The sequence below is a fragment of the Megalops cyprinoides genome, chromosome 12, assembly GCF_013368585.1.
Source record: "Megalops cyprinoides isolate fMegCyp1 chromosome 12, fMegCyp1.pri, whole genome shotgun sequence".
In the NCBI taxonomy this organism is placed as follows: Eukaryota; Metazoa; Chordata; class Actinopteri; order Elopiformes; family Megalopidae; genus Megalops; species Megalops cyprinoides.
The window spans coordinates 35,399,054-35,543,232 of record NC_050594.1 but is presented as its reverse complement, the minus strand read 5'-3'; the positions used below and the strand labels follow the sequence as shown (position 1 = coordinate 35,543,232).

Here is a 144,179-nt window from a genome sequence, read left to right as displayed (position 1 = left end):
CACAGTTACAATAGATATCTCTATATACATACATGCACAGGTAGAACAATTACTTAATTTTTATTGCATGTTGATTATTGATTTATTGCATCTTGATTAGTGTTTTTATTATATTTAACCTATTTTCATTTATTTTTACTCAAACACACAAATACACACAAACAGATACACAACCAAACATGGACACAATGGTCCAAAGAGGTACAAATAACAGCACAGTTGCAAATACTTTAGGCAAGGACGAGGGCTTGATATAATTACAAACGCTTCAATAAGAGGCAAAATGCTCAAAGCAGTGAAGGTTCCATTGGGTCAATCTCTGTCATGCTGCTTTGGCACAGAGCACACAAAAGATACGTTATCACAAGTTTCCTGACAGTTGACGGCATGGACTTCTCAAGAGTCAGACTCAAAAACATATATTTGATCTGATTTCTGATTTCTCTGCTCTGTCAAGCCCCCCCAACCCCAAAAAATGGAGCATGGCATAAAATTGTCAGCCAAGGGAGCCAATGTACTCAATGCAGTCCCACCCGGCAATCTTGGGTGCCACACAGCATACAACCCACTCTGCTAAGACCTTAGCCTTCAGCATCTCCGCTCACACCAATCATGCCGTGGTATGGCGCGGCCATCTGCAGCAGGCTCATTAAAATGCCAGTGAATCACGTAACCATGGAAATGCCTTGAAACTGGTCGGGAACAAAATGACTGAAGGGGTAGTGCCAAGATGGCGTGGAGCAAGGTGGGTGATATCATTCATCTCCTCTGCACTGTAGCCTCAGACAGAACAGCTCTTTTTCTTCACACACAAGTAATCAGAGATGGTCATTTCTACATCAAACTACTTCCAGCTGCTTTGGAAGCACATCTTATTTGCCAGACTTGGGGGTGGCATCTCTCTTTAATCTTTCTGTGTTTTTATTCACTCCCTCAGCAAGAGAGTGGGCTGAAGTGACACTATGGAACATGAACGCTAAATATATCACAGTGATTCAACTGGAAGAAAACAAAGATAATGTACACTCTGCATTGAGTCATTACGATGTCAGCTAAAACAAGGCAATCAAAGTTATGGATCAAATCCAGTGCTTGAAGTGGACAAAAAAGTGCCAGTACTCCCCTTATTCACATGTTGGCGTGTGTATCGGCCGGTATCAGCAAATCATTAAGTATTACATTATGAATTTCTATAGTGAATAAAAGATACTAGGAGATATCGCTGATGTTCACAACATAATTTTTTTTTACTCAAAGGGACAACCATTTGCCAAACTATGAATTTTATAATATATAATAATCTAATAATGTAATATCTGTATGATACTATATATTATGTATGTGTGTACTGTTGTGTGTGTGTGTATGTGTGTGTGTGTGTCAGTGGTGGCTAGTGAGCTGGAAACAGGGGAAGCCCAAACTACCTTTAAATCTATCATTACTGTCAACCAGTTCCCCTTTATTTTCCTTGATTAACAATAAAACAAATAATTCACAGAATAATCGACACCAATCGCGTAATTAGAATAAATGACTGTCTGCAGATTGTCTGAAATTTGTGTGCTATTGGGAAAGCTACAGCATGAGATTGTTTAATTAACAAGGATGGCAATTTGAATAATCAAGTGGCAAGTAATCCCAAATCTTTCTCTTAAATGTTTCACATTATAGCTTTGTTGTGTTACAAAATTCAAATGACAAAATGGAGCTAAATTTAGTTAAATCGTAAACTACTGAGAATAAACTTTTAGGCTAGGTTGAGTGCAATGAACAATAACATTTAGAACACAGACCGCACAAAAGATGTGATGTGTCATGAGCATTTAACGTATTTTAAATCGATAAATGCCATCCTCAGCGTTGCCAGATGGACAATAATTATCGTATTTGTACGATCATTTTGCCCTCTGTACGATGTATGATCAATAATGCCAAAAGTCCCATAATGTATGTTATTTGGTTTTTATTTTTGGTTATTATTCATCATTATTATGGATAATTATATTTGACTCTCCCTGTGCTACACCTATACAGCATATGAATAGTATTGCTTTACATTATTTTCTTTAATGTAAAGTCTGGTAGAAACCATCATGACATCATGTCTCAAACTTTGGTACAGACTCTCTATTCCAAACCATCAAGATTGCTTTTTTGGCTATTGTCATCCCATATTGGATTGTCTAGATTTGGTGGTGACTGAAGGTCTCTAAGTGTGGTGACCAGCCTAGTATGGCAGTGATATAATCAAGAGGGAAGTCAACCTTATATATCCTGGAGCCAAAGCTGAACACCTCAGACCAGAAGTTATGTAGTTTGGGGAAGAAACAAAATGAATGAGCTAGTGTTCCATCATTAGATTTACACTTAACACACAAGGGGGACACTGAGGGGTATATTACATTACTTTGTATATACTTACCAGACGCTCTTACCCAGAGCGACTAACATCAGTTACAATGTTATCCATTTATACAGCTGGATATTTACTGAGGCAATTTGGGGTTAAGTACCTTGCCCAAGGGTACAACAGCAGTGCCCCAATGGGGAATCAAACTGGCAGCCTTTTGACCATGAGTCCTGCTCCGTAACCACTATGCTACACTGCTGCCCCTATATATGGTGTATATATAGGTATATGGAGTGCAATTTGGTTTGAGAGTAGTGTAGTCTATGTATGACTTTATACTGGGTTAACTGAAAGTGTGAACTGATGGAACATGTCCTGATCCCCTAGAGGGCTTCAGAGCATGTGTCCCCAGTGATCTGTACTCCTAGATCTTTCTCCCAAGCCTCCTTCAGGTGTTGAGTTGATGGGACCAGAGATCCCTGAAAAAAGTTGACAAACCTAAACAGAAGACCCTTTGTATCAAGATCTAAGGTCATATAGAGATAAAGGTCCTCAGGGCATTTATATTCTTCAAAATTAGGGATATTTGTCTAAACATAGTTATGTATTTGTAAATACCAAAAGGAATGAGATGGAGGTAGTCCAAATTTTAATCTAAGATGGGTAAATGAATCAAATGTTTTGTCAATGTACAGGTCTCCTATAGTTACAATACCTTTTTCTTTCCATGATAGGAAAGCCTGGTCTGTCTGTGAAGGGAGGAATGCGTGATTAACAGCAACAGGTGTCAGAACACTCATTTGAGGAAGTTAGAAAGCTTTCCTGATCTGATGCCAGATTTTAAGAGAGTTTTCAACCACAGGGTTATCTTTAATGATTGCTCCCATAGGCATCCTCTCTGCAAAGAGTTGAGTGGGGAGGGAAGGGCCCTGGATATCTTGCTCTATGGCTAACCATGCAGGGGCCGAGGTAGATACCTCACCAGGATATGCACAACACCAGTACATTAAGGGCCTGGCATTTGCTGCCCAGTAGTAATGTTGGAAACAAGTATAGCAAGGCCTTCAACTTCTCCAGGTTTACAAATGTGCTTTTTCGCTATGCGGTGCTCTTTGTAGCCCATAGGGCCATAATCATGGAATCAATAAAGGACATAATCATGGAATCAAGTGTTGAAGAATGAGTCAAAAAAATTGGAAGATTTTCAATTAAGTACAAAAATCTAGGTAACGAGACCATTCTTATCACATTGACACGTCCAATCAGTGATAGGGGTAGCACTCTCCAAGTCTCTATGTTATTTTTTAATTTGTCTATCATAACTTTGTAGTTCAGCTCATAAAGCTTTTTGTAGTTTCTGGAGACTGTGACACCAAGATATTTTATTTGTTCTCTGGCTATGAAGGGAAGGTTATTAAGGAATCCTAAGTCTACATTATCATACAATGGCTTGAATTCAGTTTTCTGCCAGTTAACTATATCCAGATAAGTTACCGAACTCCTTAATGAGTTCAAACAGAGGTGGCAAAGACTTTTCTGGATCTGAAAAGAAGAGGAGAACATCATCGGCGTATAGGGAGATACAGTATGATGTTCCACTCCTCCCATTCTCACAGGGAGAATGTGAGGGTGGTTTCTTATGCATACTGCCAATGGTTCCATAGCAATTGCGAATAATAATGGCCTTAATGGGCACCCCTGACATGTATCGCGATGAAGGGGAAAGGGGGGTGACCTATCACCGTTAGTAAGAACCAAGGCAGCGGGGCAACCCACATAGCAGATGGGTCTGGCCCAGATCCGGCATCAAGCCGGCACTGCTGGCCTACTGCTGGCATGGCAAGTGGTATGTTACCCGGATGTGGGCCAGGTCTGGCAATGATGGCACCGTTTATGTGATGGCATGTCACATGTGGTCCAGATCTGTCCACGCCACATGTGGGCCAGGTTTATGTGGCTTAGATCTGTAACACACATATGTTCTCATAGTGTGAACCATAAAGAATTGTTGTCTTGCTTTTCAAATGTTTTTCTACCTTGACCGGTGTCTCACACATCACCAGCACAGTGCGTCCGCAGCTGGCCCTGAGCTGGCCCATGTGTGACCCAACTCTGGCAAACCAGATCTGGGCCACAAAAGGGCCGTCATTCTTTGCGGTATGTCGGCAAAGTGTAAGTTAATGTTGTGGGCCAGAACTGGGCCAGACCAATTTTGCTATGTGGGAAAGGTACAGCATCTCAACTCATGTCGAATAGTTTTGTCCTAAGCCGAATTCTTCAATCGCAGTCAGTATGTATTTCCACTCTACCTGATCAAATGCCTTGTGCACATCCAGGGGGCCAGAATGGCTGCTTTGTCATGTTTTTCATGTTTTTTATACATAATGTTCATCAGCCTACATACGTTAAAGACAGGGAATCTCCCAGGGATGAAAAGCTTGGTCTTCATGTATAATAGGGTGAATGCATTTGTTTAGCCTGTTAGCGAGGATCTTTTGAACACTTTTAGATCATTACCAAGAAGCGACTGTATTTGATGTTTGGTTTGGTTTGTCGAATTCAAACTGTTTCTGTTTAACCTTTAATAAGAGAGTTCTGGGGTGTGTTCCAGAAAGCAGGATTTGCGAGTTAACCAGATCTTTTAACTCGAAATTCACGGAAATCTGGAATTTTCAATTCCAGATACAAAGATCAGAGTAAATCCAGTTCAGTTACTATGACAACTTATGCTCCGAAACTAACCTGAAAAATGGCAGGTTTGTTTGAGTTAAACCCAACCACGCCTGCAGTATTTAAGTAGCAGAGAATTCAATCAGACTTTTCATCTGTTTCGATCATGTCGTGCCCTTTCATGGAAGGTCCAATTGACAGGGAGGCTCAAATTATTCGCCGAGAGCGACTTATCAGACCTCGTTGTGATATTTTGTCATTTTCAGAGGAGTCTCTTTGCGAGTGTTATCGTTTTTCATCACGGTCCATAATCTACCTCAACAACCTTCTTAAACCTCACATCTTGAACATCACTCATCGTGGATTTGCGTTCACATCGTTACAGACTCTGTGCATTGCCCTTCGTTTTTTTTTTGCCAATGGCAGCTTTCTGTATAACATTGGAGATGCTGAACACATCGGGAAAACAATAGTGTGCAGATCCATCCGAAAAGTGTGCCTTGCATTGAAGCACTTTCTCCACATTTTCGTTGTTTTCCCGGGACATAAAGCAGTAAGGGTTATCAAAGAGGAATTCTACAGAATAACAGGTTGGTTAATCTTATGTAAAAAATCTATATGAAGGGTTTAGGTACTGAGCTGTTTGAACAATGAATAATCATTATCTAACATTTCAGGATTTCCAAATGTAATTGGCTGTGTGGACGGAACACAGATTCCTATTAAAGCTCCAAGTGTGAACGAAGGAGATTATGTGAATAGGAAATCTTTTCACAGCATCAATGTACAGGTAATGACAAAGGTTTAAGTGTCTAAGTCAAATCTTCATTTCAGATAGTAATGCAACTCATTCTCTATTGTCAAGATAATATGTGATGCCACCCACATCATCACAAATGTGGAAGCCAAATGGCCAGGGTCTGTACATGATTCAGGGGTGTTTCGTGAGTCCACCTTGTACAACAAGTTTGAACAGGATAAGTTACCTTTCAAATAGTGATTGATGCTTAAATTCTTACTTTCACAGTTTTGTATGTTAAGTGTATAACCTATGGTTACATTTGTGATGTGATTATAGGACAATATGATGGTATCCTCCTTGGGGACAGAGGCTACCCTTGCCTACCCTTTCTGATGACCCCCTATCCTGACCCTGAGCCTAGAGCACAGTGCTGCTACAACCTGGCCTACTGCAGGACAAGAGCCAGGGTGGAGATGACCATTGGCATCCTCAAGGCTCGCTTCCAGTGCCTGCGTGGGCTCAGGGTCACTCCAGAGAGGGCATGTGACATCATTGTGGCAACTGTGGTGTTACACAATATTGCCACAATAAGAGGAGAAAGATGCTCTAGTGCAGTTGTAGACCAAGATGATGCACCTTCCTGACAACCAAGATGGCCGGACTGTGAGGGACACGATTTGCAACAACCACTTCAACTAAGTGCAACATCACCCCAACTGCAGTTTTGTTTAAAAATTCATGTATTTTTTGTGCATGCTCAATGAATAGAGCGGCTTCATTTCCTCCTTATGTCCTGCAAATGAAAATGAAAGACCAAGCTTTAATTTATTAACACCATGGACACCGATGGAAAAATAAAATCATTTTATAAACCCACCTTTAACTTGTGCTCCAGTAATTCAATTTCAAGTTTTGTTTTTTTTTTAATTTGAAGTTGTATGTGGTCCATCTGGAGGTCACATTTTTTAATCTGCTTCTCCAGATGGACTTATATAGATCTTTTACTGGCATCTGGGAAGAGAGACGACATTTTGTTAGAGGAAGTTATAGTGCTCTTATTTTATGATTTCAGTTAGACACATGGGTGATAGACATATGAAAAGTCATTCTTACTGTGCTAAGATGTTCTCTGGAGTTGGATGGGGATTCCTCCACAGGGGAAGGGGAACAGCCAGCCGTGGTCTGACAGGACAATGACAAGCAAGATTCTAGTCTGTGACCAAATTATAAGCTACCCCTCTCAGAATTTAAGGTATACCTCCACAGGCCTCTCTGTAAATGCTGAGAGAGTCTCATCATCTTCATCCTAGAACACAAAATGTTTTAAATGACTTGAAACCTATGCATCAGACAAAATCTGGTGAAAATGAGCCACTTACTGACGGTGGAATGTCCAGAAGATTGAGGACTCCTTCAGTCAGAAATTAAGGTGGTTACATGTAAGTGTTAATCAGTGATCAGTCTTTATTCAAATATGATAAACCTACCATTTATATAGGCGCTTGTGTCCTGGGGGGTAGTTGGCTCTGATGAGATACCTCCTGGAATGCCATCCATAAATGGCCTTCACCTGTTTTACGGGCCTCCACCTTCTTTCTGTTGGCTACAAAGTGAAACCCAACTGTAATGCCTAGCCTACATTTACAATTGAGGAAACAAATTAGCAACAAAGCAAATGAAATATTACCTGATTGAATTATGTTTTTGTACTTGACCTTTACCTGCTGCCAAGTGCATTTCACACCACTGGGGTTACATCTGATTCAAAAACATAAAATGCATTCAGTATTATAGTGTACAATGCAGGCAAAATTACATCCAAATTCTCAAAAGTTACTTTAAATATTGAATGCAACATAACTACTTTATACAACTTGATAATCTTACTCATTGACTGTCAGCATTTTTTTGCCATGCCATCTCCCTTTTCCTTTGCTGCTGTCACCATATTGCTTCTCTTTATGAATATTTGCCGGTTGTCTTGGTATGCTGTCATTATTACTTCTTGCTCTGCTGCTGTGAAAAATGTTGCACATGGTTTCTCCCTGTCAGAATCCATCATTTATCACATCTTCATTGTGCGACTGATGATGGCTTTTAAAGTTCGCCTCGAACGCGGACAATTCAGACTCAGCCTATCCGAGATTGAGTGAACTTAATCTCCAGAACTGGATTCATCTGTTCTGTAACCAAAAATTCAGCACGTGTGGCATTTTGCTAACTCAAGTCCGAATCGAGTTTAAGTTTACGATTTTTCAAACCGGCTTTCTGGAACACACCTCTGATCTGACTAGACTGAATGTTGTCATATTCTTATTTCAGTTTCATAATATTAGTAAGGTTGGAGTGGGATGTGTGTGTGTGTCAAAATTTCTCCTCTAGGGATGAGATCAGATTAGCTGTCTCGCTACACTGACCTTGTGCTCAGCTTCAGCACTATCTGCATTGTATAACCTATACACATCCTGCCCTTGTACCTGTTGTTTGCCCACTATATGCACTTTTGTACGTCGCTTTGGATAAAAGCGTCTGCTAAATGAATAAATGTAAATGTAAGTGCAATGGGTCTATACGAGGATGGGTTAGTGTCTTCTTTATCTTTTTTCAAAATCAATGTAATATTTGCAGAATAAAGTGATGCTGGTAGCTTCTTGTTTTCAAAAGACTTTTCAAACATTCTCAACAGGAGGGGGGCAAAACTTGGTTAGAGAAGGCTTTGTAAAACTCTATGCTAAAGCCATATGGCCCTGCTGCTTTGCTATTGGGAAAGCTTCTGATGGCTGTACGAACATCCTCCAATGTAACATCTGCTTTCTCTCGCTTCATCACTTAACTTGGGGAGCCCTAGAGATCGAGGGGTGCTGAGTCCACAGTGCTCTTAGAGGTGTACAGCCCTTGATAAAACTGCATAAATCTTTTATTTATCTCTGCAGGGATAGTGACAATTGTTTCCTGAACTTTTGATGGAATGGATAGCTCTCCTTGTCTGCAAGCCCTTAAGTTGACAAACTAGTAGGCGACTTGGTTTGTCGAATTCAGACTGTTTCTGTTTAACCTTTAATAAGAGAGTTCTGATCTGACTAGACTGAATGTTGTCATATTCTTATTTCAGTTTCATAATGTTAGTAAGGTTGGAGTGGGATGGTGTGTGTCAAAATTTCTCCTCTAGGGCTGAGAGCCTCTATCTCGGATAGCCTTTTATATCTTTGCATTTTAAGCTCTGTTTCAAATGCTATAATGTGACCTCTGATGACAGTATAGCCAGCGAGCAGCACAGAAGTTAGTTTATCTTAGGCATGTGCCTTAGCCAGCAGCCACGCTGAGTGCGTTTATTGTGTAGCGCTCTATCTGTTTGCTATGCTTTGATCTAGAGTTTCGGCAGGCTGGTTAGCTGGATCAGCTGCTTTTTTGCCTAACCATTTCCCACGTTGCCATTGCTAGCAAACCTGCCCTGCGGCTTGTGCATGCAACTATAGAAAAGGGGGTTTACCTTACTGCGGTTTGCTGTGTATTTTATTTTGCATTTGCTGTGCTGGGCTATCGGCTTTATTTGCATGGCCTCCACATTCTGCTTGCGTGCAGTTTATTTCACTTGCAGTGTGCTGTACCATATACACGTGTGATGAGTGACTTCTCCCCTTTTCTAGCAGGAGCACCACGCGGAGGTATGAGATCTTGGGGCTAGCTTAGCTCTGAGCAGTGTGGGAAGTATAGAGTGTAAGTGTGTGCAGATGATTTCTGTTGCTCTCGCCCTATCTTTTTAGGATTGTAATAATAAAGTATCATTTTTATATTTACGACTTCAGCCTCTTCAACTCCCTCTACTCCTTGTGTTTGAGAGGGTGGCGTAGCGTGCTTTACTCTAAAGGGTGTTACAACAGCTTTGAAAGACTCCCATAAGGTTGAATCAGAGACACCTCCACTGTTTGTTCCATTGTTTACAGCAAGGTATTCAGATATACAGGCAGAACACTGCTCTTGGAAGTTTTTTTTGTTCAGCAAAGTAGGATTAAATCACCAGGTGTATGGAGGCTTTTCTATATCATATATAAGTCAACAGAAACTGGGCAGTGGTGCGATATTAAGATATAATGGTATTTAGAGGATGAGATCTTTGAGGTTTAAACTGACCTCAAAGATCTCATCTGTTAAAAGATCTCAATCTGTTAAAAATAGTCAATCCTGGTGTATGACCTTTACCAGTGGGGTGCTGAAGTCTCCAAATATCAACTACATTCAATGAATGAATAAGATTATTTACAACAGTTGTTGAGTTTGAAGGGTTAGTGGGTCTGGGAGTTTGCCTATCCATAAAGTGGTCCAAAATGCAACTGAAGTCTCCACCTATGATAAGGTGAGTGGTGGATATGTCAGGTAGCACATTAAAAACAGAACGCAAAAAGTTGGGGTCATCAAAATTGGGAGCATAAAGGTTCAGGAGAGTGACATGCTTTCCCAAAACGGTGCCAATCACAATAAGATAACAGCCATTCATATCACTCTTAGTGGACAAATGTTGGAATGGAATGTTCTTGTCAGGGCTCCCGCCCCCTAGCTGTTGTGTTTTTGTTTTTCCCTGTCCATGTGCCTTTGTTTTCCTTGTGTTCTAGCCCTGCCCCGCTCTCCGCCCTGTCTCCGCCCACCTGATTGTCTCCACCCGCCTGCCTGCACACCTGCTTCCCATCTCCTAATCAGCCCAGCCCTATATCTACCCTGCTTGTCTCTGTGTTGTTTGCCAGATCATTTCAGTGTTTCTGCCTGTCTCGTTTCCCGCCTGTTTACCCTGTTTGGATTTTTGCTGGTTTTTGCCTCGCCTGTTCCTCGACTTCGTTTTTGCCTGCCCTTCTGTCCTGATTGCCTGATCTGCCTGCCTTCAAGGTTTGACCCTGCCTGTTTCGGTTTTTGATCCCTGTTTTGCCCTTGGACTGCTTACCTGGTATTTTGACCCTGCCTGTTTTTGGACTGCCTGCTTGTTTGAGGATTCTGCTAATAAACGCCTGTAATTGGAGCACTCGTGGTCCGCGTCTGAGTCCGTGCCTGAGTCCTGACAGTTCTTGCAAATTAGTATAGAAACCCCTCAAGCTTTTGTTGAAAAAGTGCTATGGTACATTTCGCCCACCCATTTGCATCTAAGCCTATGTGCATCACAGTGTTTAATATGGGTTTCTTGCAGAAACGTTATGTCTGTGTAAGGGATACAGAGGGTATCGCAATTAAGCTGTCACTTCATGAACTTTTGAGTGATTGTAGTCTGAGCCATTCAGAATTAAATGTAGAGTGGGTAAATCAGCGAATTAGGTAATAGTAACAAGGAGAAGAAGGGCGGGGCAGAAGAGTGATGAAAAAAACAAGATGAATGGAAGCTGCTGTTAGTCTGTTTTGGGCTGTAAAAAAATAAGCCCATTTAGATATATCCTGTGTTTTTCTTGTGACTGGTGCCATTTCCCCTATAGGTTTCACAATTTTTAAAAAATCTGTTATAAGGTTTTTTAACAATTTTCTCATCTTTATTGTAAAAGATAGGGAGGGCTTAGCCCTGTTAGCCCGTTTATACCAGCTGTACCTGTGTTTGCGGCTAGTTCTGTTTTCACTCCGGACAGAGAAGCCTTCAAAACTGTTCATAGAACAGTCCAGTTTTTGATAGCCTGTAGGATGGTTGTAGGTGACACATCTTCCTCATTGTCAGATTTAGGAGCTTCGGTCTGGGTAGTTTCGTTAGCCATGCTAGCTTGACTGCTAGTGCTAGCTTTGGCTCGGCTGGTATCTGGTGAACCATCTCACACTCTACCAGCCACTGTAGGCGAACCCTTTTTGATGCTTTTTTCCACTTAATCATTCTTATCAGGTAAGTAGTTGTGTTAATCCATCTTATTTGAAAGAAATGAAGTTCTTTTCATCTATTTTACTAATGAGGGTGGAGGAGCTGATCAAAAGTGCGTCCTTCTCCATGCATTGCTCACTAGCACCCATAATCCTATATTTTTCATCATGTTTCTTTCCCATCTCAGTGAATTTAGACACGGCTGGGGGAACCAGGCCATTTTGTGGTAAATGGATTACATCACCTTGTGACCCAGTACAGTTTATCATGCTAGTTTCCATTTTCAGAGATTAAATGTGTTATATATCTGGAAGAGCTCATCTGCAGGTGACGGTGCTGCCAGACATGATCAAGCAGCTTGCCATTCTGAGAAAACAAAAGTTTGCTTAAGGCTGATTATTATTTTTTTATCAACCACTCTCACACACAGTTGGTCCCTGCACGAGTGCGTGCAGGAGGGAGGGAGGAAGGCAGGCTTTTGGATGCCTGGATCTAAGATGGAAAGGAAATTAAGGGTTCTTGCAGGGTTCTGTCCCTGACACATTTTGAATGAATGCATCAATGTTGAAAAATGAGAGCTACCCAATTGTATGACAGCAGTAATAAGCATTACTTAAAGGCTGGGAATAATGCACAGAATGTGTATGATTGTGCAGGGTCAAACATCTTTTCTTATCACTACAATACCATATCGATTTACTAATCAATCAAAGAGCTAAAGATAAGACAGCATATACAACAGCAACAGTATAAACAATATTTTAAAATCTACATTTGCACAGCACAGTAGCATAGGTTACATTGGCTGCCTCGGAACTACACAACTTCCTGGACGTTGTGGAATAGACCTGATTGAACCTGAGCCATGAAGATGAGAATATATTGGAGAAGACCACAGATATGTGGAGGACTCATGCTACTCTGGAGAATTTCTCAAGAGCAGCTGTTTGCCCTGGATTCCTCCTCAACCCACCACCAAAAGATGTCAATGCTTGTCATTCTAGTTAAGTAACAATAGTATTAATAACAATAACCAAGGTGTGAAATACAGGGGTTCCGAGACCCCTTGATTGACACTTGAGACCCCCTGAAAGCCTCAACAGCAATATTTTGGGAGGGTCTCTGGAAAAATCTTTAAAAAAATTATTTGTCACTTACAATTGTCACTAAAAATATCTTTTAACCCTTAAAGCCCAACAGATGCAGCCTGCTTCCAAATTCACATCCCTTCTTCTCGGTTGAATTGCTCAGGAAGTATTCATTGCTAACGATGCTAGTTGCTTGTCTATGCAACGAAGTGTTGGCGAGAAAGATAGTTTTGAATTTACATCAAATTTAATCATAGTTACAATCTGCATACAGCTCTGCGTCCATTTCCACACCCATTACTCGTTTGAATTACTCATGAACTCGTCATTGCATAGATATGGAACACACATCACAAGAAAGAGGGGAACCGGAGCTTTGTAATGATGCTAGTCACATACAGTATTTGTACATACCCAAGTAATCACGTTAAGACAGACAGATCAAACTTCTGCAAGGTAATATCTTTACTAATTTCTTCACCCATTTTCTTTCTTCTTGGTTGAATACGTCACAAAGTCCCTATGGATTTACAACGTACCGCATATCAAAATAAACAGCAGAACCCTTTCCGATGATACCAGTTGTTTCTCTGTGACAAAGCGTTGTGGAGTAATCGAGTTTTGAAATCACAGCAAATTTCTGCATTGTCTCCAACATAGGGCTGACATTACATCCCACTTTGTATGCACTTATTTTGAAACCTAAATGTTGGCAGGTATGGGTAGGGGGGGCCCCCCAATTGCCACCAGATATTTTGCACACTGACAATAACCCATGATATTGAGTGACCTTATTTTAAAATTATCATTACTGCAAGCAGTTTTGCAGCAGAATTGTTCTCTATGAACATTTTTTTTTTTGTTCGAAATCAATTTTTTTTTCTCCATTTCAGTCAATGGCTTTTTCAGTCACCTCTAGTATGCTCTTTTTTTACCCAGGGTAGCAGACAGACATAGGGACACAGTAATCGTCATTATTTTAATACCTGTGAAATGTTTTTTTTTTCTTCATCATCACTGTATTAATTTTCATGTGAAATCTTTATGATTTTGCACTTGACATGTGGGGGAATGACTGAATGGCTATTTTCCAAGTATACAATGTAGTTGCTGATTTTATGCTTCTGGTAAGATTTAAGGGATAACTTAGACACCCTCAGCTCAGAATGTCCTCAAGTTTGTTATTTTATAGCATTTTATATTTTTCACAGTACCATTATTAATGATGAATCCAATTCGCAATGAATATATTTTTCCTTCACACTCATTTCAGGGACCAAACATCAAGCTCTGAAAAGCTGCATGAGTCTGTAAGACCGGAGGTTGGCCACCTTTATTATATCCTTTTGGTAAACCATCATGGCTCAGTAATTGGTTCTACAGATGCCATCACCATGTGTGAAAAGTTGCAATACAGTGCATGACATCATTTTGATGCACGTCTACATTATTACACCTAAACACAAACAAAAACATATACAAAAACATTCCTATTGCAAATGACTACAATCAGCCAACAGAAGTCTGACACATGCGTATCAAAATACTTATCTGACTCACAATGACTTAAGAAAAGAATTGATGTGTATGGCTTCAAAGAAGAGGCTGAGCTTGTGCAGCATACCTGGGCTGGGTTTACACATCTCCATACAGGCCTACTGTTATGAAATTCTGCTCTCACTTGCAAATGTCACCAGAACCGTAGCAGGACACTTGCATTGTATTATGCATACAGAATATGTGTGCAGTGTATTATTTTTTCCTGTCAGCTGTTGCTAACTTATCATTGTTTGAGCTGTAATGTCTGCCCTGGGATCTGGCTAAAAACTAGCTGAGTGAAGAGAAACCATTGATTTGGACCCCTGACTCCTGTATATACACTATATGGACAAAAGTATTCGGACATCTAACCATTACACCAACAGGGACTGTAATGACATTGTATTCAAATACATATGCTTTAATATGGAGTTGGTCCCCCTTTTGCAGCTATAATAGCTAGAACACCCAAAGGTGCTTGATGGCGTTGAGGTCAGGGCTCTGTGCGGGCCAGTCAAGTTCTTCCACACCGAACTCATAAAACCATGTCTTTATAGTCCTTGCTTTGTGCACTGGGGCACAGTCATGTTGGAATAGAAAATGGCCTTCCCCAAACTGTTGCCACAAAGTTGGAAGTATAGCATTGTCCAAAATGTCTTGGTATGCTGAAGCATTAAGATTGCCCTTCACTGGAGATAAGGGGCCTAGCCCAAACCCTGAAAAATGGCCCCATACCATTATCCCTCCTCCACCAAACTTCACAGTTGGCACAATGCAGTCAGGCAGGTAACGTTCTCCCGGCATCCGCCAAACCCAGACTCGCCCATCTGACTGCCAAACAGAGACGTGTGATTCATCACTCCACAGAACACGTTTCCACTGCTCCATAGTCCAGTGTCAGTGTGCTTTACACCATTCCATCCAACACTTGGCATTGGACTTGGTGATGTGAGGCTTGCATGCAGCTGCTCGGCCATGGAAACCCATTCCATGAAGCTCCTGCCGCACAGTTTTTGTGCTTACATTAATGCAAGTGGAAGTTCAGAACTCTTCAGCTATGGAATCAGCAGAGTGTTGGCAACTTTTACGCACCATGCGCCTTAGCAGTCATTGACCCCACTCTGTGATTTTACGTGGTCTTCCGCTTCGTGGCTGAGTTGCTGTTGTTCCTAAACGCTTCCACTTTCTAATAATATCACTTACAGTTGACTGTGGAATATCCAGCAGGGATGAAATTTCACGAACGGTCTTATTGCAAAGGTGGCATCCTATCACAGTACCATGCTTGAAGTCACTGAGCTCTTCAGAACGACCCATTTTGTATCACAAATGTTTGCAAATGGAGACTGCATGGCTAGGTGCTTGATTTTATACACCCATAGCAATGGGTCTGATTGAAACACCTGAATTCAATAATTAACAGGTGTGGCCAAATACTTTTGTCCATATAGTGTATTTTCTTGTGTGTATCATCGGTTTAATATACCCAACAACACTGTCCTTCAAAAATGAGAGGATGGATAATCCTGCACAGACTGGCTTGTTGAAAAAAACCATCTCTGAGTCTACCATTCTCTGAGCTACCTCTTCTGACAGGAATACCCCCATGTAACGCTGACACACAGCTGTCTAAAAGGCGGGGCTAGACCATGAGTGCACTATTGTCAGCCATGAATGCAGCAAAAGTGTCGGCTTAGCAAACACAAAATAACATCAATGAGAAGCTTTTCAAAAGATGACAAGGAGCCCTTATATAATCAAACACATACTCCATAGAAAACACCTTTTCACTGAAGCAAGCATTGATTGCCTGTAATGGTTTTGTATCACTACAGTACAGCTGGGGAAAATAATCAGTCATCATCATCAGGCCTGAGGTCTCACAGGACAAACCTCTTCTTTCCCTTTGGGAACATTGGGTGCTGGCTGAAAGGCTGCTTAGTGCTGTCACTGATACAGGCGCTTGTGATGACTGTTAAGTCCATGAAAGTGTAGAAAACAGAAATGTATAATAGATATATTGAAGACCCCATTCTGTACCCATTTATTCATCTGTTCTTAACTATATTTAAATGAAGACACAGACTCAATTGACCAAACAGAGGTGATGTTTGATTATAAGTGAAAGTGAAATTTATCACAGCATAGCTGGAGGACTGCCATGCTATCTGACATTATTTTCCCGTAGGTGCTGTTATTTTCCTATTATTATTATTATTGTTGTTGTTATTCAAACTAATTCCAGCAATTAAGGTGCTTAGCTCAAGTGTAGCAGTATAGTTGGAATGATATTTTAATTACTGAAAAATATCTCATTTAATTAGTTAATGTCAGATATCTACTTAATATATCTCTCAAATCATATATTCTTACTTAAGATAACACCTATGTTCTTCAGGTTTTACACTTGGCGTAGGTGTCCAGATTAGTGAGCACACTTCTGCTCAGAAGCCAGGAGTTGCTCAGGAGCAAAATCAAGAACAAGATTCATCCTAATACAGAACCCTGGAGGACTCTGCAAGCAAGATGGCAGGATTGATAGAGGAATATACACGCCAACAGAGACTAAAAGGTATCTGCTACAGAGAACTGAAGCAGTCCAGTTGATACTCAGCAGGACCCTTTCAGGATCTAAGATGATTGATTAATATAAGGATCAACTGAGCACTAAAAGCTCTACAGAAGATAAAGGACTCATTAGAATCTGTGCTCATTAGCAGGTCATTTACTAGTCTAAGAAGGGCACTCTTAGTACTGTGATTGTTGTGGAAGACAGACTCATTTTTTTCATAAAGGATATTTTTAATTAATTTTTCCACAGAAAGTAAGTTAGCAGCTTAAAAACAATTCTTCTACCAAACAATTACATGAAAAGCTAACTTTTATTATATGACCTTACAAGAATGGGTATATAGTTATTAAAAAGGGAGGTATGGAGGGTAGGTTTCTTAATAAGGGGATGAAGTGAGCAGTCCCAGCAGCAAGAGAGCTATTAATAATTTTGAGAAGATTATTACATGGTTCCAAACATTGATTTGAACTGTGTAGTAGCAGCAACTCTAATAGAACAGGTTGAGGAAATGATACAGCATGCATAGCAGTCTCAGAAATCTCATCATGACACAAAGGTGGTCCCATGTTCTGACATAATGAGCTATTTAGATCAGAACTACAGAGCACAATTAGACTTCTGGTGTTGTGACTACCTTATTAACAAAAACGTCAATATGTTCTCAGATCTGTTGAGAGAAGTGAAAAGGACAGGGGCTGTCTGAGGTACTGCAGCATGTACCTCCTGTGACCTACAGAGATTTGTTTTCGACTTCATTACTTTGTCTGTTTATTTATTGTCTTGTTATTGTCTATTTATTGTCCTGTGTATTTATTCAGTTGTATTGAATGTAGCACCATGGGCCCCAGGGAAACGTTATTTCAACCCTACTGTATACTGCATATGGATGACAATAAAATCTCTGACTCTGACTTATTGCACACCTGACCACCACCCTCTCACTACAAACAACATAATGTCTCTTGGGGTCAAACATTCAGTCCTATAGGAAAGGCCACTGTAAGCACATAAAAGTGTGTGTGGGGGTGGGGGGTGGGGCAGCCTCCTTTTTGGACTTAGTACTAACATAGCATCAGCTGTATTGTCTGGATACCTTTGAATGACTGCAGGAAGGCCATTAATACAGATGAACTAAATAGCATGGGTTGTAGCATGGATCCTTGCCCACTGCATAGTCAAAGTCAAAGTCAAAGTCAACTTTATTGTCAATTCTCCAATATGCACATAATATGTCTCCATAAGCAGAATAACTGTTAGTCATTAGAACTTTGCTTTCTTTCTGTCAAATAATAATTTTTTTTCAATAGGGTAGCAATTCTCTGTTTCATTTAGGTTCAGCAGTTTGCAATGGTTGCCCGTGCAGTTTATTGCCTATGATTTTTTAACAGTCTGTTTGACACGTGCATGGACACAGCTAGCTGAGCCCTGCCAGAAACAATTTTTTTCTTACTTTCAGTTTTGAAATGTAATGAAAAACATTGTTTTCATTCATGAAATATCAGTTAAATAGCACCCATAGTAAAGATGAAGTATAATACTGTTATTTTTTTCTGAGGTTAGAGACAAACATTCTTTGACTGTAGACAGTATGTGGGTCTCAATGGCCTGGCACAATTCCACGACTCAACAACAGGAGAGAGACAGGGAACAGAAGTCTGTAGCACATCCAGTTCTTAAAATGGAGAGAGTGTATGGGTATGTTCTGTGTATGGAGCCCAGGTCACTTAGGGCCAACCAGGCTTCTTTTCACTTAGTAGGCCTCTGTCTTTGCACTGACAAGGCTTCTTTCTGCTAACCAGGCCTCTGTCTTCACTAACCAGGTGTTTGCTTCCTCACTAACTAGGTTAGGCCTCATAACTAGAACTCTCCTTGCTAACCAGGGATTTCCAAAACAGATTTGATAGCAGGAGGTTAATGGTTATCTGTTGTCAGCCATGCATGCTGGGAGCCAACTGCCTGTGTCACCACTCATGCTGTTCCCCCTCGCCATGTGTGCCAACCCCTTGACCTCCCAGCCCAGCAAAACACGCCCTGGATTTCTGTTGAGGGAGAGATAATTGCCACTTGTCTCTCTGCAAGCGATCTAGAAATGTCAGGCAGCAGGGGGAGGCAAGGAGGGCTGGGGCAGCACATCCTCAGACGTGCTGAGCTCGGCTTCTCCACGCCTGTCCATCATCTCTGTGTCTGCGGTGTGAGTGTGTGCGGAGGCCTATTGTTCCTGAGGGGACTGCCAGTCTTATTATTCCTAGGCAAAAACAAAGGCCTGAGACCTGCATATTCATAAGCATAAGAAAAGGTGTACGTTTTAGGCAGCTTGCACACATGGTGCCTTTGTTTTTGCTCCCTTGGTTCTTTTTAGGGTTTCAGTTCACCCTCAAATAGAGGAAAAATGAACACAGGTCTGATTGCTATACAAACCCAGCTAAACCATCTCTTATTCACAGATTTAGAACGCCGGAGCATATGTGAAGCATTTGGCAGCAACAATATCCTGGAAAATGGCAGGCCTTTCCAGTGATTCCCAGTGTAGTAAAGCACCAGTGTAGTAGCCAGATATGCCAGTCAATGCTATATTTTATTTGAAGCTACGTGTTCATCAGCACAGAGTAAGTGCTGTCCAGGCTGATAACATGAAGGTTATTCTGATGCAAGCACATAATTAGATCATTTGCACAGCCCAGAATGGCAGAACTAACTACATGCAAACGAGGGGACACTGTGGTGTAGTGGTAAGGTGCAGTGCTGGTAACCCAAAGGATGCCAGTTTGAAACCTGGGTGGACCACTGCTGTTGCATTAGTCCAAAACACACTTAATCCTAAATGTAATCATTAAACATCCTGCTGAAATGTAACATACTAAAAATGATCTAAATTAGAGTGTCTACTAAGCAAGTGTAATGGCTGCATGTAATAGCAAGGGGTAAGATAAAGGTCTTATAAAGACTGGCATATTTCTTCCTGATGGAAAACTGCACAACCAATACAGATAAAAACACCTAAAATGGGAGGTCAGGTGAGAGAAGGGTTGCTGTACGTATCATGCACCCCTGGGGCTTACTAGGACATTCAAGAAAAGAAATGGGGTGTGCAATGAAGCAATATTCTCATTGTCAGCATGAGTGCTCTTTCCATAACAATATAAATCACTCCATAAGTTTTATGAAAATGAGCACAGTCACTGTGGTTTTGTCCTAAAACTCAGTCAATCCCATACATACACTTCAGTCAGTATTATGTGTTTTCCTAGCAGTTTGCCTTAGCAGCATGTGTTGACTTAGCAGAATGGAAGGCTATAACGTTAAAAATTAAAATCACACCACCATTAACATGCGAGAATGGTCTGCTGACCCATGGGATAATCAAAACTGGAAATACAACGTGTCCTTGTTAAAATGTTGTGAAAACTATCTGACAAATTATTACATTTGAATTTTTAAATTGCTTTTCTTATCACATAATATATGAACACTCTTCTGCCCAGCACAATTTTCAGCTACTTATCTGCTGTTCAATACATTCACCTAATTAGGCTAAGAAGTGTGTGTGCTCTGTCTTTTTAGTGTTAATGATGTGTGTAAAATACCTTCATTAGTGCTTATGGTGCCATTGTTCTTCCTTTTCAAATGGCAATGGATATCTGGATCACTGTGACAAGCAACAAATCCTGTGCCAGCCATGAGATTTTTCTTGCCATTTGCAGTATCAGAAAATCAAGAATAACTTCAAATAGTTTTCATTTCACCATTCATTAAGGTGTCTTGAGTAATTTACCTACATGGAAGCTGAAAAAAAAACAGAACAGTAATATATTATTTAAATGTCAAGAGTTAGGTAGACATGGTGAATGATCACACACTTGAAGATTTTGTTAATGTTGACATTTACATTTACATTTATTCATTTGGCAGATGCTTTTATCCAAAGCAACTTACAAGTGAGGTACAGTGAGGGACTCGGCAGAATGGACGAAGTGTGGAAATTCATTCCACCATCAGGGACAACGGCGGAGAAGGTCCTAGATAGTGATTTTACGCCGCGATGCAACGGGACCACCAGATGCCTTTCAGTAGCAGAACGTAGCGGTTGGGAGGGAGCATAGTGTAGAAAAGGGCCACATGTTTCTGTTTCTGTCTTTGTCTTTGTCTTTGTTTGAGCACCACCCCCACCTCTCACAGGCACTTGTTTACAACTCAGTTGAAACCTGGCCAAACTGGTCCTGCTGCTCCCCTTATCAGCAGGACCCCCACAGGTAACTCGAGGCACAGGCGCACCACCAAGGACGGCCCGCAGGTCGCCATTTGCCCTTGGACCTGCACGTATCCTCCAACCACCAATCAGGGCCTCAATAGGGCCGGGGATACGGGACAATATAAAGGTGGTGATGACCTCCCCCACCTCAGTACCGCAACAATACCTGGGAGGTGAAGAACTGGGGAGACCAAGCCTTTGGGGACCAAGCATTGTGCTGTTGTTGTGTGCATCTGTGCCAAAGTAAGTAGTATGCCTAAGTTCAACTGGTTGTAATACAATTGCCTGTAGAGAGAGAGGGGTGTGCATGTTAATTAAGATAGTGTGTCCTTGACGTATAAATGTTTCCATAGCCATTCATGCAGTCAAAGCCTGTATGTCCCATACATGTTATCCTGGTGCAATGTACTGATTCATTCTCCCTGCTTACTCCTTGCAGGAAACCACACACACATACAACACAAACCCTCACATCCACCCATTCCAAATCCCCAATAAACAACTGAACCCGGAACCTGACTCCTGTGTCCTGACCGACACCCCACTGTGACAGCAAATTAGCCTGAACCTAGTTACGGGTGAAACTGCCCCCTCAGTTACACATAGGGTTGTACTAGTGAGATTTGATAATTAAAGTTTGGACACAATATGTGTTTAATGTACTAAAAGAACACCACTTCCTCATGGACTGAGAATTTGATGGAAGGTCAGGAGAAAGAGGGGACATGCAGAGTGCAGACACAGACATGACATGCTGCAATAGGTTTTCATGCAGGTGTAACAGAGTTTGGTGGATTGTCTGAAAATGATTCTCTTTAACTTTATTTCCAAACTCCATTAAATAGAAGAATTCTACTGGCAGAAGTGATACCCCTGTGCCTGAGAAAAGCTTAGCTGAAAGGAGTGAAGACAGTGTGATTTTAAAGTAGAAAGTAAAATAGACATTGCTGCATTGCTGGTTAACTGACATTCCTTTAATTCCACAACATTTGTCCTGTACAAACAATTAAACCCTTGCACCCTTTATGTATTTCATACTTGTAAAAAATCATTGTTTGTGACAGGCAAATTTAAACGCAACCTCACTGCGGTTGAACTGACAAACATTCCAAGACAATCTGTTCTGGCAGAAACACTGTCACATTTGACTTAACTAAACTAATCAAACCCCATCCCAAGGGGAGAGAATATGGGAAGAGTTCTGATTTCATTGCTGAGAGTGGCTATAGGGTGGATCATTTTAATGACATAAAAAGTCATCTACTGATTACCTCTAATGAATCAAATCCCCAGGCTAAGAAAGCAAAACACCAAGCCAGTGAAAGACATGGAGTTAACAAAAACCTATGATTCCTATAAAATCTCATCATCTTGCAAAATTACACCACTGCATTTTTGTATTATGCCACTTATTAACTAATGCAATTTTGTTTGTGCAGCAAATATTTGTACACCTCAGTTTAATTAAATTGATCAGTGCTACTTTAAATGATTTGGGGTTTTGTTTCACTTATCCGTCAATGACTGACTGAGGTGTTCCATGTCAACGGTGAATACATGAAGGGCTGTACAAGGAAAACCAAACATTTTGACTTTTCATTGTGTTTGTCTCAGAACAATTTATCAGTGGAACCATCAGCCAATCTAAATGGTGAGAGTAATGATTTAGGGAGCTGAGCTAACCAGAAATGAACTAACCAGAGACAGGCCACCGCAGATGTCCCCTTGAGCATATTATATATCCTTGGTTACTTCAGTTGACATCCAGTAGTATAAATGGATAATATGTATGAGTTTCCCTGGATATGGGCACCTGTTAAATAAATAAATAAATAATGTGATGATAATGAAAGATAAAAAGGGATGTCAGACTTATTCCTATTAAATTGAATCAAGAAACACTAGATATTTATGGTAGCTATTAACCACCTGCCTTATGGTTTTAAACCTTAGAGTGGTTTGTTTAAGCAAGATACAACATAATCAACATCCTCAAAATACTGCTCCTTTCAGAAGCAATCAATGGTTTTCATGCAATTAAATGAATGAGTCCTTGCCATGAATCAGTAATTAAGGGACTGATTCAGACTTGAGATACATGGACAGAAACCCCACTTTTGTGCTGCATAAGGACAAGTCTTCCTGTGTTCTGTAGCTACTGTACTACTGCTGTTATTACTACATTCCTGAGGTGAATCAGTGGTCAGATATCATGGTCTGTAGAGTGGACTACTCAGGTTTTCTCTGAAAACAATAACTAGCGAACTATCAAAACAAAAAAATAATTTTAGCATAACAGCCTTTCATTTAAATATTTGTAATGGGAGATTGACAAGCCAAAAACAGAAACAGCAAAAAAGGACAGCTTAGACCTGTCAGTGACTTGGAAGGTATGGACAGCAGGGCTGTCTATTCTCCAGAAACCACTGTGGATAAGTAAATAAATCCCTGGATAAATATCAACAGAAATTTATCCAGGGATAAATTTGTGGTTTGTAGCAATATGCTACTTGTAACACAATTTTGAAATGCTAGTTTTTGTATTTGCTTTTGTTTCATATGAAATTGAGAGACAGGAGTAACTGAACAGTGACTGCGTACCTGGATCATTATGGTTTCAGCAACTTAATGCACACTGGCATTTGTGCATGTCTGAATGTAATGCCATATGCATGCAGACCCACACTTTTTGCATGTGGAGGGCATGTAATCATGCACTTATGCCACTGGGGTGACTCAAAAAATTGATATTAAATTGAAATAGGCAGGATACATGTGTGGAATTGTCAATTTTTTCACAAAGTAGGCACTCCTGGGCAATGAAATGTGATTTCAGTGTATAGCTAATGCAGTGAGGGCTGTTAGGAGGACTGTTCTTTCAATTGCATTTTATTCAATAGCTGTGAATTTGAATGCACTCAGTAAGAAATGTTCCTGTTGATGAGGTTTGGCTTGGATTCATTTGAAACATATACTGAATTATGTTTGTAAATATGTTTTTAGAGGAGACCCTGAGTTCACTGAGCTTTCAACATTGAATTTTAAGGGCAGTGGTCTGCAAAATTGTCATGGAAACCTGCTAGACTCTGCACCTTGCTTTCAAGGAGGAGTTTTTGAAGGTATGAAATTTGTGTAGGACAATTCCCCCCTTGACATAAATTATTATACATTACAAACATTACTGACTAGTCAAACATTAAAACAAACTACAGAAGAAAAAGATTGACAATAACCACTGACAAGCTGATGATGCTGAGAAAAACTGAGCATATGCAATAGGAAAATACAGACGTGGACAAATTTGTTGGTGCCCTTCCACGAAAAAAGATGAACCCACACTTTTCTCTGAAATAACTTGAAACTGACAAAAGTAATTGGCATAAAGCATTATTTATTCTATATTTAATAAAAACCAGACTTTGCTTTTGATTTATTATTTAACAGAATATTTTAAATAATAAAACAAATGAAAATGGCATGGACAAAAATGATAGGACCCTTAACCTAATATTTTGTTGCACAACCTTTAGAGGCAATCACTGCAAACAAGCGATTTCTATACCTCTCAATGAGACTTCTGCACCTGTCAACAGGTATTTTGGCCCACTCTTCCTTAGCAAACTGCTCCAGCTGTCTCAGGTTTGAAGGGTGCCTTCTCCAGACTGCATGTTTCAGCTCTTTCCATAGATGTTCAATGGGATTCAGATCAGGGCTCACAGAGGGCCACTTCAGAATAGTCCAATGTTTTGTTCTTAGGCATTCTTGTGTGCTTTTAGCTGTGTGTTTTGGATCATTATCCTGTTGGAGGACCCATGACCTGCGACTGAGACAGAGCTTTCTGACACTGGGCAGTACCTTTTGCTCCAGAATGCCTTGATAGTCTTGAGATTTCATTGTGCCCTGCACAGACTCAAGGCATCCCGTGCCAGACGCAGCAAAGCAACCCCAAAACATAACCGAGCCTCCTCCATGTTTCACAGTAGGTATGGTGTTCTTTTCTTTGAAAGCTTCATTTTTTCGTCTGTGAACATAGAGCTGTGAAAAAGCTCCAATTTTGTCTCATCTGTCCAAAGGACATTCTCCCAGAAGCATTGTGGCTTGTCAATATGCATTTTAGCAAATTCCAGTCTGGCTTTTTTATGTTTTTCTTTCAACAGTGGAGTCCTCCTGGGTCTTTTTCCATTGAGCCCACTGTTGCTCAAAAAACGATAGATGGTGCAATCAGACACTGATGTACCTTGACCTTGGAGTTCAGCTTGTATCTCTTTGGAAGTTTTCCTTGGATCTTTGTCTACCATTCGCACTATCCTTCTGTTCAATGTGGGGTCGATTTTCCTCTTGCGACTGCGTCCAGGGAGGTTGGCTACAGTCCCATGGACCTTAAACTTCTTAATAATATTTGCAACTGTAGTCACAGGAAGATCAAGCTGCTTGGAGATGGCCTTACAGCCTTTACCTTTAACATGCTTGTCTATTATTTTCTTTCTGATCTCCTCAGACAACTCTCTCCTTTGCTTTCTCTGATCCATGTTCAGTGTGGTGCACACGATGATACCAAACAGCAGAGTGACTACTTCTCTCCATTTAAATAGGCTGAATGACTGATTACAAGATTGAAGACATGTGTGATACTAATTAAAGAAAATAGTTCGTTTGAAGTATCACTATAATCCAATTATTTATAATCTTTTCTAGGGGTACCAACAAATCTGTCCAGGCCATTTTAGAATATCTTTGTAGAATAAGCAATAATTTGTCTCTTTTCACACTTTCTTTGCTTTACTCTATGACATACCAAAGGCATGCAGGTATACATGAGACAATTGCTTTTAATTTAATCACTTTTCAGGAGGAATGAAGCATTGTTTCAATGAGCTGTATGGGTACCGACAAATTTGTCCATGTCTGTACATGTTGAAACATGGCTACAACAGAAGTGGCAATTTCCTCATTGCCTTGGACCTCTGGGTGGGAAACAGATCTATATACTATATCTAGCTCCCATCAATGAGTGGAAGCACATTCTGCAATTACAAGCCTTGATCTTCCATCTTCCTTATGACTGCTGTTGACACTCAGGTTATCTGTGCAAATGTTGGCACTCAGGAATGAATGCCTGACACAGGCTCTCTGTCAGACCTCTGGACTGCAGTGGACTGAATCCTGCTGAATGTCCCCTATCCTGAGCCACTGCCAAACAGCGAAGTCATGATGTCCTATGAGAGCTGACCTCATGAAACCATACCTGTTCAGACAGGAATGACTATCAGCTCTCAAGAGCAAGGGGCGTTGTAAAAATGAATTTGGGATTTTGACCAATCAGCTATGCTTTCCTTTCCACCATTTGACTTGAGCCAGACAGGGTAACAAAGAGCCGCAGAGCGACAGTGCCCCAGGCTGGTCAGGAGGCGAATTGGTGCCCCTGTGCAGTAAGGGACATGACTGGCAGTGTTGCCGTTGTGTGTGTGCATGCCCTTTTTTCCAGTCTGCCCAGCCTAGTAGAGGGTGATTTGTACCGCTGTGTTTCCCCCCCAGCGTGGCCAGAGTTCCTGCTCTGGAGCTGTGTGAGGAGGACCAGCAGCGGACATCAGTGTCAGAAGGCAGTGGTCTGGACCAGGAACATCAGCAGCACTCTATCCCTTTTTTTGGGGGGGGGTTAGGGTTTGTTTATTTTGGGGCGCAAGCGAGGCCTGGCATTGAGGCGCAGGCCGAGTCGCACCCTGCCCCTTTTTTCTGTATGAGTGTGTGCATGTGTGTGAGGACCTACTCCTCCTTGGCTTGTGGTACCCCCCCACCCCCCCTCGCCGGTCAGCCGGGGCCTCGCCTCTGTCAGGAGGGCCAGCGCAGGAGACGAGTCAGAGTGGTCACAGTGTGGTGTGAGTGCACACAGGGTGTGCCTATACTGCAGTGCTGTGTGGGGGAGGGCAATCTCGCTCCTGCGCCAGGCCCTTGCAGGGAGAGAGCGGGACGAGGGAAGGGCTGCTGTGGTGAAGGGGGGGAGGAAGGTTAGGAAAGGAGGTCAGCAGAGCGTGAGCCGTCCCTGTATGAATTCTTTTTTATTTAATAGTCATTGTACCTGTACTCCTGGTTTCCTGGTTGTCTGTGGTGACCTATTGGGGAAACCTGTGCTGGGTAACGGGAGCCAGTGTTGGCGTTTGTGGCTCCTGACATAACCACTTATAACAAGACATTCCTTTACTAAATAAACAGGTGTAAACATTACAATTACAGTATATTCTTGTACAAACATGAACACTATTCTATATAGAACTGTCTTGGAAATCATCTGTTCACAAGTCAGTGAGGCTTTCTCTATCACTCTCTGAATCAAAAGGCTGTTACGGTAACCTTGTAAAACTGAGGTGGCTGAGTAAATTGTGGAGGCTGAATTACTTGTGGGGGTGTAGTTGTCACATAGGTGTAGCAGACACACATCAGCTAAACTGCATTTTAAAATGTAGTGGCGCTTGCTGATGCAGGTGTTTTGGTATGTCTGCCATTTGAGACATACCTGTCTGATACCTGGTGATTGTGATGTCAAGAGTGATATTCCTGAGGGCACTGCTGGGCAGGAAAGACTTGAAGATTGAAGCACTGGTGTCAGTGTAGAAAAGGGCCACATGTCTTTGTCTTTGTTTGCGCACTACCCCCACCTCTCACAGGCAGTTTGTTTACAACCCAGTTGAAACCTGCCCAAACCGGTCCTGCTGCTCCCCTTATCAGCAGGACCCCCGCAGGTAACCCAAGGCACAGGCGCACCCCCAAGGACGGCTCCCAGGTCACCATTTGCCCTCTGACCTGTCTGTATCCTTTGGCCACCAATGAGAACCTCAATAGGGCCAATGATATGAGACAATATAACGTAGTGGTGACCTCCCCCACCTCAGTACAGCACCAATACCTGTGGGGTTAACAAATGGGCAGACCAAGCCCTTGGGGACCGAGTATTGTGTTGTCGTTGTGTGCGTCTGTGCCCGAGTAAATAGTATGCCTGAGTTCAACTGGTTGTAATACAATTGTCTGTAGAGAGAGAAGGGTGTGTGTGCACATTAATTAAGATAGTGTTTGTCTGTTATGTGTAACGGTTGTAACTGCCATAACCATTAACACAGTTAGAGATGGTACTGGCCTAATTCTGTATTCCTGCTCCTTCCCTTGCAGGAAACCACACACACTCACAACACATGCAACTCTCACACACACATCAAAACATTCCACACCCACTCCACGAAAATCCGCAATAAAATCCTAAACCTGGAACGTGACTCCTGTGTCCTGGCCGACACCCCACTGTGACAGCAGCATTAGCCTGAACCTAGTTTACAGGTGAAACTGCCCCTTTAGTTTCAGTCAGAGATTGATATGTTGGTCTCGGACCACTGCTCTGCTTCCTCCAGATCCACAGACGAGGCATTAGGCCCGGCGCCGGGGGGGGGGGGGGGGGGGGGGGGGCATCCAGGCCATTGCAGGCCAGTTTCCATTCATTCACAGCCCATAACTTTAGACCATTTATTTTAAAAGATATGGGGGCGGATCTGAATATATGAATCCCAAAATCTGAAAAACATGCAAGTGAGGAACACAAATCATCACTCCTAAGTCGGAATCGGACCCAAAGTGATTGCATAGGTTTAAGGGGTTATAATGGTAAATGAACTGCATTTTTAAATAGGCCTAGCACTCTTCTACTCATTTGAGTACTCAAAGCGCTTTACATATATATGCCTCACATCTACCTCCCAGTGGCAGAGGCTGCCATGCAAGGTACCAACTAGCCACTGGGAGCAGTTTGGGGTTTAGTGTCTTGCTCAAGGACACTTTGACATTCTGCCAGGAGAAGCCAGATTCAAACCAGGGACCTTCTAATGCCCAGTTGACTGCTCTACCTCCTGAGCCACTGTCCAGAGAACTGTTGTACTCCAGGCAGTGAGAATAATGATGCAATACATCACAACAAACAATAGCCCTGAGTTCAATGATATTTTTTGAAATTGCTTTTGGGCTCTCTTCTTTCTATGCAATGTTAGGGTGAAGTTCACATATTGTGTTCATGTCAGTTGTTTTGCAACAAGGCTGTGTCGTGACAAGACAGCAGTCAAGGTTTCCATGGCAACACTATGTCTCCAGTTGGAGCTCTGAAAAGTGCATCTGAGTGGAGATATGAATGCTGTGCTGTCATCGTTTCTGCTGCTACGGAGATTACACGTGAAACATGTTTAATAGTGTGGTTATAAAAACTATACTCGGTGGCTGTGAAACAGATCTTAATAACTTTTTACCAGTGCTCATACAGCACTCAAGACCATTGGCATGGCAATGAAAATATTCCAGTAATTGAAACGGACTAAAGAAAAAGCTCTTAGGGTCAATTTTGACTGCATTCGATACTGCAGTTACAGTAACGTACAGTACTGTTCCTGGTTGAATGAATTTGGCATCACTAAACATTATACATTCATGAAAGGATGTTGCATTTATCAATGGATAAATTAACTGTAGTTTGTTAAGTTCTAGAACTGGATCTGTGTTTTCTTGAGAAGCTGCACAACAACAGCGAATAGCTCATTTCCTCTCAAATAAATGCACCAGCTCTTTGGTCTGTTCACTCTGCATCAAATACATTGATTTACAAGAACAGATATGTTCTCAGTTACAATATAATGCATCTTCTCATTCATTCACTCTGACTTCAAATCTCTGCACAGTGTGGATATCAAGTCAAGTCAAGCTTTATTGTCAGCCCATCCATATACAAGCATACAGTAGGGTTGAAATAACATTTCCCTGGGACCCATGGTGCTACATTTAGACAGTGCAAGACAAAGACAACATAAAGTGCAATAAATTTAAAGTTTGTCCACTTTCTATGAAAGCCACCAGGAACTGTCATGGGGGATTCTACTTCACCATCCATTTCAACAGTAAAGTCAACATGACATCCTTCTACATTACAAGAAAACCTTGTTTGATGTGGATGATAATATAGAACACTCTCTGACAATCTATAATGTCTGCCTTATCTACATTATGAATGTTTGTGTATGGTTTGTGCAGTTTGGCTTTCAGTGCTTCTGATAATATTATGTAGTCAGTACTCCAGCCCCCTAGCTGTTGTGTTTATGTTCTCCCCCTGTCATTGTGGTCCATGCGCTTCTGTTTACTGTTTTTCCTTGTGTTCCAGCCCTGCCCCACTCCCCGCCCTGTCTCCGCCCACCTGATTACCTGATCGTCTCCACCTGCCTGCCTGCACACCTACTTCCCTTCTCCTCATCAGCCCTGCCCTATATCTACCCTGCGTGTCTCTGTCCTATTGCTAGTTTACTGCAGTGTTTCGTGCCTGTTTCATCCCTGCCGTGGTTCTGCCTGTGAGCTCTACCGATTACGACCCTGCCTGGTACCTCAACCTTGTTTCTGCTCACTGCTCTGATTGCCTGCCTGCCTGGTTCCTGACCCTGCCTGTTCCTGTTTTCGACCCTGGTTTTGCCCATGGACTGCCTGTTCTGGTTTTGCGATTTTGCCCGACGTTTTCAATAAAGCCCCTGGGAACCTGAAGCTCTCGTGTTCTGCGTTTGAGTCCTTGCCTGAGCCCTGACAATGTAGTTCCTGCAACTGACACTTTACAGACGGTGTTACCATTTTGTTTTTTGTCTGTCAAATAAGAATGATCCCTTCTAGTGGTAACTGATTGTTGGAAATGATTCATCAGCACGCACAATTGCCTAATTTAATTATAATGAAATCCACAATGAAATTGCGTAATACATTTCTACAAGCATTGCTTATAATAATCCTACATGTGAATAAGTGAGTGAATTGAATGAGCCATGTCCTTGATATGTTTCAAGCCGCTGTTCATTTTCAGGATGGAAGCGTAATGTCACTCATGCGAAGCCTACTTACATAGAGTCTCTATGGAAACAGACAATAGCTTGTCAGAGACAGTTCCTGGTACTCTCTACTCTTCCCACAGAGACATTAGAAGAGCAACATTTAATGCTGTTTCTGCCTTGCATAGCAGAAGTCTGTCATGGAGTCAGACTTGCATGTAGGGTCTTTGTCAGTCTTTTATTCCACAAAACACCCTTTTGAAATGACGTGTCCCACAGTATTCAAGAAAAAGACGTAATAGTCTTTTAGACCTAATAGTTCAATAAATTACATGGCAAAAAATGAGGACTGGAAGATCAGATTAAATGTTATATTTTTGAAGTCTCGTTTTGTTCTTATATTTACAAGAGATAAAAACGCTTACTACATGATTATGTTAGGAGCCAAATGAGTTAGTTAATACCTTTTAGTTGGGCATATATGCAACATAGCCATCATGTAAAGTATGTAGTCTTTATTATGTAATTATCTACATATTCAAGATTGGTGAATATTCATTTAGATGCTCTATAAGATGCTTTGAAATTAGCATATTGCCCAGTGAGCAATGTTGTCAAAGACACTTACATTAACTCTGCACCTCTGGATACAGAGAAACATCAGGTAGTCATGCTTGTTGCAATAAATTCTTGTAGTCATATAGTAATAAAAAGTTCATAATAAACCCATATCATTTCATTGAATAAGGAATGAATACAATAAGGATTTAAATCTCTGTGCAGCCTGCCTCTTCATTATGGAGGTTTTTTCAGTTTTTCACAAATAGCAGTACTAGTAACTGGATTTGTCCTGCATTTGCATTGATCCAGAAATGTGTATAGATTTAGGATTAAGTTAGGATAGATTTATAGGAAGTATAGGATTCCTGTTCAATAGTTAAACAGTAGGGATGCACGATATTGGATTTTTGCCGATATTTTCATTCATTTCAACTCATTTTGGCCGATTGGCAATGCCGATACTGATATAGTGTGTGTGTGAAAACATACAGAAAATGTTATTCACTGTCAGTGTCATTGTGTTAGTGTACAAACACAAAAATTACGCCCTCTGTTCGAGTCCCAAAGCAGGAACTAGGCGATCGCAGGTTGTTATTTCCCATTGCAGTCTCTGCTTCCGGAGCTGCGTTATTTAAATTTTTTCTCACGCACCCTCCAGAAGCAGAGAAAAGCACTCAGCTAGCATCCTCCCAGGGTGAGAAACCTAGCTAGGGGTCGTTCAAAACCATTAGGACCTCCGTTCGAGTCCCAAAGCACCAGTGCGGCGATCACAGGCTGTCTTATTTCCCATCGCATTCTCTACTTACCGAGCCGCGATATTAAAAATGGTCTCACGTCCCTCCTGAAGCAAATAGAAGCTTAGCAGCACACAGCTAGCATCTTCCCTGGGTGAGAAACCTAGCTAGGGGGTCGATCGAAACCATTAGGCCCTCCGTTCGAGTCCCAAAGCACCAGCTCGGTGATCGTGGGCTGTCTTGTTTCATTTCAAATCACATTCTCTCCTTATGGAGCTGCGTTATTTGAAAATGGTCTCACGCCCCTCCAGAAGCAGAGAAAGGCTTAGCAGCACACAGCTAGCATCCTCCCAGAGTGAGAAACTTAGCTATATATTTTACCCCTCCTCACATCACTGGTGCTTTACAAGCATTGCAAATAGCTGCAATGTTATGTTTCAGATACTTCAAAATACTTCCATACATGTTGAAGCTTGAATCATCGTGCATCCCTAGTTAATAGCTTGTCTTTTCCAGTCCTGTGAATCATACAAGGAATAATTGTCTTTTGTGTTGTCCAGTTCTTGTGCTTTCTGCACTACAGTGGCATAGCAATTTGGCACAATTCTTGTTTGTGGGACTCTCAAGTAGCTGGTGGGTATCCAGCTCTTCAACCCAGGTTTGATCCCACCTGTGTCATTAGCCAACGATGACCAGGTTCCCACAGCAATGGAACAAATTACCTTCATTCCTCCAAAGATCGGGGTGGGAATGTCAACAGGAATTACTTGTCTCACAACTGCCTGGCACCCTTTGATTCGTCAGGTGCCTATGAGTTGCTTGAATGATGTCTATAATCCAAGAGCCTATCCTCCAATAAGCACCTACTCAAATGCAATGCACTGTGTCACTTGTAGAATTAAAAACTGCTATTGTGTGCAAATATATTGCGTGAAGGCAAGAAAGGTATTCTCTTACAAAATAGTTTGTAAGACGATGAAGAGTATTTCTTTTATTGTAGCAGAGTAGACAAGAATATATTATCATTTAAAACTAGATTTGAGTGCATTTCCTGAAGAAAATGCAATGTGTGGTTGCCCATTTGCATTATTGACTGTACACATGAACTATTGGAGTTGCCGTCTCCCTCCCTCCTCCCTCTGTGTCTGACGCTGCAAGCTCCCTGAGACAAAGGAATGTGGGCATGTGACTTAGAGCACTGGCTGAACTCCACGAATATTTAGGCTCATAATTCAAAAACCGTTCATCACAGTACTGAACCGAAGGCATTGTGAAAATCTGCACAATTTTTCCAACACTCTGTAAAAAAACATACCATTCAAAGCTGGAAGTGAAATCCCCCCACTGTTCACTCCTATACTTTTGAATGGGGGTAAATTTAGACCAATTTTTTTTAACATATCGTTAAAACTATAAAAGTATAGTATTGATTTGGTTTTGTTAGTAAAAGTAGCGCCAAATTGTTAGTCCGGTGTTGGTCCGGAACACCAAAACGTGTTTCGTTACGACAAAGAAGCAGATTCGATGTTCGCAGCAAAAGACAGGTAGGTTTATTTCCACAGCCGGCCGTGGGAACATCAGCATTGAGCAGAAGTTCGACAGGTATAGCATTTAGTTCATTTTTTATACAGTTAATAGCAGGCAAATTTGCATATGAGTTATGATGACCAGTGGGGATGCTGTTTCTGACTGGTTTTGTGGAGCTGTGCATAGCTAAACAGCTCCCTCTCTAATTGGGTATTTCCTGAGCCCTGTAACCTAATTGGCTCCGTAGGGTTACAAGAGATGTAGCGACATCGCTTTGTACTCGAATACATATCGCTTGTCTCCAGCATTTGTATTCGAATACACATCACGCATCACGTGTATCCGGATCAAACGCCATGCCGTTCCACAAAACTGTCTCCTAACAGTTTGGTGTCTGTAGTGTGAACGGTTTAGGCGGAGTTAGAACTAGAAGAATAATCAACCACACTAATAAATATGTGGATAGCCTAATTTTGAAAGGAAGGGGTAAATACTGCATTTTCAATGTAAGCAGTGAGTATAGCAGGTAAATGATGGTCTTGTTTGGATATGATGGGAAGAAAAGCTAATTATCTGTTTCTGCAATTAAGCTGTAATGATAGATAACTCCACCACCCATCCAGTCAATGCCAGCACAATGACGCTTTGGCTGTGCAACATTCAGTTATGACAGCCTCCGTTCAAGTGTTAAATTAATTACTTGGGGGCCATTCGGACTTAGGGCCACTGAGCACTTTTTGTGCTTCTGGCTGACATGTTTTTCAGTGGTTAATATTCAGACTTTACTTATGCACCTGCATATATATTAAAATAGGCTGTGCAGAGAATAACTGTAACTGTGGAGTTATTAGGCCTCACTGCAGAATGCAATCACAAGACACTCTCTCTAATTATGAAAGCTGGGCAGATACATCTGAGAAAATAAATTACTTCTAGAACTGAGATGAGCCTTTCAACACCTCTTCATAAAACAGTACAACTTAAAAACATCAGAATCAAATATATTTTTTTCTAAAACGGAAAAACACCAACGTGTACTCGGTTCAAACTTTTCATCAGCCACTATATGAATATGAATACCATCCATATGAATGATAATATTTGGCATTGTTAAATTCTTTGTTCTAGGAATTCTAGGAAGTCATATGTGTGCTGTAGTAGATGGGCCCCAATGTTCTGGGATGATGGTTTGAATACAGACACACAGACACTATAAGTGGATTATGCATACAAGGGGGGTAACAACAATGGGCTTTTAAGATGGCACCACAAAGGTGAGATGGAAGTAGTTGACTTAGCATGTGGAGGGGAAACTGATCAGTTTCTTTCACACCCAGGACTGACACATCCTGTTAGTCCTGTCTCAAACCCAGACCAACTCCAGGAAATGACCCCTTTAGAATGCAAATTCACATACACATCTTCACACAAAGGTTCTTTGATGGGGAAGGTCTGATGGGGTATAAAGAGAGGAAATGATTTCAATGTTCTTGGTACACGATCTGCCTTGTGACACCCAGTGTATGCCTATACTGTCATCTATCCTACTTTTGCTTTGCAATAAAACATTGTTTTGCCAGAACCACCTTTTTCGTCTTGCAAGTTGGAATTCTTACAGTGCCATAGCGTTGTGCACAGGAACTGGCCAATGCATCTGGGCAATGATAGAGAGAAGGTTGTCCATGGTCTGAACTAGTTAGTTATTTAGAGGTTCAGACTAGTGGTTTAGTTACATTACATTATATCATTTAGCAGATGCTCTTACCCAGAGCGACTTCCAAATAAGTGCATCACTATGCTGAGTAGTTATTGAGGAGTATTACAAGATAAGTCAGTAAGATACTGAGTTAAGTGCTAAACTACTGTAGAGTGCTTTTTTTAATAGAAGTAGGGACACTGCTGTTGTACCCTTGGGCAAGGTACTTAACCTGTACTCGTCTCAGTGAATATCCAGCTGTATAAATGGATAATGTTGTAAAGAACTGTAACCTATGTAAGTCGCTTTGGATAAAAGCGTCTGCCAAATGAATAAATGTAAATGTTGCCTTTTTGGTTATGGTGGTGGTGTTGAGTGTCCAGGTCCAGGTTAGGTCCCTCGCTATGTGCACTCCCAGGAACTTGACGCTCTTAACTGTCTCCACGGCAGAGCCATCAATGTCCAATGGGGTGTAAACAACAGGGCTCTTCCTGAAGTCAACAATCATCTCTTTAGTTTTTTCAACATTAAGAGACAGATTGTTGTTTCGACACCAGTCCACCAGCCGACTGACCTCTGCTCTGTATCCGGACTCATTGTTGTTACTGATGAGCCCCACCACTGTTGTGTCATCTGCGAACTTGATGATGTGATTTTAACTGGGCTGGACAGCACAGTCATGTGTCAGCAGTGTGAACAACAGTGGGCTCAGCACACAGCCCTGGGGGGTGCCGGTGCTCAGCTTGATGACCCTGGAGGTGTTCTTTCCTATACTGACAGCCTGAGGCCTGTCAGTCAGGAAGTCTAGGATCCAATTACAGAGAGAGGTGTTCATTCCCAGTAGGCTCAGCTTCCCTACTAGCCTCTGCGGAATGATTGTGTTAATGCTGAACTAAAGCCTATGAACAGCATTCTGGTATAATTGTCCTTCTTGTCCAGGTGGGAGAGGGTGAGGTATAGGGCTGTAGTGATGGCATCGTCAGTTGTCCAGTTGGAGCAGTAGGCGAACTGCAGTGGGTCCAGATGATCTGGGAGATGGGCCTTCATGTGCCTCAGTACCAGCCTCTCAAAGCACTTTGTCACAATGGGTGAGAGTGATACAGGCTGGTAGTCATTGAGGCAGGGTTGACTTCTTGGCCACTGGTATGATCCTGGTTTTGAGGCAAGCAGGTACTGTCGCTGTGCTCAGGGAGATGTTGAAGATGTCCGTGAGAATGCCTGCCAGCTGCTCAGCGCATTCTCTGAGCACCCGACCAGGTATGTTGTCTGGTCCAGCAGCTTTCCGTGGGTTTACTCTGCGTAGAGTATTCCTTATGTCAGCTGTGGACAGGCAGGTTACTGTCCCTGATTGGATGGCAGAGAAACAAATGGACCTTTACATATGTGAGGTTTTCGAGGCTCCACAGAGTCTCCTCCTTCATCCTGCTCACAGGAAGGGACAGCGGTATCGCACCTCATACAGGAACAAAGGGTGTGGTGTGGAAGGCAACCAGATGGTCATTGTCAACATCAAGGCATGCCAATCAACTCCCTTTGTCTCTAACCCCCCCTTGATAATTGAGTAAGTTTTTATTGTATTAGGTGACCATCCAAGAACACTGAAGCAGGTTTTGCATTCTCCTTACAGTACCACCCAGGGCCGGCCCAACACATAAGCAAACTAAGTGCCTGCTTAGGGCCCCCGTGGCCACCAGAGGGCCCCCAAGACCGCTTAAAATGTTTATTTATTTATTTATTTTATTTTTTTTGTGATATATTATGGTGATCATGGTAATCAAGGTAATCATACAAAAACGCAATATTATGTTAACGGGCTGGCTAGCTAATGCTACTGGTTTAATCAATTACCACTGCCTCTGTCAGAGCTGGTGTCACGTTCATGCACATGCACACTGTAACGGACGTTAACGGCATTTTGATGGAACCACCCCCGTAGCCAGCTGTGAGGTCACAGAGGTCTGGACCTCGGTAATTTTTTCCCTCTCAGGCTGACATTTTGCATTATATGTGTGTGTGAATGAACATGATTTTATTTTGTGAACGAAAGTGTTTTGACATCGTTATAAAAACCCCCGCCTGACGCATCTATTAGGCTAATGTTAGAGCATCACCTAGGCAGAACAGTCTAGTGATAAGCGACTGTGTTTCTGTCACATCTGATAGTCGGAGGGATAAGAACAACGAGAGCCTACCAGCAGTGAGTAACATTTTAGTGTCTACTAACTAGTGTCCTTTTTTTTGAAAACTAAAATATGGTCACTCTAGGAGAATATTAATGTTACATATTTACCATGTTCACATATCTGTTGAACCAGTCCTTTCACTACCTGTGGGACAGCAGAGCTTCCGAATGACATTGTATCATTTTGTATCAGCTAAACATTATCGAGCTAGCTAGCTAGCCAGCTAATTAGCTAGCGTTAGCTAATGTAATCTAATGTTAGCTAGCTAGTTAGCTAGGCTTGCTAGCTGACGCTCACTGTTATCAAACGCTAAATATAATACTGCATTGTATGGTTTACTAATTGACAAAAATGATTCAGGAAGAGCCTGCCTAAAAGTTTTAGAAAAACTGTGTTTGGTGAGGAAAGAGTGGGAGAGAGAGTGGTAGCAGGCATGTAGCTCTGTTGCCAAGCAACAGTGAGGCAACTGTCACATGTCTCTGAAACAGCTAGCTAACTTTTAATGTTAGCCAAACTGTAACAACCTCATCAGTAATCACAAGCGCAGCACTGGCTGGTACTGCACTGGCTTCTTGTCAATGTGATTTCATCTTACAGCACTGGCTAGCCTCATAATTCATCAGCTTTGAAAATTAACATTACTTATGCAATGTGGTCCAACAGAGTTACTATATGTTGCTATATCAACTAACTTACAGTACTCAAGGTTAGCTAGCTAAGATTGGCTAGTTAACGTCAGTCACCTTGGGCCGCTTTTTTTTTTTAACCTTTTCATGTCCATAACAGAAGCATCTTTGCTCTCACTGATTTTACAGGAATGGTTCAAAATGCGTTAAACGTGAGTTGATGGTAAGAAAGAAGGGATGTTTGTTTAGCCTATATTTTTGGTGCACAATAGCCTATTAGAATTACAAATTTTCCTGGGAAAAAAGTAAAAAAAAAGTACAAATGTACAGCTATAAAATAAACTGGCTCTACTTATGCTTCTGGACCTCAGTTAAAATTTTGCCCTGGCTACAGCCCATCATGCAAGCACTGTCAGTCAGTCTAACATTAGCTTACAGTCCGTGCAAATGATCAAGCATTGACAATGGTCAATAGTATTGGCGGCGCCGAGGGGGTGGGGGGCCTCCAAATCAAATTCTGCTTAGGGCCCCATAAAGGCTTGAGCCAGCCCTGCTCATGATCAAAGGTGAGAATATTTAAATCTAGGGAGACTGTTTTCAATGTATAACACATCTGAAATCATAATGTAGACAGAGGCCCAGTGTCATTCTGTAGAGGCTTCTATTCATTAAGGTTTTAATTATATTGGTATGGCTGTGAACTCCATTTACCACACATCATTTTGATGGGGACACAAATATAATTTGTAGTGTTAAGAGTAGACGTATCAATATTATATGTAAGCTATCACATTCACATCACATTCTGCAAGATAGCTATGCCAATGCTTCATATTTTAAGTATAGGTTAGTGTACAGTAGTAACTAAGTTAGCTAACTTGGCAGACAGCAAACTTGTTTAGCTCGGCTAGCTATCTAACATTACTGAAATATTATGAAACTTTCCTAACATTATCAAATCAAAATGTGGCAAAGGCTGTTTCACTATGTGAAAAGAACAGTCTTCGATCTGGTGGTTAATGGACAATTTGTGTTGTTTTTTTTTTTGTTTTTGTTTTTTTGCAATGTAAATAATAACTAATGTGTGTGCTAGAAAAGAAACATAGGCCAGCATCAGGCAGGGAACAAGAACCCATTCCTCATGATCAAAGGTGACAATATTTAAAACAGACACATCTAGGGGGACTGTTTTCAATGCTAATACATCTGGAATGATGGAATGATAATGTACACAGAGGCCCTGACTCATTCTATAGAGACTTCCATTTATTGAGGTTTTAATTATAGCAGTGTGGTTGTGAAGCCCATTGACCACACAGGTGGGGTGGGGTGGGGACAAAAATATAATTTGTAGTGTTAAGAATAGTAGTATCAATATTAAAATTAAACCAAAAATCTTTATCTTACAGCATCAACACTTGCCAAGGGCACTGAAGGTAAATGCCTGCTTCATATTTGTAGTTTAGAATGACTGAAGTGAAAGGAATGATGTCAAAATGTGTAAAATAATCACCTAAAAGCCACTAAAAACCTACATGGATGGTCCATGTTATGTGAACCCCCCCCCCCCCCCCCCCCTCACTTTTGACCCACTGAATTTTGGAGAGAAAAAAATCATATTGAAAATACAAAGGGATATACAGTACACTATATGGACAAAAGTATTCGGACGACTGACCATTACACCAACAGGGACTGTAATGACATTGTATTAAAATACATATACTTTAATATGGAGTTGGTCCCCCTTTTGCAGCTATAACAGCTTCCACTCTTCTTGGAAGGCTTTCCACAAGATTTTGGAGAATTTTGAGGTGTTTGAACAGCCCTAAAGTAACTGGACCGTGGGAATCTGGGCCAGTGATTCCATAGTGATAATTATCCTAAAGCAGCTGGATATTTAGAACACTGTGTCCGACGAGCTGGAACAGTGATTGTGATTTGTCTTTTGTTGTGATCGTGATTTGTTACGTGTTGTTTTGACCGTAGAATTTGGGATACCGTCCTTTTTTGATAGCAATCAGTTCGTTCATGGTTTCGTTCGTGGTTTTATAATGGAAGCATTCATTGTCCGTTATATTGCTAAGCATGGGCGATCTGAGGTGCTAGAGGGGATAGAGAACCAGGGCAAGCCCTATGAGTGGGCTATGTCCAAGTTCGACAATCACCCCAACGTAGCGAAATTAGGCAAAGAAGGGAAAGTTGCAACGGCATTGCAAGGGGCCCTTTTGGCATTTAAATTATGTAAAAAGAGACTGCAGACCATAGAGGTAGAGAATGAAAATATGAAAAAACAGATTGAAGACAATTCATGTTCCATAAAGAGTTAACGCAACAAGACCTGATGTTTAAATCTGCTTTGATCACGTAGTGTGACTCTAATACACATAATGGCCTAGCCCTGCATATAGATTCAAATATGCCATATTTGGACATAGTTGCTAAAATGACAAAGGTGTATAACTTTCATATCCGTAACCCCACAAACAAAAGACCAAACCTTATACCCCCGCTTTGTAATTCAAATGGAATTGTTATACTGTATACTGTACTGTACTGGAGGCACTGTTGGGCAAAGGGGGGAGGTAGCGTGGGGCAGAGACCACCACAGAGAAATGGACCCAGGAGATTTAGATACAGCTCTTTTACAGATAGATGCTACAACTGCAGGAAAATAGGCACTTCAGAAGAGATTGTTGGTCTAAAGGAGGCGGACAAGGCAAAAGTTGGACAGTCCACAAAAAAAATGGTTCCATGTAGACCAACTCAATACAACGATACAAGCCCGCGCAGTGATAAGACAAGAAGGGGGGGGGGGGGTTATGTTTAGGATCGTAGTGATTATTGTATATATATATTCTTTCTTTCTTTCTTTCTTCATTGCATCTGAAACTGCTTCATAGGTTAGTGGTAAGAATATATACTACTCCTGTTTCTCTCTGTGTCATTTCAGATCTAGTCATGTGGAGATTCCTGACTGGAATACTCCTCCCTGCAACGGTGACTCTACAAGAATGGCCAGACCAGCACCCAGCACCACCATCAGGAACCATTTTGAAGCCACGCCAGGGGATCCTCATCAACCTCACTGCATGGAGTCCAGACGTCGACAAGCATTGCCGAGGAGAAGGAGTGACAACCATCTACAAGGACCTCATCACAACAGCCAACTACTGAGGAGAAGTGAATTCAAGCTACGAGAAAGGATGGCAATACAAATATTGAAGACAGATGCCTTCTTGAAGGAGCAACTCAAAGAAGAAGAGAATGCAGTACAATGCTTGAATGCAAATAAAACCGTACCGACTTCCAAACTACATTGGACCCGCACCTCTTCAATTCTTACAAGGTGTACTTAGAAAAACAAATAGAAAAATCTAATTTAGAAATGGGCCACATAAGGCTGCAGATGACAAAAATAGAAATACAACTGCTGGAACATCAGTTATAGGTGGGTGAGGTGCCCACAGGTGGATGATTTTACTTGTTTGAACAACATAAAAATATTAATTACTGTACTGCATTTGTACTTGCAGGAAATAAAGAAGACCTCATAAAAGAAAGGCATATTGTCTTTATTTGACACTGGGGAGGTGATGGGTCAATCAGAAATGATGGTAGCATATTGTCTCTCTGACTGCTCTTCTATCTCGTGCATCAGCGGGGTGGCCAGGGTTGTTATCAGGATTGTTCACTGGTTGAGTAGGACATTGTTCTCCTCTAATTGTGGCAATGTTGTGGAGAATCACACCTGCCACAATAATGTCATATGCCCCTTCTGGGATGACCCTGAGCCTACGAAGGCACTGGAACTAGGCCTTGAGCATCCCAATGGTCATCTATACCCTGGCTCGTGTCCTGCAGTGAACCAAGTTATAACGTTGCTGCGGGCCGGGCTCAGGATCAGGGTAAGGGGTCAACAAATAGGGCTGGCAGGGGTACCCTCTGTCACCGAGCAGGTAACGATTGAACTCTCCTATGATAATATGAGGATACAGTTTAAATTTTAAGTTGCAATAGGAGGAAACAAAATATTGATTGTAATAGGATATAGCTATATATATATGCTGTGTGCTGAGTGTACACTCACGAAAAATTTGCGAGTCATGCACAGACCCAGGCCATTTTGCTTCCATGTTGCTGATGATGTGGGCTGCATTACATATGATCTTCATAGTGCAGAACAGTAATTAGCTGCAGTAGCTGTATTGTGAAGTATCTTTCATTTGGAATGTTAAAGGCTATGATTTAGGCCTACCTGCACATTAATGCTGTGGAAAGACTTCCTATTCACATAATCTCCTTCATTTACTGAAGGAGCTGTGATAGGAAAATGAGTGTCTATGCAGTCAACCACACCTGGAAACCATGATGTGTCATATGAACGATATGAGGACTGAGAATATTGTTCAGATAAATGATGTTTTGTGCAGAAAAACGGAAATGCTCAAACAGATAATCATCAGGGAATGATAAAACATCCAAGCGGGGTCTGATCACCTTCTCCCGGCAGAGATTTCTGCGGAGTATTTGTACTTCAATATCAACTGGCTCCTACAGAAAAGGACATGCCATGTCTGACACCTCCTTCAGTCTGCAGGCTTCAGCTAAAGAGGAAGAGAAACTCAGGTTTAGTTGAAGAAAACCTGCCAGCGAGCAGGTTAGCTTCACAGAGTATGTTGCCATAGTAACTGACTCTTAACTGGCTTTGTGAACCCGAAAACCCAGAGTTTCGTTCAACTCTGAGTCAACTAACTGAGTTTTCACTAAACCTGCTTTCTGAAACAGGGCCCAGGTAAACATTTGTTTCTTTTGCTACGTTTAAAACTTAAATTAGCCAATAAACATTTTTTAAAATATTTTTGTTGCCTTTACCCGCTGTTGTTGAAATATAAGTGCGTAGTCATTTCAAACGCTAATACCACTGTACTAACAGGGTAGCGGGCTCTTTAACTGGCTACATTAGTAACAAAACACAGTTAACACACTACACAGATAATATACACAATACAAATGTAGCGGAGCTGAAGTGATTAGCTCGTGTGAGTCCTGCGTAAAGCCTTAGGTAGCGGGTAGCAGGTAGCCGAGTGGTTGCAGCGGCTACGTCACTCCCCCTGAGACCTGGTTAAGTAGCGTTGTCGCCGACAGGCTAACGGCAATTTGCCTTTAGCTCAACTGGCAACGACGCTGGCTTTAAAGGGGTTGGCAGCGAGCAGTAAGAACCTCGGTTCGAAACTCGCTCGCTCGCCGACCCACGTAACATCACATTAAAAAAAACACAACGTAAGAGACCACCCGTTACACAAACACACAGTTAATACAAATGTGGCTTAGTTGCTGACAAGATGTAAAAAGTGTTGTGTTGCAATGCTCGTGTTTTGCATGCCTGTGTATGTCTCAGTCTCATGACAGACACCATATAAAGTGTCTTAATTTAGTTGAACAAACTGATAGGTATGAACTGAGCCAAGACAGTGAACTTGCCTTTAGACCAATGATGCATTCACATCTTGTTCAAAAGGATCTGGTGATCTATTTTGTCAAGGGCAACACTCAGGTCAACAAGCACTAGTATAGAAAGAGAGTTACAGTCAGAAGACAAGAGTATGTGATAACTTCATTAATCTGAACTGTCTTAGTGTTATGACCGGATCTAAACCTGACTGAAAGGTTTGGTTTAGGACAGCTAGGAGCTGCTCAGCTGTAGCTTTCTTCTGGGTTTTAACAAGAGAGACTAAACGTAGGCCTGTAGCAAGGAGAGTGCCATCTTTTGATGCATTTGGACAGAGCCAACAGCTCTTTTTAACTGCAATTCCCACAGCACACCACGGTAGGACAAATGCTGAGTGGCGGATGGGCGTGTCTCAGTTAATATCACTAACGGACTTCACAGGTGCCTCACCAGCCATCAATGGGCACCACAGCAGAGACCTGCTGACATATCAAGCCCACCCTTAATTCACTCCATTGTTGTGCACTCCTAAAACTTATCAGGTGATTACATGGTCTGTAAAGAAAACTTTAGCTGACTGACCCATTCAGGAGCCCATCCATAATTTTGACAGTAGTGGACAAAGCTGGTGTACCATTATATTGGTGTTTTTTCACAGGGTAGATAATATTCAGTGTCTTATTACACAGAGTGCCATCAGGGAAAGGAAGGAGTGCCTCTATGTGAAAAGAACTATGAGCTTTCAGGCACAGGAAAAAAGCTGCTGGCTGTTAATGCTGAGTGCTGAGAGATGGAAATATTTTTAAAAGCTTTATGAAGCCCTGGTGGGTAGTTCAATCACCAATCCTACCATATCAAAGCATATGCTGACCATAAGTGCACTGAACAGTAGAATTATTATTTGAAAATGCTGTAATGTCATGGTTATATTAATGAGCTTTTGTTTGTGGCATATGATTCAGCAGTATTCAGAGTAACTCATGCTGGGAAGCATGCTCGGTGATCAGACATATATACAGACATTTGAAATTTTATTTCTAAATATCTATAATAATATACCTAAATATCTAGATAATTTCTAAATATCTAAATAATTTATAATAATATCTACTTATATAATTTATAATAATTTATAATAATAATAACTTTGTATTTATCTCATTTGTATTTTGTTTATCATTGTACCCTGTGTTTCCCCTCCTCATGATAGTGTACAACCTAATAATGATTATGATTATAATAACAATGATGACAACATAACCAACAATAAAATACTCATAATAAAACACAATTATTATAAACAGTATGAACAATAATTAGTAGTTATCAAATGAGTAATAATTTGTATTACAATCATAACCATAACAATAATATATAATCAAGATAATTGAGGTTGGGGTATTCATTTCCAAGAACACAAGAGTCAGTCATGTGTCAGATATAGAGCTTCATTTGAGACTGCACTTGCTGAACCGTGAGGGGCTGCAAGTAATCTACAAGAAAAGACACATTGTGCATTTTCTCTGACATCAGTTATGGATCGAAAGTAGTTTAAGGGACAGTCACAGAGCATCTAAAAACATTGATGAGTTGTGTCAGAGTATTGTGACACCAGAAGTCAGAGAGCAGGTTATTTGGAGAAATGTGCTCAAGCAATCAAGAAAAACTAACATGCCAGGGTGGCAAAGGATGAGAGACGGCATAGTAGGCCACATAGGCCAAATTTGCAGAAACCATCACGCTGCACTAATCTTAGACAATTTTTTCTCCTTAACTAAAATTACTAAAACTAAAACTGAAACTATAATAAACTAAAACAAAATAGAAATGAGTCCATGAAATAAAAACTAAACTGAAACTAATGAAAACACTGGTGAAACTAAAACTAAACGGAAATTCAGACTGAATACAAACATATTATAAAAATAAAAACGAATTTGAAAATGTTAAAACTATTATAACCTTGGTGTTAGTATGTGTGAGTGTTTATGATGTGTGAATGTGTGGGGGAGCTGGGAGGAGGTTGATTGTGTACCTTCAAAACTGCACCTACCTACCTGCACTCACTACTACAAACCTGTGTTCCCTCATGACTGCTATGCTCTGCTACCAAATGGCATCTGGTGCTCCCATCACATTGCAACATGAAATCCAGAACTTTCTCCTTTGTTGTTCCTTGATGGTCAAATGAACTTCCACACTCCATCCAATCTGCTGAGTCCCGCGCTATCTTCTGAAACATCTGAAGACACAGCTCTGCCACACTCACCTGAACACCTAAAACATTAAAGCAGTTTCATATGTCTTTTTTATTTTAATTAAAAAAAATCAAATCTGGTTTCATGCACTTATCTTGCACTTTGCTGGCGTTCTACACGGCCTCACAAGTTGCTTCGATAAACACGTCTGCCAAATGAATACATGCAAAATGTAAATGTAAATGTTTGACAGCGCACATGGGATTATTATAACTCATATAATAATCAGCTGATTCCTGTCATACTTGGCGGTGGGCTTAGCTTTTACTTAATAACAATAGTTTTTTGTGAAAAAGCCTAAATCCCTACAAACAAGATAAAGGGTATCCTAGGTCTCACTACAATAATTACATTATCTGCAAGGTATTGCAGTGACTAAAAGCAAAAGTGTTCAACTGCATTAATGGTTTAATGGCTTTTTTGTGTTTGAATTGAAAACCTAATAGATGGGAAATTGGTGACCTTTTAGAATAATATCTTAATGGATTTTTATTGGTTATAATGACATTGTTGATGGGGTGCTGTTTGGGTATACACTCATCAACTGAGACAAATGTCATTTTTTTCCTGTGTGAAAATGTATGACAATGTATGTTTCAGCATCGCAGAGTTTGTCTATCCTAGGGAGGATGACTGAAAAAAAGTAATCAAAATCATTGTACAGCATAAAAGCAAAGATAAATATGTTTCAGGGCTTATTGAAATTATGAAGAATTATGGTATGCAGATGTTGTAGATTTTGTCACAGAGTGGCTTTGGTAATGAACAGCATATTTTACATTATGACTTTAAAAATTATTTTTCAAATGTTTGATCAGACAAGCCTTTAGGCAAAGCATTAAAGCTATAAATTACAAAGGGCTTGGATATTTAGGCACAGTCAACAATAATAGCAATAAAAGTGACTGACTACATGATTCAGTTCAATTCAATTCAATTTTATTTGTATAGCGCTTTTTGCAACACAAGTTATCACAAAGCAGCTTTACATTGTTACCTGAGGGCCTGAGACCCCCTGAGAGCAAGCCTAAGGCAACAGTGGCAAGGAAAAACTCCCTAATTAACAGGAAGAAACCTTGAGCAGAACCCGGCTGTGATAATGTGACTCAAAGGTGTATGGACACAGACATCAATAAATAAAACAGCTAAATAAAGCGTATTCAGGTGTACATATTAAAGAAAATAACACCCCTGTTCAGGAGTTGTGGCAATGATTTGAATGAATGATATGAATATTCTCTCAGACCTTGAAACCCTGGCCTTTTCAGTATTTCCATGGGTTATTTAATCTTAACAGGCCCACATTAATTCAACACCAATAAGCCTTAATGTAATTATAACCTAAATTTTCAGTTCTATTCAACACCAGTTTGATGTCATGTTTAATTTCAAGGATGGCCTGTAGAATAAAGGACAGAAAATGTGAAATATCCCCCATTATTTTCCATATTGTTCATCTTTCAGAAATAATACCTTCACCCCTCACCATTAGCATTTTTTCTGAGACACCCCTCAGATACTGTTGTAGAAATGTATTTTACATTACAGCTCATTATTCATTTGCTTAACACACATCGATATCTGGGTCAAGTTATGTAGTTTACAATGTTACCTACAAACCTGGTTAGCTAATCATCTTCCCTCACTGGCACAAATCTTAGTGATTCATCAGAAATGGGTGTGGACATTTCCTCACAGTAACTCATACTGCAAACACATGTGTATATAGTAAGCTCATTGGTTAACACCAACCAATGTCACCAACTTATTTTTACAGCTATTGTGGTACATTTGAGATGATTCTGAAGGAAATTGTAGAAGCTATGCCCAGTCTTAATAGGGCTGAACAAAGTCTCAGTGCATAGCGCAGTATGACACTTCTGATCATACATTACATTGCGCCATTGTCATTTAGCAGGCATTCTTATCCAGACAGACTTACATAGGTTACAATATTTCATGTTATTGTGGCTATTATGTGTTAATTACCTTGCCCATGGGTAAAGCACCAGTGCCCCAGCAGTGAATTGAACCAGAAACCTTTTTGTTACAACCAGACACAGAGGAGAGGGTGAGAGCAAACAAGAGAATAATAATGTTAATGTTATAGTCCTCAAAAAAGGAGCTGCCAAGTACAAAACTAGGGCCTCATTTATAAAACGTTCTTACGCACAGATTTGATGTTAGAATGTGCGTACACTCAAATCCACGCCAAAGTTCAGATTTATAAAAACAGTCTTTGACGTGGAAAAGTACTTCCAACTTGGCGTACGCACTTTTCCTTGTGGCAATGTTGGAGTACTGCAGGTATTCGGAAATCTAAGAGCGCCAACCTAGGATTTTTTCTTGCCGGTCCAGTGTCCGGAAAGAATTTATTTTACCAGACAAATTGAAACTTACCGGTCATGGTTCAATAACAGTCTATGTTCCAAACGCAAATATAATGTAGCCTACACCTAGGTTGACAAAAGAATGACAATGACCTCAGATCAGTTTGACTATTTAATGAACAGTAACGATTAAGCAAAATGAACAGTAACGATTTGTATGAGCTCTATTACTGGAACATTTTGACGGGCAAGTTTTTAATTTATCAGTTTTTTTAATCAATTTTACCAGGTAAAAACCGGTAATTACTGGCTAACGGAAACCGTGGCACCAACATGTCGTCTGCTGCCTAATTGTTTCCCCATTATTATTATTATTATTATTATTATTATTATTAGTAGTAGTAGTAGTAGTAGTAGTAGTAGTAGATGATGATGTTGTAGTTGTATTGCCAGATTGAACACATTGCTTAGGCTATACATAATGGTTTGCACAATAAAGTTATTAATAAATTAAAACAACATAAGCTAGGCTACTTGTGGAAAACAAAACACATTGGTTTTCCAAAACTGCTCCTATTAGCATAACTGACACATCCTTGAAGGAAATTTATTTAATATACATATTATGGTTCCACACGTGTAAAACATTTCGGTCAATCTATAGGCTATAAAATGTCCAATCATGCAGTGGTTTGGAAGAAGAAGAATGGCAGAATTGGCACTTCTCGAGGATGTCACCAACCGCGCAATAAGAAGGGAACAAGTTTTTAGAGATCGGGCAAACTTCTTTGTACATGATGACGAATGGCTGATAAGCAGGTTCCGTTTGCTGAGAGCTATGCTGTTAGAGCTTTGTGCCCAGATGGGCCCGAATTTACAGAGATGCGCCAACTGCAACCAGGCCATACCCGTTGAGGTGCAATTGTTATCCGTCCTTGGGTTCCTGGCTACAGGAACATTCCAAAGAGAAACTGGTGACCGGTCAGGCACATTCCAGCCATCGGTTAGTAGAATTATGCCAGCTGTACACAGCTGATTTAAATGATCAGTTTGTTATTAAGCAGCTTCAGGAGTATATAACGAGTTGATCATTTGAATCATCTGTGTTGGAGCAGGGAGAGATCTAAAACATGCAGGACAAGGGGTCCTCCAGGAGAGGTTTGGGAAACACTGGTCTAGAGGCTGGAGTAGTACTTTGCTGCTTTTTTGCTTTTTTAATGTGCATAAAATAATTATCTCTACACAATCAGGTGACAGAGGTTATCTTCTGAAGCCATGGCTGAAGAAGCCCACTTTAACACGGCTCATGCCCGTGCATGGTCAGTAGTGGAGTGTACTATCAGGATGTTAAAGGGAAGGTGGCGGTGTCTGGATGCATCAGGAGGGAAACTGCTGTATGAGCCCAACAAGGTGTGGCAAATTATCTTGGCCTGTTGTGTGCTTCACAATATCTCTGTGAGCCATGGGCTTGGGATGCGAGAAGATGAAATGTACATGGATGTAGAAGATCCCCCTCCACTACCCGCTGACTGGAATACACATTCCACTGCGCTCATGAGAAGACGGCAGTTGATTCACATGTTATTCCAACAGGTAAGGATGTTATTGGATAAAAATCAAACAATAATTTCACTTTTTTCCACATTTTATTGACACACACCGCTTACTCATGCAGTCTACAAGAGCTGACAGAGTCTGGTTCATCTGAGCCAAAGCCTGTCGCACCTGCCTAAGTTTGGCAACTACTTCACCAGCTGAGTGAATAAGATCTCTTTGTGACTGTAGGACGGCCTAAGATAGAACCCTCTCCTGACTGGAATAGTCTGAAGTGGATGCTGATGAGGGCTGGGGAGATTGCTCCTGTGCGGGAGCGGTCACTCTTGCTGCTGCTGCAGTTTGGGCCGGATCAGTTCATCATCTGCAAATTGCACAATTACAACAACGTAGCAAGTTTCATTATTCATATAAGACCTTACTTGGTTTTAACCATATGCCAGCGTATCTTCTGAAGCTGCATCAGTGAAAAGATCCGTGTCACCTTCTGCATAGACGCTAACAGCATTCTTGTCAATGATAACAGCTATTCTGTCGTCCTCTGGGGTGAGGTTTGGGGTGCCACTTCCACCTCCCGTGGCCTGCACACTGGCCCTACGGCGTGCAATGCACTTTTTTGACCTCAGTTTTAAATCAGACCACTTTTTTTTTAATGTCCTTCAGGGACCGTTGCTGCCTCCCCACCTTGATCAGAGCCTGGGCTACAGACTGCCAGGCCACGCACTTGGTTTTCATGGTAACGCCACTGGAAAGGCTCCCAAACAGCGTCCCTGCGCGCATCTGCACCTCCGCCAGCAGGACCTCGATTTCGGCCTCGCTAAAATTCTTTTTCTTGCCGCTCGTCATTATTGAGTGGAGGTTTTGGGTTTTGAGTCGAACTCCTTTATATGCTAATGAAAATATTCGTTTACAAGGCGGAGATCTAAAACCATTCAGCTGCGCACAATTTCAAGATCGTTTGTGATTTATAGATTTCACATCCGTGAGAGTGTGCGTACATCCGATTTTTTGTGCGTACGTTCATTTTCTCTGAATTACACGTACGCACATTTCAGAAATGATCTTAGATCGAATGTGGGATCGTTTATACACAACCTTTTAATAAATGAGGCCCCTGAACTCAAAATCTATTATACTATACCAATGATTAATGAGGCAGCTAACAGCTATGCCCAAAGAGTCAGAAAGAAAGCAAAGCAGGACCAAAAGCCAAGGACTGAAAGCGAAAAGAGAAGGAAGCGAGAAGAGTAAGACCAGAGTCCTGCCGCTAGATCCTATCACCAGCAAATGATCAAAGATGGAACATCTTTCCATGATGGAACATGGAAGATCCGTTATGCAGGATCTGAGGTAAATTTGATAAAACCATTGGTCACATTATCTGATCTGTAAGGAATACAATATTGAAACAAGTGGTACCAACACCAACCCAATACCTCTTATGGGATATGCCAATTCATACTGACTGAGAGATAAGTGCGAACAGACCAGACATTGTTATCAAAATGAAAAGTGAAAGTGTATATTGATTGATGTAGCTGTACCATCAGAACGAAACACATCTGTCAAGCTAAGTACAAGGATCTTGAGATCGAGATCAAAAAGATGTGGGGAATGTCCACAGAGATTGTATCAGTGGTTATAGAAGCTCTAGAACTTGTAAAAAAGGCTTGGAAAATTTTATTAACAGGATTCCAAGCAACATCAACATCCAAGAAGTACAGAAGATAACGCTACTAGGAACACTGCACACTTTGCAGAGGGTGCTCTCCATTACGTGAAAGACAATCTACCCTAAAGACAAGCACCCAAGGACCATTGTTTGTGTGACAGGTCCAACCTGGTAATAGGGGGCAGGGCTATTCTCTCAAGTGTAGTGGGGGGCGGGGCTATTTTTTCAAAGGTAACAGGTAAGAATGAGAGTCTCGTGAGAAGACCTGAGCTACCGTTTGATCCTGTTTTCCTTTTGCTAGCGTTTATATGGATGCAGATTGACGGTATTTAAAATATCTTTTTTTACCTTTTGTGTATGTGATGTAGTGGTTAGCGCAGAATCCTAATGTAATACTTGTTGTTGCAGCAGCTGTTATGACCGCGGTACTGATGCCGATGATTTTATTCGCGGCGTTCGGCATTCCGCTCGGGATATAACAGCGCAGGTAACTTTCATTCATTGAGGGGGTTTAATGCTCATTTAGACGATTTGGGTGTTTATTGTTGTAAGTTTCTGTTATAGGTAGAATCGTATTGCATGAGTATAGTTTCTTTTCGGGAGAAAGGTAATTTGAAACCACTTCATACGATCGGTAATTAGTATTATACTACGGCACATTTTAGGTATATAACGCATCGTATGTATTTTAACAGCGTGTCCGCTGGCAGCGTAACCTGCAGCGAAAACAATAATATTGTGCCTGGACCAACATCATACAGGTAGATTTTATGTAGTTTTTATAGCTGGTGTGTATTCCACTGTGTCTTCAACTCCGAACTTGACAAGACTCAGTTGTTTGAAATAACATGCCTCTGGCCAAACAGCGTCTGCCTGTCGTTCAGTTCACGGAAGCTGTCAATCAAGGTTCAAGGAGGTCGTGTGGGTGCGATTGCGTTGAAAGTGACCAATCATAAGAGGGCCAGTGCCTCCCTTGGTTTCCGCCCCCAAATTGTCAAAACTCAGGTCGATTTGCGCGAGCAGAGTTAACCCGCGCGAGCGCGTATGCCCTCCAGCGCTCGCCAAGCAGAAATTCTCTCGCGCTTGGTGGCTGTTTTGTGCGCAAGAATGTTTCCTGCGCTCGCGACTTTTGACATAAATCTGACGCCATAGACAGTGTATTTATTGTGCGGTCCTATTGTAGAGGGTACTCTAGCGAAGAGTCGGGCTTCCCATGTTAAACGCCAGGGCTCACCTACTAAGACAAGGTATTGAGAAATGTATATATCAGTCATTGGCAATCTGTTCCTTGAGTGCTGTGAAAGTAAGTGGAAAATAAAAGGGGAAACTTCCATTGTTTCAGGATACCCAGTCTCCACTGCTGTGCAGTGCAATCACTGTTTTTCCCTGCCATTAATATAGTGTAATATAAATATTGGCTACTGTGTTTTAACAGATTTTGTTTTGTGGTGGAGAGTGCTCTATTGACAACTGGTGTCAGGAAGGCCCATCCATGGTGGTATCCTATCTGTATAGGGGGCAGCATAGTGGATTATTTGTGTATTCGTTTATTTGGGGGGGGGGGGGGGTTGTTTTTTTTTTTTTTTTTTTTTTTTTTTTTGCTCTTTGCTTACCCTGTACTCAGGCATTGAGTGGGTCCCTTGGGAAGGGTTTTAGTGACTTAAGTGGTTCTGGTACTGTTGGGGTGCTGCTTTTCTCTATGGTTTGGAGTGGAGTGATTTGATATATGCTGTATCTATTTCTCTTAGTTGGTGGTATATATATGAGAGACGATTTTTTTTTTTTTGCGATTGGCCTTACTGTGTGGTGTGTGAATCCTATCATTTTGTATAGTGTTGCACCACCCTGGCACCCAGACTACTTGAGTCCCTTAAGACCCTAGATTTCCATTTGGGGGTGTGGCTTGTTGGGTTTTGGGGAATTGTTTTATCCTAAGTTAACCTGCCCTGATTTGTAGGAGACCACCAGGTGCAATGAGTCGACAATGCGTCACTCCTGACTGCCTATGATTGTTATGCTAACCGTGTCTTGGATAATTTTGAATTGAAGTCATTTTGTATAATAAAGACAGAGTATTATATTTTGTACTCCAGCCTCTGTGTCCTTCATTTGGTTGAACATCCTGAGCGGGGAGTGGACCTTGTACAGCCTTTGGGATCTCCCACCCTTCAAATTGGAGTGGCGTAGTTTGGTTTTTTGTAAAAGAGAAGCTATGATTGCCCCTTGCCACATTTGGACCCAGTTCTATAGATGCATTACAAGATGCAAGAAAGAAAACAACTACAAATATAGCCGCAAGCAGCGATTACTGGGTCCAAGCAGATCAGCCTATAAGTGAATGTCCTTGAAGACTTTATCAGGACCTTTGACCAAGATGCATTATACAAAATTCTAACTTTATTAGGGAATTGGTTTAGGAGATAGGGCAATTTCTTTGCTATAGTGCCACCCCTTCATGGATTTACACCAAACTTGATCACCTTAAGCCTATTGTCCTATAGATATAATCTTAATTTTTAAAGGAAATAATTTCATTTGACATGAAGTTAATAAAACACACTGAACAAAAGGTATGCTGATCGTTTAAATTGTGAAATTTAAATCACATTTAAATAAAAATAAAATGTAATCACATTTTCAAACGAATAAGTTATTTAAATAAAAATAAAGTAGTCTACTGGGATTTCTAATACCACTGAACAATCTCAGATAAATAGCGCCATCTGCTGTTAATGTATAATGACATTAAAAAGTCTAGTCATCCCATGCAAGACAACCCCACTTTTCAGTCCTTGAAGTAAAATTAAAAAAAAAAAAAATAAAAAAAAAAACCCTGTCTTTCATTCAGGCCAGTATGGAAAGTCCAAGTGTTTCTTCAACACTATTTAGTTTTGGCAGTAGGTCAAAAGGTGCAGGAGATGTGCCTATGTTAAGTGCTACAAACTGATTGTATCTTAGCAGCCATGCCATTTGGAAATTGAACGATTTGTTCATTTCCCAGTTAGAACCTTACATGTAATGGTGTAATGATCTACAAAAATTGGTGGCAATATCTGATTTTCTTTGTGTGGTCTGTGTCTTGTGATGTCCATTGGAACAAAATGTCATTAACATCTAAGTACACAGAAACATGGGTGTTTAAACCTGTTTTTCTGTATAGCACCCCAAAGTAGTCAAATTTCACTAAACTCAGTGTGTTCTACCCAGGTCTCATGGTGAGCGTGTGTAAAGGAGTTTTATGCCAATGAACAAAAGCATTGCAAAGATATGGCCACTCTTCCTTTATGGCGCCTTCCTGGACGAATTTGTGGGTACACTGAGGCCATATTGTTCAACCCGGCAACTATCCTTTAACAACTCTTAAAGACAACGATCCAAAGACGTAATGCACAAAACTGCATTGTGCCAAGCTCTAGGAGGAGATTGTTAAATGTGTTTTTGACAAAATCAAAGATGGATGAAACACAAAATGGCTGATGTGGAGGTTTCATAAGTTCCAAATAACTTTGATGAAGCACAAGAAATTTAGTTGGGATATCTGCTTTTCTGCCAGAGTAATAGGTATTTTAATGATTTTTAATGGTATAGCGCCCCAAGTGGCCAAATTTCATGAAACTTGGTGCATACCCAGTGTTGCTAATACCAACAAAGTGTACCAAGTTTGGCATCACTCCAACAAAGCATTGCTGAGATATGACTCACTTCCTGTTTTGGTGCCTTCACCATGGAATTTAATTGGACGACAGCGGCCGTATCGTTTGCCCTAGCAAAATTCTTTGAATGACTGATAGCATACATTAACTCCAGAAATAGATGATTAACCCATTCCTATATATTCCAAGAGAGATGAATATCCAGCAATGAAGCTTTACAGAGGCTGCAGGGAGTCAGCAGGCTGCTAGTCGCATCTCCCGCTGTTGTGTTCCTCGTGACACAGTTTCATGGCCAGACACTGTCAGATCCAACTGTATGTGACTGTATGACTGTATGGGAGAACAGTGTTTCACATTCTCTCTAGGTCATCCATCTCTCACTTGTCATGGGCATTTTTACATTCTTTCATGGATGTCAGCAATTTACCCAGCAATGGTGTTTAGCTCAGGAATGTGTGTCCCCTTCTCTTCTCCCATTAGATACTGTCACTATCCAGTTGGTCAGCACCAATTTCCCCTTAATGAGAGGAGGGACATTTCCAAACAGGCCCAGAAGCCCATCTATGGTAGGCTACATGTGTATGATCTATACTGATAAGGACACTCATGGAATGATACATTTTCTGCCCATGTTTCAGAGCCCTTAAGAGGGGCCAAGCAACATGCATTTTTAATTACTCAAATATACATTATTTCTCACTGGTTTGCTTTGAATCAATCGACATTGCTTTTTCTCTGCTGCAAGAGACGACACATGACTTCCTTGACAGAAACCCAATGTTGTCTTTTGGAGAATTAAACCCTGAATATTTAGCTGAATGTAGCAAGCACTAATATGTCAGCCATGTGTTTAGTCCAATTAAACACCTCCCCTAGGCCTCACTTTTAATTACTTGGAATTAAACCAGTGTTTAATATGTCACATGATTGTCTGCAGAAACACATTTAATCCCTCCGATGTGGGATGATACCACTTGCCTTTGACAGAAGCACTCCTCAAGAACTGACATCCAAACCCAGCTATTTTGTTATAGGCATATGACATACTTTCATATTTAGAGTGAGAATGGTACCAAATTTTCATGAAAAAATCCTTTTACTTTAGAAATCTTTGGGGACAAATAAAAAATAAGCAGTATTAAGCAGTATGAAGTAGCAAGCTTCCTTAAAGCCTTTAAGAGGGTGAATTTGTGCAGGGAGATTGAGCAGACACATGAAATGAATACCAAAGTTTGCAACATTAGACTTGAACTTCTCCAGTGCAAACATTTAGAACCTCACTGCATTCTATTTTTGCTCTGTGAAACCAGAAGGACTGTAAGGACTGTAACTGATGCAAATTTATTGCTTTGTTGATTAACCGATGGTGCAGTCTCCACGGCAACATTGGAAAGCTAGCTTGCTTTATTTCTGCTTTCACTGGTGCTGCATCAGCCGCAGTGTATTCACACTCATAATTACTATTTAGAAAAATAACAAACTTTGATTAAATTGGCCCCTTTGCACCTGGAAGCACTTCTGTTGTTTCCATTAAATGTGAAAGTGCCTTCCACAGGTGCAGTAGATTGTCAACTTACCTCAGCCATGACCCAGTATCACACCAGCAATGTTGCCATTGCCCTCTGCCACCCTGTTCACAGCACCAACAATGGCGGCAGGATTCCTAGCCTCACCAGCCCTAATACCTCTGCATGTTCATCACACCTGTTGTGTTCCTATTCATAGTATGTACAGCCATGCTTGGCACCCGGAGAAAACACAGAGGGGTGCACTTGCAATCCACGGAGGGCCACAAAACGTCATATTTTAAAAAAACATAATAAATACTATGTAGACATCAGGGTATAAGGAGACTGGTGGTGCACTGCACCCCTAAGCACCCCCATAGCGCCAGCCCTGTTTACAGCTACCAGACCATCTTGTTTCTGTACATCTCGGTTTACTGCTTAAATGAAGCAATTTTATCCCTATTGTGTGCAAAATTCCAGTGCTGTTTGATATTTTACTACACACCTTTACTTTTCTTGAAGTCTTTTAGGTTAATTGCTAATGGTAATCCAAAAATAACTTGAAAACAATGCTCAGGGAAGTGTACTTGTTTAAATGCATTGGCTCTAGCTCTCTTGGATGCACAGTGGGAGGGAGTATGTGGGACACACTGCCCACAGCCAGGGCTCCCAGTCTTATTTCTTCGATATCATAATTTCATAACTGTTCCGGTATGAGGCCTGCCAGTTGTCCTGTACAAATATTAATGCCTTCCAGACAAATTGTGATGTTCAGTTGATTGTCAGGTGAGTCATTGTTGCATCTTCAATATATTAGTTAATGTTGTGTATCCTTTGTAGGAAAACATGTAATTCATTGAGATTTTACAGTGACATTTGTTGCCAAGGTAAAGATAGGTCGGATTTCTTTGCTTGCTTTCTGGTTTTGCCACACATTATCCTCATGGTCGAGTATTCTGCCAATTGCTGTGTATTAGTCTTTGCTGTCACAGAAATGCAGGCAGGGCACATTGAACCACTGAGTGGTCTCCATGACATATGACAGTAAATTATTAGCATGATGCCATTTTTTCTGCTCCATTCATACCACACTAAGCAGAAGAATGTCAGTGCTTTCATGACTGGATCTGAAAATGGAAAATTCCTGTGGTCAAACAGCGAAGTGCAGGAAAAACCAGAGTGGGATCATGGCATTTTTGTTGCAGATGGTTCCAGTGTGCACACTGTGGGCAAGGGGATGAACACCTGAGACTTAGACTCCCAGGTGCCTCCTTGGGCTGAGGTAGACAGCCTGAGCTACTGTGTGAAAAGAACAGCACTTGCTGCCTAGAAAATGTCTACCTGGCTGTTTAAAAGGGTGATGCTCTCTTGTGATGGTTGATAACTTATGCAAATTGGCTTAAAACAAGAAGCTACTGTCAGTGATTGTTTTGGTACAAAAACATGACTCTGCAACTTCTCAGTCTATGATACCTAACAAATGGCCACTTACTTACTCATTGAAAATATGGCAGAATTGATGAATAGTCATTGTCTGCTAATTAGCCAAAGACTCCTAGATGCTAGCGCTGCATTATAACCATTTGTGCCAAATGTTTTAAATTTGGGCTTTTATTGGCCTTATGAGACTGTATCCATGTTCTGTGTTTAAAGAGGATTTGTAAAGAGGTCTGATGTAATATTCATAATAGTTATTTCTACAGCAGACCCCAAAAGGTTCAGAATACATACATACAGTATGACAGTATGTTGCTTATGACTTTTCTGGATGGCATGTTTCATTCCAAAATGAGTTGCATTTTTCAGTTCAACAACATTTGTATATGAAACTTGTGCATTTATTTTAAGCTGTTCGTGAGAAATAAGAAAGTTGTGCATTTGATTTGTGCAGCATTTGTATAATATGAAATTTCTACTTTACATCCACCTGTGATTTTATGCAATGTAGACGCTGTGCATTTAATGTGGGCAGTGTTGACATGAAAGAAGATTTAGGGGTCATAGAAACTAATGAAAGTAGGGAAGTGGTGAATTCAAGTGTATTGTATCTGAATCTGTTTTACTTTCAACCATAATCAACAGCCAATTTTTACTGAATCCAACAACCCCCCAACCCCACCCACAAAAGGCCTTGAGAGAACAGGAGTTTGTTCAACTAGAGCACTGTATCCTATAGGTTCCTCAAGATGGCGCTGTGACACTATTCAGCTCATTTTCATGGGGCAGAACAGCAGAGGAGCTACAGTGTTACTCATAGTAATACCATTACACGTGTTAAGAATGATGGAAAGGCTGGTCACAAACTGTGGACAGCCATGCTTGGCACCCGGAGAAAACACAGAGGGGTGCACGAACTGTGGACAGTTACTTCCTCTGTTTGCTTCGCTGTTGGAGTATTTACAGTTTCCACTGAGGCCATAAATAGAGCTTTGAATTTATCTGGACATAGTCATGTTTGGCATCAGTGTGCCCCTGGGATGCAAAGCGACAATCTTATGGTATACCTTAATATAACAATTTCAGCACTGGATTCTTCTACACTTTTAAATTGAATCAGAAAAAGAGGTACTCCCAGGGTCATTCCCCACAGGTCCCATGGAAAAAGTGAAACCTTCCTGACTGCTGTTTTTTTAACTTATTGGTGGTAAAATGGACTGCATAGAATCTCAGCCACCAAAATGAAACTGAGGCTCACTATTCTTTAAAATGTTCCACACAGGGCTGTGGACCTGTAAAACCATGATTCAGAGAACACTTTGCTATCATTTACTTTGTTTACAAGCTCAAAAATATAAGAAATAACGACTGCTCCAGAGATGCATGCTCATGGATATCCAGAACACCTCCATTGGGACAATATGACAATTATCACATCCAAAATCAACCGATGTTGTAAATCTGTAGTAGTTTGGAGTGGAAGTGGAAGCTGAGGAAAGCTTTGCGCATTTATCAGTGGACAAACAGAATGGCATATATATATATATATATATATATATATATATATATATACACATATATATTTACATATATGTATATATAGATGTAATATACATGCAAATAAATAATAGTGTCACACTCATGTTGGTATGTGCTCCTGACAGTAGGTAGGTGGTGATGCACATTATTTTTATTGTGCATCTTAGTATCATTATGCTTTAAATCAAATGCTGATTTTTCTTCAATCCACTATTGAAGTGCAAGTGCAAAAATGTATGGAAAATTCTCACTGATGTTGACTACAACCCATTTAGTGCATATGGATGTGTGATCCTGCTCATCACCCCACCGACAAAGGCCTGAACTGACAACAAAGGCATAAAATGGGTAGTTATAGCCAGAAAAGCCTGTAAATACAAGACTCTCAATAACTAGAGGAAAATAGGACAGGAAATCCAAGTTAGGACCTGTGGGCTGGGAGAATGTACAGGATACATGGTCACAAGGTCTTAGTGAAATTGCTTCTGTCAGCTTCAGTGCTGGAGCACCAGTTTAATTACAGGGGATCTGGCTCAGTGTTTGCACATGCACTGGGCTGTCAGTGCTATGCAGTCACACACACAGATGAGGTCGGTGGAGGCAGGTGGAGGCAGGTAGAGGCAGGCGGAGGCAGGCAGAGGGGACTTGGCGACCCCACATACCCCAGCACACATGGTGCACTGCAAAGGGCTGGTGCTTTTAATTAAAGCAAGCAGGCTTCGCTTCTATTTTTAACCGCAATCATCATTTATAGCTGCGCCGAGTGCTCCTACCAGGAGGATTTCCTCCATAAAACTACCAAGCAGGACTGAGCCCTTCATGTGAAAAGCACATCCTGGCAACAGACTGTGTCCCTGTAACACACAGAACTTAAGTACATCACACTAAAACATCATCTAAAGTCCTATACATCTAAATGCTTCTTGGATAAATTATAAAGTCTGCATTCATTGATACCTTATCCACTCCAGCACTAGATAACTGGAGTTTCCTGACTGCCAACAGAGCACCATTATAGAAACATCATTTTTATTCGACTGGCAGCCATACTTATCCAGGACGACTTAGATACAGTAGCTGATATTTTTACGTAGTTTATTTATTGGATATTTACAGAAGTCAGTTAAGTTTATTACGCTGCTCAACAGCAGCACCACCTAGGAATCAAACCCACAACGTACCGTATACAAGCTGCATTCTTTGAGCACGTTACCGCACGATAACCACACACCTACCCTGCAATGCCCGCTATGCATTTACAGTGCCATGTTTTTTCAAACAGGACTTTCTGCACTCAGACACCTCTGACAGGGACAGGCAGAAAGACAGGTAGTTTTGGGCAAGCATCTAGGACAATGAGGACTGGGTTGGCTGAATGCTCCTCCTTCCCACAGCTACAGATATAAACAGCCTCTCCCCTGAGACTAAGTGAGAAGGGGAGGCTAATCCCACACGCAATGTCAAAGGGACCCTGTTTACAGTAAACATTTCCAGTTCAAAATTCTAGCTGGGGAGGGGTAACCCCAGCTCAGACATCAGTGTTTGCACTATTCATTGCAGGGCTCAATAATGCAGCACGCAAATAGGACAGCGTGTTAAAAGTCCCACTGAGGGCAGGGGGACAACCCAGCTACTCAGTTTATCTGAAATGTAAGCCACGTCAGCAGTTATAGCGCGTACTGTCTGTTTGATTCGACTGTAAAAAGGACAGACGACTATCTGCACTGACTATTCACACAGAACAGTGAACTCAGTGTCCCTTTTCTTTGAAAATCAGTGTACCTGCATGATTCTGTTCCACAGCTGCCATCAGATGTGCTATAAGATATTCCCATGAATCCACACTGTCATCTAAAAATGCTTCTCCTTTAATGCCAGTTGTGTACCATCGCTAAAACTGCATCCACTGAAAAACAGGAAGCAATACACTTTATAGGTTATCATTTTCCACTTCCCACTTTCTGCCTGAGGGGTCAGGGTTTTGTGCTGATATCAACCCATTTGAACCATTATAGTATTAAGTACAAGATCATTATTTGCCCAGATACAGCTTGGATTAATTTTGTAGAAGATTTATATTTATCACTACTGCTGGCAAAGTGGCTAAAGGTATAATTTTCCTGTGTGGTGAATGGTGATTTTGACCAGAAAAGTCTGATCTTCACTGTGCATGTACTGGAGTCTCACACAGTACTCCAGTAGATACACCAACAGGACACTAAAGCAGCTGGTATATGAAGGTATTTTATTAGAAATGCCAGATGTAATACTGCTACAGACAAGACAAGAGTATCAGAGGGAGAAAGGCAATGCTTGTACCTTGCGAGTCTGCACTAGGTAAGGCTGGTTCTGTGCCCTAGCGGACCTACCAGAGACAAAACAACCACTATGAAGCTGCATACACCAGAGTCTACAAAATGCACAATGCAAAGACAAACAATGCTATAAACTGGGAGCTGTGCTGAAACATTCTGAGACTCTTAATGACATTGGTATAATAATCAACTTTCAATTGTCGCTGGGATAGAACTCCATCTATGTACCGCAAAAGAACTCTTGCCCAATTGAAAGCTAGGCACAATTCTGCCAGGGGCATCACTATACAACATCCAAAGTATAGACTAAGTTTTGTTGAAATGTGCTGTTGTAGTGTTAATGCTGGGGAAGATACACTCACTGATTCTTATCTCAACTGCTGGCACAAGAGAAGCTGGGAGATCAGTCTGGGTGCACTGACAGAGTCCTGAAGCATCACCCACACTATATCTAAATGGGTAAAAAGGGGAACAGCAGACAGCCCCAGTGTCCCGTTTTGAGGTGCCCACTCTGTGACTGGTACTTCTTGGCTTCTTGGCGCTGACGGTAGTGGGAGGGTACAAGATTGGATGATCACTGTTCGGGGTGGGGCACACAGTTTCAGGCTGCGCTGGACACAGCCAGCTTCTTCAGGTGATCCATGAACACCTGCAGACTCACATCGTCTGTCAGGATGGGTGCCCCCGACTCCTGCGAAAATGAACACAAAAGACAATGGGCAAAGATCTCATCCTTAAAGTGGATCCACTCATGTCTGTATTGTTGAAATGGACTTATTGCAGTCACACAGAATAAGACAATCCAAGCACTGCGCAATTTCAGGGACAAAGAAAGCTCCATCCATATTATCGGTCGATATGAGCTAATGGCAGACAAAACGGTATCGGCGTTTATAACAGCTGATAAATGACAATTAAAAAAGAAACAGAGTCAGAAGGTGGATCCTTCAACCATGTTATGAGTGTTGTCGCTGCGTAGTTTGTCCACCAGAGGACACACTGCAACTCCACTGTTGGCAACACGTATTTGGAACACCACAAATCACAACAATCAGCTGACCCAAGCAGTCAAGCAGAGTAGCCCACGACGGAGATCATCTGTGTTCATGGTAACTTGATAATTGCCACGTGAAATACATTACTTAAATAATAATAAATATCCCCCATCACTTCTCCTCTTAGCCTAAATAAGCCTGACAATGTTCATGTCAGCCATGCCTGGTTTTGCTGCAGTAACGTGAAAGCCGGTACCATCAGACAAACATCACAATTACGTTTAATGTTACGGTAGTTGAGTGGTGTAGGCTAAGCTGTTGACAAACTTGATTGTAGGTTTATTTATGAAACACTGTGGCAGTTCTAGCGAGTAAACAAACAACGGTCCTATCATCTCTCCCACGTCACTTCTAAAAATTCTCTGGCAACATCGCTTATATGCTGTCCATTGCTAAATTAGGTTTATCTGTGGAAGACTGCTAGCGTTAATGAGCAGTTAAACTATAGCGTTAACTTATTTTGCCTAAATGAAGTGTAAGGAAAAACAAGGAGTAATTCCGATCTTAGTGGAAAAGACTTCTTTATTTACAGGAACGGCAGTTGTCAGAAATATGTGAAAATGCACTCTGGGTTCAGCGGAGTCAATCTGAACCCTGAGCACTCAGTGAAAGCATTCTTTATACTGATCCAGAGCTTTGATCAGGATAGACAATAATTAGCATACATGTGGTGAAACACAGGAGATCTGGTAATTAGATCATCTTCCCTAGCAAGAATAGTTCTCAATCACCTGTCACCGCTTTCTTTAGAGGTATCAATGGCCGTAATGGCTAGCTGCGGCCAAAGTGACAATTGAAGTCTGTGAGCAGAACTGTGGTTACAATAAGGCCATCTAGACAAATGAATACAGGTATGTTGCATACCTTAAGTGTGAGGATTTGTGCACTTTTATGCTGCATTGAGTGAGCTGATTTGGGGATTTGGACCAAAATCTTACAGAAGCAATGGTACATATATCTGCGACTTGTATGTCTGTAGTTACAGTCGGTGCATTGGAAATTATTAACCCTTTCGCGCATCACACCGGTGTGATTAGCCGTTTAGCGTGTATGCTAAAACTAGGGATCTCACGAGAACCGATACTTCGGTACCAAGTCGATGCCAAAATTCTGAAAATGTGACGGTACTCGTTTTTCTACAGTACGGTAGGTATCGGGATGCAATTCTTCCGGACCTGACGGGGGCAGCATATACGCCTGTTTGTTTTTCAGTACTTGTTGCTTTTACTACACATTGTACGTATTTGTATGGAGCACCATCATACCAAAAAAAAATCCCTTGTAGGGGAAACCTTCTTGGCAATAAACTAAATTCTGAAGTGTTCTAGTCTGCCATTAAAGTATAGAAGAACGCCTACCAGCACGGAGGAACAACAACACTCGGAAGATGGCGACAAGTGCAGCTGCAGCGACAGCTCCGCCTTGAATTGTTGAAAAGACAAACAGTAAGAGTTGTGTATGGAAGTACTATGTGTTCGAGGCGGATCATCAGGAATTAATAATAAATTCACAAAAACCAGTATGCAAACGGTGCCATCAAACTTTTCAGACGAAAGTAGGAAACACTTCCAATTTAGCGAAGCACCTCAAAGACGGACATCCAGATTTATTCAAAGAATTCAAGGTGAGTGAGTTTCAATTCATGTTAACATTACATTAACAACGTATCCAAAGTGTTATCCTTGTTATCCTTATCCTGAAATACATGTTACCATTATTTTTGTTTGAGACAGCTGGCATTGCTGTGTAGCCAACTATGTTCCATACGACGTTTGCAATGGCTAAACACGAAAGGCTACCATGTTTAGGCTAACATAATGTAACCATAGCTCATAGTAGTAGGCTACCGTCCTTACCGTTCAGTCTGTCATCTGTCATCAAAATATAACGTTAGCGTTTTAAATAAATATTTCCGGACTAATGGTCTGTCACCATGTCAGTAAATTTAAACTACTGCTTGCACTCTAGGTGTGTGTGGGTGTGTGTGTTAGTACATTGTGTGTGCAGCCCCTGCTGTTTTCTTACAGTCATTGCACTATACTTGATAACTGAAATCTCATCATTTTCCTTTCACAGTATCAGCCAGAGGTGGATGTCAACCAGGAGAGGCAGGAGCAAAGTCAGCAAACACATACACAGCCAACCATATCAGAAGCTTTTCAGAGGCACAGAAAATACGATGCCACTGTTCTTTTTTGTAATGCTAATAGTTGTTTCTCTTTATTATTTTATATAGGCCTATTTATTATTTCCATATTTTCTTCATGTCTTGGCTGGGTACTACAATTGAAATGCTGTGATTGTTTAATTGATTTAATTGATTAAAGTTGATTGTTTGTAATTAAGCACACTCTGGTTTGTTTTAAATACTTGAAGGCTACATGTCACTGTTCTTATTTGTAATGTTAATAGTTGTTTCGTTTTATTCATTAATTGAAGGCTACATGCCACTGTTGTTGTTTTATGTAATGTTCAAATGTTTTTAATAAAGGAGTATATGTTGAAGTGCATGGGATTTATTGTTTTGTTTTTGTTTTTATCGAATTGGGTATCGAGAATTGTGGAATTTCACTGGTATTGGTATCAACTACTAAATTTCTGGAATCGTGACATGCCTAGCTAAAACTGGTACGATTAGAACACTAGTTTGGAGAAATTCTAACCAATTTTAGTTTTGTGGAAACAGTGATTTAACGTTAAAAAATATAGCAAATGCTAACTGAAAACTATGGGAAGCTTAATAACGAAAAGCTAATGAAAACATAACAAACCATGCGCTACATGGCATAAAAAATAAGTTATGTGCAAAAGGGTTAAACTAGAGGGGACACGAGAGCTGAACAAGTATCTAACATGGCTTGGTAGCCAAACAAAGTTATCTAGATTCTCTTTCAAACGTGTAGTATGAAACCCCTAAGTCGCAAGTCCTCGTAGCAGACAGTCATGTAGTGTCAGATGCATTCAACAGCAGCGTTTACTCTACGTCACTGCATCAGTTTACTGCATAGTTTAAGATGGCATGATATATATTTTTTTTAACTTTTCTGTATTTTTATACATTTGACTCTTATTTATCAAAACTTTGATATATTTTGTTGTCCTTTTGTTCAAAGTACTGTTTATGACAATAAAACAAGTTTATTTTTAAACTGCATTAAACTGCATTAAACATTAAACATTATCTTGGTGAGGACTCTTGAATAACTACACATAACAAATGTTAGGGAAAATCGGCCGATATATCATCAGATTTTTAAATCCTCAAATATCAAAATCGGTATCGGCCGGGCTCTAGTGAATACCCGCGAGGGCTTACATTTACAAAGCTTTCCTAATTCTCAAACCCAATTTGTCTTTTTAAACCATGTTCACCTGTCTTTACAAACATGAACTACATATCCCATGGTTACTGCCTCTTTTTGAGCTGACTGCTGAAATTGAACTCTGAAGTCATGTTTGTCAGGTTTGTCCTGGCCTGTGTGTGCTGAGTAGCGTTTTACTAACAGTGCTTTCTCTGAAACACTTCACCAGTCACTATGGAAAACAATGGACACTTATAACACATATCTGAGCTCAGATAATATACAAGTCAGTCCTTTGCACTACTGCTGAATGGCTTTACCGTGAGAATGAGAGCAACATTCACATGAGTACCTGTAACAAACTCTAACCCATCTCAATATAAACTGAGCGGAAACACCAAGGCCTGCCTCAGCTTTGACTTAAAATAGACATAAGCGCTAAAGAGGAAAAAAAAAAACAATTATTATTTTCTTAAACATCTGGTATGAATTTACTAAAATGTATTATCCCTCAATGTTTCCTTGGAGTATTTTCTTGTCCATGCAGTAATACAGTGAAGTGCTGGACACACTATGTTTCAAAGACTGCCCAGCTCAAACAGCTATGTAACTGCCAGTAATAAAGCAGATACATTTATTCAGAAACACTCAGCCAGATGAGGCAAACTATGCTGGCTGATAATATATCATAATTATGATAGATGGAAGCAGACCTGTAACCATGTCTTTAACACAGAACTTGTGGTGCCCAATGATTAGTGGACATCTCTTCATCTCTTCACAAGTTCTCTTCACTGTTGTCTATGAGGAATACAATGAGCTATGCAGAGCAGCAGTATGAATACAGCAGGCTTAGAACATCCCGTAACAGAACATCATCTTACCTGGCCCCATGCATACATGTTGTTGTGAGTCTGTGAAGGGTTGACTTTCGATAGCAGGAAACGTGCCTGGAGAACAGAAAAAACAGGGGGTTGGACATTTTTTTGACAAATGTGAAGAGACACTATTCAGCATTACATGACAACTGTGAATAATTACTCAGCCTGGGTTATAGGTTCAAATCCAGGGTAGGGGTGTTGCCATTGAGCCTTTATGAAACATACAGGTATATAACCTAAAAACCTTCAGTAAAGTAGCCAGGCATACAGCAGAAAATGCGCAGGAATATAAGCCATCTATGTTCTGCTAAACAGATGGATTGGTGCAGATCTGAAACGTGTCTTGTTCTCTGCACATAGGTCATATAGGACAGCTCCTCCCTTTCTATCCCTGCTGCCTCCCTTGGGCAGTAGGGGTGCTGGCACACAATGCTGTGGTGATCAGGGAGGACAGGAAGCAAGTGATGATGTCCCTTCCCTGTCTCACCTGGCTGCCACCATGCTCGGTGTCAATGTAGCGTGGCATGGGGAAGCGGCTGTGCAAGATCTCCTGGGCGTCATCCACCGGGGCCTGCAGAAGGTGCCGGAAGTTCTCATATTCTGGCATGTCCTGGTACCCAGCCTTGCGCCACTGTGCCACCGTCTGGCAGGACAGAGAAGTGGAGTCAAAGCCTCACCCCACATCCCTGCCTGCGGCGTGCCCTGCAGCGTGTCCTTGCACGCACCACAGAGCACACACACTGCAGGTTGCCCTCTGCTTATGATTCCCAGGAACGCATCTCAGGTGCTGCATGCAGTCTGGTTAAATCACTTTCAATCATTCTACACATCAGCCGGTTGTGTGGCTGGACCTTTACAGGACTGATTCAGGATCAGCTGGATGTGACAAACAGATGAAAGTCTGCAGCCAGCTGGAGACACCCTGATCCCTTCAGAACCCATTCTAGGGGCTATCAGCCTGTAGGAGGTCCTCCATTCAGACTAGGATGGCAGCCATTACCTCTCCATGATAAATGAGGATCTGGAAGAAGGTATCCATCAGAAGGATCCGATCAGGTAAGATGCTGCTGCTGTCCAGGAGAACAGGCTAAGGAAACATCACAGGCTAACGGTCAGGCCCTTCCAGTCCCTCTTTAACACACACTACCAGTTTCAGCTTAGCCCCCCCCTCCACCAGTAAACAAAATAAATGAAATGTCTCACCTGTCTGGGTGGAAAGCAATCAGGCTGATTCAGTGCTAAAAATACCCTGGCAGTGAATGACTTTAATCCTGGTGAGCAGGGGCCAGACGTGTTCGGGAAAACAAACTATCACTATTGATAAACTGGGCTGACAGATGCCATGAGGCACCATGCATATTAACTACTTTAATAAGACACACAGCGTTTCACCCCTCACTGATGAAGGGGGTCACACACTGAGGCTCTGAGTTAAAAGCTGTCCCAGGTACACTGTGACTCACAGAAGCAGAATGCAGCTGTAGCACATATACTGAGGTCTACTTTACATTCTATACATTAATACTCACTACATGTCGGGGAAAAATGAGGTTCTGCCAATAAGGGCTTAATCATCTAAAGGCATGGTTAAACGGATTAACAAATAGTTTGGAAAAAAGTAGCCGAAGGAACATAGCATTAAAGGACAACAGGCTAGATAAGGCACCCAAGCATTTATCTGGAGTAATACTAACACAGATGGAATGGGCCCCTTTATAGTGAAGCAAGTCTGGGCTAATTGGCCCATTCCAGCAACCTGAGAGAGCCTGCTGAGGTTAGAGGTCAGGGTCAGGGGTACCTCTGGGGGGCCGTTGAAGGAGTAGGCGTACAGAATGGGCTGGATCATGATGAGAGACTGTGTCAAGTCCTGCCTCATGAACTGGTGCCTGTAATAGGAGCTCTCATCTGGGCTGTTGTTGAACACTTGCAGGAAGGGTGACCTTCTCAGGTGGAACATGAACTGCAGAGGAAAAAGAGGGTGTTCAGCAGAGAGCCACCGCATAACCTGTGTAACCTACTGCATAAAAGGTGTACCACTCCATAAGAGCAAAGGGGGCACCTCCTAAAGGAGATCCTTGCACCTAACTGGAGTCAGATGACCTCAATTCTAAATCTGAGGGGGCTGAGATACGTCTGAATAAGTATCGAGTACAGGTCCATATCAAGTATTACACTTTTTCAGTTCTCACATGTCGAAGTTCTATGGTCACTGATGCCAAGATAAAATATTGCCCAATTTATACAAAATGTAGTACTTGCTTAAATTTGTTTCTCTGAGAAATAAGCACCACAGTGAGACTGAACTCCAGATTAGGACTGAACCCCAAAATCTGTTCTTTTTAAAAACTGCCTCAATAATATCTACCATCTCAGTCAGCGACTGCTCAAAAGTTCAAACACTGCCTCCATTACAAAAACGACAAAATGACACCATACATTACTGAAAGCCTGAAGGTGCTGTTCAATAAACATAACTCAGATCGCAGAAAAGAAACAGCCATCAATGAGTAAAAGTCCACTGTTTTTGCATTTCTGCAATAATAGTTGATATTCCATCTCCATATAAATATAATGTGTTGATTTTTGATGGGCTGTATAAAAGGACAGTGTAAAATTTGTTAGTTCTGTCAGTTGCTCTGGATAAGAGCTGAGCCCCAGATACTCATTTGGCAATTTCTACATGTACAGATTTTAGTATCAAATTTCCAATTTGATGACTTGATGGGCACTCAAATTAAAATAACCACCTAAACACCTATCATATCGAGTTAAGTAAATAAAAAGATTGACAAATAAAAAGATTTGTATTCACCACTTATAGGCCTTGTTCACATATAAACATCCATGTTTTTCTCCAGCTTGTGTTTCAGCGCCAAAGTGCCAATACTGTTACGGGTATGTCACATGACGTCAGGTAAAGGGTGCACAACAATAGGGGTTATGGGTCACGTGACATCAGGGTCACAAAGGTGTGCACCTCAGGTATTTTAAATGTCTATGGTGGCAAGCACAGTCGATGGGGATTATTGTGAGTACCAGTGTTGTATGTTGTGCCATTCAAGCCATTTTCTTGTATAGAACTCAAGTGCAACAGAGTGTAAAGTCTGTGAGACGGTGGATGTTTTGTCGCGTTTTGTTTTATAGCTTTGTTTTGTTGTTTTGGGCAGGACGGTGGAGCCAGTCCGATGGTCTATTGCAGACTTTTTTTATTTCATTCTTTTGCGCACTGTACTCCAGAACTCATCTTCTCTCCACTCCACATTACCTTCTTCTCCCTCTCAAACCACTCTTTTTGAAATTCTTGTGCACCGCTATCTCTTCACCTAACTTTTCCTCTAATCTGTATAAATACTATCTAGCCAGCTACAATCTTGTAACTCTTCGCCCTGCGTCGTCTGTCCAGCTGGACCAAACACCTAAGTGTGAGAAGCTGGGTTGTTTTACTTTTATGTGCGGAGTATTTATCCTGCTAATTGTCCTGTAACTGCCTGTAGTCACCTTTGGCAGGAGTCTGGCTGTAACAATACTAAAACTAGGGATGCACGATATTGGATATTTGCTGATATTTGATATGCCGATATTTTCAAACTCATTTTGGCCAATTGCTGATACCGATATAGTGTGTGTGTGTGTGTATATATATGCTGCGTAATTTAAAAATGGTCTGTCTTATTTCCCATCGCATTCTCTCCTTATGGAGCCGCAATATTTATTTTGAATGAGCAGACACACAATAAAGTTACAGAAAACGTTATTTGCTGTTCATTGTCGTTGTGTAAGTGTACAAACACAAAAATTACACCCTCTGTTCAAGTCCCAAAGCAGGAACTAGGTGATCGCAGGTTGTTTGTTTTATTTCCCATTGCTGTCTCTGCTTCCGGGGCAACATTATTTAAAATTTTTCTCACGCACCATCCAGAAGCAGAGAAATTCTTAGCAGCACACAGCTAGTATCCTCCCAGGGTGAGACACTTAGCTAGGGGTCGGTCGAAACCATTAGGACCTCCGTTCGAGTCCTACGAGTCGCACAAGCTTGGCGATTGTGGGCTGTCTTGTTTCATTTCAAATCGCATTCTCTCCTCACGGAGCCGCGTTATTTAAAAATGGTCTCACCCCCCTCCAGAAGCAGAGAGAAGCTTAGCAGCACACAGCTAGCATCCTCCCAGAGTGAGAAACTTAGCTATATATTTTACCCCTCCTCGCATCACTGGTGCTTTACAAGCATTGCAAATAGCAATTTTGTTATCTGTTTCAGATACTTAGAAATACTTCCATACAGCTTACATGTTGAAGCTTGTTGCTGGTGCTCATAATAAACATTTGGCGTCATCGCCTGCGCATAGTTAACGTGTCACCTTATCGACCAGGCACATTTTTCATATCTGCCGATGCTGATAATTAACTTTTTAAGTTTTTATCGGCTGATACCGATGTCGTGCCAATATCATCGTGCATCCCTAACTAAAATGTTCAGAAGCATACTGAATCCATGGTTTGATTTGAATCTAATTATCAGTCAGTCAGAATGCATTTACTCAGCAGACACTCTTATCTGGCTCAGTCCTTGTGATTTATATCCTAGACAGTCACGATGGAACCCTGATGTATACTGCCACATTTTTACTACATTGAGGTGAAGATCCTTGACCTTAGGTCAGCAAACACTGAGCTCTCAGGTATTTCTAAGCAAATCTGACCACAAGGAAGCACTGACCTGTGGGTAGAGGGAGAATGTTTCTGAAAACCGGAAGGAATTGGGATCGTCCTTGTGGTAATCTCCAAATTTCTGGCACTAAAAAGCAGAAAGACAAAAAGGGTTTAGCAGCAGACAAACGAACAGCCATTATCAAGATTAAACAAACAAGAGTGTATGTCGGGGAAAATGTCACACTATGATTTCTGTGTGGCAGTACAATGCTCTGGCAGATAAATCTAAGGTCGTACTCACACTAGGCCCGGTTGCCTTGTACCGTGCCGAGCATGATTGTCCCCCCTTCCCACTCCCCCGCTGGCCTGTGCTCACATTGCGCTTAACGTTCCGGGCCCGAGCACGCTTACGTCATCACGATGCAACTTTTTGTGTTGAAGAAAAGCGCTCTCGCACAGCACAATGGAGTTCATGATTGTACTGACTTTGTGGCTTATTTGGAGTGACACACGGCCCTCTCACATGCCTTATAGATTTATTGATTATGCAGCACAGCGATTTTCATTTAATCGTGCTGCACGTATAAGAAGATTTTTACGGAGGCAGCTGACGTTTCAGTCATTATGCTAAGGGGCAGTCCAATATTTTGTGTCAGATTACAGTAGCCTAATGTAACAGATATAATGTTAGCTAATGTTAACCAGCTGCTCCGTAAAAATCTTCTTATACGTGCAGCACGATTAACTGAAAATCACTGCGTTGCATAATCGATGCTAACTGGTTGGGGAGCTAACGTTAGCTATCTAGCGATAGATTTGACAAACATAGCTAGTTAGCTAACAGGCTACCTATCTGAACGATTGTTGAAGACTAGCTACCTAAACAGGTTGGCTGCTTCCTTTGTGATACTCTGACTAAGCCCCTGACAACAGAAATGCTTACATCGCCACGTAAAGTATGGTTAGTTTTATTTCGCTAGCTAGTAATCAAGCTAATGTGGGGATCCACAGAGGTATTTTTAGGTATAAATCTACAGAACTAACCAATCGAATTTTGGAGGTAGCCAGCTTGTTATATTTAAGGAAGTCGGCTAGCTAATCAAATGATGGTTTAAAGGAATTATTATGACTGGGCATGTAACTAACAGATATCCAGCTAACTGTTGCTATAACGGATATATTTGTTAAATGGGACAGTTGCATCATTGACGTCTTGTTCGAGTTCCATGCTCGGGCACAATTAGCGATCACACTGATGCATACCATGCCTGAACCCACCTGCCCGAGCATGGTACGGAGCGATCACACTAGTCAAACGAACTGGACTTTGGGGTCAAACATGCTCGGGCACGGTACGGTTTGCCTAGTGTGAGGACACCCTTAACTAGCACAAAGGGTCCTCCCAATTACAATTACCCACCTACAGCTAAAAAAAATGCAACAGCGGGCCTTTTTAATCCTTACATTTGGTAGGCGAGGTCCTTTGGTTACTGGCAGAACAGACCTCCATAGGGTCATACACTTAGGTAGCACAGCACCTCAAACAAGTCCTATAGGTTTTAGCATGTGTGTCCAAGGTTCAGTTTTACAAGACTGGATTCAAGAGGGCACTCTAGCAAAATCGTCTCATGCTGTATGGTTTATAATATTTATGAATGCTAGCTGAAAACTGCACCTGGCCTAAGACAGCCCAGAGCTGCTGTAACTCAACAGTCGGAAGCAGAGAACTTGAGCACTCTTTTCTCTGCCCTCAGGTCTTTGACCCTCTATGTCAGATGCACTTTATCACAAGTGTAGGCAATAACTGGAATCAATGTAACATCCATACATATCAGATCATGGAGTTTTATCAGAGAGCCAATTTAAGGATTCCAGGGGTGCTACATTAAGCAATAAGGGCCGTATTCTCCCATTTGCGTCTAAGTCCTTTTTTTATGCTATGTAGAGCACGTTATGATACATGGGTCGTTATGTTTTCACTAGCGTTATTAAGCTTCTCATAGTTCTCAGTTCGCATTTGCTATATTCTTTAATGTTAAATCGCTGTTTCATCATGGCTAATCAAACTGGTGTGACCGTATGTGCGAAAGTGTGAATAAAAATGCACTATTGAGGACAAGGTGCAACAAAATGCATGTTTCAGTGTCCACGCTTGAACTCATGCTGAGTAGACTATTATTAAAAATTCATTAGTAATCACTCATTATGATTCTTCCAAAGTACTCTCTATTAGCTAAATTGATTAATGAATGGGTAAGGCTCTGCTATTTATACTCATCTTAATTGATATTTCTGTTTTATTCTAACTGAACTCACAACATGTGATGTAAAACATTTTTCTTCTGTTTAACAATGTAATATAGGATTACAAGAAATGTTATTTGTAGTTTAAAAATAATGACACAAATATCGTAAATTTTGAACTTTATTTGTAAAAGTGTAATGCTAAAAGTAGGCCTACCACTGACCACTGGCAATATGGTGTTTCGCCAGGTAGTGGCGCTTGACTTACTACAGCCCTCAGAAGAGCGTAGCTGAAAAGCGCGTAAATCAAAGGCAGAATACACGTAAATGGTGTTTACATAAGAAACGCCCAGATTTTGAGGTTGCTCAGCCCGAAGCACATAACTGCCCTCATGGCGCGCAAATCATGGACTTTAGTCAAGGGGAGAATACGCGTAGGCTGAAAAGTGTGTAGGCTGAAAGTGCATAGCTGTGCGCTTTTTTGGTCTTACACGTATGGGAGAATACGGCACTAAGTAATAAAATCGCCTCAAATTCAAGGTATTTTTCCCTGAAGAGGAATGTGCTCACTAACATGGATTATCCAGAGCCATTTATTCATTCTCTGCTGGAGAGAGGCATTAGAGAGACCAATGCAGTTTATGCAATGCTTTCACTGGCCAATTTGACCATAGTGCCAAGCCACCTCCAAACCACAGTGATGTTACACAGCCATAAGCTCTAGAGGAGAAGACATTGAAAATGGAAAGAAACACGTTCATTCTTGTGTTTCACACATGCACCAGAAAAAAATATGAAGACACACACAATTTCCCCTTCGCTTATCCATCCCTTTACTTAATCATGCACTCAGCCAATGAGGCTTAAACAACACCTCCTCTCCGCTAACACCCACTCATCCACCCCCACACCCACCCCTCCACCCACATACCCACACTCTCATTAGCCACACCTTCATCCTCACTCTCCACATCTTCATCCACCCATACACCCACACCCTCAAACTCCATACCCTCTCTCTCTCACACCCTAACCCGACTTTGTCACTGTATGTCGCCAAGTTACTGTGTTGCTGTCGCCCAGCTGTCGCTTGCAGCCAGGTTGTGGATGTTGCTAATGTAGTTTTGAGGAAGTGGGCTACAAATGTATTGACAGGAGATGCATCAATTTTCTAAAAAATGTATATACTAATAAATATTATAAATATATATTATATTTTACATTGTATATATATATATATATATATGTTATATTTACATCGTCTTTGCTATATTCATCGTGGAGTTGTATGTTTTTATTTTCTTAAAGGCAGGCCTATTAATATATGCTGTAACCCAATATATGCGCTAATATAACCCACAAATCAGGTGCATTCCTGCTGAAAAATGTTTTGGGAATTCATTTTCCTATAAATAGTGTGATTGCTTCAAACACTACCGTTTCACCATGGACCACCAAGTAGCATTTGCATGTTGGTGCTCATAAAGTTGAACTTTGCTTAACTTTCTCTGTCACCAAGTCACGGCGATTTTGTGGCCAGGCAACTCGCTACGTCATGCTGCTTAGTGTAGCCCAGCGACCATTGGAAATGAATGACTTCCGGCCACTTGGTTGCTTGTTGTCGCTGCCGGTGTGAGTGCAGGGTCAGTCTCCGTGCATTCTTCAACCTGCTCATCCACTGCCATCCCCTCATCCACACACTTCACACCCACTCATCTACCCACATAACCACACTCTCTGTCTTGACCAACCCACTCATCCATTCACACACCCCCACTCTCCACACATTCATCCACCCACACACACAGCCTCACTCCACACCCTCTCTCTCCACTCCCACACCCACACCCTCACCCTCCAACCCACTCATCTACCCATACACATACACTCCCACTCCCATGCCTTCATCCACCCACTCTCTCTTCTTATGTCCCCTCTCACCAGGCGGATGAGCTGTCGGTCAAGCCAGCGCAAGACGTCAGGCCCCTCCTCAGTCTCGGCGCGGTACACTGCCAGCCGTGCCATGAGGATGGCCGAGGCCTCCTGGTCAAAGGAGGCAGCAATGCTCTGGATCTGTGTCTGCGCGTCGGCCCAGCTGCAGGTCAGAGTACAGGGCAGCAGGTCAGCACTGTCCTTGCGCACGCACACACACACACACATCACAATAATGCTCACACTGTGAAACCTACAGATGCACCAAGAATCCAGGTCAGCACCAACCCCTCTCTCTCTCTCTCTTGTGCACGCACACACACACACACCACAGCCACAACACTAATAATGCTAATACTCTCATGTTGAAACCTATATTTGAAGACAGAATCATAATCAAATGATCTGCACCACAACATAGCATCACTTTTTACATGCACACCAGTGACTTCTTTTGGGATCGCTGCTAGTATTAAGCAGGAACTGCAATTACTCCTCATTGGAGAAGAGATCATCGTTGTGTCAAGGATATTGTAGCTATGTCGAATCCCCAAATGAGTTGCGGTTTCCCCATAAGATGATTAATGAACTGATATTAATGTTAATGATCTTGTGTGTGCTGGGGACAGCTGGGGTCACCACACTTTCAAACTGTAAACACTTACAAAGGTCAGCTATGAAGAGCACAGTGGATATCAATACACTGTATATTTACATTTACATTTATTCATTTGGCAGACGCTTTTATCCAAAGCAACTTACATAGGTTACAGCTCTTTACAATGTTATCCATTTATACAGCCAGATATTTACTGAGGCAGTTGTGGGTTAAGTACCTTGCCCAAGGGTACAGCATCCTGCTCCTTAACCACTATGCTACACTGCCGCCTACTGCCACTTACCCGAGGTCTTAGGAATCAGGTTACACAGCCACACAACATGAACTGATTGAGTCTATGCAGGTTACAGTTTAAGTTCAACAATTACAACAGTTTTGTTACTGAAAGGACTGGTGTGCATTAAAAAAAATGTAAAGTTCAGACAGCAGTGAGTATTCCTACAGGAGGTGAGGGGAAAAACACTCACCTCCATGCCCTGAACTTATCAACTGAGAGAAGAGTCGTTTTTTAGCAAACACGATGACTAATTCGCCTGCTTCACTCTCTGGGGAAAAGACTTCAGATATTTTTTTTCTTCCAAATGAAAGCACGTTACTATGGAAACTAAGTGAACTCGATGCAGACCTGCAATTACTACGGCAACAATTACCCCTACAGAGTGTATCTGAGATTTAGCAGAAATGACGTATGCGCCAACTCAACAATCCTGCACAAGAGACTCCTAGAGATCAGGAGCAAAGGCCTTCTCAAAGCACACTACAGGCCATGCAGGACAAAGACCTGAAAAGACCCTGAAGCACAGCTCTGACAGTAAAGCCTTTTGATGCACATTCTAGCTTCTGTCTGGCTGCAGCACTAACAGTGCTTTGCTACTATAAACTAAAGTGACTGCAACAATATCTTCTGATCACCATTGCAAAGACCACAGAGGAACTCCACTGGAAAAATGGCGAAAATGTTTATCAGCAGCAATAACAGAGACGATATTCATGCTCAAAACTAAGTGGATCCTTGAGTCCATCTAATGACTTGCATATGACTGTGTGAGTATGGCTCTGTGTTCCCACAGCTAGCACTGGAGCTGAGTGAGGGTGAACAGTATGCCATTAACAGCAGTGTTCAGTGCATACATGAACACACTGCCTCCACTGCTATGAAGCACACCACAAACACCTGCTAAGAAGAGCAGGGCCTCATTCTCACTCACACAATCCTCACTGACAAACCAAAAGCCAGCTCTGATTTATACACATCTGAGGACAGAACAACAACACAAGATTATTCAATGTGTAGCAAACACTGCACTGTTCAACGGAATATACCTTGACAACAGCGTGTATAGCAAACTCACAGCTGAATCTGACAGCAACATTTTGAAACTCCAGCCCTGCTGTGCTGAATCTTTCATCATCCCAGAAGAGTGAGGCTTCATGAACCCCTTGGGGGACTACTGATGGTAACTAACCTCACCCAGAAAGACTGATACAACACATCTGATATACCACATTGTGCTGTACAGTGTGTCAGCATTCAATGGTATGTGTCCCTATCAAGTGTCACGAGCAAACTCATTGAATTTAATGATTTCATGTCAGCTTTCCCAGGTGATAGCCATGCTCTATGCCCACCTGTGCAGTGAGTGCACATTAATGGCTATTCTACAGCAGTCTCTTCTCTTGATAAAACAGTGTTAATCAGATAAATCAATGACACTGATCAATCACTACAGTTTTTCCTGTACCCACACATTAGTACACAACATGTCTCATCCTCATGCATAAACCCAGCAGGGAGGAAGCAGGGAAGCAGCCATTGTTAGGCTCCCATTCCATAAGGAAACACACGCAGAGATACTGTGCATCGTTCAGGTCTTCTTGGGCTTGTTTTCAATGCAAACACACTCAAAGGTAATGCATTCAGCTGTTCAGCTGTTGGCTGGAAGGGGAGTCTCTATCCCCCACCCCCTGCCAGTGTTAGGGCCAGCTGTGAAAAGGGACTCACTTGCGGGCGATGGTGGTGACGCGAATGCGCCTCTGGCCACTGGAGTGCTGGTACTGCGTGACGAACTGAACCGCCCCACGCCCCCCCTGGGGAATGGGGGCATTGTGCTGTGTATGAAAGAAAGAGAAAGAGAGAGATGTACTGAATCCAGACATTGCACACATGAAACTGTGCTACAAAAACAGTGAAGCTAATCAAGCAAAAGTAAAACAAGCAAAAGTTCACTGCTGTGGATCAGGGCTCCTACACAAGCCAGGGGAAAAAGTGAACAAAATGTTTCATCCATTCACTGTGGAGAAAGTATATTCATTTTTTATAGACTGAAATTCAATAGGTAGCTAGCCAAATGTAACCAAATTACAGATTTTTAGCTTGTTTAAATACCACACGTTCACCAGTATGGATGGAGGGATGGATGCTGTCTTACACCTATTATCTTCTGCATGGAAGACAATAGGTGTAAGACAGCATCCATCCCTGCAGTCTACCTACGAGCAGGCTATGTTAAGGCAAGCCAACAAGATCATAACCGACCCATCTCATGTGCTTCATACTGAGTACCAGCTGATTGAAAAACTTTTATCCCTACTTCAATAAAAATTTTAAATGGTGGCATACGTAATAGGGATGCAATTAATATGATATGACCAATTTCCAGTTATAGCGCCTCCCTGTACTTTTTTAGCATTATAGGTTTTACTATTTATTTATTTATCTATCATCAGTGTATGCTTTTATCTGTCTTTTTACTGTATGTTTTTGACTATTATGTTCTTAAATATGTTTTTGTTCCCTGTATGGACGCAGCATGGGTGGAAGCCCAAGCCAAATTTCTCACAGTGTGGGACAATAAAGTTAATCTTGATCTTGATCTTGATCTTGAAATTTAGAGACAATGTACTGAGCTATCAGAAGACAACGGTGTGGGTTATATCCTTGAAAACAGCAATAAGTCTTTCTCTTCTAAACAAAAATGGTCAGATCAATATAGGTTTAAGTGAAACAGTGATAAGAATTCATACTCCATCATTCAAAAGCACGAACTAAACTAATAAATACACAACAAACTACTGCACAAAGAAAAATCTGCTGCCTTATCAGACACTTTTTTACATCCCTGTCTTTCATGTAAATCCTCATGTAAATGAGGATTCAGTTTTTAAAAACAAAAGGAGGCATTTCATAAACACTTACTGCTGTGAAACAGGGACTGTCTGTATATCAATTGACAGACGAATCATAGGTATAGTTACAGATGTTAAACCACACATCCTTTGACATTAAAAAATATATTTCATCAAAACAAAAGCCTGGAAACTGTATTTTAACAGGCTGTGCATGTTGATTTTCCACAGTAATCATGCAAAAAATCTGGCACCGTGCAATAAAACAGTGCTGAGTATGTATGCTGTGCCTTCATAAGTGACACAAGAAAAGAGAGGCGAGCAAAGCACTAGCACAGTAAGCTGTTCCTCCTCCGATATATATTTTTACATGTATGAATCACTAATACAAATCTACAGTCCCCTTTAGCTTAACTATGAAACCAATGTTTAGTAGTTGGCTGTTTAGTTGGAAGGGATGCCATTCAAAATACTGCTTATTCACCAGAAAAAAACAGAAACCAAAAAAGCAAAATCAAAGACCAAAGATAATTGGTGAGCAAGCTCAGAAAAACAGAGGGGGATAATAATTAATGATTGGATTTCACTGCGCTGGATTAGAATCATGCCTCCTGCCAATTATCCTGACAGCACTCGAGTTCAAAACTGCTCTCATTAGCTCAGCAGTGGCAAAACACAAAGCGCCTACTGAACCTGCAGCCTTTATCAGTGGAGTCAACCTCTCTGCAGCCTCCCACCGTGCTCTGCATGCGAACATTCACTGCTGTCATAAGAGTGCATGTTTCCTCGTGATCGCAGCTGAGTCACTTCCAAGTGTGCCCGAGCTGCACTGGTCAGCAGAAGGAGAAACAGGAAGGGGTTAAACCCAGCGTGAATCACACTTGATTGAACTTGGACCTGCGTGGGACAGAGCCCTCCCCCAGGAAGGGGTGAGGGTAGAGGCAAACTTAGCGCAGCCACGGGACTTTCCACACATCACAGATGAGACTGTGACCGGTAAGAGCTTCTTGGATGAGCTGACCAAGAGGAGGGCGGAGGAGTAGCAGGGCCCCGGAGGGGGGGGGGGGGGGGGGGGTGGGGTGGTGGTCCAATATGGCGTCTGTTGCCCTGCTGTATGCCATCCTCATGATCACCGCCAGTGTGGGCTCTGTGTGTGGAAACGGGGTGCTTCTGCTAGTGGTGGCCCTCAACAGGAGCCTGCGCACCGACACCTGGGTCCTCACCCTCAGCTTCTGCCTATGCGACCTCTCCCTGGGGCTCTCCACCATCCCCTTCGGGGTGCACAACAGCCTGTTCCAGGCACAGGGCTATGCCAGTGACAGCACGCTGTGCCGGGCCAGTGCCTTCCTCTTTGTGCTCCTCCAGCTGGGCTCCATCCACTCCCTGGCCTGGGCCACCATTGACAAGTTCGCCGAGATCTGCTTTGCCCTGAGCTATGCCCGGCTCTTCACCCGGCAGAGGGCCTGGGCCACCCTTGCCCTGCTCTGGCTCTACTGCCTGCTGGGTGCTATCTGCCCCTTGCTGGGCTTTGGGGAGTACCGCTACAGCGAGACCAGGTTCCTGTGCACACCCAGCTTCCAGCCCTCCAACAAAGGCTTCAATGTGCTCCTCATCGCTGCGGGGGTCATCCTCCCCATCCTGGTCATGTGCTCTCTGTGTGCCTATGTTATCTATATCGCCCGCAACCAGGCACTGCGAGGAACGTTCATTTGCAACGAGCAGCACTGCTACTATGTGCCCGCAAACAACTATTTCAGGAGCTCCATAGTCATGGTGGCAACAGTGGGTGAGTTTAACTCTGTGTCTGTATTCCTGAAGGGCCTGCACTCAGCATGTTTTTAAAGGTGAAGTTAAAAATACAACTACTTCTAATGGGCAATTTGGGTGTGGGTATCCTTGAAATTCTTCTGAGCAACGATTTAACCTACAGACTTAAATAATAGCACAATACACTTCTATTCACAATTAAAACTCAATATTCAGGCATAACTAATGCAAACCACAAATGTACTCTTTGAAAACTATAACCACATATGAAACGTGAATGTAGGGTTTTATATATGATATAATATCGAAGCAGTGGCAGAAGTGGCAGCCTCACTAGAAGCTGGCGTATCTTATTTAACATCCTAACCGATAAGATGCAATAAACCTTTTTCATTTAGCCTCACTCTGCTAAAATAAGCAAATAAGAGGTAATTCCTTCCTCCATATAGCAGCAGGCAGTACAGATAAGGCATTTACTACCAAAACAGAACGTCAATGTCAAGAAAGCTGTAAGGAGATTCAGCCATTGTTTACCTTATACAGTGTTTATATGACACTTCTCCGCCTGTCAGTCAATGGTCACAGTGCACTGTATAAATAACCATGGAAAATATGAAGCTATTTCCACATTCTTAAATTTTCAGCATTTAAAGAAATACCACAGCCTAATGACGATCAGCAGTAAATAAATATTGAAAAATCAAACAAACAAGATATACCTTGCCAGTTAAATTGCAGATTTGATATTAAGCCTCATCAAAAGATAGAAGTGGGTGATTCTACATCACTAAAGTTAAAGAAAATTTGAGAAACAAATAATGAATAGCTAAAAAATAGATAAATCTGAAAAACTGAAAATTGAAAATCTTCATAAAGCACATTTTTAGCAGAACATGACAAACCCTATGTGCTTTTGTTCTGAATTTTATGTAATTTTTTATGTATGGTTTTATGTAAACTGCATGAAAGGAATTTCTAGCTGAATGCATTTATTGAAATCTTAATTCTTAACCTCCGATGTGACACAGCTGTTACATTATTTGGCATTGTTTGCTTATCAGATGGCCTTACCCAGAGGTTTACATAGTTTTGATGTAGTTTTCCTAGTTTCATAGTTACGGTATTGGTGTTATTTTTACATGTCCATTTATACAGTTACAATACAGCATCAGTGCAAGTGCAGTGTGCATGTCCAGCTTTGAAAGGCATTGCCTATATAAGTCTTTTATGCCTAATGGCACCCAGCGAGAAGCTGTGGGTAATTTTAGTTCCTGGAAACAAGTCCATGTGTCTACTACAAGCAGCACAGGAAACCAAAACACAAACTTTTAAACTCATGTTTACATCTTTATTCAACCAGCTTTTACAAAAAGTAAGAAATCAATAAAGATGTTCATAAATAGAAATAAGGTCAGTGGCTGATGACATGATTCATGATCACATCATATACTCCCTTTGTTGGAAGCTCTGCCTCAGAGGATGACCTGACCTGTGATTGGCCTTCTGCTCTCATTAAGTTCCTGTGCTGGCCTGTAATTGGCTCTCTGGTCTCATTCTCCCCCTGTGCTGACCTGTGATTGGCCCTCTACTTCCACTCTCTGCAGTGTGCCTGCTGGTGAGCTGGCTGCCTTACATCACCATCTGCTTCTACGAGACGTTCACTGGGCAAGCTAGTCCTCCCGCGGCTGATGCAGTATCTACATGGCTGGTGCTCTTCACCTCCGCCCTCAATCCCTGGCTCAACTCCATGACGCATAAGTATGCAGTCTTCAAAATATGTGGGAGGGAAATTTAGACCCTGAGAAAGAGGGGTACCTGTGTAGCAAGTTTCAGATTTACTGAGGTTCACTACACAATTTGGGGGAAAATAAATAAACATTGTCTTTTATCATTTAAATGTATCCACTTCGATTGCGGATTTTTTATTTCCCTTTACATACTCGATGATACTGGAGAACTATAGATGAGAAGTCTGTCTGTCTGCATTTGTGTTGCGAATAGCATTCAACACAAACAGGTTGTATTGATTGCAGCTGGGTTAGGATGTGGCTAATGGCAGATTCCTCCTTCCCCTTCCGTCTCACAGGAAGTACCGAGCAGCCTTGCGAGGGAGCCTGAAGAAGCTGCGCCTGAGGTTTCAGGAGCCTATTAAGAGCTCTGTCCCACAGGGCAGAGACATCACTCTCCCCCCAGTGTCCCACAGTTCCCTGCCTGGGAACGTCAGCCCCACCTGCTCCCCAGCAGACCCTGGGGAGCCCACCTTAGCTCTCCATGGAGACCTAAATACATTAGGGATAACCAGCCATGGAAATGGCACAGAGCTCACTTGACTGCCACACCTGTTCACCCCACCCTGAACAATCAGACTGGAGGAGCTCGGATGAACCCAGCGCAATTGTGCCAAGACCAACACACCACCACATTCACCACATGGGCCCATCATACATTGACTGCTACAACACTGAAATGCTTTTAATAACTTACCTTGTGAGACCTTGACTTCCCTGACCATTTCAGTTGCAAAAATCTGCTAACAATTATACAAAAAGGGAGTTCTTTACTGTTCCCAGAAAATTGATGATTTGGTCATGTTTCACTTCCCTTATGATGTAACATCTATGTAACATCATAACATTCACTTATGATGAACATCTAACTAGATGATATCTTCCTAGACAGCTGAAAAAAGCCATCCAGCTAGGTGGCTGTGTATTATAGCTAACAAGTTATTTTATATTGCAGAAGATGACTTTCAGTGAGAAGAGTTTAACCAACTATTGGAGTCATGTACAACACGTAGAGTCTGAGCTAGCAGAAACTACTCACTGATGCTTCTAATGCCGTTTCCAATGACACACAAGAGTACAGCTGCATTTTCCACACTTGTTCATCTAGTGTCTGACCTGTCTGCGTCACACTGCAATAAATTAGTGCTGACATCAGTTTTGGCTCTGCAACTCTGTACAGAAATATGTCTGAAACAATAACTATTTAGCTAGCAAATGAAAGCTCCATCCCAAAAGTTAGCTACATGCCAGTAGGCTGAACTAATTCACTCCACACCTCTGGCGCCAAGTTATATTTGGAGCTGAGAGCAATTGATTAAGGCAGGCGACAGCCATCAATTGTAGAATACAACCGGAGTGGGCAACTGGCAACCACCACCAAACAAAGGGGCCTTTAGCATCAAAAGATTCTGATTTGCATTGGGAACATTGGTTGATGTTGCAACAGTGTAAACCTATTGTCTGTTGCCATTTGTTTCATGGTATAAAAGGCCGATCACGGTAACAATTCTCTGAGTTAAAGCTTCGCAGGCAGAAATGCTGCCGGATTCCATCTCCACCAAATAAAGCTTTTCTCCAAGTGCACTTTTGGTCCAGTTCATTTACTTTTAAAATTATAAGAAAATCCAACAAGGAGAGGGAAATGGCACTCTGGGTTACAAAGGCAGTGATGCCAATACAGCAGTACTACCACAAGGGCAGACTTTCACAGTGAGATTATTCAGGTCTTTATCTTTTTATTCTAATTGTACCATTTTGATAGCACACCCACTGCAATGTGTTGTAGCTTGTAAATATAAAGCTTGTAGCTTTATATTACGCTTCAAGAATGACTAATGACATAAATAAGCATTAACTACACATAACATGGAGTAGCTGGCTTGATTTGATCAATGCTCACCTTGCCTCAGCCTCAGATTTAAAATGTTGAAACCATCAATGCCTGTTTTCAAATACACAAGTAAGTATACAGGGCTACAGTGTAAAAATAACCAAGTTCCCAGAATAAATGTTGTTTGGTTGTCATGAATAGCCAATGTAAGTGCACACTAGAATATACATAACAATACCACATGCACCAACAAAGAGGGACAATTACATGCAAATCTGCACGTAGGACTCAAGCCCAAGCCTTGCCATATACATGCAGTCCTTATCAGATGTGTGTTGTAACATCTATGGCCAACAAAATTAATAATACTAAAAGCTGTATCTTAGAATACAGAATTGACCAGAATGGGAAAACTGGTTTCAGTTAGTTAAAATTACACCCTGTCAAAGGCAAAATGCTGCCTCTAGTGGAAGTATCTTAGCAAGACTTTCAGTGAAAAAATTTCAGTCAATTGCTTGGATCCTGTTAGCCTTGTAGGACACTTAGAGGTATTACACTTATCACAACACCACAGAGCCAGCTTTGCCCCCAAGAAACAAAAGGAAAACATCATCTTAACAAAGCAATAGCTTTCCTTTCATCTATTCTCGGCTTGCAGGAGGATGACACAGCCATACCTGATTGACCACCTCAAAGTACAGAGCCAGCGTGGAGTTACTGTCCAGTCCACAGATCTTCCATTGGCAGGTGCCTCCAGTTCCAATCTCCTGTGCAGACAAATGGGATGTACAGGTCTCACAATTATGCTTACTGTGAGCAAAGACATAAATTCACTTTCAGTTGCAACCAGTTGCTAATCAACAAGACAATGAAGACAATGACATAAAGCTCAGTGAAACCCTACACCATATTTGGTTGCTGCTGTTTAAGAGAAGGAATTGCACTCACATTTTCTGACACACAGGGGCCCTTGGCATTGAGAGACACGCAAGGGCCAATAGCACCCGAAATCTTGATCTCTCTGGATGTCTGTTGAAGAGAAAAATAAAATCCTGATGCTAGAAATTTATAACAATGTACATTAATATTATGATGTGGAATATAAGATTGAAATGAATCACTTACAGAACCTCAAAGGCAAAATTCTAACTAAACACTTAGTAACACTAATTAAGGAGGACACTTGGAACCTCCAAGTGTACCTTTATCTCAAGGGTTCCAGCGAAGGCCATCTTGAATGCCCCCTGCATGTCCTTAGTGAAGACCCTCTGGAACGTCTGCTTGAACAGGGAAGTGTTGAAGGAGTCCGCCATGACCATGTAACCTCTAGGAGATCAACCCAGTAGTATCACATAAACAACAGCTTTCTGCAGTGTAGCCTTCAGACAAGATGTGGTTTAACAGTGGTTTTCATGACAAATATCAGTCAGGCATTTTTTGCTGAGCAGCAGTAAACAGATTTCAATGCCTTATGACCACTTGTGAAAGATCAGTTAGACCAACTCCAGCGTAAGCCATTGCAGCACTGCTCCAATCAAACGTCCTTGGCATACACACATCGCCAAAAGGACAGATCCTTTTTTAAATTTGTCAGAAATATGTATACACTTAACGAAAAAGAAAAGGCAGAGATTTGCCATAAACAATCTAATCAGAAAATAATCAAAGAATAATCAAATGCTTTCACCATCACACACAATCCTTTTAGGAATTTGCGTCATATATCCTTTGGTTCCTAGTGAATACTACAGACCCTGGCCTTAAGGTAACCACTTGTACAAGTATAAGTGTAATGTCACAGTGGACTGCAGTTCAGCTTAATGAGACAGATAAATACTATAACAGGATTTAATGCCTCTTCTTCAGCAGTTTGAAATAAGAACCACACTCAAAACTACAAACTACTGCTAGAAAAACACCACCCTCCTCCAAGAAAACCCAATTTCAAAATGGATGAGCTGCTGGGGAATGGGGTCTGGGGGAGGGGCCTCACCCAGTGTGATTGGCGCAGCACTTCATCTCCAGCAGGCCCGTCTGGTCCAGGGCACAGGCATAGATGTCAATGATGTGTCCATTGGTGGAGGCACGGTTAGCCAGGGCCTCATAGTGCTGAAACACATTGACTGGCTTAGCAGACACCCTCATCTCCAGTTACATCTGGCACATGCAGGCAGATTTACTGGGAATGTTCACTGTGGACCTGAGACTGCTGCCTGGAACCCTAATCTCCCACATAGAGGAGGCAGCCAGGAGGGGACGATCTTGCCCGTTTTTCACCTCAATTTAGTGCACCTAGCTCACATTCACTATAGCTCATGCTTATAACCACATCATATTCACAGTGCAACACTCAATGCTCATAATGACAATCTCCCTGTACAAGAAACATGCAATTTTCACTACCTAGTTATATATGACATACATCCAGGAGTGCTTGTGTGCATAGAGAAGGATAAAAAGCCAGTCCACAGCCAAAAGGTCTGCACTCCTTAACATCTTATTTTTTAGTTTGTTGGTCATAAACATTGCTGCAACTCTCACAGTACTGTATGTCTGTATAAATCTCTGAGATTTTGAGAATACTGTACTATATGAAAGCGTCTAAATGTCTGTTGGTTAACCCACTCAGTGCCATTGTCAACTAAAGTCACCCAAACAATGATCATTCTAGAGTGCCAAGGGCAACTTTAGTCGACGGAAATGCATCGGCAACGAAAGATGTCATTTTATCCAATCAAAATAGTTATCCTGTGTAATGGAATGAACTGATGAGTCAATAATTTGTGCCAATAATTATATCATAGTGTGTATTAGTTATCAATAGGGCTGTGCGATATGACCAAAATCTCATATCCCGATATAGGTCATTTCATATCCCGATAACGATACATATCACGATATAGCACATTTTCTGTAAATTCAATGAATAAATAGTTTTTATATAAAATGACCATATGGAAAGGCTTATTTCTTATTATATTTTGAATTACATACTCGACAAATAAAAGGTACTTACTCATATTTGATTATTTTTCTCCTTTTATTTAGAACCTTTGTGCAAATTTTCAATTTAAGCCTTGTTTCCATATAGCTCCGTTTAGGTATGCGAGTCAACCGGAAGTCCGTTCATTCCTATGGTAACCTCCGTGATCTCCAATGTGTTTGCGAAACTCCTCCTTCCGTTTTTTTAGGCCCAGAATTTGCCTTTTTATCTTTAGATTGCTGTCCCTGGCCTCTCCAACTGTCTGCTGGCCTATTCAGTCATCTGCGAGGGAAATCGTGAAGTCTGCAGGCATATGTGTATGCATCATACAGGCACATGCATGCACTTACACAAACACACACACACTCATTCTCAATCTCTCTCTCGCTCTCTCTCTGTCTCTCATACAGACACACTCTCTCACACACACACACACAAAATAGGTTGACTGTTGATGTTGCTGATGATGTTTATAATAGCTAATTTTTCAATCCAATGTTTCAATCAAATCTATACAATTGATGAGATGTTGTTTGCTGTTCATTTTTACAAATCTATACAAATGACCAGAGCGTGTTTGTTGTCTATAGAAATGACCAGTGGTTGTCTGTTATTTTTTAATCTATACAAGTAATGAGATGTTGTTTATTGTTCACCTTTACAAATTTACACAAATTTTTACAATCTATGAGCCACTCCTAATTTCTCGGATTTCCCAGTCCACTTACTCTGTGAGTATTAATTCCAGTTATTGTTCATTTTTCACAAATCTATACAAACAATTATACAAACTGTAGATGTGTACATAAGTTATTTGTGCACTACTGTATATTGCACTTATTCTTTGAACTAACTACTGAATTTGCATTTATATGTACTTTTGTTTACTTGCGGTGTATTTATGTTATTTATGTTATTATGTTTACATTCATACCATTGTCACTTTTAACTGACAATTATCTGAATGTTCACTCCATGCTAACTTACTAGCACTTGAACGGTACTTATATTTTCTATCTGATAAGTTAATCATTGTGCCAGTGCTTTTTAAACAATCTGTAATGTAAGAATAATACTTTCAAGCACAGTAAATAAATATGTGTAATGATTTGACTTATGTGTAGTCCCCTTCTTCATCTTGTTAGTCATTGTCATACCTTTTATAAATGAGATATCCTTTTTCGGCTATTTTACATCACATAATACTGGAATAATGTGGCTAGAATTGGAGGTACATGTCGCTTCATTGATGTGGTTTTGCACACTGAAGTTGTTAGACTTTGTAGAAAGATAAATACACTGTTTTATTAGAAGTTGCCTTATTTCTAAGGTTCATTTTCTCACTTAGAATGTTGGTGGCCATATTGGCTTGGCATTGTAGGGGGTCAGTGTTCCAGAACCGTCTGGCAGTTATTGTGTTAAACACCAAGGCAGTTCAGTTATGCATTCTTTGGGGTGGTCTGCAAAATGGCAGAATTTGACTATTAATGTTCACACTGGTATACCATTTACAAATCAGAAACTCCTGACAATACAACCTACTTTGCCATTTCAAAATGCAAAACCATCCAGAAGTCATCATATCTGAAAAACATCAGTGCTTCTCAAACGACTAATGTTTCTGTCCAGTCTCAGAGAGTTGCAGAGTGGCTGCTAGCTGATTCATTGGTTCATCATTCTCCAAACTTACTTTAGTGGCTTTCTTCATGAACTTGGCGTTGTCCTTCTCGATGTCATGCCAGGAGCGGATGGGGGTCTTCAGCTCGTCCCCCACCACCATCCCGGGGCCCTGGGTGGCTGGCCCACCAATGAAGGTCATTATTCGCGCCCCTGTGTTGGGGAAGGTACACTGTGAAGGGAAAAGAGGGCGAGGTTAGAAACATTCACAAAGCTCCATATTTCCCATTATGGCAAGCTAAATGTGTGCATATTTTGCACACTGCCAACTCATTCCCCCACATCTGAGTCACTTCTACTGTCATATCTTGGATTTCCCAACATACTGTCAGCCTGAATCAGTTGGCTGTATGAATGCTTCCAGTTCACCTCAAGAGTAGGTGCCTTTCTTCGCAAACAGGTCAGTGGAAACGCTTCTCCCACACTTAAGTCATAACTGACCCCCAATCAGTAGACAGGGGGGCCCAAAAGCTCTTTCAGAGGAGAGGCGGTTACCTCCAGCAGGCCCACAGCTATGGACAGCGCCACCCCCAGAGAGCGGAGGGGCCTCTTGCCCTGGGTGACAGGCCATGGGTCCCGCTGCAGCTCTCCCAGCAGGTCTGTCAGGTTCATGTCAATCTTCTGGACCGGCTGCAGGAACCTGCCGAAAAACAGGATGCACAGCTGCATGATTCCTGGAGCTGGCCTTCTAAACCAGACTCTGCATGCTGGGGTGCAGTGCAAGTTTAGTGTACCTCCACAAACCGCCTCAGCAAAGTCATCTGCTACCCATCTGCACCACTGGTGCATGCTCAGGCTAATATCTGTTGAGTCATTGGCAAGTCAAAATAAACTGTTACATTATGTCCTCCAATGTCTGATGTCAAAATGTGTTAAAAGCAGAAACTTTTATGAGAGAAAGGATGGTAAATTGCAGAACATTTTGGTATTATTGTTATTATTAGTGATGCATTTTGTTTACCAACATACTGTCATAAGTATCCTCAGTAACATGGGCATTTTGCTTTGGTACAATTTTATATGTAGGTCCAATAACACTATTTGAGTTTGAATCTGAAAATAACCTCATTATAACTGTGAGACTGACAAGTACATCAACACAATAGCAACACTGCTGTGCCATTTAGTAAAGTAACACTTGGAGCAGCCTGCATGTAGAGAAGCCAGCAGTCAGACCCACCCAGAGGGCAAAAAACAGCCTCTCCCTGTACAGGAAATCCCACACAGACCTGCTCTGAACTGAAGTCTGCAGCATGCCTGCCTGACCATTTTTTAAAGAGCTGCTGATAGCAGCCATCTAGTTATGACAATGACAATGAGCTACTTTATGGTTTGTGTTTTAATTGCTTAAGTCAGTGATGTGTTGATTTTAGGCCATGATATGTTACCAGATATATTTCACAAATGTTTTAATCACTCAAGCAGCACTGAAAATTGCTGGAGCCATTTTTCTGCTCTCCTCCACAAAGCATGTGTTATGGCCTCAGACTTAGAGAAACCCCTCTGAGTAGTTAGGAACATTTCCACTAGGCTATAGGTAGCACTATGTCTGTAAAAAAGCTTCCCTCAACAAGAGTTTTAACCCAGTCATCACACATATGAAATAAGCCCTGCACTCTCCAACAAAAAGCCATAAAACCTCTTTTAGGAGAATTCACACCTTATGTGATATGTCTAATTCTGCAGTTGGACACAGAGTTGAGCATATTCTTCCTTTTGAACCTCATCTCAGTTATAGCCTTTCTGAATAGAAAATGAAAGGGCTTTGTCTGACCATGCGTGTGGTTATTTGCTGATGTTCCCATTTCCTAGTCTACTGCACATACCTTGAGTATGCTGCTGGACTGCATCTTAATGCTATTACCTGCACTGTCTCATTTTCTGTACAAGATGTGGAAGGACCAGCTACATTCAAAGAAAATACACTAATGTCATCTACTTTAATCAACTTATTTGCCGTTTCTGGCAACCGTTCTGTATGACACCCTGGATTAAAAAGAACAGAAGTGCAGGTGAAGGGGAGTGGGGAGATGTACCTGTTGGAAGGGGGGGTCTGTGGGACCTGTGGCCCCCGTCCCGCCTGGGCTGCAGATGGTTTGGTCAATCCCAGCATCTCCTGGAGACAAGAGGCATAGACACGTGAGAGATCCGGCCTGTGGCCAAAGTGCTTCTCCCACTCAAAACAGATTTTCACTCATCGAGAGTGGAGCCCACTAAAGAGCCCACCAGCTGTAAACTATGAGCTCAGTGCCCTGACCGCTGCTCAAGAATCACTGTCTGAGGTTACCACAATCTGCATGCAAGCTGAGCCAAAATGCATTCTGGATGAGAATATGAGATAGAGCATGGTTAAGAAACTGGAGCTGTAACCAGAGGGATGCAGGCTCAATTCTCAGGTGGGGCATTCAGGATAAGAACGTGCATGATGAGGTCCTGTTTATAGACAAATTACAAACCTCATAAGACCCTGAACTACCCAACATGGAGTTACTCACCAATTTATATCTGCTTCATCAACTAGATTTTCTGGTTTGCTCCACTTACAGTCTTCTCACATACAAGAAAACTTGCTGACCTGCCATACATTTTACAGTAGCACTTACTCATTCTGTTTTCTCATTTGCCTGAAAGTGTCAACCTATATTGAGCTGTGTGGAGGTGTACTAAACTGTTGTTTTGTTTTTTCCATGTTAAAAAGTGAAAATGTTTCCAGAACCCTTTCACTCATAAAGTGAAGCAGAAGCTCAGGGAGAAAATTAACCAGCAGCCCACAAAAGACACTCAAAGGGACTGATAAACGTTCTTCACACAATACTTTCCTCTTTGTAGCTGGGCCTAAAATGGGTGCCTCATTTTAAGGAAGAATAAAGTACTTTATTATTTCAAAAGGACAATGAATGTGACAGATGGTGTAGAAAACGTAACACGTCAAGCTATAAAGCTATTCAACTTGGAAATCATTCTTTATAAAACATGTTATTCAACTTGGAAATCATTCTTTATAAAACACGCTATTTAGACAAAAATACAATGAAAGTCATCTAACTCATAGAAAGCAGTCTTTCTCTGTCATCGCTACAAATTAACAGCAGTGCCCCAATTCACCTTACCAAAACACCCTCCTCACCCACTCAAGAAACTGTCGCGTTGTGCGCCCACCTGCAGCTGCTTAGCACTCAGGTCCTTGGTGCCACGGAAGACGTAGCTCTTGGAGATTCCCTCGCAGCCCAGCTCGTGCACCTGGATCATGCGACCGAAAGTAATGAGGCCCACCAGGGCGGTGGGCGGCAGCAGGCTCAGGGACATCTGCAGGGACTCCTTCAGTGCCTGCAGGTCCTCGTCCTCCATGCAGGTGTCCACCACATACAGGAAGATCAGGGGCATCTGGGGCCCCCTCTGTGGGAGACAGGAAGCAGACCTCCTCAGCACTGGCAGAGAATGCCACACCGTGTCACTGGAACTCAGGCCTTCAAGGATTATCTCTTCCTCCCAACATGTGCACCATAACCACATGGCTCCACATGTCACCTCACATCATGTACAGACTCTGTGCTGTGCCATGTATACTTCACTCACACACCAGAAGGCACTACTGAATGTATGCAGACAGTACATACTTCCTCATCCACATACAGCAGGCAGTGCCTACACTACATCTGGCTCTTATCCAGTTAAATATGACCTGACATTCCTTCACTGTTGAACTTTAAATATCTAGCAAGCTACGTGCAACATCTGAATATAGGCATCCCTGCCTAAGGGTGTACTCACACTAGGCAATCCGTACCGTGCCTGAGCATGTTTGACCCCCAAAGTCCAGTTTGTTTGACTAGTGTGATCGCTCTGTACCATGCCCGGGCCCGCTTGAAGAGGTGAGCTTGGGCACGGTTCAATAATCGTTCAGATAGGTAGCCTGTTAGCTAACTAGCTATGTTTGTCAAACCTATTGCTAGATAGCTAACGTTAGCTCCCCAACCAGTTAGCATCGATTATGCAACGTAGTGATTTTCAGTTAATCGTGCTGCACGTATAAGAAGATTTTTACAGAGGCAGCTGACGTTGAGGGAGGATTTTGGAGCTTTACTCGCCGACTACAATTCAAGTTCATCATTAAGATGAGAACCAGACCCACTATTAACCCAAATATTCTCGAATGAATTTAAAAGTGTACTATCCAAGTAGTAATAGATGTTTGTTGTTGTAATGATGACAGTAGCGCACACTCAAGTAGTAGCTCTAACTGGTTAACATTACCTTGTGATTAGGCTACTGTAATCTGACACAAATCTGACACAAAATATTGGACTGTCCCTTAGCATAATTACTGAAACGTCAGCTGCCTCCGTAAAAATCTATTTATACGTGCAGCACAATTAACTGAAAATCGCTACAAGTACATAAAATTGTGTGCTTTACTCCACAGATTGGGCCTGATTATTAAATGACAATTAAACAACAACCTTTTCCATTCATGCCATGTTAGTTATTTTCATACCCACTTCAAAAATTCAAAATACAGACACTGCAATTATATTGCTTTGTTTTAACAATCAGTGTGCCATCTCTCACCATCCTCTCATACTGGACGTGCTTCATTCCCTTGCCATGACTAGCAAGGGCTGCCTCTCCCATATTGCTAACATCAGCGGCGGAGCCAATGGCTCATTGCAGAGGGGACGAGGACCTGTAATGGGCCCTTATACAGCCAACAGAGGTTATACGTGTGACATCACAGTGGGCGGAGCCACTGCGGGTTACACCCACTGAGTGGCAGAAAGAACTACAGAGTGGCAACGTTAGCGTTCAGCCTGAATGCCGCGAAAACACAAAAAACACATCTAAAATGGGAAAGACTGTACAAATAGCTTCAACAAGAAATCGGAGCTATCTTTTTACAGACTGTCGAAAGCTAAAGAAAAGAGAAAGCAAATGGATCGCTGCAATTCGCAGAAACAACTGGAATCCAGGCACCGAAACGTGTAGCTTACAGCTTTCCAAATAAAAGTTGTAATAAAATAAAAATATTTGTACAAGCCTGTCCACATACAACCAGAATATCCATTAGTGTCCTCCTCACTTTAATTTCGCCAACAAATCCCGCCTTGAAGTACGACCAAGCTTTTGCGGACCATCTAAAACACTTAACGTGAAACGGCTTAACGTGGCTTAATGTTCCAAAACAGCGATCAATGATCACCAAATTTCTCTCAGACATCTCTTGTCATAAACACTTCCACCTGTCAAAAAAATCTAAACCGAAATCCTATGAGTAAGGATGTTCTTATATTAAGCGCTTTCCTCTCCAGTGACGCCCATTAGCCCATAGGCTAAGGAAAAGGCTTGAGGTGGCTTAATGTTCCAAATGCTCAGCATGTCTCAAAAGGAGCACAGAGGAATCATGCTCAAACTGGCTAGCGAGACTGCCAAATGCAAGTGTACGTCACTTTTACTTGCCCTGACCGATAAAAGCGACAATAACTATAATATAAATTATGTTTTATTCATTCATTTTAAAATGTTTCATAATCTACAGCAGGCGTCTGAACTTCAATGAAACTAAATAACGTTACTATATAATACTAAGTGAACATTTTGTGCCCAACTGCCCATTGACTTCAAAGTTTCGTTGCTAACTAACCGTCCTATCGTGCCCCAGTGACAGTAGGCTAAAGCACAGATTAAAAACCGCAAAGCTTTTTGCTAATAGGCTAAATGCATGGTTTACTTGCTAGCATAGGTCGCTTTGAAGCCGTATATCTTGCATAAGCAATAATGACTAAAGACTACCCTATCTTTCCTCAGCCTACAGCTAATCAATATTATTTTCAAAGCAATGGCACTACAAGACGAGTTAAATCCTAGGCTATAAATTGTATTTGTCAACATCAGTAAAACGATCATTTGGGCAAACAGAACTTCCCCAGCAAAGTGAATTACTTACCCTAATACGATTGCTAGCATTTACTGTCAGTCACGTTATCAGACAAATCCAGAGAAGGCTTTGGCCTCTGATGTTTTCGATAGAATATGCCCCCCTCGTAGATATAGAACAATTTGATCACCATAATGTCTGACAACCAAAATTAGATTTCCTATTCATTTACACTCTGAGCACGTGGTGAATGATTTGGAGGGCGGAGTTCAGACTGAAGGTTCACGGAGAACGAAACGAGATCGGATAAAATGTGTTTTCTCCCCTCACTCTCTGTTACCACTGTTTAATAGGAGTAGGAAACGATCAGATTTTGTGACTCATTAATCTATAAAATATACAATAAGATATACTTTATCTCCTATATCTCCTACACCCCTGGTATGACAAAATCAAATTTCATGATTTTTCCAAAACTTTCAATGAATATACTGAATTCCATGACTTCTCCAGGCCTGGAAAATGGGATTTTAAAATTCCATGACTTTTCCAGGATTTCCATGACCATGGGAACCCTGTATAAGGCATGTGAGAGGGCCATGTGTCAACGCGCCCAAAACGACTCTAAATAAGCCACAAAGTAAGCACAATCATGAACTCCATTGTGCTGTGCGAGAGCGCTTTTCTTCAACACAAAAAGTTGCATCGTGATGACATAAGTGTGCTCGGGCCCGGAACGTTAAGCGCAATGTGAGCACAGGCCAGCGAGGGAGTGGGGAGGGGGGGACAATCATGCTTGGGCATGGTACAAGGCAACCAGGCCTAGTGTGAGTATGCCCTAAGATTTGACATAATTGTAAACAATTAATTGAGTCAGCTGAGATCGCAAAATGAACAGCCCCAACTGAACAGAAACTCAAAGCCCCTCACAGCCGGCATGGCAGGCTAAATTCAGCAGACTCGCACGAGTCTGCAGAACTGTGGAAATTAGGCCATGCCAGCTTGAGACAGAACATACAGAAGAGCTACCTGATCACTTACTACCACCTTGTGTGCCAATGCAGTACTACATCTCAGTCAGGTAAGATGGCAATACCTGCAATACAAGGGCTTTCTTTTAGCTGCTGCTGTCTACTCTGTGCTTCATGATGCCACCTTGTCGCTACTGGCTTCCATGAGACATAAGTTGTGGTCACATAAATCAACCCTTACATAGGATTTATGTCCCCAGTATTCATATGGGTCTCATCAAATCTGCAAGGGAAACAGTAGCAGCTCTCTGATCATGCAGTGAATGAACTCCAATAATTACATAACTTACTATGGGTATTTATGGTAGTCCTTAAAGTAGGGCTGCCCCCGACCAGAGATTTTCTTCATGTCATTAGTTCAAGCCATTAGTCGACTAGTTGTCACACTTTATGACATTAATCTAATTATTTAAATATATATATTTTTGGGGGCATCAGAAAATGGTTTGAGTTCCAGGGCTGAGGAAGAATGTTATAAGTAACATTGTTAACACTGTGCTACGTTGCAGAGAAATACAAAACCGTAATAATGAGCCTTTAAAATATAAATTTTACAAGGACACGCACGAAGTGAGCCGTCTGTTAATGACAATGCTAACGGCAAAAGCGGTAATGGTCCTGAATGTGTCGGAACAACCAGCAAGGAGACTGAACATTTTGTTAATTTATTTCAACACAGTAGCCTATAACATAATACAACTGTTGAACTTGTACCACCAACACAATGATAAATAAAAAACAGAACATGAAGTTAAACATGCAATAAGTGAGGTAATTTAGCTTCCCCAGTCCCCACAACACTTGGATAAGCCTAATAGCGCATATGACAATATATTTATTTAGCTGCATATAGCCTTAACTTTGCAATTCATTAATGTTAATTAGACCACTAATTATTTAACCTAATGGAATTACCCTTTCGCACGTACGGTCACACCGGTGTGATTAGCTGTTTAGTGCGTATGCTAAACCGCTGCGATCAAAACACTAGATTGGAAAAATTCTAGCTAATTTTAGCTTTGAAGAAACAGTGACTTAACACTAAAAATATAGCAAATGCAAACTGTAAACTATGAGACACTTAATAACGCTAATGAAAACATAACAAACCATGATAACAGCGCGCTACATTGAATAAAAATAAGTTACATACGAAAGGGATAATACGTTAGGCTACTTAGGGGAGAGCCTAAGTAAGTAGTAACACTTTTCAAGTAACATTTTTCAGATAAACGTCATTTTAAAAGATAACTTTACAGACAGAAACTAATTTTCATTGTGATCAACAACTCACGTGTGTGTTCTATCAATACCAAGGTGCTATTTTGTACAAATGTGGAACGACTACGGTATAATAATATAATAAGTATATAGTTTGTTATTGTAGAGGGATGAAAGAAACAACTGTTACAATCGTCCCGATAATGACTCCTGACAGTTAAACCTGACTTGCTTCTAAACTGAGAAACTCTGATATGGCAAACTTCAGGATGTACTAAGTGTCAAAGTACTAATTAATCCATCAAATGATCATGACTATGGCACATGAAACAATAGACACAACTTGTCATTCAAAAAAAAATTACCACTTGAGTGAATTTACTTTCCGTGATCGAAAACAGCTTCTCGGGTATAACTCCGCAAAAGTATGATGTATCCACACAATTTTTCGGGGTTCTGCTAAGTGTTGCACGCTGTACATGCCGACACAGTCAGGCATATCAGACTTGTATGGGCTCGGAGAAAATCGCCATGTTACTTTCATCCCCTGTTAGTTTTGTACCGGCTCTCCCCTACATGCTTCAGATAAGTCATGTTTGAGGTGGACGAATGATAGGTGAATCTTTGCATGCAGAGTTTGCATGTCACATTCTTGGGGTCGTCCCTTACACGCTCGAAATGATCCCACACTTTGTATGATTTCCTGCCCGACACAGTCTAATAACTTTTTAACGACAAGGCGCAGCTCCCGAATTGAGGGGTTTTTTTCTGCGACTAACCGACTACTGAAAACTTGGTCGACTACGACTCTTCTCATCGACTAACGTTTAGTCGACTATTAGGGGGCAGCCCTACCTTAACGTCCATTAAGACAGCCTCTGGTGTTTTTCTGTTTACATTTAGTACACTTTTAAACACGTCAACACTGGGTGCTCACAGCCACTGATGTGGAGCCAAGAATCTGTCATCAACAACTTTGGTTTTCAAAATACGAGAATAGTCAGAGATGAAATCTACACTACCAAATATAATGTTTATTTTCACTCACTGTACTAGTTTTGTCCTTATGAAAGCAATTGCAATAAAATACATTGCAATAAACTCCAAGAAACAATTTTGGTATAGTTTCATAATTTTCTTACTCATTATCAGCCATGTTAGCCTGAATTACAAAATGTGATGTAAGAATGTACAAAATTTTTAAAATGTACCATATACCTTCATTTTTTATGCAGAAGATTAAATGGACTAACCATGTTCATCTGAAACATGAAGGCAGGTACACCAGACAAAAGCAGGCCAGCAGGTTTTCAACAGGTTTTCAGACAGGAGTATCAACGCACTACCTGAACTACATATTCAATTGTAGAGAACTGTGGAAGCAGCTCAGCGGGTTGGTTCATCTCGGATATCCCTGCATACGTCGGTGGGAACTATGGTGAAAACACACACACAAAAAAAAATAAAAAATCAATGGCCAGACAGAAGGCAGACAAAAGCTGACAAAAGCAGCATTGCATAAAAGAGCAATGCCACACATATGTCAACTGTATTCCCATTGTTTTACCTGGTTTCTCTGATAACAGAAATTACAAGCCCAGAGTTTTGCTCTGTAGTCCACTTGGCTATAGGAAAAGGGAGACAAGATAAAGGTTAAATATTGGAATACTACACAAAGAAGAAAAGCAAAAACTCAACTGTCGCATTCAGTAGTTTGTATGTCAATACAAGAATAACTTCTCCCTGAATGCTCCTGCCCAGCATTGAGACAATCTCAAGAATTCCAGTCAAAGCATCATACCTTTTAAATATAAATCTACTAGACATCTAGGGCTGTGCGATATGACGATATATATTGTGTGATGATAGAAGAAAATGTGCATGAAGGAAACACAACCATGGACGAGAGTGAACGTGACAACAGAACTATAGTTGAAAAGTGTTTTCTATTAACCTTTTTATATTTTCTACATTAATATTTTATATTTTGTTATAAAATGCTTAACCCTTTTGCACGCATGCATGTTACATTACATGGTTAGTTAAGTTTTCATTAGCGTTATTAAGCTTCTCATAGTTTTCAGTTAGCATTTCCTATATTTTTTTAACGTTAAATCGCCGTTTCCTCAAAGCTAAAATTAGCTAGAATTTTTCCAATCTAGTGTTTTAATCGCACCGGTATTAACATACGTGCTAAACAGCTAATCACACCGGTGTGACCATACGTGCGAAAAGGTTAATTGAAAATTTTCACAAAGGTTCTAAATAAAAGGAGAAAAATAATCAGATATGAGTAAGTACCTTTTATTTGTCAAGTATATAATTCAAAATGTAATAAGAAATAGTTTATATAAAATGACCACAGGGAAAGGCCTATTTATTCATTGAATTTACAGAAAATGTACTACATCGTGACATGTATCGTTATCGGGATATGAAATTACCTATATCGGGATATGAGCTTTTGTTCATATTGCACAACCCTGCAGACATCTAAAAAAAATTTCTGTCCACACAGCTGACTCTTCATTGAATGTTTTGGGATCTCACCCACAAAGCTCACAGGTTCCATACCCATCAGCCAGCAGTCTGTATCAGATATATAATATTCAAACTATATTTGATAATGCTATCTATGCCACTCTGTAACGTGTAACAGTCAAAAGCCAAATTAAAATGATTTTTAAAGATCTGTTAATGTTGCTGTAATTATAGTAGGGCTGTCCCGAGTACCATTTTTTGGGCTCTGGAGCTTCGGTAGTAATCAGCGGGGGTGCTGAGCATGACTCAGGAAGGACTCAGCCAGACCGTTCTCCGTTCTCGGCTGAGATGGATGGCATAGCGCTGCAACACGTGTCTTTCAGTTTAATTAAAGCCATTAATTTTTAAGGATTCTGTTATTCTACAGTATTGTTGTTTGTATTGTTATTTGTTAATAAAAAAAAAATCCAAAAGGTTTGGTGTGTTTTGTGCATGTTTGTAATCCCGAGGGGTTTAGTTGAACGAGGTCCTATCTATGCACTTTTTGTGACATAATAATAGCTTGTGACAATTTTTCTTATCATGGATAAATTACTGACCTACATAAATGCTCATAATAATAGACTCCAAATCCGAGACAAAGCCTGACAAAGCACTGTGAAACAGAAGCGCAGAAACAGCATACTAGGTCCAACAAATTTAAGATTTGAGATTTATCTTTATAAGATTTATATTTATTTATAATTTCTTTATTGTCATTTTTCAGTACTCGCATACACTGAAACGAAATCTGTCCTCTGCATTTAATCCATCCTATACACTCATCACCGTCATAGCTTACAGAGCTGCAGTATTTAAAAATGGTCTCATGCCCCACTGGAAGCAGAGAGAAGCATGGCATCGCTGCAGCTAGCATCCTCCCAGGGAGACAAACTTAGTTAGGGGTCAGTTGAAACCATTATGGCCTCTATTCGACTCCCAAAGCACGAGCTCAGCAATCGCCCGGCCACCCTTTATTTCCCATCACCGTGACGTCCACTGCTGTGAGTCAGAGAGATGCCAGGCGCTCAAGCTGAGATGGTATATATTTCCACATTTTAACAGTGCAATTAAAAAGTATAAATATAGTACAAGAATGTGTTCACAAAATGTATTTTGCGCTTCGCCTTTATTGATAGCCTACATTTAGCAAAAAAAAAAAAAAAAAGAATATCCGAATCCCAAAATTGAAAACCGAATACCTACCCAACAAATGAATATCCAAACAGTCGAATATTCGGGTTCAGCCCTAAATTATATTATCATCATTGTGGTTATAATTACACATAAATACTGCTGTTATTATTAACGAGGAATGTAAATGGATGTAACATAATGTAACAAGGATAAGTATATTTTCAATGTGCAACAGCAACAGATACACTTCTGTTCTTTTGTGATGGAAGTTGCTCTGGGTAAGAGCGTCTGCCAAATGAATGTAATGTACTGTATGTAATATTTTGATATGTTGTCCCAGCCTTATTCATTTATAAGAAGTACCCTGCTCGTGGATATAATGGTTGAGTGAGTATGTATGTATGCAAGCAGGTGAATCCATATGTGAATCCAGCTGCAGCCTTTAGGTAATAAGTCTGACTCCTTAAAACAATACACCACTCTATTGAAAGCTGTATGTTATGTGAATTTGTAGATGTCCTACCACAGAGGGTTGAGCACAGCACGGCAGGTGGCCCGGCTGCAGAGGACAGGTTCATACTGGATAGGGGGCAGGTCTGGGCGCTCCTTCAGGGGGGTGAAGAGAGCCGCCACGGGGACCACCATACGCGTGGCCTCCAGGCGGCTCGAGGGCCACACGTTCCAGCTGAAGCGCACGCCATCGCGGTCCTCATTCTGTTGGATGAACTCCTGGAAAGTCGCCATCACACCCTCACAGCACTAAAGTCTGCATGAGGAAAAGAGGAAGCACTGGTGTCACACTCAAATGTGTCTCCCTCAGCATCCTGTAGGCAAGAACTGGTCTGAGAGCACCCATGCCATTAATTTCCATTTCCCAGATTTCACAGTTATGATTGTCAGTAACTTTAACCCCAGAACTTCCACATAGGTGGCAATCACGTGCAGCAGTAATACACGTCCTACAACAACTTACCAAGCCTTAGCTGACTCACTCACCTGAGGTGCCCTTTGGACTTTGTAACCAGACTAGAGTGTATTGAGGGACATTACAATTATGTCAGAAGACCATAATGCATGGGACAACACCACAAATACAAAATTCAAATGTAAATAAAAATTAAATTGGCATGAAAAGGTACAATTAACATGCAGGCAAACTAAAACATTCCCTTTTCAAAATAAGAATGCTGATCTTATTAGACACACAAGAGGCGATTAATTCAAACACATTCCACTGAGGGGGAACAAAGAAATCCACATCATTGATAAGAGGAAAAGTACAGTAGGAGAGGACGAAAGTCCAATTTAATGTTTACAGACAGTTCATTTTCCCTCTCGGAAACAATGACTTCATACATGCAAGTATAACGGTAAATGACTACGTCAGTGAACAAGAAGGAATGCAAATACAAGACGATTATCACAGTAGTAAGCAATACCCTAACCCATAACCATAACCATAACCACCCCCCCCCCCCCCCCCCCCCCCCCCCCCCACACACACACACACACACACACACACATTCGAGGCAGAATTCTACAAGTTCAGGCACAAGTTCACAGATACATACAGAATCACTCAGAAGTTAGCTAGTTAGCCAGTCAGTTAATCAAAAACATAGGATTAGCGAATACTTGAAAATATACAGGCGACCTAGCGCACTACGAGCTTGCACACTATTAGCTATATTAACATAACTTTACAGACCTTAAGTTACAGCTCGCTAAATTTAGCTAGAAAAATAAGCAAATTGGTCACCGGCTGACTCACTACTCTCGCCTAAACAGTGGGAACCCTGCGGCGGGGCGGCGTTACCATCATCGCCATATACTTTAGTATTATTCATAATGTAAAAACCACAAGTAAACGATTTAACACCCGTGCCCTGCGACTCTGTTAGGGTAAAACACAGCTAGCTACCTCACTAGCTAACCAGTTATCAAGCAGGCAACTCGTACCCTCGTTGCCACTGACAGTTGTTGCGGACCACAGTGGCTACCAGCACAAGCCAGTTGCGAAGGAATTTCAGACATTTGGATAATGTTAGCTGGATGGCTAGCAAGTGCGAAATGGCTAGCACCGAAAACGTGGCCACATTATCAGATGGGAATATGACAGCATGCGCTGGTAATATTTCCAGCACCCAAACTGATGAAAGCATTTCTCGGCTAGCGGTACCTTCCTGTATCGGCAATGCCAGTCAAAGCCCATTCAGTTCCATATGTATCACAATTTCAGTGCTATCTCCCCTGTCTGTTAGCATAAAAACTGTCCAAACTCTTCCACTGTGCAACGTTTACCGTTAATGTTTATCTCTGTGGTTACATTCTGTAAATGTTTGACTTACCCTTTGCGTTAGGCCAACTCCCTCGGCGCCTCTCCCGGTTTGCTGGTTACCTGAGCTCGCTATCGTGCTACACCTCACCCGCTGCCCTAAGAAGATATAGTATTCACTGGATACGTAGCAAACATGGCTGCGCGGAGCACTGCCACGTCAAGAGGCGGTGCTCAGACGGTCTTAGCTAGGCCCACTCGGGCAAAAGCAAGTCCGATATTAGCTTCAACCAGCGACACGTTGTCTCTCAGAAAACGGCGTTTGCAGGTTTTAATACTAGCCAACTATTTCACAGTGATCTCGAAGCAGCAAAATTGACCGGTTCTGGGATAAACCGCTATTTTAAGGTTAAACATTCTAAACATTAAACATTCAATCTTAAATCTTAAACACTCAATCTAGCTACACCAACTCATGTGTGTAGTGTCACTCTAACCTGTGACGCATGGTACAAAATTAAATGACAACTCCACAAAGTACAAAAATGGTTATTATAGCGTATTCTCTACAGGCTATCAGTCAGTAAAAAATAAATATTACACTAAAATTACTTATGACAAAAAGAAGACAGTTTACAAAACACAATTTCGGCCACATTACTCTGGAGTATACTTTTGTGAAGTAATGTTAAGTGTTTCCTTAACCAATTCTGTTTTTGGCGTCTAATTAGGTGAAACAGCATCATATCCGTACATGTTGTAAACTTAGAAATATTTTGAATCTTCCTTAATGTCTACTTTGACTTACAATTGACTACAATGCAGAGGCTAATAAAGGCTGGATGTGATAGTTTAGGCTATCTAAGCATACAAGCAATGGTGGGAAACAACCATTGGAGTGGCAAAGGATTTTCAATTATGTAATTGTAGAACAGCTAAATATAATGTACAAAACAGTTTGGGCATTGTGTCTTTTTGAAGTTGAGTCTGACGATGCATCTAAGTGGGTAAATCTGTGCAGATGACACAGAGTAAATGGATGTTAGATATGCCACTGTTGTGTCATCTAGGTTATTTTTACCCCGCCTTACTCTTAGTGGTGTGTAAGTACACTCTGACAACTCACAACTTGAGATGGCAAGCTGGGGAATGCACCGCCAATCGAAAACTTAGCTGAATGGCATACTTGCCATCCTAAATACATGCCTGATTGCAAGGAACTGTATGTATTGCCATGGTTGTACCTGTAGTGGTTCCTTTTGTCAAAAACAGATGTAACATTTGTACTCAATGCATAATTTGCCAGCCATCCTGGCTAAACTTATTTGCTATCCACATAAAATTGTAAAAAAAAGTACTCCCATTTTAAAAGGACTTATTCCAAATGATCTCATTGGGCATCATCATATTAAAAAGGTCTCCCCAGATTTTGTGGTACAACAGACAGGAGCACATGCCAACTGCCATATTGCACCGACAAAGCTGGACCACAATGTATTTCTCAGACACTCAAGCAATTACATCAAGGGCCCAATTTACATCAAGCTTCCTTAAACAATACTTTTGAACATGAAAAACCAACATGGAAAACCACTATGACACTCATTTGACAGGCTCCTGATGAAGGATTTACTCCATATCACAGCTTTAGCAATAATCAAGAACAAATAAAATGACAACACCTGTTAAAACATTGCCATACAAATTTTATTATATAACATTTCATGACAAAATACTGTCAAACTAAATTTGCATTGGATGTACTTCACACTACTCTTACCCACTGATTTCCCATTCTGATTATGATCCAGTGTAAATACAACGCACAAAAACGTGAAACATAACCTTCCATTACCGGATCCTATATGTGAACATCTTAGTGGCAGCAATAAAACCACTAGGATTTAGTCCCTATCACATTAGTTTGTGCATTCTTTTTATCCACAAAGAAAAAAGGGGAAGTTAATTATATAATAGAAAAAAAAAAAAACAGAAAATTGGTGTTGGATCACTCTTCCTGTTGGCTAAGATAAAATGGTTTTAAATAAAGTTGTACTGGGTTTTTATTAAGGCTCAGACGTTCACATGTTATTGAACCCCATCATTCCTTTCATATTACCAGCCGCCCCCTGCTGGAACTGTCTCATCATGGATTGGAGCCCAGCCATGCCACCTGAAACAGAAAGAAAAGCTATTCAGTGTACATTCCATCATAACACATGCACTCCAGGAATATTTCCACCCCAAGTGCTGATCCAGGATCAGCGAACCCAACCCAAGCCATTACATGTACAATGACAACCAGTCAGTACTTTGAAAGACAATCCTTCTAACATGGAATATGGAGCATGGACCTCCAGGGCTAACATACCCATGTGGTGAAGAACTCTAGGATCCATCATCTTGGCCATCTGCTGGTTCAGTTTCGCCATCTGAGAGGGGTTGACATTCTTGGACATGTCTCCACCTGCAAACACACATTTCTACATCAGAAAATGTTTACAGACCAGACTGAGGTGCTCAAGAGATGGGATGTATGTTGATTTGTAAATTACTTTCTCGGGATATGGCATTTCCTGGACTCATCTTGTATGGATTAGGTACGCCCATGAAACTATGCATGGCTCATGAGAATCATGGAAAAATGGTGCAATTTGAAAACAATTTCCTAAATCTGTAGGGAAGAGGAAATTAGTCTAAACATACTGAAGTAATGGAAATGATACCTAGTAGAGATTTGTCACTGTGCTATTTGGTATGCATTAATATATTTTTCTGACAAGGCTTGCTTACTTTAGCAGGTCTATGCTCTTTGCATCAAGCACTGACTGTCTGAGACCAAGATCAATACCTAATCATTCTGTAGCAGAGACACCTGCCAATTTGCACTGCAGCTGTACAGAGAGTAATTTGACTTTTATACAGCTGGGTATTTCCTGACAATTCACAAAAGGGTACAACAGTAGTTTCCCACTCACAGTCAGTCTACATATTTCATCGACAAACCACAAACTAGCAAGTTTAGTTTTATGCTGTTATTACAGTTAATCTGACATGACTGGCTATGAAGACCAAACTCCCAAAGCAAGGGGAGGAGTGATATCAAAACAATCATATCATGATTTCTTCATGTTTGGGAGATACATAATGTTTTGTGTTTTTTTTACTGGAGTGATTTAATGCTTTTACCAATGCAGTACCAAGGGAGGGCCATGTTCCTACGCCTGATTGTGGCCATGGCTAATGTCAGATCACTTGAATTCGAACCAGCTCCAAATCAAGGAGGTTGAACCTTTTTTGAAATTAGTTCTTCCAAGCCAACAGAAGTTTCTCCCCTTCCCTCACTCGTTTTTTTTTTTGTTTTGTTTTGTTAAAATTGAATAAAGCCATATGGGACAAGAAACCATGGCATATCATGAACAGATCCATAACTGGCTGAACTTGATGTTAGCTATCCAGGTACATCAGTACGTAGCTTCAATTTAACAAGTTTTACTGATTACATGTAACATCATTCTGCCAATCAAAGTATTTACCTAGTTTGTTGCAATATTGTTGTTATATTAATGTTTCTAACTTTTGAATGATGCTGCTGGATTCCAGCTAGCTAGCTTTGGAGACATCTTTGTTTGGTTCATGTTAATGTTGCTGGCTTAGTAACAACTCTTTACTTCTCTTTGTTGTAAACATTAAATTGTACATTTCCATTAACAGTAATTGTCGACTGAGGTAAGAGTAAATGTCCTGGAGATACATCTGTTTATTTCAAAGGTGCACTACACATTTAGTTTGTCAGACAATATGTTACTCCCTTGTTTCCTGCTCTCAAATGATGGATGCTAGTAACTTTGGAGCAAGGTCTATTGCCTTGTGGCCCCTTACTGACATTACTTACCTTGCCTAGATTTGCTAGCTAGCTAGCTATGTATGTAGTATGTTATATCATTATATCAATATCATGGATACTGGCATAGCTAGGGGGCATTTTAGATATGATGCAAATTATGTTTTCAAAAAAAAATTAGATCTCTCCTCACTTTATGTAGCAACATAACTAACCTTAAGATCAGCCAACTATGGATTTTATAAAAGAGACATTGCACACAACACAAACACACACACACACACACACACACACACACACGCAATGAACACTTAGTCAAAACCCTCAGGAGCATGACCACATGACCTAAAATGCGACTGCAGCCAAGCCATCACCTGTACCTCAAAGGAGGTAGGAGGAGGGAAGATAAAAATATCATTTTCACTTCCAACAACCACCAGTACAACATTCAGAGCCTTTATTCCATTAATGACAGAAAGAGGTGTTATCAGTCGTTTTTCAGATCTCTGCAATGTTATTTACTGTACACACACAAGAAGTGTTCATATATAAATAAGGTAGCTGAAACATCAAAAACAAAAAACTGGTTTTGCATCTAAACCTTTTCTTGCATATTAGATCTTCAATGTATAAATCCTTCAAAGACACCTCCTTTACCTACCCATTTTCAGTAATGGTGGCAGAGTATGTCTGTGACTGTAGATTAGGGGTTGCCTGAGGAGTTTGTGTGAATGAGCGAATGAATCATACAAGTGAAGGAAGGGGTGATGTATCCCATAAATCTGCAGCAGAGCAACACTTGCAGGCCTACCTTTGAACAAGCCCTTGATGCCGCCCATCTTCTTCACCATCTGGGCAAACTTGGTGTACTGGGTCAGGAGCTCCTGCACATCCCTAGTCGCAACCCCTGACCCCCGAGCCACTCTCTGGATTCTGTTTGGCTGCTTGCTGAAGAGCTTGGCACCATCTTTGTTGTCAAGTTCTTGGGAGAGAGAATCACATTGAACCAAAACCAAATGACCCTGAATCAACTCAAAAAATACACAAATAAATACATTTAACATTAAAAACTAACACACTACCAAAAGTATCACAAAAAATCTTCCTGAAGATGGGTAAGATTGCTGCAGAGCTTAAGTGGGCACCTCTGTAATAGGCACCTCTATAATGCATGTCTACCCAACTAAGCACTTTTCCTGGATTAATGTGAATGCTAATATACTCATGGGCTTCTTACACGCAAAGTAGTACTACTTTTCAATTACAAAGAATAAGAAAATGAGATGGCCCAAGTAGATGTTAAATGATGACCTGAATGTAAAGTGGTATCACTCCATTACCAGAGAGCATGTGAGCCTGGGTTTCCCTGAGTGTCACTAATGACCATAAATGATGATCTTCAACAATGAGGTGGATGTACTCAGTGTTGTACCTTGGTCGTTCATGCTGTCCATGATGGTCATGAGCTTCTTCAGCCTGGCCATAGACTCCTGCTCATTGCCTTTGCTCATGAAGTCAGTCCCAAAGCCTGGGATCATCCCCTTGAGGCAACAGGACATGTATATATATTACATAAGCACACAGGCATGTACAAACACAAATAGACATTATACAATCATCTTTGAATATTACCTATTCCACCACTAGGTGGAACAGAGAAAAAGTGATGGCCCTTTTGTATTCTGTGAATGGGACACTTGAAAAAATGTTTATATATATATATATATATATATATATATATATATATATGTGTGAACACATATATATACATATATATGGCCCTTAATGAGCGGGGCATAAGAACTCCTAATGCCTCTAACACTCATTTAGTGGCATGGCTACTGTGCACTCGGAATGGTGGCTGGTACAGGAAATTGGGACGACGCCTTGTCTCCTGATTGGGAGCCGGTTGGTCATGGGGAGGGCTTTTCTTTTTAAAAAGCCAAAATGGAGGGAACCAGTGTGTGTTGGGATGCACCTTTTAAAATTAAGTTAATGTCATGGAATTGTCAGTTTATTTGGCAGAATTGATGTCATACATATTATTAAAATGTTGGAAATAAGGGTAGTCATCAGGCAATCGTGTGCCAACCACATAAAGAAATGTTTTGAAAATGTTAATAGTTGCCAAAACATGTAACCGTTTTCGCCACACCATAAATTAGGTTCGAGTGATAAAACTAAGAGCTACATGGACACATCCACACTTAACCGCAAAATGCCCAGGTGTCTCAATAATTTTGGACCCTAGTATGTTTATATATATATATATATATATATATATATATATATATATATATATATACACACACACAGATGAGTGCATCTGGGATGACTATGCGATGACTGGCTGGTACAGCTGTGACAGGCAGTGCAGGTATGTCCAAGTGCTGCCCTAGTTGTTATTATGGTAGTAATCATTAGCCTTAGCCTGTCCTTACCATTATCTGACTGAAAGGACCCATCTTCATGATGTTCTGGAATTGTTCATACATATCTCTGAGGGTGAACTGACCTGTGTGGTGAAAACAGACAGCACAGGTGATTATTGGTGGCTGCACGGAGCTATATGTCATGTGACTGGATGCTGCCAAGATGGCCACGATGCCAACATGACTCTACTGAATACCACAAAGAAAAAGTGACAGACAGACAATGCACCCAGTTACAAAAGTGTACACTTTCACAAGCAGACTTCTGTCATTTTCTGACTGTTGCCAATTACTCTGTTTTCAGTTAGACAGTTACAAGGTTTTCACTTTGTGGAGAGTGTAGGGTGAGTGGGGCATGTGAGGTCAGAGAGGTGGTCTCACCATGTTTCAGCTTGTCGATCAGTTCTTCATTGTCATCCAGTTTCAGCTCATTCACCTTGTCAATCAAACCTTCAATGTCTCCCATGCCTGACAGGAAAAGGAACATTCAAATCATCAAGCACACAGTTTGAACACACAGCATTTAAACGAGTCAGACAGATGCACACAGCTCCATATCTGACATATGGAATGAGCAACTCTTCCTTCAGTAGGGAAGATGCTCTAATGTGCAGTCAGGATGCCAGGGTGAGGTTCAGTGTGGGGTCAGGATTGTGAACTCACCCAGCAACTTGCTAATGAAAGGCTGTGTCTTGAAAGGCTCAAAATCGTCAATGTGCTCTCCAGTACCTATGAAAATGATGGGACTCTTAGTTGCAGCCACTCTGCAAAAAAAAGAAGAAAAAAATGGAAGTGACAATTTTTCAGCTTCAAATCGTAATTTAGAATATCAAGAATTCTCTCAACTTATCAAAAATCTTGGAAACCAAAAGCTGAAATCCAGAAGCCATTAAAGCACCAAAGTAGGAGTTATAAGTACAAGATGACTAGTTAACGAGGGCAATCGCTGGTGTAAGTCATTGACCTCATTATGTCATAACAGATTAACAGCAGACAAGTCAGGAATGATGTCACCACTCCAAAACAGTGCAGTGCTAAGCAGCATCTAACTCTGGTGTTTAGACTGAAGTCTAGGTGCAGTGCTCAGCAAGCTGTAAGTCTTCATTGAGTTGGAGGCACTTACGCGCTAAGGGCACCACCACCCTTGGCGTGTCCATCAAGCTTTGTAACAATCACTGAGGCCACATCCACCTTGTCTTTAAAGGCTTTGGCCTGGGCTTCGCAAGCTTGTCCAATAGAGGCGTCCATCACATAAACAATGTTGTCCGGTTGCTTCACACAAGGGAACAAACAGAACAGAACAGTCTATTAATATTCACTTTTTAGTAACCATTCACAGAGATGGCTATTCTAAAAGCACATCCATGGAACTTCGGTTTGGATAAATGCAGCTGGTTAACAAGTTCTCTGTCACTCACCACAGCATTGGAAACCTGGAGCATCTCCTCAAAGAGTGAGTCTTCCTGTTTGTGTCTTCCACTGGTGTCAACGATGATTATTTCAAAGTTCTCGTTCTTGAATTTTTCCACACCTTCAGAAGCTATGATGACAGGGTCCATCTCTGTGTAACTGTAGGCATAATCACAAATAAAAACTTTTAAGAAAGGTCTACTGGTATTGTTGCAAATGTCACGCAACACTGAATCAGTGCAGGACAGACATTAGGGAATCAGCCTGAAATGTGTTGTATGCGGCCTCAAAAGTCAAGGTGGCTTTGAATAACCTACCTTCCATAGAAGGGAATTCTGGCTTTCGTTGCATTTTGCTTCAGCTGATCAAAGGCACCTTAAAACAAAATAGTTGGCCATAATTAAATTGAATTTAAATAAAGTAAAATCTGAATATGACTGCTCTTGGTAAACAGAATGCTTTACCAGCTCTGAATGTGTCGGCGCATATCAAACAAGTCTTCCAGCCTTTTCTTTGGTAATAGTATGCCAGCTATGGAAACAGAAGCAGGAAATTGGCGATCTGGGTGATTGGTGCTTTTTCAGTAGAGATAACAGCAAACTCTTCCACCTATACGTTACTGAGGCTACACCAGTATGACACCTGTAAACTAGCAGCTTCGCACATTAGTAACTCTCAGGTTGCTTTGTAATGTTTAATTAGACAATGCCCTCATAATTTGCAAGTAATCACCAAGAGAGACAAATTTTCAGTTTTTAATTTGGCATAGAAGCACGAATTCATAATCTTTACCCAATTAAAACTTAAAAAGAAACACAGCACATAGGCTGAACAGTACCAGTCCAGGGCCGCTGTACTAAGCCTTACGTTTACAGTTTATTTATGCTGCGGTTCCCTTGGAAGGCCTCCTGTGCTGTGCTCATCTCAGGGAGCCAACGCTGGCCCCGCTCACCTTTGAGCATGTTGTGGTTTTCCCGCTGCCCTGGAGCCCCACAAACATGATGACGTTATTCTTCCCCTTTGTGGGCATCCACGCCTTCACTCCTGGGTCCACCAGCTGAGAGAGACAACAAGTGTTCACCAACACTTCCCACACCAACCTCAGGTCTACAAACCTTACCACAGCCTCCACAGCCTCTAGTTAAAGAGCAGCACATTCTCACACGCCATTTTGTGAGGCATATCTTATACTACATACAAGTTACCCTACATGGACTCAGTACCAATCTTGTGCATTCAGATATGTACAATATTCTCAGTCATACCACAACTGCATTTAGAGCATTTCGTACTTCTAATCTAAGGAAACCGAAGTAGGCTTATTTATCTCCAAGCTAATTTCTTTCCTGATAGCCACTTATTCCTGCACACGTCTTTATAAACCACAGCTTATCAAACAGAACAGAAACAGAACATCTTAGCCAAGCTGTGCAGCAATCGACAGTGCGACGTCCTGTGCCTTCAGGAGACACACAGAGGAAGTTCCAACCGCGTCGAACCGTACCTGGTATGGTCCTGGTCACTGAACGTCCTCACCGACAATATGGCAGTGCCATATTGGTTAAAGTCGGTTATAGAGGTTATAGAAGCAACATCAATGTCTGAACAGAATAACATTGAGGTTCTTACAGTTGAGCTAAACAACATCATAGTAACTTCTGTCTACAAACCACCACCAGTAGATTTAAAAGTTCCCCCACTCTGATCCAAGAGCACACAACAAACTGCAAATCATCATTGGAAACTTTAACAGCAAAAGTACCCAATGGGTGTACAAAGAAGCCAATAAGGTTGGCAAAGCTGTAGAGAAATGTATGGACACCCACCAACTCAGTCTCTTTCATGACCCCACGCTCCCACCTTCATTTCACAGAGCCCATTGGAGATGCGGCTACAATCCAGATCTTGCCGCTGTCACCAGCAAGATTGCTGGAGTGTGCAAAATGTTTGTGTCTAATCCTATCCCTCAGAGTCAGCATCATCCAATCAGCATTAAAGTTAATGCTGCAGTAACACCTACAATAGTGCCTTTTAGAAGGTGCTTCAACTACAAGAAAGCTGATTGGAATGGTTTCAGACAAGACCTAGATCAGAAAGTTAGGAGGACTGTCCCAACTTCAAAGAACTATGATAAGTTTGGTGAACTAGTAAAGAACTAGTAAAGACCACTCGAAGACATATCCCACGAGGCTGTAGAGTTGAATACATCCCTGGACTCTCTAAAGAAAGTGCAATACTCTATGACAACTATGTAGACATGTACCAGACAGATCCTTTCTCAGATGAACACACACAACAGCAGATGACACACAACAGCAAAAAAGCATGGTCAACTGAGCAGATCTTGCACTTTGGTCCTGAGGCTAAGAACTGGCTTCTGAAACTACAAATACTGCTTGAGATCCCATGAGCTACCTAAGATCTGGAAGAAAGTTCATGTTCTCGCTCTGCTAAAGCTGGGGAAAGATCCATCAGTACCCAAGAACTATCGGCCCATCTGACTACTGAGTCACACCTACAAGCTTCTTGAGCGCATCATTCTTATCAGAATTGCTCCTGCCATCAATGAACACCTCATCCCCGAACAAGCAGGTTTCCACCCAGGCAAGTCAACGACTAGCCAAATACTCAACTTCATACAGTACATCGAAGAGTCTTAATAGAGTCTTAATTGTCCACATTATACTTCCTTTAAAATCCAATAAAATAAATGTGTTTAACAAAGGTATTAGGCAAAGTATTGTAATTTCTCAGAGAATCACTTGAGGTGCCCTGCTACCCATGACAGGAATACTGTCATTTAGCAAACAAACCTTGACCAACTCCTTGAAGACAGCATGCTGGATCATCCTCCTCTTGTTCAGACCAGAGGCCATCTCCTCCAGATCAATGGCTGCCCTGAGAATAGAGGGAAGCTACATCAGGGATTAATGTTCTATTCATCAGATTCCACTCCAAAGGCACATTTAATACAAGTCTATTAGCCCCCAACACAGACACTGTTCTGGGAACTCCTTGACAAATGTCAGCTTGATAAAAAAAAAAAAAAAAAAAAATTAACCCTATGCACACTGCTGATTGTGGATATTTTGGACTCTGTAGCAAAGGACGAGAGCAGTCACCCAGCCTCGAACCTGGGTCTACGGGGTGCCAAACCTGCAGCTTGACCGCAACTGCAGCTATCTCACCCTTCGCTACAGACTCCCTTCAAGTTTCAGGCTGATTACTTAGGATATATATTATTTATCCACACATGCTATATATAATTTTGTTCAAAACTAATTTGTCTAATTGAAAATGTCATCAGGAGTCTTGTCCACGATATGTGGAATTCCGGAGGAAAGTAATTCGTTTGTTGAAAAAAAAAAAAAGCCTCTTTAAAAGTAAATATGTCAGATTACAGGGCTCCAGATGGCGACTAAAGTGGTCGCCAATGCGACTAACTTCTTAATTTTGCTACCATTTTTTTTCTGCCAGTCGCCAGTGGCCACCATTACCCACAAGCAAAAAAAGACTAGAAATGCCCATATGTTTTGTTTGTGTACTGAACTGTCATCTCTTGCGCCTGCGTCTACCTGCCCTCTCACACGAACTCCTGTACGGTTTCCAAAACATAAACTTCTTTGCACTCCTGTCCTGCGGTGGTTGAAGCATTAGCTGTACAGATGAACAGAAACAGTGGTTGAAGATAGTTTAACATCACGCTTATCGGGTTAAAATTTTGAAGTGTTAACTTTATGAACTCTATTTAATTTAGTTCGATGTAGTTTAGTTCGACGGAGTTTGAATTTAGAAGTTAGATGTAGCTAACTGCGTAGTTAGCCAACCTTAGCCAGCTGGCAAGAAAATGAAATGCGAAAACGAAAAAAAAAAATCTGACTTTTCCTCACTCCCTGCCCGTCCAAACTCAGCCTCCTCTACATCAGATGCCGATGATGTTGAGACCAACTCGAAAAGTGAAAGTTCTCAAGTGACATTTGAGTCATCCTAGCCCGATTCAATCAGTGTGCAGTCCTTTACAGATGATGATAACCAAGAGCAGCGAGTGGAGTCTTCCTCTCCCATCCTTGCGGCTCCCACCCCTACAAGACAGTTTAAACCAGCTTGGTTACAAGAGTTCGCCTGGTTACGTTATGACAAGGGGAAAATGTACTGCACCTTTTGTGCTGAAGTAGGACAAGAGACTGCTGGTAAAACAGAGTTCATTACCAGTTCGAGTCATTTTAAAAAAGAAACCGTGATGAAGCATGGTGACAGTAAAAAACTTAACGCCAGGGATTGTGTCATTGCTCAGTCTGACCCTCGTGCCACCCCAATAGTGAAAGCAGTGCAACGAGCGAGTGATAAAGTCGCAGAAAAAGAGATGAGAGAATTGAAAATAAAATTCAACGCAGCCTACATGATTGCAGTGGAAGAAATGCCATTCACAAAGTTTAGCTCTCAGATTCTATTGATGAAGAAGAATGGCATGGGTGTGTCAAAGACATATGATAATGATACAACATGTGCAGAGTTTGTAGGTTGTATTGCAGATGAATTGAAAAGCAGTGTGCTGGAGGAGGCTTTAAAGGCAAATTCCATCTGTTATAACTGATTGTGGAACAGATGTCTCAGGAAAAGACAACGTTATTGTATACTGTAAGCACTTATCTGAGGGAACAGCTGTGACCCGTCTAGTACGGTTGGCCGAACTTGATCACAGTCATGCAGAAGGAACCCTAAATACTATCAAGTTGCTGCTTGAAAATGCAGATCCACCCAAATCCAAACTGGTGGTGCTTTTGGAGCAGATGGTGCAAGCATTAACATGGGTGCAACAGGGGAATAGGGGCACGTTTCAGAGGTGATATGGGTGAACATGTCCTGTCCTTCCACCGTCCACCTCATCGTCTGGAACTGGCAATGCTAAGCACTCAAAGGTCAGTACCAATGATTGAGAAAGTCTATGACCTTTTGCAGCTTGTGTGGAAAACATATCACTTCAGTCCTAAAAGCAAGCGAGAACTGAAGGCAATAGGTGCCGAAATGGGCTGTGCAGTACGAAACCCTTCGGCTGTTAAAACTCAGCGCTGACTGCCACACATTTATCGGGCACTCTCGGTTTTCCTTCAGTCAAATTATGCAAAGGGGCAGGGGCAATACATTGCTGTGCAGCATCACATGGAGCACCTTGCAGCCACATCCAAAAACACTGACATAAAGGGAAGGGCCAAGCACATTGTGCTACAAATGGAAAGCCTGTCTTGTGTTGTCTTCTGTCACTTTTTGCATGATCTTTTTTCAGAGGTCTCAAAACACAGCCTCACACTTCAGAGAAATTCTCTGATCATCCCACAAGTGGTTGCAGCTGTTGAGAGCTGTCTGGAGACAGTTAAAAAGTTGAAGGTAAAGCCACTGAGAGAAGGGAAACTAGAGGAATTCATACAGCACATAGGGAAAGATTCTGAAGGTAAAGAGAAGCAGGAAGTTCTGCCAGTAAGCAAGAGGCAGAGAGCTGCAAGTTACCCCACTGTCATAACTTTCCAAAATGTCAAACTTAAGGGCCCCCAAAGTCATGCCACATTCACAAATGATCTGAATGCAGTCATTGATAAAACCATTGATATTACTGTTAAAGAACTAGAGAGAAGATTTGGAAACATGCTAATGAATGTTACAGAGAAAGGACATTAAAAGGGATCAGAGGTCATCAGGTCCTTTTCGGTGTTCTGTCATGATGCATGGCCAGAAGATGTTGTTACCTATGGCGAGGAGCAGATTAGTGAATTGGTACAGAGAGCTCTTGACAAACAGTGATGTTACAGCTGTCCAAAGGGAATGGAGAATGCTGAAAACATTAGTGAAAGGTCAGTTCATGGATAAGACATACACTAAGTTACAGAAAGTGATCCTAAGGAAGGAGCCATTCTGCACAGATTTTAAGAACATTCTTCACTTGAAATTATGCTGGTGCTTCCCATATCTGCAGCTCAGTGTGAAAGAGGATTCTCAGCACAGAACAGAATCCACTCAAAAGTGCACAGTTCCCTAGGCCTTACAACACTGGAAGACTTAGTGAGGATCAGTACTGAGGGCCCCTCACTTGTGCAGTTTGACCCAGAGCCCAGTGTGAAGTGCTGGTTGTCTGCAAGCAAAAGGCGGCACAGACCTAACTACACTGGCTGGCCAAGTGACACTGACATGGTGGTGGTGGGAGATACGGACTCTGATCCTGAATAAGCAGGAAACAACTAATTGTACATAGTTGAATAAAAAAGTGAAAAAAAAAAAAATAAAAGAAGACTGGACATTTAAGTATTTATGGTAATATGATTGCAGTATACTGACCATTGCACATATTGTGTATGTAAAGAATACATTGTGTAGCCTACGGAAGGCAGAGCAAACAAAGGCAGACAGTACAGAGGGGAAAGAAAAGGCAGTGCGAGGCAGCTCTTTAACAATGTAGCATATGACATCACTATATTTTGGCTCCAGAAAATTTGATTTGGCTCCTAAATATTTTGTGTATCTTTGTGCACAAACAAACAAAAACAGTCCTATTTAAGCTTTCACGCATTTCCCCATGATGAGGACTGCAAGAGAGTATGGATTCATGCCATCAAGAGAGAGGAAGTCCCGCTGTTTAATGGCTGTGATGACAGAGTTGTTAGTAGCCTGCACTTTCGCAGCAACGACCTGTTTACAACAACTACTGATCTAAACAGAATTTAAAAAGATGCGGTGCCTAGCTAGACTCCTTATAGCTGCTTGTATTGTTTGTTTAGTCCACACTGAAAGATGTGCAAAAAATCACCCAGGTCATACAGAGATCGTTACTGTTACTAGGCAGATGTCATCTATCAATCATCTAGTACTGTATGAAATCAGTGGCGTTTGGCACTAAACAAACAGTACGTAGCGTTCGTTTATTGATTATTGGTGAATACTCTGGACAACAGAACTTTGTTGACAAACCATAGTCATTTGTTGCGTGTCTTTTCAATATTATTTTAGCCAAAGCATCTCCTTCAACAGACTGATGCAAACAATAATTTATTCTGCGCTCTTGTTCCTTTTGCCCCCTAACATATTCAATGCTATCTTCACTACACCTACAGTTTGTGTGGCTCCTCATTGTTTTTAAGTGACCTGTAGCACCGTGCTCGTATTACAACATTACCGTCTACTACGTCGGACACTATACCAAAAAGACCATGCACGTAACAAACATGAATGAATATTAAACTATCATGACATATGTTATAACAATGAACAATTGGATAATTTCATTACACAGCTTTACTGAAGTGCATTTACAAGCTGCTAGGTGGCTTTATCTAACGTTAGCCATCTCTCCGTAGCTAGCTGACATTACCTTCATAATTAAAAATAAACTGTTCATGAAACAGTTTATATCCACGATCCAGTTTAGATCATTTTGTTTTGCAATATATATCCACCGTTTTGGCAACCTGTGAGAGCCGGAATTTTGCAGATTTGCCAAAGATCTGGAGATCATCAGAGAGAGACACACATCTTCGCTGAAGGTAGCCATTGTTGACCAGAAGTAACTTTACCCCCTGTTGCTTTCCAATACGGCGGCGTGAAAAAGGCCTATAGAGACTAGGGTTGGGTATCGTTCGAATTTTATCGATTCCAATTCCGATTCTGCTTATCGATTCTGATTCCGATTCTGCTTATGGCAAGACATCAAACACTGTACAGTTTTTCAGACCGACGCTGTGCTGTCTTAAATGTTTGGTCAGGTTTGATGTGCAATGTGACTGCCAGCTAATTAGATTCCCACATGCATTGCACTTTGCCTTAACATCGTTTCTGTGAGGCCACACTTTTTGACCATTTACCGCGTTCATCTTTCATACTTTTGTGATGTTAGCCATGCATGCTAGCTCGTATTTAACCCTTTCGCACGTAACTTATTTTTATGCTATGTAGCGCACGTGTTACGTTACATGGTTTGTTATGTTTTCACCAGCATTATAGAGGGTGTGCGTTGATGTCACTTTCCCACTGGAATATGCCCCCTCAGTCGGACTGTGTGGCAAAATATCCTGCAAAATGGCTGCGTTTAGTACGGGAAACGGCAAAACCGGGATTATCTGTTTAAATTAAAGCCAGTTGGACTCAACAGTGATCCTTATAATTTACCAAAGAACCAGTGGTCCATGGACATTGACATGTGGCCAGGAATCGGGTTTTCTGACATTTATATGTACCTGATTTTGATGCCAGGGAAACAGGCTACTCAAAGCAAAGCCTGAAGGCATACAAAAGCCGGGAAATTCTAAAACGTTTAATGTGGCTTAATGTTCTAAAACTGCGATCAATGATCATCAAATCTCTCTCAGACACTTTCTCTTGTCAGAAACACTTCCTCCTGTCAAAAAATCAAAACCGAAATCCTAGGAGTATGGTCGTTATCTCATGTTAAGCGTTTTCCTCTCCATTGACGCCCATTATAAGGAAAAAGCTTAACATGGTTTAATGTCCCAAAACAGCAATCAATGATCACCAAATTTGTCTGACATCTCACATGTCATAAACACTATCTCCTATCAAAAAAGCAAAAAGTTAAGCATTTTAGAAAGTCCACAAAAGGCTTGATGCTTGGTCGTACCTCAAGGCAGGATTTGTTGCCGAAATTAAAGCGACGAGGACACCAGTGGATATTCTGGTTGTATGTGGACAGGTTTGCACAAATATTTTTATTTTATTACAACTTTTATTTGGAAAACTGTAAGGTACACGTTTCGGTGCCTGGATTCCAGTTGTTTCTGCAAATTGCAGCGTTCCATTTCATTTTCTAATCACACCAGTTTTAGCATATGTACTAAACGGCTAATCACACCGGTGTGACCGTACGCGCGAAAGGGCTAAACAAATGGACACGCTGTTATGTTGATGCGTGATGTAGTCATGTAGACAGGTCCTGGCAGATAGCTACGTTCATCCTTGCATATATGTAGCCTTTGTTTACAATAATAAAGGATTATCGTGTTTAGGAACCGATAAGCAGAACCGAAATTAATTTTTTTTACGGGTACCCGGTACTTGGAATTTTGGAATCGGTTCTAATTTGGAACAGAGTTTCAGTTCCCAACCCTAATTGAGACTGATGGTATAGATTGTTTGGGCTTTATACTCATATAAAATCATAACAGAGGGACATTCCATTGCTTTATAATGTGAAAAAATATCAGGTGAGATTATGCTTAGAAATTTGAAAGTTAGATCAAAGTGGTGTTGTTTATTTTTAACACACACAGTTTACATAAACACTGATATAAATTAAATGGAAAACAAGTATAGATTGCAACAATGTGACTACATATAAATAATACAAAAATAACACAGAACAATACATATCTATAAACATTTCAAGTGATTGCAATCAAATAGAATCTGTTCATGTCTCAGCTATATTACGGATTAGTGCTTTCGATAATCATTGTATGTGTGGTCAGCTGAGCTGAGAGAGGTGCATCTGAATGCACTAACCCTATCAACAGGTGGAGACTGCCTCTTCCTAGTACACAATACTGTTGTTTGACTGAACACCACGAAGAAAATCCATGTTTCTGGTACATAGCAAAAAATGTTCATTCTTTCTGAAATATCCAAGATATTAAACAGGGATGTATTGGAATTCTTTAAGTAAAGGAGAGGATCACTGGTGAGGCAAAAATAAAGGTGGACTGCGCCACTGTTGCAGAGCCAACATTATGTTTACTGATGATTTATCTGATGCATTGAAAGCAACAAGCCACCTGTACAAGGTAAAACAAACAGGAAGTTTCTACATACATAATGACCAAGTTATGAGGTAAAAAAACATGACCACAATTTGCTGCTTTTTGGTAGTAGGGGTTAATGAACACATGAGCGCCCAGATACCTTCTAACATGGTGGAGATATTTATCATGGAGTTCCACTGTAATTACTAATTGCGACCAAGCAGATCCCAGATGCAGCAGGTCTGAGGATAGAGGGTAACTTTACTGGGCACCTACTTGACATTTTCTCTGAGCTGCTTCACCAACTTGATGTTAACATCAGCTTCCAGCAGGGCAGCGCACACTTCTTTCAGCATAGCATTTAAAACCTGGAGAGCAGATACAAAGAGTCACACCCTTAGAGCTCAGCACAGCCTGAAGGTTTGGCTCCTCCCTGACTCAGCTCACACTAAGACAAGATACTGTACATTCTCATCTCTACCTCAGTACAGTCAATTTTTTTTTTTTAAATTCCATTCATACTTTTTTCAACAAAATTTTAACAAAAAACAATTTATTACCTTAAACAAGTTGAGTCCTATCCAATTTTTTTAAATATCCATCAATTCCATCTTTAAATAACTATTTCACAGTAAAAGCACTCACATATTAGCTTAACATTTTTTTGTACATTTTGAATCTTAAGAACCCAGTGACATCCCTGCCTCACTACAAGTAATTAACTACAGTACATGGCTTGATACTAAGATTGCTGAGAAAAAAGTACTTAAAACTTTCAACAATTTGTTTTGACATCAATCAATTCATGATACAGATGTATTGAAATGATTCTACTCAAAGCAGCTAGCTACAGGGTCCTCTCGAGGCAGAGCAATAATTGTAGCTACAGTTATAGCTATAGTTAACAGGAGGAGGACAGCATGAGAAAAGATCCATGCAGGGAGATCGGAATCACTCAACTCAAATCATACTCAGCTGTAGGGAATGCCAAGCAGACTGATATTACATTTGAAAGTATTTATTTAGTTCTGCTGCTGATTTGAATTCAGGGCTATCTTGCTGGTGCACTTACCTGCAACCGTTTCCTCAATTTAGGGACATTCAATGGCAATGAAACCCTGACTTACACACTTCTGTCCCCAGTGAAAGAACAGCAGTTTATTCCGCCACTGTGGGATCCAGGTCATTGTCGTTAGATGACCAGAACCCGATAGATCAGTCAGGTGGCTCAAGATGAGCTCCTTGCCTCCTGAGCCACTACAGAGCCTGGCAACTCTCAGTTTCTACTTACATTTTTATGTTTAGATGACTTAACATTATTTTTTAAGAGATAGCTTACCAATGGTTCCTTAGGCTGAATGCACACATCAGTAATCAGTTTTCTAAATTTCAAGAATTTAATTGTAACTTTTTGTTTGTGATAATCATTTACATTTATAAATAGATATATAATGGAGTCTATATACTGATATGCTGACATAAGAATTAAGCACATATAGTGGTCATAAACTCTTGAACAAAATCATTATCATACTAATGCTCTCTAAAAACCCTGCCTGTAAAAATCAATTTGGGCTCTCTCAATAACATCTAATGTGGTACTCAGTGGAGTGCAGTGGCACATAATGAATGGGGAGAAGCCATCACCATTTGAGAATTGCAGGAGGAAAAATATTTTGAGAAAATGCTGTGCAGTCTATCAAAGTAGATGGATGCCGGTCAGTCTGCCAGTTTTCTACACATGAACATGGTGAGATTCAATAAAGCAATGTTTGTCTTCACAGCAACAGGCCAAATTTCAAGGTACATTTTTGCTTATAACTTTGGAACCATTTGTCCTAGGGTTGTGATCTTTGCTTTTTTTCTGTGATCTTTTTCCCCTGAATCCTTGGGTCATCTCGATTCGAATGCACCCATAGCCGTTAAAGTCTGCCATATTGGATTTTCCGCCATTTTGAATTTTTCAAAAAACCTACTTTTGCGAACTAGTCCTAGACCGTTGATCCTATCACCACCAAATTTGGTACGTATCATCTACAGAGGGTTCTGAACTATACCATTGAAAAAAATTTAAATCCCCATTACTCTGGCACGAAAGCAGATATTTCAACTAAATATCTTGTGCTTCATCAAAGTTAAGGATCCTAAACTTATGAAACCTCCGTGTCAGCCATTTTGTGTTTCATCCATCTTTGATTTTGTCAAAAACACATGTAACCATCTCCTCCTAGAGTTATGGCACAATGAGGTTTTGTGTATTACCTCTTTGGACCATTGTCTTTAACAGTTGTTAAAGGATAGTTGCCGGGTTGAACAATATGGCCTCAGTGCCCCCACAAATTTGCCCATGAAGGCGCCATAAAGTGAGTGGCCATATCTCTGCAATGCTTTTGTTCATTGGCATAAAATTCGGTACACATGCATACCATGAGGCCTGGGTGACACACACAGTTTAGTGAAATTTGGCCACTTTGGGGTGCTATACTGAAAAACAGGTTTAAACACCCATGTGTCCATGTACTTAGATTTTAATGACATTTTGTTCCAATGGACATCACAGACCACACAAAGAAAAGCAGATATTGCGACCAATTTTTTGTAGATCATTACATCATTACATGTCAGATCCTAACTGGGAAATGAACACATAGTTCAATATCCAAATGGCATGGCTGCTAAGATACAATCAGCTTGCACCACTTGAAATAGGCACATCTATAGGCGTGATATGGCTCAGAGAGGATTGTGATGTTGCCGTCTTGTCCGCAAACTCTCTTTGGAATGTCCCGGTGGCAAGAAAACCCAAGGTGGTTAGAACTCAGAGATGAACCGGTATTGCATGGGTTCTCTGCGTTTCTCTGAGGAGAAGAGGCTCCAGTTCCTCACAGAGGCTCAGGAAAATGGCCCTTGGCAATCTAAAGGGACTAATTAGCCATACATCATCACTGGCAAAGAAGTCTGGCTGGTCCCTGAACACACGTTCATGCCTGATTAGGTTATTCTCGATATCCTCTAAAAGTGCTAGCACAGCCATACTGATTGTGAATGCTTTAAGCTTATACATTGTAAATGAGCCTGTTATATAGCAGTACGCATTAAAAATGTTCACTACACATGGTGATGTGACGTTTTAATTTCTTTTGACTACAAGGCCCATTTACAATGTTAATATAATAATGCCAAATTGACAGTCAGTTTTGCCATAATGTCCGACATTGTTCACAGTTTAGTTAACCCAGTATTTCACATGGATGCATGCACGATAACAATCATCAATTATTGACACAGGACCCGTTTACTTGCATCACCATAGTTCCTCTTGGTGTCGCCAATCTGCAAATTACAAATTTTATGCGGATGCCACCTTGAGACCAAGCGCAGAGGTATGCATATTTTCCCCGCAAGTATCTTTTCATAAATACCATTTTATGTGTAGAAAAGTGCTCAGCACGATTTAAGTGCGTACGCACCGTTAATACATCTGGCCCCTGGTCTTTTAAAATGAGATGGCATCCACCTGTCAAGGGAGGGTGCAGCTATCATTTCTAGAAACCTGGATCATAGTCTGAATTGTTCTAAACCCTGACTTATTAGGGCCAAGGCCAGGCAGCAGACTTTCTGTCCTTCACAGATGTCTGCTTTTTCCCTTGAACCACCCACAGAGACAATGTCTGTTCCCCGACTCTCAGTCCCAAACTCCTTAAAAACATCTAGTAGGTGCATTTGTGCTGATAATCTGATAAAAATTAAAATTTACAAACCCGAAAATAGTATTTGCAGACAAATGGTCCTTAAGATTGGGTTAATAAATATTAGGTTGTTACAACCTAAAGCTGTGTTAGTAAATGAATTGATTACTGATCACCAATTTGATATCTTATGCCTGACTAAAACTTGGCTTAAACCTAATGACTTTATGCTGTGTTCCATTTGAACTGGGAAGTCGGAATTTCCAAGTTCCCAGTTGGAAATTTCAACTGAAACGCCCCCTGAAGTCGGATTTCCGACTCGGAAAGTCAGAGGAACCTCACCAACGCCGACTTCAAAATCCAAGATGGCTGCCCCAGGCATCAACAGTAGTGAAAGCTGTAGTATTATACTGTTTATTAGCACTTGTCTTATTTGTGTCTCATTAAATCAGTCGTACACACAGTATTGTCTAACTCCTATCTGTGGACATGTTGCTACGGTGTCTGTATACGCAAAATACTGCATAATGCGTTGTTATCAACTGGTATTGCTAACAATAGCAGGTTGAGGTAGCTAGCTAGCTACAGTACTAAAGTTGTCACAACAGGTTGCTTGCAGTGGCTGTGGTAAAATTAACTATTTAGTCAGAAGAGATGTGATGAGGCTGTATTAGTTTGATAGCTAACTAGCTATTAGTAATATGACAGTTGAGCAAAATGCGTGAAAGGCAAATTAGCTCGCTAGCAAGCTACCTAGCTTTCTACATTCGTTTTTTTTATTATTGTAGCTAGCTATGTGTTTGTGTTTGTTTGCAAGGGGATATTTGCATTTGTCATCAGAATGTGATAGTAGCTAGCTAGTTACATTTATTATTTTGTTTGTATTGTAGCTAGCTAGCTAGACTTGTGTTGTAAGGTGGTATTTGTACTTTTCAGCTGAATATGCAAGTAGCTAGCTAGCTAATTTGGCTTTCACGCACCTTGCTAGCTAGCTAGCTATCAAACAAATACAACTTCATCATGTCTCTTCTAAACAAATAGTTAATTTTACATTCACACTGCAAGCCGACGTATTCTGATCTTAAGTACCATTTGCTTGCTAGCTAGCTAGCAACTTAACATTAGTTAACTAGCTAGCATTAAGTGCGCCAGGCCATTCATTCATTAGTGGATATAACTCCTTCTATGATGTTTTTGTGGTGGACCTCATATTTGTTCTGTAGTTGTCTGTATTCCGAAAGGGCAAGCACAACAAAAGTTTTCGTGGAGGCGTCCATCTTGGTTTTCCGACTTGTTGTACTGGAACGCGATCAACTCGGGTGTGGTTAGTCCCAGCTCAGACTTCCAATTCCCGAGGCAAATAGAACGCAGCATTATCGCTCTTAATGAATCAACTCCTCCCATTTACAGTAAACACCAGGTCCCTCAACCTACTGGCAGAGGTGGCGGTGTTGCTGCTGTACACAGCTCCAAACTCTGCGCCACTTTTGAACCTGGCTATAACTTTCATTCATTTGAACTGTTAGTACTTAGCTTTGCATATCCTGACAAGACTGCATTTCAGCTGTTTACCCTTGTAATAGTCTACAGGCCACCTGGCCCGTATAGTGTTTTCTTAATGGAATTTGCCAACTTTTTATCCGACCTTGTTGGCTGTGATAGTAGGCAACTTTACTGTGCATATGGATAATGAACATGACTCATTCAGAACAGCATTTTTGTCTTTCATCGAACTTATTGGACTCTATCAAGCTGTGGATAAACCCACCCATTACTGTAACCATACTTTAGTTTTGGTCCTCACATGTGGAGTAGACATTAACCATTAACCATTAATTATGCCACAGAATCCTGTGTTATCAGACCACTATCTCATCTCTTTCAATTTACCGCTAACATGCTTCACATAATCGGAGCCCAAATTTTCTTCTAGATGCACGTTTTTGTCTTTTACAGCTAATGCCTTTATCGATGAGCTCCGTACATCATACAGCCTTTACAATGAAATCTCCTCTAGCTTATGTTCAAACCCTAGTTTAACTGAAATTAATCAACTCGCAGACAGTATTGGCTCTACTTTACGTAAAACTCTGGACGCCGTTGCTCCCCTTAAAAGGAAGAAAATCACAGACAAAAAGCTAGCACCTTGGTACAATGACCATATGCATGCTCTCAAATAAGCTACGCAAAAACTCGAAAAAAAAAAAAGGCGCTCCACCAAATTACAAGTTTTTTTCCTGGCATGGAAGGAAAGTCTCCTAACCTATAAGCATGCCCTCATAGCTGCCAGATCCAAATATTTCTCTACCCTTATTGAGAAAAATAAGGACAATCCTAGATATCTGTTTAGGACTACCGCCAGATTAACTAAGAGTCCTGCATCGGTTAACCCTAACTTGCCAGCAATTTATAGTAACGAATATTTCATGAACTTCTTTGATAAAATCAAAAAGATAAGAGACACAATACAAAAATTTTCATAGAATTCTCCCTCCTGCCTGGCCAGTCCCGTCCCAGGCAACGTAGGTATGTCTATTAGGCCTACCTCATGCTTTGACTCTATTATACCCATTGAATTTAGTGACTTTTTTTCTTCTTTTATCAATTCATCTAAAAACTACCAGTCAATAAGACCCCATACCAACCAGCTTCCTAAAACAGCTACTACCTGCAAATGGCACATCACTATTAAATCTTATCAACGCCTCCCTTACGTCTGGACACATACCTCAGTCCTTTAAAGTAGCAGTTATCAAGCCTATTCTGAAGAAGCCCATTCTAGATCCCAATGACTTGTCAAACTACAGACCCATTTCGAATCTTCCATTTCTCTCAAAAATCCTGGAAAAAGCAGTATCAAGGCAACTCTGTACCTTTTTACACACTAATAACATTTTGGAAGTTTTTCAGTCTGGGTTTAGACCTCATCATAGTACAGAAAGCGCTCTTCTGAAAGAGCTCAACGATCTTCTACTCTCCTGTGATAATGACTGTATCTCTCTTCTTGTGCTACTAGACTTAAGCGCAGCCTTTGATACCATCAATCATTGTATCCTCCTCGACCGCCTCGAAAACCTGGTTGGCATAAGAGGACAGGCTCTATCTTGGTTTAGGTCCTATATATCAGAATGATATCAGTTTGTCTCCATTAACAACGAATCCTCCGCTCGTTCCAGAGTAAGGTATGGTATACCTCAAGGATCCATGCCTGGGCCTCTGCTCTTCTCGTTATACATATTGCCTCTTGGAGACATCATCCGTAAACATGACATTAGCTTCGCCTGTTACGCAGATGACACTCAGTTATACATATCAGTCAAACCTGATGTTCCTCTGAATATATAAAACATGGAGGCCTGCCAAACAGATGTAAAGAATTGGATGGCCCGAAAATTTCTCCTCCTTAACTCGAAATATTGGTTGCTGGCCAAAATTCAATCAGGAGCAAATTCACCTAGACCTTGATGGTGTCTCCCTTGCCTCGAGCGCAGCTATCAAAGACCTTGGTGTCGTTATTGATCCTGAGCTCTCTTTTGAAGCTCATATAACTAACACCTCTAGGACAGCCTTCTTTCATTCGAGAAATATAGACAAAATCAGGAAAATTGTATCAATTAATGACGCTGAAAAGCTAATCCACGCCTTTGTAACATCCAGATTAGACTACTGTAATGCCCTCTTGTCAGGATGTGCAAATGTCTCACTAAACCCCTTCAGCTGGTACAAAACGCAGCTGCTCGTATCTTAGCTAGAACTAAACGCTTTGAGCACATTACCCCAGTTCTAGCTTCTCTCCATTGGCTACCCATTAAATACTGGATTGATTTTAAAATACTCTTACTTACATTTAAGGCTTTAGATGGGCTTGCCCCTCCCTATCCTAAGGACCTTCTTCACCCATACCTTCCACAAAGAGCCCTTCGTTCCCAAAATTCTGGGCTTCTCATTGTTCCAAGAGTGGGCAAAACTACTATAGGCGGTAGAGCCTTTTCCTATTGAGCCCCTCTCCTGAGGCACAGCTTACCCACCGAGGTTCGGGGAGCAGACTAACTCTCGACTAGACTAGACTAACTCTCGACCTAGGCTTAAACTCTCAACCTAGTCTAGGCTTAAAACATATCAATACCGTAAATCCTTCAGTTGAGGGACATGGCCTGGTGCTGGCATGGATCATAGAGTCTCTGGTAGACTAAGTGGTGATTGGCCGTGATCTGGTGTTGACTGCCTTAGGGTCGCCCTCATGATTATGCCGGTCCCTTGCCTTCCGTCCCCTAGGTATGCTGCCCTAATGTTAGCCTGCCGGGTTTTTTTTTCCCTTGTTGCACACTGGCATCTTTTTCCCTGCCCCTCCTCTCTTGCCTCTCTGCTGTACATTCCTGCATCTCCTATCATGAATTAACCTACATTTTTAAAATCTGTTTTCCCCATCCGGCTCCGGGCTCCTGCCTGGAGCTGTAACTCAAGCACCACTTCGGGACCCCCAGCTCAGCTTCTTCGCCGTCATTTCTGTGGAGCCCTCCATGTATCAAGAACTGGACCCTCAAAGACTACATGCCATGCATATTCTGCTGTATGAATTTTAAGATTTAAGATTTACAAAACTCAGTGTCTTACACACCTACATTGCTGTGTCTTACTACCTATATGTTTCATCATTCTTAAGTACTGTTAAGAACTTCATAGGAAATTCTTTACTACTCTATTTGTCCACCCAGTGCCAGCCAGAAGCAGATGGGCTCCCCCTCTGACCCAGGTTCTGCTCAAGGTTTCTTCCTATTAGTCAGGGAGTTTTTCCTTGCCACTGTCGCCTTTGGCTTGCTCTGAGGGGGTATCAGGCCTGGAATACCGATGTAAAGCTGCTTTGTGACAACTCATGTTGTAAACAGCGCTACATAAATAAACTGAATTTAATTTTTTATTATTATTTTTAAAAGCAGTTATGCTTCAAATATGTTTTGTTCCATGTTTTAATTGTTGAATAACTAAGGATATTTCTTTATCACGAAAAAACATTGCTCAACACATAAAAATCATCTGGAACTTTTATGAATCAACCATACCTATTATGGCAGTTATTTGATCAATCGGCATTTTGCTTTCTAACGTTAGCCATCTTCCTCTTAATTACCGGATCTTAACTGTTAGCACCATTTTTAAAAGCCAGCTAAATGTTAGTATTATGCAACCCACTCTACCCCTGTCCCTTACCTCTTCATTGATGATGGTGGCGTTGCTCAGCGAACGCAACGCTGAGGTTATTTTTCTTCCCAAATCTGCTAAAACCATTTTGACTTCTTCGGCAACACCTAAAAAATTACATAACGTCATGGGTGAACATTTCTGAAGAAACAACCCATTTAGCTGCTACTCTTGGTTTTAGTTGACTACATGGGTAGACTGTCTTGTTATTTTGCCTGTAAAGTTAATTGAACGTACCAATCAATCAGTTGGCGATCGGAGGGCCTTGTGGGCTAGGATGCAAGCAGAGCGTCTGAACTCAGTCCATACAGACGATGAGCCGAAAAGATCGCAATTGGAGTATAGAGGTTCGCACTCTTGTGGCGTCTCCTGGTCCAATGGCTTACTACGTTCAAGAAAAACACAACAACTTAAGACAGCAAGCCAATTTGTCTAACGTTAGCGAACAGATGTGCCAAGCTAGCTAACCCCAGACTTTAAAAATAAGTAGCTAGCTTGCTAGCTAACTGACATTAGCTACCCAGCTAGCAAATTGTGGGTAACTAAACATCAGATAGACAACTAGTTAACCACCACATACAAGAAATCAGAAACCCATGTGAACCAGACAGATATTGATATCGTTCGTAAGATAACTAGCTTGCCCCAGGCCCCACCACCATGGACCCTCTTAAACATTGCTAGTTTGTTTACTAGTCGCTGACCAGCTACAAAAACGCTTGAAATATCTGTCTTCAGCTAGCTAGATATATATATATATAACAAGTAGTTCAAATAACGGTCGATTCACTACCTTATGTGAGGCGGTTACCTTACTAGATAATACTTTGGGATTTCCGCCAGCCTCTGAAAGATCACACTAGTGAACGTCACCAAAACCTCGAAATGGCCCAGGAATCACTTCGTACTTCCGGAGTACTAACGTGAGACAAACAAGTTCCGCCCGCCCGGCCTCCTTCGGAGTTAAGGCTGTTACGGTAGCTATCTGACAAAGTGGCTAGCTAAGTAATTAAGAGAATTTCCATTTTTCTTCGAGTATGCATTTATTAGGCAAATATTTTAGATGTTTACCGTATTTGCCTTAGTACAACAGCAGATGAACAATATGGCCATTGAACATCTTGGAATCAGATGTTTCTAACTATCGAGGTGTACCTTAAACGTGAAAATAGCACTGATAATCCGTGAATGTACTGCATGTCATGGGCAACTGCCTAGCTCAGAGCTAGTTCGAATTTGTTGCGAATAAGGGCACCTGTAACAGTTACTTTATCTTACCATGAATTTTTCGACTGCAAAGAATGAAATTATACGTTTGCTTTCTCGAGTAGATGTTTGTGAACTTCCAAAACTGATTAAATGGATGAGGAATTCAGGTAAAGTGGTTCACGTTATCGTAGTTTGTTAGCTAACTGCATCTAGTGAGGGTAAGATCTAACTTGCTAAAGTTTTAATTCGTTAGCTAAAGATAGCAATTTGAGTCTTCAGCCAGCCACGTACAGGTAGTGACTATTATTAATTACCATATAGCATGTTACGTGTTATGCATGTATTACCTACATAAGTAATATTATTAACATAAATAGCTCTTTCAACGTGATGGTTACCTACCTAACAAATGATTGCGTTGGTATTGGATAGATTACAAACATAGTATTTGTTGCATGCTGTCACATTCTTAATAGTATTGCCCACATTATTTTAAGGCAAAATACATTGTAGGGTTGAGAAGCGCACTTAACATGATCATCATAGACTGTGGCAGCTCAGAGTTTTTTTTTTGTGTTGTCTAAGATAAAGACAAAGCCAAATCAAGCATGTTTCGACAGTAACACTTATTTAAAATATAGTTGGAAAGTAGTAGTAATTATAAAACATAATATTGTAATGACATATTGAAATGCATATTATGAACAATGGACAAGAAAGACATTTGATGCCTTTTAGACCTACTAATGGGTCAAGTGAATTTTCTCTCATTGAGTGGTCTTGTAGTGATAGTGTTGAGATAAGGCCTGTTATCATGGAGCATCCTTTAGAAATCTGTTTTTGTGCCTTTAGTTTGCTTCTTCCCTAGGCAGGAGGATGGCAGTGGTATGATAGCACCTTCCCTGAAGGCTTTCTGTGTCTTTAAAAAGATGAAAAGTTAGGAAAATCTACACACAGGAGGGGCATATTCTGTTGCAGATGTCTGCAATGAGACATCTGGTGGATGATCTATATCTCTGTCCACACTCAGTAGAGTCTTGGTTGAGCGCTCTTTCACATGTGAAACAAGTGGTTTAATAGGTTTGCTTCCATTTATGGAAGTCAGTGAAATTTGACACACATCTGAAGTCTGGTTAGCATGCAGGAACAAATTTCAGTCAAACTCTGGTTTAACATTGGTAATGATAAATGTAATAAGATGGTCTGGGTTTCCCCATCAAAACAGTGATGTATATGAATGTGGACAATATTAGGATTATGTTAGGTGTGCTTGTGTTAACCCCCAGTGGTTGCATTGTTTTGTGTTTAGAAGAGTTGGATGATTTTTTCGTTGACAATGAGAAGGTTTTACTCCAGAGCATTGCAGAAGACCTCAGGACTTGTTTGCCATTGGATGCTATGTTACCCTCAGAATCCCTGGCCATAGGGAAGGTGAGTGCTGGTTTTTCTATTGGTTCCCCTTTGGATTCACTTAACATGGAGCATGAGCCAGGGAGTAAGGTTGCAGTCACACAGAACACAGTCAGAAGTCTGTCATGACATGTCAAAGTTGTGTACAAAGAACCACCTGTTCAAAAGAATTCAAATGATTTATCTTTATCCTAAAACCTTTTCTGACTGAAAATGAGTGGAGAAAACATACAGTGCCTTTGTAACACTTGATGGCAAAAAGTGTTGATTTATTCCATTAATCAGACATGTTCATGCTTTTCCAATGGAGATCCAATGTCAGAGATCCCTCTGGGTAGAGCTGAAATTTCCCTATATGAGATTGCTCTTCAGCTGTGTGTGACCAGCACTGCTCTTACTAACAGCTCCATGGCATGACTTCTTCCCCAGACCCAGCAGAACCCCAAGCCCACTGTGCATGTGGATGCTTTCCTGTACGACGACGAGACCGTAGATTCTCTTTGTGAGGAAGGCAAGATGAGCCGGGACTACTGCCTGCAGTGTGGGTCACACAGCACTGCTCCTCTTGGTAGGTCCACCCCTGCTGTTGCAAATATAGATATGGAAGGAGTGGATCAGGCCAACGCATCAAAAGCAGCATTCACCTGCTCTGATCTGCATGGTAGTTCAGTTGACATATTGGTCAGGTTGGGTGTATATGTGGTAGAAGCTGCCCTGCCTTTGGGGTGGGTTCGACAACGTCAGATTCCACAGTCTGTGCTGGATGGGGAGACAGATGACAGTGAAGATGGAACATTAAGCTTGGAATTTTTTTTGTCTGTTGGTTCAAAGGTCACAGTGCCATTTTGCCTGGTCAAACACTTCTATGCATGTAGGAGTGTGTAATCATTACATTACTTTATTGTCATGTAATAGATGCTCCTATCCAGAGCTACTTACATAGGTGACAATTATAACCATTTATACTGCTTGACTGCTTATGCTGCAAGGTACTTAACCTGCCAGTTGTGGTTTAAGTACCTTGCCCAAGGGTACAACAGCAGTGCCCCAGCAGGGAATCGAACCAGCAAGTTTTCAGTTATGAGCCCAGCTCCTTACCACTATGCCACACGACTGCCCACATTTCATTCATTCAGAATGATGAGTTATCATATATATGTAAGTGGCAAAGTGCACAAAGAGTTGTTAGAGCAAAATTTTGTTAGCCAGTGTACCCATTAATGTGAATGGCATTGCTCTAATCGAGGTCATGAGTGTTCTTCATGTGCTTGTTATTATAACCACACTGCCTTCACCACAGGGTTTATTTCTCACTCTTTCTCTGCTTTGGAGCTCCGCTTCCTGTTCCAGCATGTTCTCCCAGACCTCACAGGAAGAGTGCTGGTGGACGTGGGCTCCCGGCTGGGGGCGGTACTCTATGCGGTAAGACACAGCTAATCCCATACATTGGGCCTCTCTTTCATATCCATGGTGTTTGGCAGAGGGGTTCCCAGAAAGAGACTGAATGTCTTTCTATGGTATGCCCAGGCATTGCTCAGAGACAGTGATGAGATAGCAACAACAGTTCTGATTTATTCTGTGCTGTTACCACGTCATGTGGGAAACACGCAAACCCTGTTTTCCCTGTTCAAGTCAGGTGGCTTGTACTCATACACTATTCATCATAAGGCTGATACCCATGGCCTTTTTAATGAGAAAACATCAAAGGTCATGAACCCCCATTATGTATGATTACCACAGAGTTTGTCATGAAACCACAGAAACAAATTAGCTTGTTTTAAAGGTTTTATTAAAAATAGCTTTGGTGTGGATTCCTGTTATTGTAAGGTGAGAAAGAACACACACATGTATAAAATGGTGGTGGACTCATAATTTAAGATAAATTAAATCATAAATAATAATGTGGTCCTTTGCGGTAGAAACACATTAGCAAATCAGTGCAAACTTCTGTTGGAATTTTAGCAAGAAATCTCAAAGCTGGAATGTATGACAGTGTTACAGCAGTTGACAACACTTTTTTAGCACTTTTACAAAAAGGTTCTAAATGCCGTAGATATTATATGAGATTCTTAGGTTGTCGCTTTGCAGTCTTCAGCCTTATACGGTACTGTTATTATTATTTGCATAGTTCTGTTGTCTCATTATTATTTTGAATGTATTTTTGTTCTAAAGCTCTTTGATCTTCCATCTAACATAATGTTTTCACCACATTTCTGTAACGTAATAGCAATGCCGTTGCAACATTGTCAGAATGTAACCTCCCAGCTAGCAAGTTGTCTTTGACATGGGAGTGGCTGAATATCTCAGGTTCTGCTCTGCAGGCTGCCAGGATGCTCCTGTAATGAAAGGCACTGTACACTCCTGCTTTGTGTGGTTGTGCATCAGGGTCACCTGTACAGCTCAGCAGCTCAGCTTGTGGGGGTGGAGATTAGTGCTGAATTCATCCAGCTTCAGAAGATGGTTGTGGAGAAGTACGGCTTCACTGACCGAATCCAGGTAGGGACTCCTCCATTACTGTCAGAATGCAGGTGTATCTCTTACTGTCTGTTTGAATACAGGTTTATTGTCAATGGAGATATACTGCAGGTATTTTACCTGTGTTGTCAGTGTGGATAGAAATGCTTTTGCCTGAACTGTCAGTGTGGATACAGTTGTTCACTGATACTGTTATTTACAGTTACTGTTTTTTCTTCTGGTGTATTTCCAATAATGCACTTAGGTCACACATGCAGACATCCGCACCCAAGCCTCCCTCCTTCAGAACGCTGATGTTGTTGTTATGAACAATGTGTTTGAGTATTTCCTGGAATCCAAAGACCAAATCGGGTAATGGCATGACTTGCTCAAAGTATTGACACAGAGACTGGCTTCCTACTCTAGTATCATTAGCATGTGCTATATCCACAATGTAGTCTTCATGGGAAATGTATGACCACAGAGAGCAACATTGTATTCCCTGGTGAGGTATAGGGTTGTGTACCAAAACCTGGTGCCAATATTCAATTTCAGGTTCAAAATTACCTTAGCAATAAAAAGCCGTTCTTTAATGTTGTCGACCGTTGTTTTGTGCTTTTTTTTTAACCCTTTCGCACGTAACTTATTTTATGCTATGTAGCGCGGTTATTACATGACATAGTTCATTATGTTTTCATTAGCGTTATTAAGATTCTCGTAGTTTTCACCACCGCATTCGCTATATATTTTTATGTTAAATCGCTGTTTCCTCAAAGCTAGAATTAGCTAGAATTTTTCCAATTTAGTGTTCTAATCGCACCCATTTTAGCATACGCGCTAAACGGCTAATCACACCGATGTGACCATATGCGTGAAAGGGTCAAGTATCAGTTCAGGCACGGTTTAGGCACCGGTACCCAACCCTAGTGAGGTATCATGCTGTGAGTCACTGCCCAGCTTGTGATGATGTGTACTGTAATTACACACTGTCCCTGGGTTACAAATCACGACACAGGTAAAACTGATGTTATGTGAACCCCCTTAAAATACAAAAAAGCAAATGTAAAAAAAATACTAGCGCATACGGAAACACTGCCTACTGTATTTGTGAGATATACAGTGTAATAATACTGTAATGAGTATAGCATGCATCAGAGTGAGGTTGGTGGCGGAATATATTATTAAGAGTCAAGAGTAAAATCTGATTTGCATAGAATCTGAGTTGCATTGAAACTTCCAGAACGAGTTCAGTATACTCCATGCATAGTGCTTAGCCTGAAGGGCTCCTTCATTTCACTTCCTCAGGTCATGGCACTGCATCAGCCAGAATGTGAGGAAGAAAGGTGCATTACTGGTCACTGTGCCCAGTGTACAGGAGGCTATTGCTGCATTACCAGGCAACAACGTAAGTACAGGCAGCCCTCATAATGTCAACACTACAAAAGAATGGTCCAGGCAGTAACTGTAGTACTTGAGAACTCCCATAGTATCACCACAATAAATGTATCAGGGAGTAACTTTAGTACTTGACAACCCACACAATATCACCCTCACAAAAGAAATAGGCCAGAGAATAACTTAAGTACAGCGAAACCTCTTAATGTCACTACCGCAAAAGAAATGGATTGCTTGATAGGTAAAATCAGCCATTTACAAACATCCATACATAAATCTACCTGAAAATGACTGAGATGTAGGGAAGGTTTTTTTTTATAATAAACTACCATATGAAACACAAAGTGAATTTTGATACTCTATTGCTCCAGTTAAAAATCAATTTAAATGTAGAATTGATGTTTGAGCATTATGATTTTTTGATATCCCATCTTGATGTAATTTACTTTTAATCCATCTTATAACACAACAGAACATATCTTTCACCAGGGGCTGCTGAGCCTAATTATCTGCACAGATGCATTCAGTAGTGTTCTAACAAACTCAGTGAGGCAACCTTTTATATTTGTGTCCTGTTGTTCCTGTAGGGGGTGATAGACATCCACGAATGGCTGGAGGAGGTGCCCGTAAACTACGATGTCTACCTGGGAAGGGACACAGACACCGACTTGTTTAAACAGATCCATCTCTACAGAGTACTGTAGCTTTGGAAACACAGGAAATGAACCGTGCACTGGACATCCACTGGCCTGGGGTAGAAAGCAAGAACAGAGTTTCTAGGGCAAGAATAAGATGATGAACAATCATGGCGGAAAGCACATGGCAGCATTTCACTTAAGGGTGTTAGGTGAGGTGTTTTTGCACAGCAGTGTCTTGAGGAACTGAAGAATCGTAGAAGAGGTTATCAGCCATGTTGAAACTGGAAATCTTTGACTCCTCTGGGTGCTTCTTGACTCATCATCTCGGGGTTCATGTCCTACTTGGTTTTGTCAGTCCTGACAGCAGCACCATACACAAAGTGATGTCTTGGTCATACTATATGCTTCTTCCATGAAATTAATGTTTAGATGAACTCCAAATGCTCAGCCACTTTTCTTTGTGCCAACACACAAGAAGATGTGCGTTCATGAATGAGAAGCACGGCTTTCTGAAAATATATTCTTTCCATTAAGTCAATATGTACTTGAAACCAAGGTGTACAATTCAGGTATATGTAGCAAGCAGTCATCCGAGATGATGACTTGGCGCAACTGATGAAATGTTCACCTTGGCTTTGATTTTCCAAACACTGTTCCCTTTTTCCATAGGGCTTGTGGTGAATTTGAAGCACGGTGTGGGCATGTTTGTTAAATCCTGGCATAGCTGACTTTTACGTTGTCAGGAACAGCCCCAAGTTAGCTTGCGTCTGGAAACTCATAAGTCATAAAGCATCGCCTAAAGGCCCTTTAAAAGACATTCAAGCTGCATAGTTAGTGGTTGGTTTTACTGTGCTGCCTGCCTTACTCAGATGTGTGCATGGATTGCCAAACCTTTGAGAAATGGCTCCCATGATTCACCCTGTGACTCTCAAAAGTGTCTTCACCAAGCGTGTGTAATCTTAGTGTTAAACAAAGTCAAGCTGGTAACAGTGTCTGCATATTTAATCTTACCGTCAGTGTGGCTACTAGCATGACAGGTTGAAGTGGACCTTGGGTTATGTTATGATCTGCTTAAGGAGCCAGTGATTACTGCCTTCTGTTCCAAGACCTTTTTTTTTTTTTAAATATTCCAAGACTTTCACATTTTTTTTCAAACTATGTATTCAACACTTTATTACATGAATTAATACAATACAGTAATATAATTGTCTCTATTTGTTTAATAGGCTAATTTGCTCTCTGGTATTGTTTTTATTGAAGTGAATAAGATTTGACTGTGTGACACTGTGTGATCCAATAACAGAGCAGGAAAGTCAGGAAGTCTTCCTTTTCTTTTCTCTCTGTCAAGGATCTTTCAAGGAGACTTGCGTGTCTCATTTATTGGCTGGTTTGACCTGTTCATTTGATTGGATTGTCAGTTTGAGTTGTAGAAGTCTTCCCAGCAATCACTATTTGTACACTAAATTATTGCTTTAATTCTAGTACTATGTATTTCATATGGCCATGTTTTCACTTTTTGCTGGTTATTGTAAAAGAGCAGGGCTTCTCATTTAACTCTCCTGCTTAGGTCGTGCTGAAAACTCTCTATAATGAGATGGCTGGTAAATAGTGACATTGGGATGAGTAAGACAGTGGGATAAGTAATGCACTGTGCAGACCACTATGCAACTGACCACACAAAAATTGGAAATGGAGGAAATGTTCCTGTCCCTGGTGAAATAACTGCTGACACACCATCATGTTAGTCAGTAAAACCCCAAGGTGAGTTTTTCCTGTCTTTTCTTTCATTTTATCGCAAACCATTTTTTTAAATATGATTGAACTTAAAACAGCTCCTGACTAGCTCATATACATGTATATGCAGTGTTTCTCAGTGAATTATGAGTGACAAGCAGTGCATTTGCAGCTATTTCAGGTAAGATGACCTGACACCTGTGCAACTATTAATTACTCAAATCCAAATAAGTGTATTAAAATTAAGAGATTAGAAAATAATTCAAATATTCAGTTTGAATTGGCATATTTGATTTAAATTGCATGTGATTTTCCTATGGACATACATAAAAGGTATATTTCTGTAGGGCTAGAATAGAAATAACCATCTGAAATCTTTGGTCTGGAAGTGAAAATGTCTTGGCCTTTTACAGTCATAGAGGAAGCACTGTCATTAGAGGGTGCACTCTGTGAGCAAGTTGGTTATGCAACCTTCAGAGACAGAATGGCAAATTGTACTGTAAGTCACTCTCTTCCATGGGAGGACAGACCTGCTCAGCTGCACTGCTCAGACAAGCCTTCACTGAGGCCAGCTCCAGTATGCAGCATTTGTGATGGGAAAGCAGAAATAAGATTGGAAGGCCCTTTTTTAGTGGCATCCAGACAAACATAAGCACAGGACAAGGCATACATGGTTGTTGGGTATTTTTATATCATAAATTTATTTTAGGTGTTGGTCTCAAGGACTGTCAGAGGATTCATTGAAAATTGTCAAATTTGATTTATTCAATATTTTTGTCCAGCTTTTTTTGATAATGTAAGGTATAAATTCTGCACTTTAACTGTGAACTATATCAACATTTGTTTATTGTGGTTTCATTTTTATTGGGTCAGCTTTGATACATATGTCAAATGAATGTGTATTGTGTGATGGATTGCTAAATAAATCTGAATATTTCAATCTTCACCCTGACTGTTCATGAAGTGCTAAATATCAATGGAGAATTTTTTTATCATTCTGTGTTTTACTGTTCAAAGCCCTTTCTCTTTTCCAACAGAAGTGTCAGGACTGGATCCTGAAATATCTTGGGCCTATCTATGGCTGCCTTGATTTCATACCCCCATGTTTCATGTTCCTGTATTACATCAGAGCCTCTGAAATGACAGCTTTTTGCAGACAATATAGGATGTGGTTATCATGGCCCTGCCCCTGTCCTTTGGGTCTCCCCCTCACCCTCCTGCATTTCCCCTTGTATGCAGTGCCATAACAGGAAGTTTGCTGCATGTGTGGGTGTGTGTCTTGGTGGGGGGAGGTAATGGGCCGGGGCTAATTGAGCAGGAGGTGGTTCCACACAGGGGCATCACCAGAGAGACCCTGTACAGCATGCTCAGATCCCCTAAATCACAGAAGCAGGGTAGCTCTGGGAGGGTGGCAGCTCTGAGAGCTTGCCTCATCTTGACAGCAGGGCATTACTGCAACAGTAGGGACGGGTGGGTGCCTTGTACAAAGATGAGAGCATCTGGTGAGTGGAGCTCCAGCCCCCCCCAAGGGATTTGGTGCCTTGGTTACAAAGTCTTCAACAAGGTAGACAAAGGGAATTACACAGGTCATGTTTCACTCCTTCAGAATTTGGTCAGGGATAAAGGACTGACAGCATATGATCATGATTTATATCAGAATTATTCTGGGGTCTTTTTCTCCTTTTTTTCAGGAGCACTTGGGTGAGGAGACCATGTCAGCCATGTCTGACACACATATCCAAGTTGACCCATTTCATCACTAATAGGCTAATACTAGGCTGTCTATGGCAAATTGTCATGAACTGATGTTTCCAGGCATACATCTATTGAATGAGAATGAACCTTCAAGAGAACAAAGCTTTGGTCAGTTGGCAATTGCATTATTGTCTTTCAGGAGGAGCTAAATCAATCACTCTCTCCACCTATGGCTACCTCCTCCCAGAGAACTCAAAGGGTAGCTTTTCCTTTGCTATTAAAAGGATTATTCATACTGACAATATGTAACACTAATGATGCCGAATCCTGCATGCCACATTCGTTCTCTCAATGTGTTTTGCTGTGCAGGCTGGATCTGACAATGTGCGGCCGCTCTATAAGTGTATGCTTGAGCTCGACTGCCAGAAAAAAATGCTACAAAAAAAAAAAACTTAAGCTGGAACATGACAAAAAGGTATTGCTATACATTGACCATCCTTTGATCAATATGTCTCTACCATTTGTAACTTTTGTCTTTTAATTTTTAGGAAAGGGAGAACGCCAATAAATAAATACATGAATCAAGAAAGAATAATTTCATGTCTTTTTTAATTGGTGGAAAAATTGATTTGTGATGGCCTCCCTAAGAGCTCTTCCTGTTGGTTGATCCAACATCACTGGGTCCACTACATCTGGTGGCATTGGCAGCTGGCATGGTGCTCTTTCTTATCTAATAGTGGCAATGTTATGGAGCACCACACATGCTGCCACCACCTCACATGCCCGCTCAAGACGCACCCGCAAGCAAAGCATGCTTAGATGACCCCACATGTCATCTCTATCCTGAGCCTTGTGTTACTGTGAGCCACATTATATTTTATTTGTTCCCTTGTTTGGTGGTGGTTGTTTTACCTTGTTCAAGTCTCTGATCAAGAGTGGATTCCCGAAAAATGCACAAATCGTACACCGACCCAGGCCACCCAGGCAAAATATTGCAAAGCAAGGAACACTGTCTGTTCAACAGTGAGGGCATTACTCCGGCGAGTGCCATTGGAGATGTCTGGCCCTAGAAGCTGGCAAAGATACTGAATTCCCTCAGATGAGAATCAATATCTTTCATAGAGAACATCATCGGAGGGAGGTAGAGGATTCTGACGGTCTCTAAACACCCTCTCCCTGCGGAGTGAGCCTCTCACAATCTGTGCACCAATGTCAACTGGGTCTTCCAAATGTGCCAGCATTTTTCTCGACAAGATTGTGAGCGGAAGTTATACAGGGTAACATCGAGTTAACCACAACGATAACCTGCTCTGAGCAGATTAGAGATTTAGAGATGCAGCGTAAATTGCCATGACAACATACCTCGGGTAAGACTTATCCACCTTTCGTAGTACGGGTCAATCGGGAAGTTACACTCCACATCACAAAGTTACTCCTGAAGTTACCTGGATAAGCCAGTAACCTCACTTCATAGTACAGCCCTCAGGTGAGATTCCTCCCAGCTGCTACCTAAACACAGCTCTGCATTCCTGTCCCAGCTTTTCCCAAATGTTAGCTCAAAAGTAACACCTCCTCCTGCACTTATTTGCTTTTCATTTCTCCAATTTAGGTCTTTGCATTATGATGGTAATGATCATCATAATTAGTATTGTTGTTGTTATTGTTATTGTTATTATTATCACCATCATTATTGTTATCATCATCTTACTGTAAATGCACGGAGTACTCATTTAAATGAGTACTCAGTGACAGATACATACATTTTCTTAAATAAATCTCTCCCTGCAAATGATCAGGATTAATATAAATTATCAAATGTTTTTGAATGATCCATCAAGTATAGCAACAGGAGAAAGACCGCTGACATTCAGGACTCTGAAATCAGGATTGTGCTCTGATGAAAATGAAATTGAATATTTTAATTGCTCTATAGCTAGTATGAAGTACCTTGTGATATTAACATAGTTCACTTAACACAAAAATGAACCCTAGTAGTGCAAAAACTTAATATTATGCAACAGGTTGGTATACAGCTGTAAACAAGGTCAGGTTCATCCATCTTGTATCAGTTTCTGCAAAAAGCAGTAAGTTGGAGCTGTAGTGCATAACAGAAGACAAAGTGAAGACAGAGGATATCCCCTCTGAGTCTAATAGAATACACAAAATTATTTGAACAATTATAATGATAGTCACACTTTCCATATCTTTTAATCAAACTGGATTATGAATAAATGGTAAAAGGGTGTTGTAGTTCAGGTGTATGGAATGGAGATGTATTAACTCCCTCCCTTGTCCCTGTCTTTGTCTTTCATTTCCCTCTCTTGTCTTTCCCAGTGCATCTTTAACATACCAATTAATTTGACTGAAAATGGTACATTATGTTAAAAAAGAATGTTCTTTCATACTCCTAAATATATTTTCCAAACAACTGATCATTTGGAGCAAATGATAACAAATGACAGCTTTTAAAGGGAACACTGAAACATCACCAGATTAGGAGCAGCAGCTCCAGTTCTGTTTTAAACATGAGTTTTAGGCTCCTGCTAAGGTTGTTGCAGTTGGCTCAGAGAGTCCAAAGGAGATATGAGGGATAGACCTGAGCAAGGAAAGAGCACTGTGGAAAGAAAGTGAACCAACAGCCAGTGCTGGAGCAGAATGAGGAAGCGACTGAGAATACATAATTGTAAGACCTTAGAATAAGGAAGAAGGACCTGAATTTAGGGAATTGCTACTTTTTCATATATTTACACAACATTCTCAGTTTAGTTCAACTTCATGTGAAAGGAAATGTAACAACACTGCATTTATTGTCAAACTTCTTTTTGTATAGATCAAATCATCACACTCCCCTTGGTTAAAAGAAACAAAGAATAATATGCCTAGAGCATGGAGGGGTGATGCCACTGAATAGGGAAGAGAGGAGTTCTGAGGTCTTTCCCTGATGGACTCACACAGGCTGATGTCCTGGATGTGTGGGAGGCTTCTATTAACAATATGGAAAGTGTAAACACTTGTGAAGTCCCTACATAAGTATAATATGCTATTACAGCCACAACTATGAGTACCTTTATTATTATTATTATTATTATTATTATTATTACCACCATCATCATCATACATTGATTTTACAATTCTAATATCCTTTATAATATTTATTTGAAAGACATCAGAGGCACTAATGAGGCCATTTTGTTGAAAATATTTACAGAAGAGTACAGAAGTATTACTTACAGGGTTCCTATGAAGATGATGAAGGTAAGGGTGTGGATCTGTGGATAAATATATTCAGATTATGATTATTACAAACAGAAAATACTGCCCATCAGTAGATGTTCGTTTTACTGGAACCACACGAGTTCAGGAAGAAACAGAAGGATGGCGATGTGCAAAAGAGTGGTTATAAAGGTTGTAAACAAGCACAAGGAATATAACGTAATCAAGTAAATGAGCATAACATGGCTGTTTACACTTGACATTCACCGAAGCATATTTCTTAACCGCTATTAATCATACAGCATTATTC

The 144,179-nt window shown here is 41.1% G+C and overlaps 4 protein-coding genes across 5 annotated transcripts; 2 read left to right on the top strand and 2 right to left on the bottom strand.

The window, feature by feature from the left end:
* Positions 1-5,186: 5,186 nt before the first annotated feature.
* LOC118786455 (putative nuclease HARBI1) lies at positions 5,187-6,406 on the top strand. Its single transcript, XM_036541513.1, has 4 exons — positions 5,187-5,610; positions 5,698-5,810; positions 5,886-5,995; positions 6,097-6,406. The coding sequence occupies exons 1-4, from the start codon at positions 5,187-5,189 to the stop codon at positions 6,404-6,406; spliced, it is 957 nt and encodes a 318-aa protein (XP_036397406.1).
* A 55,296-nt stretch (positions 6,407-61,702) lies between these two features.
* On the bottom strand, positions 61,703-104,021 carry sec23a (Sec23 homolog A, coat complex II component). The gene is made up of 20 exons (XM_036542799.1): positions 103,884-104,021; positions 102,059-102,301; positions 99,446-99,503; positions 99,225-99,311; positions 92,914-93,150; positions 91,791-91,870; positions 90,250-90,394; positions 89,768-89,926; positions 87,088-87,203; positions 86,297-86,420; positions 86,043-86,123; positions 85,772-85,861; positions 78,586-78,692; positions 75,974-76,127; positions 71,856-71,933; positions 68,940-69,101; positions 68,142-68,228; positions 67,629-67,784; positions 67,145-67,210; positions 61,703-62,594 (listed from the first exon to the last, which is right to left on the bottom strand). Exons 2-20 carry the CDS (start codon positions 102,277-102,279, stop codon positions 62,505-62,507), a joined length of 2,298 nt encoding a protein of 765 aa, XP_036398692.1. The 5' UTR covers positions 102,280-102,301; positions 103,884-104,021; the 3' UTR covers positions 61,703-62,504.
* Positions 104,022-105,503: 1,482 nt separating this feature from the next.
* Positions 105,504-131,012, bottom strand: srp54 (signal recognition particle 54). 2 transcript variants are annotated; one of them, XM_036542801.1, is made up of 17 exons: positions 130,938-131,012; positions 130,359-130,506; positions 130,131-130,228; positions 121,510-121,601; positions 114,310-114,394; positions 112,449-112,553; positions 111,961-112,027; positions 111,814-111,871; positions 111,505-111,655; positions 111,210-111,358; positions 110,750-110,850; positions 110,468-110,554; positions 110,096-110,169; positions 109,087-109,195; positions 108,466-108,636; positions 106,182-106,277; positions 105,504-105,983 (listed from the first exon to the last, which is right to left on the bottom strand). In XM_036542801.1, exons 3-17 carry the CDS (start codon positions 130,206-130,208, stop codon positions 105,892-105,894), a joined length of 1,515 nt encoding a protein of 504 aa, XP_036398694.1. In that variant the 5' UTR covers positions 130,209-130,228; positions 130,359-130,506; positions 130,938-131,012; the 3' UTR covers positions 105,504-105,891. The 2 variants fall into 2 exon arrangements, with proteins under 2 accessions (XP_036398694.1, XP_036398693.1); XM_036542800.1 differs by having other exon boundaries at positions 130,915-130,998.
* A 45-nt stretch (positions 131,013-131,057) lies between these two features.
* Positions 131,058-138,327, top strand: zgc:109986 (uncharacterized protein LOC553566 homolog). Its single transcript, XM_036542798.1, has 8 exons — positions 131,058-131,497; positions 132,640-132,761; positions 133,170-133,308; positions 134,041-134,162; positions 135,126-135,236; positions 135,460-135,566; positions 136,500-136,599; positions 137,177-138,327. The coding sequence occupies exons 1-8, from the start codon at positions 131,401-131,403 to the stop codon at positions 137,291-137,293; spliced, it is 915 nt and encodes a 304-aa protein (XP_036398691.1). The 5' UTR covers positions 131,058-131,400; the 3' UTR covers positions 137,294-138,327.
* The last annotated feature ends 5,852 nt before the right edge of the window (positions 138,328-144,179 follow it).

Excerpts from the sequence above, each read along its gene's own strand:
- LOC118786455 (XM_036541513.1), top strand. The coding sequence starts at position 5,187 with ATGTCGTGCCCTTTCATGGAAGGTCCAATTGACAGGGAGGCTCAAATT. Across the intron at positions 5,611-5,697 it reads GGAATTCTACAGAATAACAG|GATTTCCAAATGTAATTGGC; the intron begins GTTGGTTAATCT and ends CTAACATTTCAG. Across the intron at positions 5,811-5,885 it reads TTCACAGCATCAATGTACAG|ATAATATGTGATGCCACCCA; the intron begins GTAATGACAAAG and ends TCTATTGTCAAG.
- sec23a (XM_036542799.1), bottom strand. The coding sequence starts at position 102,279 with ATGGCGACTTTCCAGGAGTTCATCCAACAGAATGAGGACCGCGATGGC. Across the intron at positions 76,128-78,585 it reads GTCACCACCATCGCCCGCAA|CTGGGCCGACGCGCAGACAC; the intron begins GTGAGTCCCTTT and ends TCTGACCTGCAG. Across the intron at positions 67,211-67,628 it reads CCGAGCATGGTGGCAGCCAG|GCACGTTTCCTGCTATCGAA; the intron begins GTGAGACAGGGA and ends TCTGTTCTCCAG.
- srp54 (XM_036542801.1), bottom strand. The coding sequence starts at position 130,208 with ATGGTTTTAGCAGATTTGGGAAGAAAAATAACCTCAGCGTTGCGTTCG. Across the intron at positions 112,554-114,309 it reads TCTTCAAGGAGTTGGTCAAG|CTGGTGGACCCAGGAGTGAA; the intron begins GTTTGTTTGCTA and ends TGTCTCTCTCAG. Across the intron at positions 111,656-111,813 it reads AGAATTCCCTTCTATGGAAG|TTACACAGAGATGGACCCTG; the intron begins GTAGGTTATTCA and ends TTATGCCTACAG.
- zgc:109986 (XM_036542798.1), top strand. The coding sequence starts at position 131,401 with ATGAATTTTTCGACTGCAAAGAATGAAATTATACGTTTGCTTTCTCGA. Across the intron at positions 132,762-133,169 it reads AATCCCTGGCCATAGGGAAG|ACCCAGCAGAACCCCAAGCC; the intron begins GTGAGTGCTGGT and ends CTTCTTCCCCAG. Across the intron at positions 133,309-134,040 it reads ACACAGCACTGCTCCTCTTG|GGTTTATTTCTCACTCTTTC; the intron begins GTAGGTCCACCC and ends CCTTCACCACAG.